Genomic DNA, 144,179 nt, shown 5'->3' with positions numbered 1-144,179 from the left:
CTGCCGAGGCGCGCTCTCAGCCACATGTCTCCTTCCTGGGTTTTCATTTTCTCTGCTTTTGTCTCCTTTTAGAATAGTAGCAAGTGAAAATGCCCCCATAAAAGCTTAATATTTAGTTTTGGTGTATGGTAGGAGCTGGCCAAAAGCATTTATCTTCTTTACCTCTCCATTTTCCAGACTATTCGTCAGGGGTAAGAGGGCTGTATGTCCTACTTGGCAAATATATTTTTTCTTGTTCTCCTTCCCTTCTTCTTTTCTTTTCTGTTCTTTTCTTTTTTGCCTCTTTGCCTCTTTCTTTTTTCTAATTCTTACTTTCCTCCTTCCCTTCCTTCCTCCCACTCTCTCTGCTTTCCTCTCTCTCTCTCTTTCAACGATTTCCAGGATTCCTAGCTCTGGGGATAAGGGGGCTCAGCCTGTAGCCATAGATAATCTGTGAGGTGGCAGAAACACTGTGTCAGTCCCAACAGCTCAGGTGGGAAATACTGACAATGCTTTATCCCCAGAGTCATAGAAACTGCTCTGCTCTAGACCTGAAAAATCATACCTTCCTGCCCCTGGGGAACCAAAGGGGCCTTCTGGGCCTCAGTTCCCATGTCAAGTACCTGCAGCTATGAGAGTCTGGAAGGATGAGGATGGGCAAATTGGCTTCCATCAGCCTCCCTCATGCTGTGTTGCCTCTGCTCCTCCAGGGTTGTTCAGTCCCTGGGGACATCAGCTGAGGGCAGGAGACCCAAGGCTGGGCTGGCCATGCAGATACAGTTATCGTTTTTGGTTCATCACATCGCTTCTCTGGGCTTAGACTAGAGATTTAAACTTTTAAATGTTTTTAACAGCGGAATCCTTTTCTCAAAATTCCACACAGGACCTCATGACAGGAAACATACAAAGGTGGGTGGGAGGGCTTGCCGGCTGGCTCCAGGGTCCAGGCTGGGGAGAGTGGAAGAGACACCTGTTCTGGTCCCTTCCAGCTCCCACAGTCTGTGATTCAGGGACCCTGTTGCACCCACTCCAACTGAGGATCTAGGAAAGGACTAAGGAAACAGAGCCCCATCTGGTTGCCCTACTGTCCTGGCATCTCTGCCTGCCTTCTCTCCTCCAAGGCAACTGCTGGAAAGTAGGACCATCCGGTTCTGACAAGGCGTTACACAAGCGGGGCCTGCCCGCCCCCCACCACAGCCTGCTGCCGCTGTCCTCCTCAGCCTCCCAGTTTCCGAGGCCCTGCAGATGTGAAGGCTGACCTGGGACCTGGGAGAAGGCCTGGGGAGGGGGAACTGGTGACCTCACAGGGGAGGAGATCAAAGGAGGCTGAGCTCATCTGACCCAGGCCACAGAGTCAGGGCTGGGGACAGCTGCGAGAACAGAGGGAGGGCACCCCGCGCTCCAGGCTGGAGGAAGGAGGCTCTGGCTCCTTCTCCAGCTTCCAGGTGGTACCTGCTTTCCCGCACAGGCATTTCTGCGTGGACAGTCATTGGGGGGGGGGGGGGACGGGACTGGTAAAATTCCTGGTCGTTTTGTTTCTTTCCACTAATTCCTCATCCTGTACTCCTCTCCCACCTTCTCCGTCTTTATAGGAATTTTTGGTTATTCAACACACCCTCTTTCCTGTCAGACCATATTTCATTTCTCACATTCCACCCCGGGGCCTAGGTTAGCAGAGCCCAGCTGCCCCGGTTAACCTAGGTGAGATATTAAACTCCACCCGCCCCAGGAGGCACCCATCATCGTCCCCGAGCGCGGCTTCTCTCCCTGGTGAAACGGAGGTGATAACAGTTCTCATGGTATTTTCAATTAAAAATTCCTGAAATGTTTCCAACATCAGCCAGCCAGAAAGGAGGGTGATAGAGAACAAATGGTGACAAGGAGAGAAAGAAAGAGAGAGAAGGGGGTGGGGTGGAAGAGGGGGGGACAACCCTGTGAGGAGCCAGAAATCAGCAAGGAAGCCAGGGAGACCAGAAGCCAGAAAACCGAGGGCACGAAAGAGAAGCTGCCAGAAGAAAGATGAAGAAAACGGGGGCAGATTAGGCTGCTCAAGTAGAATGGGAGGCTGGAGAGAAAGCAGGACCCGCATGTGGAAAAACTGAAACAGCCAAGAGATAAAGCACTTTGGCTCTATGTCCAAAAAGGGCAACGAAGTGAGCTGGCACGCACTTGGCATTCATTAGCCGGCTTTCCCGTAGCGTCCTTAATTATCCGTCCTTTATGATCCTTTATCATCGTCTCTATTATGCTGACCAGAGGGCCCATCCCCAAAATGTACCTGAGGCCACAGGGAAGGGGGGTACCGAGTTCTAAACCTTTGAGCAAAGGAGCACATTTTTATCCCAAAGGCTTTTGTTGGCTTTCCAGCCGTTAGAGAGAACCGAGCCGAGCTCTGGCCTCCTAGGCAGGTACTTGACAAATTCATTCTGTTGAAGCCGATGTGGTCACCCATCCTGTCAGGGAGGGAGGTCCAGAGGCAAAGATAAACAGGAGAGAGAGATGGGGAAGGGCCGTTATGTAACATTCCCAAACACACCACTTCAGAGAGCATGTGGAGGAGGAAATGAGAACCAGTCATTTCAAAGGCGAAAAAGCAAACTAAAACCCCCACAGGCACCCACTTCCACACAGAGCTGAGCAGAGGAGGGAAGTCACGGCATCCACAGGATCCGCTGCCCCCGGGAAGCTGGTTGTGGAATTCTCTGGAGCCACAGGGAATGGTTTCCTCCCAAGAGTGTGGGATCTCCCTCCGGGGTCCCCCAGCCCAAGAAACCATACCACCCACCACCCAGAAAACCCAGCACAGTCTCCCTGGCTGCCTCCTCCTCCTCCTGCTTCCATTTTTGTCTATCACCACGCGCTGGGAGCACTCCCTCCTTCCACCTCCTCTGTAACTGCTTGGCCCAGGCCACCACCCAATGTCTCTCCCGGGCTACATTCTGGTATTAGCTTCCTACTGCCCTCTCTGCAGTCACTCCCGCTCCCCTGAATCTACTGTCCACCATTGAGAGCCTGCTCATGGCTTCCGGCTATCCTTGAATCAAGTCCAACAGAGCGAGCACCTTTGTACCTACTTTCTGTCCTCTTGAACGCCCCACATCCAAAGCTATTATAGACTGAATATTGGTGTCCCTTCAAATTCCTATGCGGAAGCCCTAGCCTCTAATGCGATGGCAATGGGAGGTGGGACTCTCGGGGTGATTAGATCAAGACACGGTCGTGAGGATGGGGGTCCCCATAATGAGACTAGTGCCCTTATAAGACGAGGAAGAGACACCAGAGCTCCCTCTCCGTGTTCACACATTGAGGGCAGGCCACGTGAGGGCACAGTGAGAGGGCGGCCATCTGTAACCCAGGAAGAGGGCCCTCATCAGATGCTGAATCTGCCAGCACCTTGACTCGGGACTTTTACCCTCCAGAACTGTGAGAAATAAACGTCTGCCACAGACAACACCCAGTCCATGGCATTTGATCGCGGCAGCCCAAGCTAACTAAGACAGAGGCCTAGCTGGCATTCCTCAGGGTTCTCCCACTCTCCACAGGACATCAGGGCCCTCTCCTGTCCACCATGGCCCTGGCTCGGCCCCAGCAGAGGCTAACAGGCCTGTCATCTTCCCAGGCTTCTCCCCACTCAGAGGAACAGAGTGCTAAGTGACCACTTCATTTGCAGCTTCGTCTTTACCCCTGGGGGATGCTCAGCCCTGCTTTCCCTCTGTCACCTATGAGCATGCGCCACGGTGCAAAGTACATTTTTTCCCCCCTGAGGATGCCATAGTGTGGTCTATGACAAAAACCTCTTTTTTTTTGTCTATTTACACGACTTAGATTTTGTGAAATAGTGCTGGTCTTTTTACGCTGTATGCATATTTGCTTCCTTCCTGAACTGTGTTCATTACAAAGAGTTCCTTGCCTTGGCTCCCACCCCCGTATTAGCTAAGGCTGCACTTCTCGGCCCTCATTCAGGAAGGAGGACTCTATCTTCGTATCAGTTTTCTGGAATGCCCCCACTTTCTCTCTGGGAAGTAAGGGAGGGTCTATTTCAGTTCTTCTCCACGGGCATGCTTTTCCTTCAGACTGGAACCTTCCTGCCTCCCCAGTTCCTTTAATCCAACTAATTTCTGTTTGTCTTCTACTTCTCAGCCCAAAGTTCCCCAGGGAGTTCATTCATTCATTCATTCATTCATTCTTCATTCAACCATTCATTCCGTACTCTATACCAGGCCCTGGGTCAGATATCGGAAATACAATGGGCCAAGACAAGCACGTCCCTTGTGGAGCTCGCTGTCTTGTGGGAGCGGCCCGTCAAGTTGGGGGATGTGTAACTGCGAATAGGTCCAGGAATGCATTACTTGGGAACTGGGCCTAGTTAGGGAGGTCAGAGAAGCTGTCGTAGACAACAGGAGAGAGATGAGCCTTCCAGGTAGAGGAGAAACCCATGCAAAGTCGTTTGTCAGGAGTCAAAGGCCGTATCAGAGCCTGAAAGAGGGCTGGGGTGACTGGGGCAGAGAGGGCAGCTGTGTCCAGTTTGAGTCTGAGGGAAGGGCAAAAAACCAGGACAGTATGGAAGATGCTCTGGAGCTTACTTGGATTCTCAGAGCGAAGAGCCTTTGAGGTTGTATGTGTGGGCCGTGGGGTGGGAGGAGAAGGGTAGAGGAGTAGAGGTGAAGGGTAGAGGGCGGCATAGTCAGGTTTTCCTTTGAGGCTGGCACTGTGGCTGCTTGTAGAATGGATTGCAGGGGCCCCGTGGTGTGGAGATGGAGCTGGAGGGGGGCTAGAGTGTTGCTGGCAGAGGATGATGATTCTGCTAGAGACAAGGACCATGGGGGCACAGATACTTAGGGAACAAAATCAAGGGGCTCTGGTAGTGGATTGGTAATGGGGAGTTTGGGGTATGAGGCTGACTCCTGGGTTCTTGGCTTCCACACTGCGGGGAGTGGGGGTGGTGGGCGGAGATGGGTAGGACCATGAAAGGACCTGGTGTGGGAGGGCAGATCGTAAGTTCTTTGGGTACAAACCTACCTGGCACTTACTACTGTTGTAATTAATCATTATCCGGGTAGCTCTGTGTTTATTGCAATGAATTTTCTGGAAATTATTATCTCCATGAGGGTGGGGCTTGAATTGGTCTTATTCACCAGGAAATCCGCAAGGACTGACTTGTGGGCATTCAACAAATGTTTGCTGAGTGAATGAGTGACCATCTGCCTCATTCTATCTGCCCATGGGAAATCACCATTTGAAACAGTTACTATTTCCGTAGCCTCCATGCATCTCAAACAGAATTGGTTACTAACCTCAACTGGAGTTGAAAAGCACTGGGCTGGGAGTCAAAGAACTGGGTTGGAGTCCCACTAGTTACATGCTGTGCTAGCAAAAGGTCCAGGGACAAGTCTGAAATATTCAGAAACATGGTCCCTGTGGGGTAGAACAGCCTGGAAGCCAGGCCAGTCCGAATATAAACACAGTGAATCAAAAAGCCTTGGTTTTTGTTCTGAAGGTGTTAGCTCTAACGTGCCCTGCAATGGCTCATTGGATTCCCTTCTATTTCATTTGATTCCAGTTCATCTTTGGGTATTCTTTAATGGTGGGGTCCCAGAAGAAGCTGAGAATAGATTAGGGATCTCCAAGAAGGGACTAAGTTTTCCCCCAACAGTGGGACTGCCCCAAAAGGCCTTTCTCTAGGAGACATTTCTTCAAGAAACATGTGCGTCTCATCATTCTTTCCTGGGGAAGAAGTGAGTTGTCAGAGGGGTCAGAGTGTGTGCACTAAGTCACACGGGGAAGAGAGGAGCTCTGACCCAGCCCCCTGCATGACTGTGGACAAGCACCCCTGGCCCCACGTGGGCTGGAGTTCTGCACAGAGAGAATGAAGGCCTTGCACTAATTTAATGTTTATTCCCACGGTGGAACTATGTATCTGAAGGTGTTGCATAACCAGAAGAGGTAGCCCTTTGTAAGACCAAAGTCAAGGAGGGCCAGAGCTGGTGGGATGAGGCTGTTGTCCCAGACAGCAGGAGGAGGCAGGAGTTCACATCTCCAGTTTCCTGGGGTCATTTCTTTCAGCTCATCAATAGGGTACCCACTGTACCCCACTATAAAGTTGGGCCCCCCATTGTTTCCTATCATAGCTGGCCTGCTTTAGGTATAAACCATAAACATGACACAATTTTAAATTAAATATTGTTTGATTCTGTTTTAAACATGGTTCTGCCATTAGGCTACAAGTTTTATTAAATGTCTGTGCTGTATGAACAGAATTTAGAGCAGGGCCTACCAGGCATAGATTAAGTGGAGGTTTGGATGGATGGATGGATAGATGGATGGATATGTGAGCCAGTAAGCATGGAAACAGGTCCCAAACATCAGCATGCCCTATTGCGCTGGGACAGCTGTCTTCTATTTTTTTGGTACATTCACTCCCACTTCCCTCTAATTGCTCCCCCACCCTACACCAGCAGAGACTGTCCCTGGACGAAAGACTCAGAGCTCCTCAGTTTGCGTGCCAGACTTTGCAGTGGGACACTTCACTGATTATGTGGCTGCTGTCCTGACCGCCTCTGCCTTTACGATTAGAGGATTAGAAATTAGGCCAATCCTGAAGATCATTTTGTGGGGACCAGCTGCCACAATTTCTTGTGTGCCAGGAGTCTGCCACGACCTCCAAGACTGTGGCTCTGCCCATGACAGTGGTTCCATTATTTTATCCTCAGTTGTCAGGGCTGTGCTGAGCACTCTGCAAACACTGTCATCCATTCTCCCAAGCCACCTGGATGTAGATGTCATTCTTACCTTCGTTGCCCAAAGGTGGGCACTGAGGCACAGAGGGGACCCTGCCCAAGGTCATGCAAACAGCAATGGGCTGAGCCACATTGGGATCCAGGCAGTCTCCAGATAGACCATGCCCTTACTCATGAAAATCGATTTCTTCTTGTCCTAATAGTGTGTTCCTTTCAGTTGAGTTCAGCTCCAGCTGTGAGATTTCTATACTAGGGTTCATATTGGGTCTCTAAGTAATGCCCAATTGCAAAGCGAGTGGGTGTGGGGAGGGCAGCTGTGTCCTGGGGAGAGGAAATATTTTGATTTTTGAGTGTCAGTGGTGCATACAAGTTCTGCAGATTGTCCTCCAGGGGCTGCAGGCTGTACTTTCAGGAAATGTTCAAGTGTCCGTTGGGATGCAATCAGCCCAGGAAGGAGGGCCAGGTGCCCAGCCCCCGAATGCCAACCTTGGGCCCAGGGCAGCAGTGCCTCCCGCCTCATGGCCATCCAGGGCCAGATGTGGAGGCTCTGTTTTAGCGGAGCTCGCCTCTTTCTCAGGGCATTTATTTCCATTTTAAACAATAAGGATTAAAAAAAAAAAAAAAGGATCAAATTTAGGAATTAAATCCCAAAGTGTGCCAAACGGCAGACTAGCACACCTAGGATTGATGAGAATTTCATAAAGAACCTTCTTTAAGCAACAGAAATGCTCCCAAATTAGTGCTTTTAACTCCTTTGTTTTTAATTGCTTGGATTAAGATCAACTCTGAACCAAGCCTGGAACCAATATGCTGTTGTTTCTTCTGTTTGTTTCAGTCTTACAGCTGTTGCTTTGCTAGGATTAATTTGTCTCTGAGGGGTTTCAACACTATCCTCCCTGGTGGACTTGCAGAGCCCATAATGTCATGTAATCGGGACCATGTTATTTTTGTCTGAATCTCTAGGAGTGATGTAAGAGGAAAAGGAAACTAGCTAACTCCCAACCATTTGACTGACCAAAGGTTAAATTAGTCTTGGCCTTTCCCCAGCTGGACAGAATGCTGCTCAGTAAAACATTTATTCCACCCAGCAGAATGGAAGTCCTCTTCCTTTCTCCCTGAATTGTTTTCCTTAGATAGCCCTCCCCCATCGTGTCCCTAAATAATACACCAATGTTCTCGTTCTTGCCATCTTCATTTTGTTCATTATGGATCGTTAACACTGGGAGGGGGGAACTGGGCAGAAAAGTCAGATAAGGTGGAAATAGATCCTGACATTGGAACTGGAAAAAGTTTCTCTAAGAAGGATTGCAGGCCATTATATGGCCGCACGGAGGACACACAGCTTGCGCCTGGCCCTCAGCCCCAGTGCAGACACCCAGCTTGGCGGGGATCTCAGGAACACCCTGATGACTCTGATAGGAGCTTCTTCTGAAGCTGCCACGCAGGGCAAGCCAAAAACGCCACCCAAGCATAGTGGTTGGTCCTCTCGTAGGACATGTTGACTTTGACTCTATCAAACTTACTCTTCTGCAAGTATAGGAAGCTCTCTTGAGGCCTGAAGTTGGGTCTTGAAAAATTAACATCTCTCCATTGATGCTGTCTGTTTTGTACTTGAAGACACTTCTGGGCAAGAGTTGGGGCTATTGAGTGACATGCCAGATTGGGGAAATAGTCCCGTATCTTTCTGACATGTTTCTTTAGTTGGCAAAAAGAAGTTCATCCAGTGGCCAACTACAGCTATCTGAAAGAGTGTCTCCTCTCTCAGGAGTGGGGGACACCATGGTAGAGGGACTCTGGAGCTAGAAGATCTGTCAAAGCCATAGCTAGCATGTATTAAGACTTCAGCAGGGGTGGCCAAGTGCTTTCTGTGCCTCACTTCCTTTAGCCTGGGCAGTGACCCCAGGGAGCAGGTCCTTTTGTGGTTCCATTTTCAGAGAAGGAAATTGAGATTTTGAGAGTTTGTTTCCCAGGCCTAACATCACAGGGACAGTGGGACACCAGTCTGGAATTGTTGGTACCAGCTTCCTAGGCAGCTTCATACTTCTTCCCCAAGAGTGGACTATGACTTCAGCCTCAGTTTCTTTTTCCCTTAAATGGAAACAGTAAAATTTGTCTTTCCTATAAGGATGATTATAAGACTGGAGTGAGGCACAGTTGTGAAAAGAACAGGGCTGAGAGGCAGCATGCAAATGTTTTGGCTTTTATTTTTATGGCTGAGAAAGGATTAGTCTTAGGGACCCACTGCCCCATAAGCTTTTTTGTCTGTGGTCTGAGCTCTTATAATGTATGGGATAGTTTTGATGATGGTGTCCCATGTGATGGTGGTAGTGATATTTCATTTCTTAATGGGTGAGTATTTAAAAAGTAGGAACAAGAAAACAGGAAAGGGATCTAAGAAAACATGGGCAACATTGTGGCCAGATGGGAGAAGACAAGATGTTGAAGAACCAACCCTTGCTCAGTTATATTCCCTCTCACCTCCTAGCCCAAAGTTCATTTGGTCCTCCTCATCCAGTCAAATTCTATCAAGTGCATTCCCCAAAGAGCTCTCACATCTGACTTTTCTCCTTCCTCTCTGTTACTACTGATTTGGTGATTTGGCCCATCACCACTCACCTTGACTTTGTCATGACTTGTGACCTACTCTCCATGCCTCAAGTCTCATCTTTTTCCTTCATTATGCCATCAGAAATCTTATTCTTCAAAGGCTACACCATCCCCTGAAAAATAAAATCTAAATTCTGAGTATGAGTCAATACCCTCAATGACCCAGTCTCTGCTGAGACCTAAAGACTCAAGCAAATGACATCTCTCAGTCCTGTTCTAGCCATGTTGAACCATGGGCCACTGCCCATGCATGACATTGCCTCTGTGCTTTTAAGATCTGGGATATGGGAAAGATGTCCTTCCATTCCTTATCCAGCAAATTCCTATGTATCCTGCAAGGTCCAACTCATGAATTGTCCTTCTGTGTATTTTGGTAGCACTGTATTAAAATTATCCAATAGTATTACAATTATTTGACATCTGACATTCCTCCTCAGGGTTACCTACCTTTGAGAACTATTTATTGGTCTCTATAAATCCCCTGTCTTGGTGTCTGGCACATAGAAGGCACTTGGGAGAAGTTGTCTGAACAGATGAATGAACCACTAAGTTGGGGTTGAGTCTGTGCAAGATGGTTGATTCTCTTCCTCTCTTCACTCAGTTCACTGGTTGTGTTCTACAAATTTTCATGAGTTTTACAACAACTATAGAGATTGTATTCATACCTCATGATGTGCTATGGCTATTTCTGATTCTTTCTGAGTCAGGGAAGTGGGTGGTATGTAAAATATCTTAAAGCAAGCAAGCAAAAAATGCTTTTTTTGAATTTGAAGTCTATATCCAAACAAACACTTTTATTGAACTCTGAAGAGTCTTGGGAAAAAGTCTGGTTCAGCACAACGTTTGAACAAAATCTCTGCCAGCAAATTAATTCAGGGAAATGAGCCCCCACACCTCCCTTATTCTGTCCTTCTCCTTGGTTTAACAAAAAGGATTGGAATGCCGTTGACAACACTGTGTTATCCAATGGAGCAAGATGCAGAGCTATTCTTTCCATCAAAAAGAAACAATATAAACTCTGTGAGCAGACACATATTTCTGCTGTTTTTTCATGAAAACCTATTTCAGTTCGGTGGGTTAACCACAGCTATTTTGGAGATACACCCTATTAAGTGGACAGCCCCAAGCCAAAATGTCATAGATATTTTAATTGTTCTCATTGCTATTCACTGAAATATATGTAGGTTTTATATATATGAACTTTATATGAATTTTCTCCACCAACCAGCACACATAATAACCTAAAAATAGAAATAGGTTTAACTTTTAATTTTTACTAATCTGATTACAAATGGGAATTAAATCATGTGTGGTTAAAAGCAACAGCAACAACTTCAGCCAAGTTAAAATGAATAACTTCCACAGAAAGCGTCTCCATAGAAATATTTCTTGGGCTTAGCCAGAGTTCTAGATAGATCCAACTTATTTCCTGGGAAGTTACTATGCTAGCAACAGTTATCTGGTTCAATGATTCCCCAACATGAAACCCAAAATTAGTGGCGGGCTGGTGGCATAGGATCTTGAAAGGAGATTTTTCAAAAGTGCCGTTCCCAGAGCCCACTCAGATCCATCTGGATTTGAGGTGTCTCGGGGGACCCTGGAGACTTATACTTTTGCAAAGCCGCAGCTGATTTTGGTGCAAAGTTGGGTCTGGGATCAACTCCCGCCCCATCCCTTACCTTGCACAGGTGTAACTTAAGGTCATACCTTCGTCATTCTCTAACTGGCCACTCTGTCCAGGGACCCAGGCAGTGCGTGGCAATGGCCTACGCACTGGTGCTCCAAGGCAAGAACCACAGGATAAATGCAAATGTGTTTGCCACTCAGAGAGCTGGGCTTTGGTGTCCATGGTTCAGCCAAGAGCCTCTTCATGTGCAAGTGATTTGTCACAGATTATGCTGGAGTTACTCTATTGTGCAAGAGAACCAGGGTGGTGTAAGTGAAACCATGCCTCAGCCGCCTCTGCTCTCACGAATCCTGAAGTTTTTCTCAGATGAGGGTGGGAAGGATGGAGTCTTTCAAGCTAGACTCTTCTCTATTCATCCGGTACAGATATGGCTCCTGTGTCTAAACGCAAGGGCCTGCTCTACCAGGTCAGCAGAGACCAGAGACCTGAGCCTCTGGGGCGAGCTGCAGGTCCAAGCCTGACTGATGGACAAGCTCACAGGGGAACCTCCTCAAGTGTGAGTGGGGTGCAGTCACCTTAGAAGTAAGGGCTGGACCCTTGTATTTTGCAAGCTGGATCAAGCAGAAACCTAGCAATCACCTTAGAAGTAAGGGCTGGACCCTTGTATTTTACAAGCTGGATCAAAGAAACCTAGCAGCCATCAGGGCATGGCTGTGTTCAACACAGCAGGTGTGACCATCAGATAGCAAATCATTTTCTTCGATTGGAATCATTAAGCATCTTAGAAGGCCTTCTTTGTCATCAGATACGTTTAACAGATTTTAAAGAACATTTTAAACATTTCAATTCTCTTATCCACAAAAATGGGGGAAAACCGTTTTTAAAAAAATCATTCTGGGGTGCCTGGGTGGCTCAGTGGGTTAAGCCTCTGCCTTTGCCTCAGGTTATGATCCCAGGGTCCTGGGATTGAGCCCTCCATCAGGTTCTCTGCTTAGAGGGGAGCCTGCTTCCTCCTCCTCCTCCTCCTCTCTCTCTCTCTCTCTCTCTCTCTGCCTGCCTCCCTGCCTACTTGTGATCTCTGTCTGTCAAATAAATAAATAAAATCTTTAAAAAAATCATTTCAACTGATTGTACTATTCCCATCTAGGCAGACAAAGTAATTTAGTTTCGAGAAAAGATAGCCTAATCTTTATCCTCATTTTTCTTTCAGTTATAAGTTGGAATGGGTAGAGGCATCTGGGTGGCTCAGTCAGTTCAGCATCTGTCTTTGGCTCAGATCATGATCCTGGAGTCTCAGGATCAAGTCCCACATCAGGCTCCTTGCTCAGCAGGGAGTCTACGTCTCCCTCTGCCCCTCCCCCACCTCATTTTCTCTCTCTCTCTCTCTTTCAAATAAATAAATAAATCTTTAAAGAAATAAGTTGGAATGGGTAGATATTTAATTTCTGCTTTTTAATAGTTCCTTGACTTCTTATTATTAAACGAATTTCACCAGAGGAAAGATTATTAATTATGGATAGAATGTTAAGTAGCATGAAACAAGTGTTCAGGAGTAGGGATCATTTCAAAAACCTCAACAAATCTTACAGGTTCACCTTTACCCCAGAAATTATTAGATCTAGAGTTGTATAGAGACAAGTCCAAGAGGCATTGTGACATGAACTTTAGCAAAATCCTTATCCAGTCCTGTGTTTACAGATGAGACATCGAGGCCGGGAGTGGCTGTCCTGTCTCACTCCACAGAGCTGTTAGTGGCTTAGAACACTGGGATCCTGAAAACACACTCATTGCGTGGTCCTTCCTTTTCAACTTTGAAATCCTAGAATGAGAGATTAAGACCCTTTGACCAAAGGAAACAGGTGTGCTGCTTACAGGTGTTTCCTCGATGCTGACAATGAACTCTGTTGTGGCGTAGTCCTGTTTTCAGGATCCCCAGTTTCTCCCCAGTCTCAAGAAATCACCCATTTTTAAAAGAGGCACCTTTCCTGTACCGTGTCCCAGGCAAAGGAATTCTCTGAATGGCCAGCACACAGTCCATCCTTCTCTTTGGTGGATGTCAAGAACAGTGCCCCTGAGGATTCATTCCCTTTATGTGGTCACCACCTTGTTCTCCACTTGTCCCTCAGATCAGAGAACAGCTCCTAGATCTATCTTCCCACTCTGAGGACAACCCAGGGATTCCCACACAGGGCAGCTGTGATGGAACATAGCCATTCACTGTTTGTCTGTTTTCCCTCTCCCTTCCTAATTCTTCCCTCTTTTTTTCTGGTAATTTGCCCCAGTCCCAGATATCTGAAGCCTGAGGTGTATATGGAATGAGTCCCACACCACATGTTCTTAGCTGGAGACTTCTCTGCACTTCACCCCATACTGGGGACAGTCAAAGCCGACCACCAACAGGAGACCTTGCCATCTGAGTTTCCTGTCGCTCCTAATCTGGTAGGCATTCCACCAATAGTGCATTACCTAATTTTTTAAAGATTTCTCTCAGTGGCTGCATTAGCACAATGTTCCTCAAGGCTGTCGTATGATATTCTTTCCTTTCCCTTCCTAGTGATTTATCTGTGAGGGTTGCTCTGATGGGCAGACATCATCCTGGTATTGGGGTCCAAGCCATGACAGTGATGTGTGGGTTCTCCACGGACCCCCATGAGAATTCACTCCATAAACAAGCTTTCAAAATATTAGCTCTTATTGGTGGCACTCGCAGGTTAATATTATACATGTATCTGAGGATTAATACAAATGTATTTTTTACGGTGGAGAGTTTCAAAAATCTGTTGGCCTACAAAGAGCCATTGCCCGGACATCCACCAGCCTCATCAGCAAGCTCTGGGGTTAGGGGAGAGCTGTTGGAGTAACTCCTGTGTGCGGGTGTGTGTGCTCGACACAACTAGGGCACATCCTTAACGCTGTCCCAACTGCAGTTAAAAGACGGTAGATGGGTACTGAGTAACAAAAGTGCTCAGATGCTATTATGAGAACCGGGTCGCCCGAGGTCCTCCAGGAGGCAGTGGGAGTCTGAGAGGCCGCCAGCGGGGAGGCCAGGGCTCCATCCATCACCTTCAGAGCAAGCGTCCTGGGTGGAGGTACTTCCCGGGTGGGCTCCACGGGGCAAACAAGCATGCCATTTGCATCTCTTTGTTGCACTGTTTGCATTTTGCACGTCACCACCTGTCTACTCAAAGGTAGAAGTTCATTAAAATCTCCTCCAGCAGTCCTCCTTCCTGGGAGGTAGGGTTTCCTTTTTCCCAGAGGACTCCCTCCCCTCCACCCCCCTCCTGGGGCTCAGGCCAGACATCAAGGAAGCCCAGGCAGTTCTTTTTTCTCCTGAAGACAAAGGAACTTTCCACTCAGAAGCTTCTCCTTTGTTTTCTGAGACCCTTCTTCTCACCCTTCCACCTCCTTGGACATGCCTATCCCACTCTGATAAGTCTTTCTCGACTAACGATGTGGATGAGAGTTAAGCGCTCGCCTCTCTTCACAGAAACTTCTGGATGGACAGTGGGTCTGATCAGATGGACAACCAACACATCTCTGCAGATCCAAGCTCCAAGGTTGAAAGCTAAGCATCTTTGTTCCCAAAGGCTTCTTTCTGGAGGCAATGAGCACTGGCTCCCACAGAGAGGCGTGTTTTTCTTTAATATTTCTATGTCACCTCTGGCTACTTCTGGACCTGTCTACAGATGGCATCCTGGGAAGGGGCGCCCCAGGCATAGTTCATCCGGTGTTTGGATGAGCTTTTGAAACTTTTCCTAAAAGGTTCCTTGGCTCTCTGTAGCGTTACATTTATTGCCACCCCGATCTAGTATAAAGGTGTAATAGTTAGAAACTTGATCACTGTTCCATAATGATACTTTTGACCTTTACTCTAGCTCGAGTAACTATTTTCTGAAATGAACATCAGAATGCACACTCTGTCAATAAGTCAAGGCATTTGAAGATGGTTCTGCTACAAAATATCTAAGGTGTGTGCAGCAACTACAAAAATTTATGTTCTCCTGAGCAATGTTTTACCCTGACTCTCCCAACTCCACAAAAACAAAAAATAATATTCTAAACATTTTTCATTTTTTTTAAAGTTAATTTGAAAGTGGCCATTTAATTTTAGTAGCAAGTTAAGTCCTCTCTAAAACTCCTGGGCATTCTGCTTAAGCTCTGAGTCTCAGCTTCCCCCTCTGTAATTCGGGGTTAATGATGACACCTGCCTCACAGAGTCTTGGGGACCAAACAGGATAATATGTGAAAGTGCTCTGAAATGCAAATGTGAGTTGTGAGTGATTTATTTCCTTGGCGCATCGATTGTGAACACGAAAATCACCATAATCACCATTTGCCTCCCCTGCAAGTGAAATATTCATGCCCTGAGTCAGGCTCTTACTGGAGCTGTACCTTTCCTAAGGAAGTATGGTGACACACGTTTAAGGAAGAGACGTTTATGTTCTACAGGCACAGAAATGAAGCTGAGTATGAGTGTTTTCTTGCCTTAGAGAATTTGATTTTGTATTATTATTTTTTTTTTGTCTCTTCTTCCAATTTATTTATTTTCAGAAAAACAGTATTCATTATTTTTTCACCACACCCAGTGCTCCATGCAAGCCGTGCCCTCTATAATACCCACCACCTGGCACCCCAACCTCCCACCCCCCCGCCACTTCAAACCCCTCAGATTGTTTTTCAGAGTCCATAGTCTCTCATGGTTCATCTCCCCTTCCAATTTACCCAAAAGCACATACCCTCCCCAATGTCCATAACCCTACCCACCTTCTCCCAACCCCCCTCCCCCCAGCAACCCACAGTTTGTTTCGTGAGATTAAGAGTCACTTATGGTTTGTCTCCCTCCCTATCCCATCTTGTTTCATGGATTCTTCTCCTACCCACTTAAGCCCCCATGTTGCATCACCACTTCCTCATATCAGGGAGATCATATGATAGTTGTCTTTCTCCGCTTGACTTATTTCGCTAAGCATGATACGCTCTAGAGCAGTAAGTCTTAGGAACCAGTGTAAAACTCACTCGCTGTGTTGCTTGGACAAGCCATTGAATTTGTCTGGCCTTCCTTTCCTTAAGTGTCGAATGACTATAGGATAAACGTAGACCTTTCCCAACTCCACTATGGGACGAGGTTAGGTGACTTGGTAAATCCACACAGTGAAAGTGGGGGAGCTGAATTTTGCACCCAGGCTGTCTGGGTTCAGAGCCTGGAATTTCAACCACATTTGATGCTGAGATAAATTAGGTATACTTGAATTGGTACTCATTGAACTTACTCATTTTAAACTAATCTACGGACGCATTCTTAAAAGAAATGGAAACTTTCCTGATAAAGCTAAAGTGCCCTGGGACAACCCCATTGCTATGCCAAGCCCTTGACTAGAGGTAACCACTGACAGATATTTGGAGTGAACCTAATGTGCACCATGGACAAACATGGCATGTTTGTGTGTGTGTCTTAATCTAAGTGGCATCAGGTTTCATGTATTGCTCCTCTACAGTTCTCTTCACTTCACATTATGTTTAGAAACAGTCTGAGGGGTTTGAAGTGGTGGGGGGGTGGGAGGTTGGGGTACCAGGTGGTGGGTATTATGGAGGGCACGGCTTGCATGGAGCACTGGGTGTGGTGAAAAAATAATGAATACTGTTTTTCTGAAAATAAATAAATTGGAAAAAAAAAAGAAATTAAGCTAAAAAAAAAAAAAGAAACATGTTGTTTTCCCTCTTCCTGGTACATGGAAAGGAGTCAGTATGTGTAGCTTATTCTATGGTAGAGCTACACAAACTTATAACTAGTATTGATGGCATCCTGTCATTTTGAGTCTGCAGAGTCGTGATTACTTGTGAGAATGAGAATCTTTTCACATATAAGCCGAAATGGCCTCTTATATTTATTCTCCTGTGAATTAATTATCCATATCGTTTGTCCAGTTTTCAATTGGCTTGTCTTTTTCTTATTGATTTCTAGGAGCTCTTTACATATTCTGGTTATGAATACTTTGTCTGTTACATATATTGCAAATACTTTCTCTTAGTCTGTTTTTTAAAATTTTTTAATTAAAAATCTTTTTAAAATCCTATCTATTGAATGCCATGTCCTATGCTTTGACATGCATTGCCACTAATTCTTGTAATACTGCAGTTTATGTGTTACTCTCTCCCTCAGTAGAACAACATGAGATGGCAAAAGATAAGCATTATGCCATAAGTCACACATAAATGGCAGCCCCGGGGTTTGAAGCCTGCCTAAGTCCAGACCAGTCTTACTACCACTCTTGACTTTGTCTATTCCAGCAGCTCCATGGGGCCAAATGCAAGGATTATTGTTTTAAACACTGGGTCATTCTTATACAACAAATACAAACTTTTGAGTCCAGCTAGTTAAGTTCCCCTATTTTCCATTAATGTTACTTGGTGCAACAATTATGCTAGCAGGCCCGGGAAGTAGAAATCCAACCACAAAGGCTTTGAAGGTAGGAGCCTGCTGCAATGCCTGGCTTGTGGGGATGCTCAGCTGAGTGAAATGTTCTGACCGTAGCAGGCAGAATCCTACTTGCCTGGCGTTGCTGCCATGGAAGGACCTGTGGGAATGTATTTCTACTGGTGCATCCCCACTGTGGACACTGGGCTGAGATCTCTGTGAGAAGATCCCAATTCCTTTAAAGCCTCTGCCTTTGGCTCAGGTCATGATCTCAGGGTCGTGGGATCAAGATCTGCACCGGGCTCCCTGCTCAGTGCGGAGTCTGCTTCCTCCTTTCTCTATACCTATGATCTCTGTCCGTCAAATAAATTAAAAAAAAAAAATCTTAAAAAAAATTAAAAAGACCCCACTTCCTTTCTGCTCCCTACTCCTCCTGAATTCCAGCAGAGCAGCTGTTACTCCACTAGCCAGCCTGGCACACTTGGCAAGCCTTCATCAAAATCAATGTCTTCGGGTCACAGAGCAAAGGGGAAGTAAACTGTGTTTTGAGTTTCTCTTCAAGAGCCCTTCTTCCAGAACATGCCCCCCACCCCACCTCCTTACAAGGTCCGTTCGCATTTCAGAAAGTGGTGCAGCTGTCGTTTTTATTGGCTCTTGTGGATTCCTGGTCACGTTCCCCTGCCTCTCCAAATCAGTCTTGAAGGCCCTGCAGGCACCTTCTGCTTTGCTTATATACACTTAGGATTTGTCCTTGCTTGAAGGACAGATGTGCTTCCCTTGAGGCTGAGTCCGGGCACTCTGGATTTTCTCTTCTTGCTTATATCTGCACTTTTTTTCCCCCCTAGAAGCCAACATGTTAGAGAGAGTCTATATGAGGTTAAGTAAGATTCTGGGCTTTGGACACACCTCTGAATCTTCTAGCAGTGTGCCACATAGCAAAAAATGCCAGATATGTGCTAGGCTACATGATGAATCATGGTGGTCTTTCTCGTCCCTCCCCTATATTCATCCTTCTAAAATCCTCTTTGGAAGCATGAAAGAATGAAGAAAACTCAGATGTCAACTTCTCTGCAAAATCTCCTTCCCCAACTCGGCCTAGCCCCTGCTCACCTATCAAAACTGCCTTCCTCTACCTTCACACTGCGGCTTTCCTCCTTCCCAGTATGCATAGCTGTTCTCCCTAGGACGTTAGAGGGAGGGGTTCGTTTCTGTCTCCCACCACAGACAGCAAGCTGCGGAGGACCAGCTCCCCTCACTCACTAGGTATTCCCAGCACCTAGCACACTGGCAGGGAGCAGTCATCCTTTTGCAAAAATGAAGGAAAGGCAGAAGGAAAAGGGAATTCGAGGAAATGGGGTTGGGCTCTGGAGAGAAGCAGCAGGGGCCAGCGGAGCTGATGGGTTAGTTGGGGTTGCTGGTGGAAGCAGCGGGGGGTGGGTAGGGGCAGTGGACGTGTGCAGCTGGGCCGCAGTTGGGGGGGTGACAGCCTATCAGTCCTACAGATGCTCCGCCCCCAGTGCCTGGCTGAAGACTGGACTCCAAGTTCTGCCATACTTGCGATTTCTTCTCAGATCTCAGTGCCATCAAGGAGACGGCATTGGCCAGGCATCTCACAGCTGGCAGAGCCGCAGCGGGAGGGGAGCTGTGCCGGCCGAAGCAGCGGGCCTAGGGCGAGGAGTCAGCTGCCGGCCCGGAGCGGGGCCCAGGTGCCTGGCCTTCGAGTCAGGGCCCTTGGGCCTCGTGGGGCTGCCCCTCGGGCTCCGACACAGGAACCATGACCCCGGGACTGCAGAAGAATTCTGAATGCTCACACACAAAGCCCTACTCACGGCCAGCTCTGGGGCAGGCCAAACTGAACTGGATGCTGAGAAACAGGAAACAACCACGCCATGAAGTAAACTGATCCGAGTGTTGAAAAGATAATTTGTCCAGAAACAGACCCCTGGTGAAGCTTCACAGTGTTATTTATTAGTTAAGGGCAGGAGTCTGTGCAAATGATGGTTGCTGGGACCATTACTGGGAGATCTGGAAGGCCATGACTGACTCAAATGTCAGGAACGAAGGTGCTTTTCGTCTCTAGGATTTCCAGCTCCTTTTCTGGGATTTCCAGCTCCTTTTCAGATATGAAATCAGTCCTGTTTGGGAAACCATCCCTGTGCTTAAATTTGGGGTGCCACAAAGGAAAGGGAGAGAAGGGAAAGAGGTAGTACCCACAGCGGGGCTTGTATCTTCTTGGGCGCCCAGGAGAAGTGGGTCTTACTGGTCAAGCTTCCCTGTGGGGCAGCACCGGGGTCCCCACAGTCATTGTGACAGAGCCCCTGAAGCTGCAGCTGGATTGTGGGCCCGAGAGAGGGGGAAGCCCTTCCTGGCCTGATTTCATGGCAGGAGAGAACTCAGCTCTCCCGTCCACAGGAGACGCATCAGGGCCCTCCAGTCCCTGGCGGCAATGACCGCAAGCAGGAGGATATCAGCAGACAGGGGCTGGGGCCTTCAGACACGCCAGGCAAAGAACAAACAGCATGGACTCTCCGAGCCACCGTCATTACCCTATTACTCTATGAGCGGTGATGTTCTGCCAGCTCTAGGCCTCAGTTCCTCAGGGGTAAGGAGAAGCTGGAACAGAAGCCCCCCCCCCCCAACGCCTGTCTTGGGACTATGTGTTAACAGTGTTGGTGGCATCTTTGGAGAGATACCGAGAAACCGATAATGGGTCTGCTTCTGGAAAGAGGGCTGGGGACGGGACAAGGCTTTGGAAGGAAATCTTCCAATACATAAATACGCTTCTTCTCCTTCTTCTTTAACTTTTGAGTTTTAAACCTAACACATGCAAACAGCTGTTCAGTAATAACTAAATTAATTCACATTTAAAATGAGATGAACCCGACATACAGACTTCCAGGCTGATCCTCGGTCCAACTGCATCAGAATAGCCAGAGAGGAAACTATGGGGGGCAATGCTTTTAACCAATTCTCTGAAGCGACTCTGATGTCAGGTTCAAGGACACCTGTCTCTGATGATGCCTCTTCTCTCCTCACCCACAGCTGCTATGCTACAGACAAGAAAGCTAAGCTCTGAGAGGGGCAGGGATGGGGCCAAGTGACAACTGCTGTCCAGAGACAGAAGAGCAAGTAAAACCAGGTCTCCAAACCATAACACCCTTACACTCACCCGGCTGCAGGACCCCACGTCTTCCCCCCCCATTTCCACTCCACTCCCCAAGAAAGAACTTTTCTTGTCTCAGATCCCTCGCCCACCAAACCCTGCTTCCTTTAAGCTCATCTGGTAAACTGAGTGATGATGTGTTTAGTGGGTACTAATGGGCTAATGTGTTCTATTAAAAGACGCTGCTTGAACCCTTCTGGAAACATTTGCAATTAATGGCCATGTTTTACTTCTGTAAACTAATATGGGGGATTCAGTATAACAAGTTTCCAAAAATTCTATCCCAGGTGGCAGAGGAGAAAAAGCATCGGGCTGAAGTCCTGAAATCTGGGCTGTGAGGTTTACTATGTGGAAGTCATTTCTCTTTTTTGGCTCATTTTCTACATCTGTGAAATGAAAATATCAGACTGAATAATCTCAAAGGTCCCCTTGAACTCTTCAAATTCCATTATATAACCTTGTCTAAATCTTCCTTCTCTGGCAAAGTCTGCATTTTCAACAACAGGCACTGGAAAACACTACTGTCCCTTTGGAGAACGGTTCCCAGTGACAAGGAATATTTTGCTGGACTGAGCACCAGGAGCGTGGCTGTAGCCATTTCAGGAACAGGTGGGGTGGCAAAGAGGACCATTCAGTACAAATTCTGTCTTGGTCATAAGAGAGAAGAAAAGCTTGGGGTTCACGAAAAGAAATGAAAGCGAACACCAATTAAAGATGGAAGACAGTCTGCTGGAGTTGGAGAGGACGCAGCACGGGGAGGTGTTTGTAAACACCAACATGCCTGGTCTCTAGTGATTTCTGCTCCTGCCGAGGGAGAAGAGCCAGGTCTGTGTCGGAGACAGGGATGGTGAAGAAGAGATGCTCCATTTTTCATTCCCTCGCAGGTCCCCCTCTAACAGCTGGGATAAGATGCCTTGATCTAAGGCTTCTGCTAAAATGCAAGCGTCCCGAGAGATAATACAGTCTCACCAGCCATCTACCCCTGAGAGCATATGGATTTGTCAAATATTTTCATGAGCAGGATTTTTCTTTATTGTGGTAAAATACGCATGACATACAATGGACCGTGTTAACCATGTCTTAGGGAATTGTCCTGGGGCATTAAGTACATTCCTTATTGTGTTATCGACGCCACCATCCATCTTCAGAACATTTCACCCTTTCCAAAAGAAACTTTGAACCTGTTAAATAATAATGCACCATTTCCTCCTTCCCCTGCCCCAGCCACCCCCACGCTATGGATCTGACCATTCGAGATGTCTCATCGAAGGGGAACCAAGCAATATTTGTTTTGGGGGGCTTTGCTTCTGTCACCTAGTGTAATGTCCTTCAGTTTTATCCACATTGGAGCAGGTGTCAGAATATCTTTCCTTTCTGAGGCTGGATAATGTACTATTGGATACATATATTACACCTGTGAACACGGGCATACAAATAAGTGTTCAAGTCCCTGCCATGAACAGATCAGTAACTAAGGGTAGGAGGACTGTCTCTGGCAGGTTGAGGTTCTGAGGACCAACTCTGTACTTCAGGGCTTTTCCCAGGCTTTCCATGGAGTGAGTCCTCTGCCCTCATCTCTCCAGATCTGTTCACACCTTGGCATCTACCCCAGCAGTTGGAGGTCTATCCACCAGTAAACACTCCCTAGTGGGTGGCTCTGTTCAACATCCCCGGACTCTCCTTCCTGACCACAGAGAGCCTGGCCCAGCCCAGTTTGGTAGCTGTGGGGACCTTCCTGCCTCCTCAGCTGAGAACATAGACGTCTGACTCAAACTCATGTAGAGCACATCTTCCAAAATCTTAATGACCTTCAAAATAGGAAAGAATTTAATTGGAGAGTATGGGAACTTCTCTCCTAGAGTAGGGCTTTAAAGGTTACCAAAACATTTCTGAACAATGTGTTGAATAGACAAGACTAAAACTGTGGTTTAGTTTCCTGAAAAGAATTCCTGACAAGCTAATTTGTTACGAAGTCCTTGATATCGCTGAGGGTAAGTGGAAAAAAAATAAAGGACAAGTGTTTCCAATATGTATGTGGCTTTGCGCATTAGTTTTATTTGTTATCTTTGAGCGAGAAATGAAAAAAAAAAAAAAAACCCCAAATCAGAATCCTGGGTCATCATGGCCCTTGGGGTTGAGTGAGTTTCCAGGGTGGTTTTATTTTCCCTAGGTTTTTTAAGGTTATCGATTCTTCTTGTGGGCGAGCCTTATAACTAGTTTGTAAGAATAACAGTTTTTTGTGGGAACAAAACAGAATAAACAGGCAGCCGAAGAAAGTGTTCTGGGCATTTTTCAGTTTTGTTCTCTGCAGTACTTTAGGCTTAGCTGATTTTACAAAGGCCCTTGCTTGGGGGAGGGGTCTTGTTCTCAACCTCTTGGCCAGAGCCGCCCCCCAGTCCTCCAAAAGGGCCCAGGTGCAGAGTCACACTGTGTAGCTTTTTGGGGGAAAGGTGATGCCTTCCCACAATGTTACCCTTCTAGAGGTGTTACCATCAATTCCTGAGAACCTTGGCTACAGTTTAAACATTCAAACAGACAGGTGATAATTCCCTCCCCCGCACCTAGTCACCACCCCCACAAGTTTCCTTGGGTTCGGTAGCAATGATAACCACAATAATAATATTGTAATAAAAACCTCAACATAACAAACACTTATTCAGCACAAGGTGGCTTCTAAGTTAGTGCTTGCCTCCTTCACCAACTTGTCCCAACTTTCTACTTCTTCTTGCTACATCTTCTGTGTTAGGAAATCTGGAGATCTCAGTGGTAAGGCGGGCAGAGCAGAACTGACTGGACACAGAACCGTGATTTTCAATGATTATATTCTGCCAACCCTCTCAGCATTCCCCAAATCTCCTGATTCTAATTCCACCACTTAAAGCTACTGTAGTACAGGTGCCTCCCTGCCCAGCTTCTTGCCCAGCTTCTGCAGAGGAACTCAAAGCCAAGGACGTGCTAGACCAAACCCAAGGGACTGTGAAATTTGCCATGTCCACGGGACTATAGCTCTCCTGAATACTGATCTATTGATTCATTTTTATTAATTGCTACCATTATCAACTACCATTGCTACATTATTGAGCATTTTATACATTTTCCTATTCCACTCTCTCGGCAACTGTATGAGGTAGGTAATCTTATTACCCCATTTTCTAGGTGAGGAAATTAAGGTTAATTCATTTTCCAAGGGCACACAGCTAGCGAGCAGCAAAATACTTTAGAATTCCTTTGTCCATTGGAGAAGCTCTTCATGCTACTAACAGAACTGTTACTAATAGTGACTAACTCCAATACTGGAATTAGAGTGCGTCAGATCTGAATTTAAGAGTAGACATGTGATGGGTGGACGGACACCTGTATCACATACACTACCATGGTTCCCAGCCTCTATCTGACAAGCTCCTGTCCCCACCTCCCCTTGGCAGGCCCGGCATGGCATTTCTTTAGCACACACAATTGAGAGCTGGGAGGGGACATGGCTGCAGGCTCTGAGAGTGCTGTGGGCATTCCACCTCCCTCTGGGCCACTAAGGAGCATGAGCTAATGGTACTAACAAGGGGCATCTGGAATTTGTCCAATTTTACTCGCATCCTGTGTTGTTGGTGAATGAACCTAACTGGGGAAGTGGAGACTGGAATCTCAGCTGTTCAACAAACAGTCCCTTCCCCTGGGTTTGCCAACCCATGGGGTCTTGGTCATTGCTACTTGGCCACCTTCATGGGAATCTTTGAGAGTTTCTCACTCTAGGTCACCAGCCAAGAGGAACTGGGAAACGTTCTACATCATCCCTCCATACATCGGACGTATGTGCTTGGAAATGGAAAGAGAGAGGTCTTCCCAGGGTCCTGGAATCACTGCATTTGGCTCCCGATGGGATAGGGACGGGAGCAGTCTCTATTCTTTGCAGCTCAGGAGTGTTTGGGGTTGGAGAATTTCTTTATGCTGCTTAGCATATAAAATATGAAGCCTACTACATATCTCTGAAAACAAACTGGGGAAAACACACTGGAAAAGAGATGAGGCAACTCAAGTCCACTTTGTAAGTAACATCTGCTTCAGGAGAAGGAGAAGGAAAGACAGAGACCTGCTCTTGAGGAACAAACCCAAAAAGCAAGGAGCTACTACCTTGAAACCATTAAGAGGTGCTCCTGCTCCAACAGAAAGGGGACCCAGGCCAGGCTGGTTTCAGGTTCCTCCTTGCTACACAGATAAATGGCCAAAGGAAACATTATCTAAGCAGTTTCACATCAAAGGCTACATGGCAAGCTGGTCTTCCTTTTAATCTGGCCAATAACCGGGTGAGAATGAGACCATGTGCGTGTTTAGAAGAGGGCTCATGCGGTTCTGGAGCGGACTTTCCCATGCTCTCATTCCCAGCCGTCTCCGCTGAGGAGTGGTTGTTGTGCAAGACACTCGGCGCGGCACCGAGCCCGTGGACCTCATCATCACCCCACGCGGTGTCTGAACGATGTGTTGAATACACAGCACCGAAACCGGGGGAACGGTTGGAGTCGCATTCACCCCCCCCGGCTCCTAGCCAGCTCGAGGGAGGCACGAGTGGCCTGAGAGTCAGGGTCTACCTGATGGCCTCAGAGCCGGGTGAAAGAGGACAGATTCCGGGGTCCTACTAACTGATCAGCAAAGCAAGAGTCACTCTATTATGATTTTTTGTAGGTCAGAGCTGCGTGTGTGGCATGACGTCTCGGGGCAGCTAAAGAAACAGATAGTCCATGAGGTTTTGATCTGCTCACCGCACTGCGGGGTAGGCGGGGCTGGAATGATCATCTCATGGATCCCACAAGGAAGGGGAGCCCCCCCCCAAGGGAAGTGACTTACCCAAAGACACACAGCACACAAAGGCACTCCAAGTGATTAGTGCTGATCCCTTCTCGGGCCCTTGGAGGCAATGTGCTTTCTACTCTTGCCGCACCGCAAGTCAGCTGGGTCTGTCACTCCGGAAGACCACCATGAGGACAGGGAAAAGGGCCTCCAGGACCCTTCCACAGGGAGGAGGAGAGAGCAGAGCAGTGGGCCCCCAGTTGGGAGTTACAGCATTGACCTGTGCCCTGTGCTCCCGTATCCGTGCCAGCGCCTGGCGTGAGAAATGTTCTGTGGGGAGGGGAGAGTAGGGGGCGTGCTTCTTAGGTCACTGGTCGGCAGTTCTGGCTCTTCCCTGACAAGCTCACGGCGACCCCTGTGAACAGTGGCAGGACTTTGCAGAATGTGTATTTTCCAGTGTCGTTCTGGCCTCATCTGTTTCCCACCTTTGTTTTCTTCTTTTCTCCTTCCGTTTTTAATTCATGCAATGTTGCTGTTTCTATTATTCCTGTTACAGTTTAAGCATTGTGATTAACTTGAAGTATTTGGGGGATGTTAGTCAACAACAATTAAAAAAGCAACCTAGAAAAGCTAAGAAGTGACTTGTATAAATACATGTAACTGGCAATGAGCATTTCCATTCTGCCCCCGCAGAGAATGCAGCCAACAGGGCAATTAAAGGCCCTAAAGATTTCCCCAGCAGTCCTGCTCTCCCTCCTCTCTGCACCTTCCCCAATCCTACCCATGTTTTGATGCTTATTCCAAGGCCATTTTCCTCCTCCTGACCTCTGCCAGCTAATGAAACTCTCGTTTCTTCTAACTGAAGGTGTCGTGTATTGATGGGGAGCTCAAGTCCTCTCTCTCTTTCCATGGGGTTCTGGAAATTCAAAATCCGCTAATGCAGGGCTCCTCCAACGATCCCTGTCCTCTCAGCCTCTCAGCTGCCTGCCCTTCTTGAGCTCTCTGCCCTGGATTTCTGGGGTGTACCTCTGACAGGCCTTCCTCCCAGTTCTCTGCCCACCACGTCTATTTTTTTCACTCAGTTCCTCCTCCTCAGGCCAGGAGGGATTTGCATTCTCTGTACGGACAGCCCTTGCTCTTATGGTCATGTCCCTGTCCAGTCACCTGAGGCAGGTTCCAATTTCTTATCTCCATCTGCCTGTGGATCTGTATAGATATCCCTCCATCACCCCCAAAATTACATGTCCAAAGTCAGAAGTCAAGATCTCTTCCTAGAACTCTGTTCCCTGTGTTCAGTTTCTTGGTTCCACTTCCTTCTCAGCCAGGCTTGAAGATGTACTCATTTACTTTTCAGTTTTTCATATTCAGTCATTGGGTTCTGGTGACATCCCCACTGGTTCCCTCTTCTCCAGCCTATGACCAGGCAGGGTCACACCAAACTCATCCTGTCATCAGTCTGCTTCTCCTGCTGTGACAGAAGCTGGACTGGGTCCTGAAGGAAGAACCAAGCAGCACTTGGAAAGTTTGGAGGATCAGAGGTTTATTTAACACTGATGGGGTCGGAGAAGAGTGATCTCCAAAGGTCTGAGCCCCGAGCACAGGCAGGGAGGGTAATTGACACCCTTCTACTTCTGCATACTTGGTATCTTTGGTGCGTGTGGGAAACAGGTAGGGAAGAAGAACCTGTAAGGGCTTTGAGACAGGGACTGGAAATTCCCTTGCTGGTTTGGTCAACTATCTTAGAGCACAGTTTTTTGCTTATCATCCCCCACCTTTGATGCCCCTTCAAACACCTAGTTCAAAGGGCATCATTGTCATCTACTATGGGCCGACAGCCCTGCAAGGCTAGTATCTGGATGGCGGTGTTTTCTATGAACTTTGCAATCCATCCTAAGGTTCCTTCCTAAGGTTGCCCAGTAAGCAGTAACAGTAACAAGTTTCTGGGAGAAAGCCCAATCAGAAAGGGCAGTAGCCGTAAAGTCTGACTCATTAGGTGAGGGGTATCTCACCGATGACAGCCAGGGACCATGACGAACAGACATCCATCAGTGGGTGGGGTCTCGCCAGAGGTGGAGCCGAAGTGGGTCCATAGGGTCTGGTTGGGCTTTCCACTGGTGTGATTCGTACTACTGGTGAGCTGTCTTTACTCTACAGTGGTGGGCCCGTGGGGTCACACCTGAGACCTTGAGGGCAGTAGGGGTAGTTAGAACAACTAACTAACTAGTGTGGGGCCCGGTCCATTGTGGTTTGAGGGGGTCCTTTTTAAAGCTTCTTGGAGATGCACCTTAAGAGTTTTCCCCAAGGATTGGAGGTGTTGGGACTTGTCTAAGTCTCCAATCTGTTCGAGGTCTCCTCTAAGCCTCCTTATTATAGGGGTGGCTGGCCATAGAGCCTTTGAGGTGAATTGTAGTGAGGTAGGTGTACAGCCGTGAGAAGACTAATAATTTCCAATTTGCTCCATGAGCATGTTGGACTAGGGAAGCATATTTAGAGTCGGTATAAATATTAATTCTTAAGAATCTGGCAATTGCCAAGCATGAGTAAACACTATAGCATACCCAGATTTTTATTTCCTTTTTCATAAAACTACTACCATCAGTGAACCAATTGTCATCTGTATTTTTGATAGGGGAATATTTTAAATTGGTTGACTAGAATAAACAAGATCAATGTCCTCCAACAGTTATGCTCTATAGAAGCACAATGTTCAGGTCCAGGCGCATGGGTAGCTGGGTTTAAAGTTTGACAGCTTTTGGGTGTTATTTTAAGCATTGCCTGGTATTTAATAAGTCTGCCTCCCATCTACTGGGGTCTTTGATCTCTTGTCTGGCTTAGGTAAACATTATTCAAAGACAATCAGAACTAAATTTAACATCCACAAAGGTGTGTTACTGAAACATATTTTTTTTTCTCTGTAATAACCCTCATTTCCAGAGATAGCCAAATAAGATGAATTTGTTTGAAAATTTGTTTGAAAAAATTGTTTGAAATTTTTGTTTGAAAATTGAAAAAAATTGTTTCAAAAACAAGTCCAGTTTTAACAGATGGCATCATTATTTATATAAGCTCAGCAAGAATGATTGACCATATAGATCTTTTAAAATATGCTTTGCTGGAACCTCCATAAGGAATCTTTAGGTCAAACATTTAGTAGCCTCTCCAGGCCAGAAGCCAAGCCAACCAAGTACTTGCCATCAGACATGCCTGCAATGCCTGTAGCTTTAGGTGGCTTCGTCTTCATGAAGTCCCCAATATATCTTGAGGTTCCTTCAACTGCCAGGGAATGACATTCTTTACTCACCTGGTGAGGCTGCTGGGAACTCTGTAAGCAAAGTATCAAACAAACATTTCCAAGGGACTTTATGGTTCCACATTTCATAAAGTCAATCTTAGTTCATTAAAACTGTTTGGTCGTATCTGAGTCTACATGTTTCTCAAATAAGACATTCCAGTCAAAGCCTTGGTAAAATAACCAATGTTTTCAATGGTGTCCTGTTACAAGGAGAACAAATTCTCTTTTTTTTTTTTTTTAAGATTTTATTTATTTATTTGACAGAGAGAGAGATCACAAGTAGGCAGAGAGGCAGGCAAAGAGAGCGGGGAGGGTGGGAAGCAGGCTCCCTGCTGAACAGAGAACCCGATGCTCAATCCCAGGACTCTGAGATCATGACCTGAGCCCAAGGCAGATGCTTAACCCACTGAGCCACCCAGATGCCCCACAAGGAGAACAGATTCTTATGGAACTTACACAAAAAACTATGATTGTCACGGAAGAAAGAATACTTAGTACTGAGACCTTTTGAATTTTAGAGGGTTCAGGTAGAGAGAAAAGTTAAATGCTTCAATTTGTTTACAGATGAATACTTCATCACATTCTTTTTAAAGTCACAGATATCTTAAGAGAACTTTTTCTTAATCTGGTAGAGTAAACATTAGAGACCAGCAATGTTTCAAACCAGAGTCACAACACTATAATCATCCTTCCAGTTCATTAAGACCCATGTTACTGATTCTTTTTGAATGAAACTTTTGGTTAGTTCTGGAAATTTTTACTCATTTCGGTTTTGATCTTAAAGATACTGAATACCTGTTTTTGTCCTAAGTCCTGAACTTCCTTGAAGATGAAACTCATTTTGCAAGACAATAAGAACAATTATAAATGACAGAAACTCAGAAATAGACATTGCCAATGATCCAGCATGAGAGTTCACCATGATACAACTGATGAGGAAACTTAGTGATTCTGTAACACACAACTGTTCAATTGTTGGAACACTGAGTGATGCTTTTGTATTAGTACATTAAACTTGAGGAACTGCACACTACCTCCAGCACAGTTCTAGCACCCACCCAAATACAACCCAAGTCTTGTCATTTGTTTAACAGTACTTCCAGAGTGACTTAGCATACCAAGTAAAAGGCCTAATAAGTTAAGAAGACTTAACTTATAATTTAAACTTTGGGAAATTTGTTAAAACCTTATAAAGTTTTAAAGCACATGCCTAAGTAGAATTAGGGATGTTAAAGACCTGATAAAGGCAAAACATAGAAACTGGTTTTTGGGGGCAGCGAAGAGATAACAACTATTTACATTTTCTTATCAAGAGTAGACCAACAACTGGAGAAAACTTTGTCTTTTTGAACAGAGAGAAAGCAAAATGTCAATCTTACAGCAACGTACTTTGAAACCCATTCATTTAACTCTTAGTCTGTCCAGACCACATCTGAAATTCTATTCCAAAGTTTTCCCTCCACAAACCTTCTACATCTTTCCTTTGCATTTAGATTTTGTCCCAAGCCATTTGTTTCCAAAGAACCATCTCATTTAGGACAAAATTACCTTCTTTTACCTTCAACAGAAATACGTTTCCATTCCTTATATCTTTTTTATGAATCTCCTGCTTTTGCGCATACAGAATTATTTCCCTCATTTCCATTAGTCTGTTACAGTTAGCAAAGTTTTGCATTTTTGCACTCTTAGAAACCTTAGTTGCCAGTGAAAATTTAGTAACCACTTGTGACCTGTTACACCAGAATTCTTTAGATGGCAAATTTAAGAATAAGTTAAGCACAAAACATGTTTACCAACAGATTTAAATATCCTTAGTTTCCCTGCAATAAGAAGTCAAAAGCACAAACCCATGTCTAGTTGTCAGTGATTTAGCACTTCATCTTATTTGGAAAAGACCAAGATGCCCAACGAATACCATTTACATCCAAGCAAATCTTCAACGCTTCAGGTCATCAGAGACTTTGAAAGCTACCTTAATAATTACCCATGAACATTTTGATGAGACAATTAACCACCACGGTTAATTTGTCATCTTTTTGCTGACAAATTGCAACAGAGATAACATGAGGTTATTTGACCTTCAGTAAACCTTGACAGAATAAAAGTTTTACATTTATTGCTGATAACTTAAAAGACATGTCATCTTAATTAAACCCACAAATTTAACTTGGTTTAAATACTGAATTATGTTCCACCTGGATCCTCCCCATGGCCAATTTTCACCTGAGACACCTGGGGAAATCTGGAGTGGGCGGTGTTAGGTCCAGGAGGTGCCCTTCCTGCTTCTTGACAGTGAAGGGAGGAGCCACGGTGCCTGAGGCACCGAGGATGGTCTAGAAGCCAGTAATGCAGGCTGTGCCCAAGGTGGTGCAGAAACTGGAGTAGGGGGGATGGGGAGGCAGAAGAGACCAAGTGCTGCCAGAGGGCAGAGAAAGGGTTCCTGGTTCAGGAGCTCATCAGTTCCAACAGAGGAGCAGACTCCGTGTTTTCCCACCAACAAGGAGGGGATAGGCAGTCCCTGTCAGGCCAGAGAAGACAGGGAATTTCCCGGAAACAGAGGGAGTTTCAGCAGCTGCTTGGGAATATTCCTTAAAGTCCCTGTCTTGAAGGACACCTGGGACCATGACCTGAGTGGAAGGCGGATGCTGAACTGATTGAGCCCCCCACATCCCCCCACCGTGTCTCTTAAACATAAGGATGAGCGCTCCTGTTATTTCACATTCTGTTTCTGTCCGGACCAGGTTTCCTTGGGCTGTCAGAGCTGCTAAATCAGCAATCTCCCCACAAAGGCCACTTGCTTAGAAGAAGCAGGAGCACTGTTTTCCTGCAGCTCAGCTTTAGGACCCAGGTCCGGAGGACTGAGGTCCCGTGCTTCCTGATGGGTGCATCCTTGTCCAGAGCTCATCCCCGCTGCTGTTCCTGATGCCCCGGGGTGGGGCCTCCGTGATAGGCTTTGGTTCCTTACAGCCCTTGGGCTTTTTTACTTGGGTTACAAACGGGTCCTTCCCATTAGCACAGAATCGGACCCCTGGGGGCAGAGTTTGGGCTATCTGAAGCCAAGAATCAGCATATGGGAATTGGTCAGAGCATCTGGGAGTCCCAACCATAATTTTGTAAATGACCTGGACAGTGGGTGGGCCTTAGGGCCCCTCGGAGAGCCAGTTGGCCCATTCCAGTTCACGTAGTGAGCCAAAACGTTCTAGGAGACGTTTTGATCCACAGTCTCCTGAGAATCCCTTCTTAAAATTGTTTTTTTAAAAGATTTTATTTATTTATTTGACAGAGAGAAATCATAAGTAGATGGAGAGGCAGGCAGAGAGAGAGAGAGGGAAGCAGGCTCCCTGCTGAGCAGAGAGCCCGATGCGGGACTCGATCCCAGGACCCTGAGATCATGACCTGAGCCGAAGGCAGCGGCTTAACCCACTGAGCCACCCAGGCGCCCCCTTCTTAAAATTTTTGAGCAAACAGTCTAAGACCCTAGGTTTTCTCTGCCCCAATCCCGTGGTGATGTTTCCCATGTGCAGTGGCGCAGAGACAGACAAAGGGTGGGTGCCCCTCCCAAGGAGAGACCAGTCTGATGCCTGCCTGTCCGCCCTCCTGGAGGAGACTTGGGTGCCTTTTAGCCGAAGCAAGTCCCAGACTGGGACCCAGATTGGGGCCCCAAAGGGGCTCGCCATAGACCCTGAGGTCACCACCCACTCGGACTCCGTGGTGTCAAGACCATGGAGCCACAGAATCAGTCGGCCTGACAAGCCAGGTCAAACTGCACATTCACTCATTCACTCAGGCGTTCACTCCAGAAGTTATTACAGTTCCTCCCCCCACCCCCACCCCTGGAGGCCCTACCTGTGAGACTTCTAGGAGGTCTCTGAGAGGTGCTAAGTCTTCCCTTCCACTCTGACAGGTGGGCCTGACTGGCTCCTGGGGCCCCAGGACTTACCGGGATCCAACGTGGGGACCAGGTCCTCACCTGTCAAGTCTCATTTGAGTCTGGAAGGACCAGCAGAGCCGGTGGGTCCCAGCCCACCTGGCAGGAGACTGTGGAAGATTGGGTAGGGCACACCTTCTTGGTTCTGACCCCTTCCGTCACTGTCCCACCGTTGTCCCCAAACCAGTGGCAACAGGCCAGCGCAGTTGGGTTTCCGGGTCAGCGAACCAAATGTTAGGGAACCTGGACTGGGTCCTGACGGAAGAGCAAAGCGGTACTGGGAGACTCTGGAGGATGGGAGGTTTGTTTAACACAGGAAGGCTCGGAGGAGAGTGATCTCCAAAGGTCTGACCCCTAGCACAAGCAGGCAGGTTAATTGACACGCTCCTACTTCCGCATACTTGGTACTTCCGGCGCTCACAGGAAGCGGGGTAGGGAAGAACAACCCGGAAGGGCTTTGAGACAGAGACTGGCGTTCCCTTGCTGGTTTGGTGGACCGTCTTAGAGTACAGTTTTCCCCTTACCCCTGCCATCCACTTGGCTCCAGAACAGTAGGCTCTAAATGTTGCTTTGTTATTCTCCCATCCCCAAACCACTGGGGACCCACCCCCATCTTCTGTAACAGTACCAGGGAGCTCTGGCTGACCCCCGGGGCCATCGGCACTGTGAACACTTGCCCACACGCAGTGCCCACCCAATCTCATGATCACATGACAATGCCGCCCCCCTCCCCCAGTCTCTGGGCCTCTGCATATTATGGTTTCCCCAGAGTGCCGGCTTCCTGCTCCCTTGCCTGTGGGAAATACATTCCGTCCTCAAGCCCAGTTCAAAATTCACCTCCTCTGTTAGCCTCTCTGATTGTCCTCTTTTCTTGGGCATCTTCCTATTTTATTATGCAGTCCAGTGTATTCACTGTTTCTTTCTGTTCCTTAATCCCTATAATATTCTTGTCCTTTATTATCTAAAATGTTGTGATAAAGCATGAGATCACCAATATGAAGGCACTGAGGGTGTTTTGGAGGAAAAGGTACAATGGAAATCTCAGAGGTTAACAGTAAAAAAAAAAGACCCCAAATATATAGTGCCGATGGCAAATGATGGACTGTTTCTGGGTTAGTTTCATTAGTGACATCTGTAATGCTGCCCTTTGCCTTTATGTCGGTACCATAAAGGGATGAGGTTTGAGGGACTTTATGCTTTGAAGAACCATCAAATTATGTCTATTTTATGCTGGGTTCCTCTTTTCTATAAGCTCTACAATACCACCTGCCAGAGGACTTTTCAATGGTTACTCTATGCCATCTCATTCTTGCTTTCTTCCTGGTGGCTCAAGCTAATGGACAGGAGGTAAAATCACAGGGAGCCCACATCTTCTGTTTCAGAGTACATCCCAGAACCCTGAGGACTCTATGCCCCAGGTTCACTTTGTTCCTCCAAGGGATGAAATAGCAGCAGCCAGAGAGCAGTACGTCTCGCCTCAAGTTGGATTCCCTTTGTGGCCAGCTTGTTAGTTTTTGTTTTGTCTCCCTGGACCAGGACTCAGGTGGAGATTCCAAGCATTGGAAGCAGGGCATGTGCAGGTCTAGAGGGGAGAGACCGCTCCCCAGAAGCTCAACTCTGAAAATGTGGAGAGAGCAAACAAGCTCTGCCTGCTAATATAGTCACGACTTACGGCTTCCTTTTTGCAGCTGCAAAAAGAGGGCATCAGGTTGTCAGCTTTTGACTTCATCTCCCCATGATAAATAAAAGTAAAGCTACTGCCAAGTGCCATCATCAGTGCGAGTTCCGTTGTGTAGCCCACAACTCAGATGAGGCCCTAAACACTTCTTTATGTTTTAGCTTTCATGGAGGCTATTTTGAATTAAAACAGTCGTTTCATCAGTTTCCTACATGATTCTACTTGTTGGCCGCATAAAACCGCATGTGTACTCAAATTTTAAGCAGTGTCAGAAAACAAGGGTGTTGTTTACAGCGTTCTATAAAAATGCTTTCCCAGACTTCTGCTCAGTAACCAGAGAAAACCACACAGCTGAAAAACCCAGCCGCTGAGAGAAGGACCCAAGTGTGCTCAGTATGACGCGAAGATTTATAAACACAGCCACGTAATCCCAAGGAGTACACAATATAAATGCTTTATTGCTAGTACAGAGGTTTCTTTTTAAGTAAATTAAAAGAAATAAATCTTCATTTTCACATTCTATATTGCAGTTGAAAGGTAACTAGCTGGTTAATGGATATGTTCACTTGGACACACGCTAGAGGAGGAAAGCATGACATTCACATGGGAGAACTCAGAAGCGTGGCGTCTCTCGAGGCATCGGGCCACTGAGTGCACAGTCGTTCGTAAATAACAGCGGACGGAGATTTCCCTTAAACATCATGAACAGACGAGACTCATAAATAGAAAACCAGTGTGGTTAAAAAGCAGGAACCCATTACATACAGAAGGCTATATACGCGTTGCCCATATTCCATGTACTCTAGGTTATGGTTGGTACTTTTAAATAAATGATCTTCATCTAGGTTACAGGCTGGGTTGGATTCAGCAACTGGAAAGAGTGAAGGAGGAAAGGAAGCCGACGCTGTCCATCAGCTGCTGGATGCACTGGAAAGCAGAAAGAGAAGTGTGTGGCTGGAGGGGAGGGAGAGGGGCTGCTTTGTGCCTCCCCCCCACGGGAGGCCTGTCGGGAGGGAAACCCACGTGTGGACGCGCCACTGGGCATGGCGGTGGGGTGCTGGTGGAGGACGGCAAGCATGGCACGCTGCAACTCTACAAATGGCAACGGGACCTCCAGGCTGGGCCGGATTTTCCAAGGTTACTGCCAGTGCATTCAGGGCATGATAGGCCAAAGTAACACCCAGAGCACTGGCAGGATCGGGTCTGATGCAGCCGGGGCGGGGTGGGGGTGGGGGGGGACAGAAGCGGCTGCCAAGTCCAACTGCAGAGATAATTCACTTCCTATGAATTGTCAGCCAGTACTAGAAGTGAACTTATTTCTCCAAGGCCCCCAGCATTACCTGGTACCAAATTCTTGAGCTGACTCAATTCGTTTTGGGGTTGATTATTAAGAGCTTTGGAAAAAGATCTTATCACTCTATGAAAAACAACCCCCTTCCCGCCCCCGCTGCCTTATTCCAGAATCACCCAGAAGATAGAACACACACGCACACCCACACACCCTAAAACCAAACGGCAAGCTCAGAAGCTGTGAACTACATGTGATCTCTGGGTCTGCATCTTTCCTGATCTTTCTCACTCGTGTCTTTTATGGATGTACGAAAGCCAGACTGGGTCAGGAACATCCCGAGCTCTCAGTTCTCGGTACATCTGCAGTGTACCAGCTCCTGGCAGTCTCAGTCTGGTCTGGCTCTAACTAAAACCATTTCATGTTTTGCTTTGAAGAAGTGGATAACATGAAATGGTAATTTGGCTGCAAACCCTTGGAAAATTGTTCCCGGCCCAAACATCTGCCCCAAATGAGCTCAGCTGAGATCTCCTTGGAGGGGTGGGAAGGGGGAGTGGTGGTGAGCAGGGAGAGCCTGGAAGGGGGAAAATGGAGACAATGGAAAGATGACCTTTCCTCAGGAGGAAAGTTCCTTGTGACGAAAGACATCAGCCCATCGCTCCGGAAAGAGAGACTGGATGTGCCCGACAGCGACTCCTCCTGCCTGCTCCCCCCTTCCCCACTATTTGGTATCGTTAAGGTGATCCCTTACGGGGAGCCAGGAGACTGTGCGCACATGCTCTGCTTTCCTTATGCAGTGACTGGCCTGGCCTACATGTCATTGTTTACATCTTTAAATAAGGACCGAGTATGGACTTTGGATTCCTGAGAGCCGGGCCCCCCAGGGAGAGCAGAGAGGGAGGGTCCTGCGGGCTGGCTTTCACCTCCTCCTCAGCCTTCTTAGGAGTTCTTCTGAGGGATCTTTACAGTCACCGTCTTCACCTCGGAGTACTCTCGCAAGCCGAACTCCCCCCTGGAAGGCAGAAGTAGGCAGTGTCAGACACCTGAGGCCGAGGCAGCCTGGCCTGAATGATGGCAAGGGCCCGGAGAAGGGACCGTTTAGCACCTGCTAACAGCAGGCCATGGGGTTCCCATGAGGAAATGTCTAATGAGTGGACAGCCCAGCACTCCTCTGAGAGGCAGAGAGGGCTACCATGTCACAAGCAGTGACCGTTTCTTAAAGTCAAGGGCTGACCTGTCTTCCCAACATGGCGCAGGAAGGGGCAGCAGCGTTCCCAACTACTCAGAGACGCAGGCACGCGCGTTAGCTTGAGCCCGTGGTCACACAGACCCCGGACCATGCCCCTGGGGGTACACTGCGGACAGCAGAGGCCCAGGTCCAGGTCCCCGCTGTTGTGTCTCTACCACTGGCAGTAATGGCTCTAGAGGACAATGGTGCGCTTTCCTCCTCTAAAAACCCACTCCTGCCACGAGACACCCCCTGATGTATCTTTGTTCTAGTCACTCTTCCTGGCCACCTAGTCCACTTTAGCTGAAAGAAAACCCAGAGATTTCTAGGCTGGGATCCCCTCCCGTTTTTTCTAAATTCCTTTCAACTGGTCCTTAGACTAAACACATGGAAGTGGGGACCCAAAGACCTGGACAGGAAGAGCACGGATCACCAGCAATGCCTCAAAAACCATCCTGATGCGGGCTGCCCACAACCCCACAGAGTCAGGGGAAAGAGGGAGGAAATCCAAGTAACTGACCGCAAAGGAAGTGGCCCCCGAGACTCTGGTTAAATGTTTATGGGGTGGGAGCTGGGTCCCCCGTCTCTGCAGGAGCCAGGAGATGCCGCCTTCCTAGCCCTCTGGACAGGCAGCGCTGGTCTCCAGCCCTCAGGGGGCCGGGCTGCAGCCAAGCCTGGTGGCTGCCATGCTCCTTTCTTTCTTCTCTCTGTACTCTCTCCTCAGGTCACCTCAATTTCATTGCCCTTGCCCCCTTTTCTTTATTTCATTGTAAAGTCAAGCACATTTTCCCAATTTTCTCTTTTAAAAAGTGACCTCCCCCCCAATTCTTTTTAAAGTCACTGGTCCATGAGGCTTTTCCTGGCTATCTCGGTAGGAGGGGCGCCTCCTGCCTCTGTGTTCACAGAGCACCTGGGCACCAGTTATCACAACACTGTCCCTCAAGAGGGGAGAAGGGCTGCCTGAGTGGCCGCCTCCACCCGAGGACTCAGAGCTTACTGGTCCTGCTTTGTGCCCTCCAGCAAACCTCGTGTAGAGCCCACAGCTTCAGGCTCAGGCAACCCTTATGGGAGGGAAAGAAGGATGGAGGGCTTTCACCCACCCTCCCCTTCTCTGGGTCCACCCAGTAGACATACCCTCTCTCTCAGGAAAAAATAAAAGGACACTTGGAGATGTATTTGAGTAAGAAAATATTAATAAAGGCTGTCTTTCAAAACAGGCAAGTATGGGGCACCTGGGTGGCACAGTTGGTTAAGCAGCCAACTCTTGGTTTTGGATAGGTCATGAGCTCAAGCCCAGCGCTGGGGTCTACACTTAGTGTGGAGTCTGCTGGAGAATCTCTCTCCCTCTCCTCTTCCCCGCTGAATCCAAAATTAAATCAATCTTTTAAAAAGACCAAAACAATCGTGTGTAAAAACTAACTGGGCTTTACAATCAAGACCTTCTGTGAGCCATTCATTCCGCTACCTTCCAGGAACCCTATGCTCTGCACAAACTTCCAATCACTTGGCCAGCAGCAGCTCTGAGCACCAAGGTCACCTAGGTTGTCATAACCATGCCCTCCCCGCCAAGACATCAGAGGCAGCCAAGGAGAGAGCAGGGTATGTGTGCTCTTCTCTTATCTGTGTTGGCCATCTTGCTTACAGGAATGAGAATCAATCCGGGACTGCCCCACTCAGTAGAAGTTTCCCTCATTAGCTCCTTCCAGTCCCTGAGTCTTTATTACCAGCTTAGCTCTGGCTCTTTCTGGACTCTTTCCTTCCCTTGGGCAATTCTGAAAGTGTCTCTTCATCACAGACATCTGCCTCCTGTTTGAAGCGCGGCTCCTCCCTTCTGGTTTCCTGGCTTGCACACGCACATGGTGCAGACCCTGAACCATCTCCTCCCACTCAGATCTCTAAGTCGGGTTGAGGAGTGTTAAGGAAGCCTTACAGAGTCAGGAGTGTGGTGGTGTGGTTGCTTTCGAGGGTGAGTATTGGGTCCCCCAGTCTCTCGGTGGGTGACGTGGAAAATCACCCTGTGCTGGGGGAGCTCCTCCCCTGCGTCCTGTGCAGTCACCAGCCACCACGGTCGGCACACTGCCTGCTCCGAGAATGAAGAGTGGCCTCGCATCTGCCGTAAAAGCAATGCTGGAGTTGGGGTCAGCAGGCTGGGCATTCCACTTAGCTCTGCCAGTAACTGGCACTGTGACTCCAGGCAAGCCTCCTCCTGGGGCCCGAGCATCTCTCAGACATCAGGAAACCTAAGACCGTCCTTGGAGCTTGCTTATGCTGTGGACTCCTGACCATCCCCACCAAAGACTCTGCCTCAGTAGGTCTGGAGAGGAGCCTGGAGATGGTGATGCAGGTGGTTGTTTGGGCCACCCTTTGAGAAGCGCTGCTGGGATGTCTCTGAGGGCCCCCCATTTAGATTCTCCTGCTAATTCACCACCTCATTCTGGGGGCTTTCTCTCCAATCTAGCTTAGTCCAGTTAAATCCCACAGTTACAGGAGAACCACACTACGGGGCAAATGCAGACACACCTCTCCTGCTGCCCCATAATCTCTCCATATGGTCGCCTGCTGGGCTCCACAGAGTGTCAGGGCAGAGGCACACTCGGATGCCTGTGTTCCTGCTTCTGAGCCAGACTAGGTTATATTCTCTGCCACCAACCAAACCCAGCAGACCCGGGGCAAGGTAAGGTGCCTCCAGCCAGTCCCTGCAGAAAAATCACTCCTAAAACAAAGAGGGATTACTGTGTAGGATGTATATTTATTTCCCTGCTCTTTTCTTTGCCTTACAGCAACATTTCACGGAGCAGGGGCTCCAGACCACCTGCACCAGAACCATTCCAGAAACCTGTTAACAATGCAGATCCTCTGCCTTAGCCCAGATTTACTACAGCCAAATCTCCAAGAGTGGGTCCCCAGACAGGCACGCTTGGCAAGCCCTTCTGTCTGACCGCAGGTGACTTTCTGTGCATGTGCATGCTCTGTACGTGCACACGGGCACACACACACGCATGCATGGGCACATGTGTGGGAATGCACACACACGCACACACATGCATGTCTGTATGTGCACACGGGCACACACACATGCATGCCCGGGCACACACAAGCACACACCGATGCTCTGCACGAACACACACATGCTCTGCACATATATATGAGCACATAGGCACGGATGCATGTGCATGTAAACTGGGAAGCCCTTATTTAAAATATTCCAATAATGCTTCTCATCTTCAAAGCCTGTGTCCTCAGTTTTTAAAATGAGGTTTTTTAGAACCTCAGAACATGAGGTTCTTTCTATGTGCTCCCTTTGTGACATTTATGTTATTGCTTGTCTCAGAGAGGCTTAAAAGAGGTGAGGGAGGGGATGGGAGGAGTGAAATGTGGAGAACCGGCTGCAGGGCCAGACTAAAGTGAGCTGCCCCCACCTCTGACCCTGGGAATCAGGCCAGCCCATCGGGCAACCTGTAGAGGGCAGCCCTCCACAGCGTTCTGTGGGGGAGAACTCCGGGGCTCGCACAGAGCCAGTTTCCAGAAAGTGCTGCTTCTCTTCTCTGTGCCTCTTACAGGTGGGAAAAGGGGTGCCAGGGACCAGAGCCACATGGAGTTTGCAAGGCCAGGAGATAAACAGTCCTGTCCAGAGGTGGGCAGTGGAGTTTCTGGGATTGTAGTAAGTGCGAACGAAGAGTGGGGGACCAGGATAGGGCAGGTGATTTTATTTGAAGTCTTGTGACCACTCCAGGCCATTTAAGGAAGAAAAAAACATATCTGGAGAGCAAGTAGGGACAAATTATCCAATGATTTAGACAAAATGAAGTGAGTCTCATCAAAGAGCCCTGTTGCCTAGTTATTTTTAAACTGCACTGGGAAGGAAGGCCAAGTCACTACAGCACCACCGTGATAAGTGGAGAAAGCCTGCTTTTCAGTCTCTTGGGCCACTGTTCTCCATGTGGTTCTGACACAGCCAAACTGTCTCCTGGACCGTCTCTCCAGGCAAGGGGAAGGTTGCTAATGCGGATAGACTGGACCTGGATAATGTCACAAGCCCAAACCCTGTCCATGCTGAGGACCCAGGGCGAGCCTGGGACGAGCTCCACCCAGCGGCAATTATTTACTGTATTTTATGCCCATGATTCACCCTCTTAATGATCTGTAACAAAACAGCGGGAGCAGCATTCCCAGAGCCAGGGATTGTCCCAACATTTCAGAGACCAGGAAGACCCAAACACAGAAGGAGGACACAGAATATCAAGTTAAACGCATCCTGAAAGGTGGGAGCAGGAAGTGAAGGTCATATGCGAGTTAGGAAGAGAGAGCTCTAAGTACACGAAACCTTTATAAAAGCTGAAAAGTACTAATAACTGAGAAAAGGGGATCCAGAGTGATTCTGGGTTCTGGCTGTAAAGCAAGTGGGAAGCACTGAAGGCCAGAAGCAAGACCCAAGCAAGAGCGACTTCCCCATGGCATTCCCAGGGACAGAATGGAAGTTGATGATTCGGGCTGAAATTCAGGCAACATTCTGCCAGACTTCCAAAGAAATAAGGAAAAAAAAGGATCACCTATGTAACACTCATTTGCTTGACCTCTACATTTCTAGAGGTTTGCCAGACACTGCTGGGTAGCTGGAACACTGAATCCTACCATTTTATCCTCAGGGCAACCCTTTGGGGTAGGTACTATAATTATTCCCATTGTGGAGATGAGGCTTAGAGAGATTAATGAGGCTTATTCCCATTTTAGAGAAACAGAGGCTTAGTGGGATTAAATAATTGGTCCAAGGTTGCATAGGTATTAAGTGGTAGGATCACGATATGTATCTGAAGCCATGTGACTGTAGAAACTCTGCTCTTAACCTCACTGCTATGCTTAATTTAAAAGGTTAATGGCTAAGAGCTAGAAATTACCAGCTGATGTATCTGAAGCATGTAAATCCTCTATGCTGGTCTTACAGGTTCCCTGTACTTTGTCCCAAACACCATCCTTATCTCTCCCACAATGCCTCTACACCCTCTGTCTCCACTCCTACCTAGCTTTGCCCACCAACCCTGCAAATTATTCCCCTTTCTCCATCTACCCAAATGTTCCTCTCCTTTAAAGACCAATTCAGATCCCTATATTCGATCCTATCCAAAGGTTTCCCAGGCTTCTACAGCTCACAATGATCTTCCCCACCCCTGAACTCCTCTACGAATCAGTCTTCTCTGGAATTCTTCTACTTCTTTCAATGTTGTATATTTCATTTATCTAGCAAAATCTCAAGTGCTTTGATGAGCCATATATCATCCCCCACGAGCCAAGCACTCAATACTTTCTAGCAGACTGATTATGACCCAGCACTGGCTCACAAATGGACGCATTCAATAACGGCAGAGGGAATGGACATAAGAATATTTCCTCTTGGGCGTCACAGCATTTAAGAAACATGGAGCCAGCCCCTTCAAGAGGAAGGAAAGTGGTTTATTTAGTTTGTTTTGTTTTGTTTTGTTTTAAGAGAGAGTGAGTATGAGCAGGGGCAAGAGGCAGGGGTGGGAGAGGGAAGCAGAAGGAGAGGAAGAGAGAATCTCAAGCAGACTTCACGCTCAGTGAGGACCCCAATGCGGGGCTTGATCTCATGACCCTGAGATTATGACAGGAACTGAAATCAAGAGTTGAACACTTAATTGACTGAACCACCCAGATGCCCCAGGGGGAAAATGTTTTCGTTTTTGTTTGTTTGTTTGTTTGTTTGTTTTTATCAGGGGAGTGTGTGTCAGCTCAGGAAGACCCCGATTACCATCCACACTCTGAATGCTGCTCAATCCCATTTATATATGAAGGCTGTAAATAACATCTCCTTGACTATAGTTTTCCTCTGCTACATTCCCTTTTTCCAGGTCCTTCGCCTCTCAAGAGGACTCTGCCCAGCTCCAATTCTGTCCCTTCTGAGTCCTGCCCCAGGCTCCGCAGCTTCCTTGGCTGGATATCATCGGAAACACTGAAACCGACGTTCAAATCTCACATCTGCCACTTACTGGCTCTGTGACCTGGGCAAGTTGCTTAGCTGGTCTAAGCCCCAGTTCCGCACTGAACCAAGTGGGATGTGAAGGGGAAATGTATCTATCCCTCTGAATCATTGTGAAACTCAAATGAGACAATGTTGGGAAAAAAGCTGATGTAAAGTCATATACAGAGTGGGCGTTCAATGAATGATTCCTATCACTGTTATTGTAAAGCCCTCGTGATGGGTTTTCTTCCTCTAGTCTTTGCCAGGACATCCTCTACCTGCCAGAAATCTCAACCTTAAAACCTCAGCTATCTCCGCAGCTCCCATGGAACGTCTAAGCCCTGTGAGGCTGGTTTAAAACAACCTTTTCACCTGTGTCTTCAGCAAGCTCCCTCCAGGCATTCTATGTCCAAACCTTGCCGTCCCAGCCTCAGAGAACCTACAGGGGCCCAGGAGGTGATTAAGGGAGGGCCTTGGGCTTGTGTAAAAATGAAGGGCTACCAATATTTAGGCCCCAGAAGCAACAGGAACGGGATTAAGGCAAGTTCTAGAGCTCACAGCTGCAGCAATTTTGCTATGGGGGAATGAAAATAAGCAAGAAATCTGTATTTTACAGAAAGCCTCTTCCTTTTTTGAATGTCAGTTAAGGATTTTAAAATGTTGTGAGGCAAAATGAAACATTTCTGCTGGCCAGATTTGCCGTTGGGCTGGCAGTTGGTGACCTCTGCTTCAAACACCCCAAACTCCCTGATGTTCTCTATTTGTTGTGCCTTCATGCCTTTGTTCCTGCTCTTCCCTCCACATGCAAGCACCGCCCCTAACACAGTGGAAAGTTATTTGCTCTGGGAAGTCTTCTCTGATCCCCATCAGGCAAAATTGGTGGATTGTTTCCTCAGTATTTGCAAGATGTTTGGCACACTTCTATCAAGAAAGTAGCCCTGATTTCATGAAATGGATGGTACATTAATTTTTATCCATCCCCACGTAAGGGAAGGGAGTTGTATTTTGTCCATCTTTGTGACACGTAGCACAGAACTTCATTTGCAGAAGTATGTGCTCAACAACGTGTTTGTGGAATGAATGGGTGAGTCAGAGAGTTAAACAGTCATGTGCATACTCCTCTAGGCTAGTATCTGCCATCCCCGTTTCTCTGTGGCCCCAGCAACTTTGGCAACTTACATTTCTCTCCCATTTCCAGACATCTTGAATCCCCCAAAGGGGCTCTGGACATTTAAGGCATTGTAACAATTGATCCTAAGAGAAGAAAACACAGTACCATGAGTATGAATTCTGCTTGCACTGAAGTAGTCCCATCGTCATAGTATTTCTTTAAAAGTTTCATTTTCTAATTCCCTTTCTTGCATATGAAATATTTATCATTTAAAATTGACTTTGATCTCCTGGCCTAGCCAGTAAGAAGTGCATATCCTTTCTCAGGGAAGGCTGCTTGCCTTCTGTCTTCCCCGTCCCCCCGGAAGGTAAGCTTCTGTCCCCAGTGTTTGAGACTACGAGGCCCCTATACCGCCAGTGGTGTGCGTTATGGCCAGGACCCTGAGGCTGATTCTCATCTTACCAAACAGTCCCAGCCTGCATTGCCGAAGACACTGTGAGGGCCTTGTTGATGTCATTAGTGAAGACGGCTGCGACGAGTCCGAAGTCTGAGTTATTGGCTCTTTCGATAACTTCATCCATAGTCTTAAACCTCAGAATTTCCTGAACGGGGCCAAAGATCTGCAACAAAATGGTTTGAGCCATCATGGGGTGGGTGCTCTGCCACCCTTGACCTGCTCTGCATATTTCAAAGTTTACTCCACCTTCATTATTTAAATGACACTGACGTTTAGCAGCACAGAACTGTAAAATCGCCCAGACTCTGCCTGAGTTGTCTAACTTTAGAGTTCATGTAGTGCCCCCTACTCTCCACCCTCCCATGCGACCCCCAATTCCGCTGTTGGCACCAGGGCTGCTTTCTCTGTGATTCCCCAGCCACTGCTGCCGAACTCAGAGCCACCCCTCTGGACACTGGCTGATGTGCTCTGGTCCCTCGCCCACACAAACGTGAGGTGGCTTGGATGCTTTCTCCTTCCCGGTGAACAGCTTAGGAACCCATGTTTAAAGGAAGTAGCCCATGGGCAGTGTAATACTAAGGCCAATGATCAGCTCTTACGATTGTCCTCTTGGCTAATATAATTGCAGTCGAGGATCATGTCACCTGCCTCCATCTAGCTTACTTGCTTTCTGATTTAACATTTTTTTGAAAAAAACGGGATTTGCACATCACTGTCACAGAATGTCTATCAAATATAAAGAGACCAAACCAGAATATCATCTACAAGAAATGTTCTGGGGGTGCCTGGGTGGCTCAGTGGGTTAAGCTTCTGCCTTCAGCTCAGGTCATGATCTCAGGGTCCTGGGATCGAGCACCACATCGGCCTCTCTGCTCAGCGGGGAGCCTGCTCCCCGCCCCCCCACCGCCTGCCTTTCTACTACTTGTGATCTCTCTTTCTCCCTGTCAAGTAAATAAATAAAAATCTTAAAAAAAAAGAAAGAAAGAAAGAAAGAAATGCTCTGGAAGCCATCCCAAGAAAGGCAAGGCTTCCATTAGAACTCCATGTTACCTCCTCCTTGGCAATGCGCATGTCGTCGGTGACGTTCGAAAACACCGTGGGCTCGATGAAAAACCCCTTCCGGCCCAGCCCTTTGCCTCCACATTCCAGCTTGGCACCCTCGGCCACGCCACTCTGGATGAGTTCCAGGATCTTGTTGTATTGTTTCTTATCAATCTACAAAAGAAATTTCCCATGACTCTGTGTAAAGTCCTCTATGAAAAGAGAAAGAAGTGTGTACTCAAGAATCTTTTGTGATTTTTTTCAAACTCCATTATATCTAGTCATGTCATAGGGAACTGCTGCCATTTAGCCTTTGTCCTCTGAAGAAATGGTGACTTTGCATGCTTTAACCCAATATATTGAAAATTCCATTGAAGGCCCTGCACTGAGGATAAGGCCAAATCAGCAGTACCAGATGCAGAATTAGGCAATGTTTCTAAATGATGGAGGAACTGGCTAATTGATTATTTGCAGTTTCTACATGGGGGGAAAGCTGACCGCTCTAACCAAATGAACAGTTCCCCAAGTTGTACTGATACTAAAAAGATGAAAACAATGGGTAAGCTCTATGTTGCTTCAAATCCTACTGGGGTGTATTTTTAACGGAGCTCCTATTACACCTTTAGAGGAAGGGGTTAAGTATAAGGAGCAAGCACTAGCTTCCTACTCCATAAAATACGGTTAGTCTGGACTCCCCCCAAGTTGTAGTCATCGCTCCATTATGATGGCAAATACAAAAATCTAAATTCCACTTGAGTTTGAATTACTCGGCTGGAACATCAGTCATCTTTCAAATGGTCCCCAAACCTCAGAGATGCTGCTTCTTATTGGGAAGACCCATACACTAGAGATTCAGATGCAACCTGATCCCAATATCCTTTAAAAATTCCCAGACTCTATCTAGTTTAGGATTCAACCAGAATTCTATCCAGAAACAAACCTTGATGATTGTGAAGAGCCTGCAGAACCAAACAGTGTGGACTGCAAGGCCTTCTGTGGCCCTCTCCAGCACACTGCACGAAGCATGCAAACTAAGAACTAACCACAAGCAGAGGGCCAAGTAGCTCTCTAACTCCTATGCATATGTAGGTCAGGCTGGTGGAGATTCCTTAGCCACAGATGAATTGATAAAGGGTTTCTGAGAAAGAGAGATACCCTTTTTCCTTGCCCGTGGCATTTGTAGGGATGCCTTGAAGGCTAGTGGTTAGGACTGGGACTGGGTTCTCGGGTCAACCTCCTTCTGGTCACATGCAAGTCTTTCTTTAGAGCTAAAAGACTCCCAGTTACCCTCAAAGTCCAAAGTATCCTTGAGGCAACTTTAATCCCTTAATGTTTCAGAGATGACATTTAAAGATTTTATTTATTTATTTGTCAGAGAGAGAGGGAGAGAGAGCGAGCACAGGCAGACAGAGAGGCAGGCAGAGGCAGAGGGAGAAGCAGGCTCCCTGCTGAGCAACGAGCCCGATGTGGGACTCGATCCCAGGGCGCCGGGATCATGACCTGAGCCGAAGGCAGCTGCTTAACCAACTGAGCCACCCAGGCGTCCCCAGAGATGACATTTAGAAAAGGAAAGGGAAGCATGAGGAATAAGCAATGTCTCACCAGCTACAATTCCAGCCATGAAGATGAGGCGGAAGGGAAAGGAGGGGGCAGGAGAAGGAAGTTGTCTCTGGGGCCCCAATAGAGAGTCTGGGGCTTGCCAGGGATTAAGAAAAGAAAGGGAATGTTTATGATTTCCCTACCTGCGGTCCCTGCTCCGTGGTGGGATCGAAGGGACTCCCCACGATGCGCCTCTTGGCCCGCTCCACACTCCTTCTCACGAACTCCTCATAGATGGACTCCTCCACAAAGATGCGAGACCCGGCGGTGCAGCACTGACCTTGGTTGAAGAACACGCCCTGGTGGGCCTGCTCCACAGCGTAGTCCACTGCAAGAGAGAGAGTGGTGTCCTCAGTGTGGTTCACCCACGGAGGGCCCGTCCATGCAGCCCCTCCCCTCCCTCTGCCAGAGCCCCAGGAGTAATGCCCCTCTCAGCCCACAACGTAATGGTGAGGAGGCAGCATGGGGGAAAGCATTGGATTGAGGAGACACCTTTGTTCAAGTTCTAACTGATCCTGATGTGACTGGCTACGTGACCTTGAACTTGGATGACTTCACTTCTTTGAGTCTGTTTCTTCTTCTGTAGGAAAAGGGACTGGACCACACCATCTAGAACAGGAGTGTCAAGCTCCAAGGGCAAGGGCCTGGGCGAATAATGTAGTGGCATGAATCCGCCAGCTAGCAAAACGGTCTGATGGAGACTCAGAAGGAAAGCCACTGCATTTGGCTGTTGCTATGCATGAATGTAAGCCACTGGTTGCCAGATTCCCAATTTTAAGAAAAAACAGAAATCGGGATTTTTCATGTACAGTGTTCATATTTTAAAGTGCTATGTGACATTTCGACAGGTAAACATATGTATGCCCTGCACTGGGTCTAGGGACTGCTAACTTGCAACCACTGATCTATAGAGAAACTTGTAGCTGTATGTTTAATTAGCATTATGGTGAATTAAATTGTAAAAGAAACGGATCTTCCTGAAAGACACCCAAATATCCTCTGCATTTACTGTAACTGTATAGCAGCACATAACTTTCATCTCAGAGCTTACACTTCAAGATACACTAGCGAATCTGGAGTATGCTCGTTGCTAAATGACTGAGTGAATCAACAGTCACTTATCAGTCCATCAGTCCTGTCAATGGAGGAACTACTCCTCACGAGAAACTTAGGTTTGACAGTTCTGATCCCTCTTGACAACCAGCATGAAGCTGATGCTGAACTCTTCACGGACTCCAAAGCTGGGGCTGGATGGCAAGCAATCTGCTTTCTGCTTTCTGACCTCCCAGTGGTGAAAGGGACAGCAGCTCAGTCCGGTGGGATGAGAGGGAGAAAAAGAGGGACCAGAAGAGATTTTGAATTTTTATTTCCTGGCAAGCTTTTCAAACCATAAAGACCATCCCTGTGCAGAATGGCTGAGAGGGCATCTTGCCTGAAGATATGGGGTTTCCTAAATTACTGCTCTACACCGCCAGAGGGTCCTACCTCCAAGGCGGAAGCACCTGACTGAATGTGCATCGTCATTCTGGCTGAAAGTCACGGACACCGCAGAGGATGGGGGGACTAATCAGACGAGGGGTTGTGGGTTTGGGAAAATGTGGCAAGACTAGTGAACTAGAAAATTTTTTTTCATGGACTACAAAGCCACTAGACACAGTTGAGTAGTTTCAGATTTCTAGATTCTAGGCAGAAGATATTTGTGGTGTTGGGAGGCTTAGACCGTTGCCCTTCCCACCATGCAGCACGAAGCAGGCCTTCTCCTCTTCTACCCTGCCCTGTGGCATCACAGAGTCAAAGGGGCTCAGGAGTGTCTAGAAAACAAACTCTGCTCAGCTGTCAACTGGCAAGCCCTCTTCCCCAGTACTAAACCAGCTGCCCCTTGGGAGGAAGGGTCCAGGTTCTTCTACTTGAACCTTCTTAGCCTCACAGATCTTTTCCTTAGTGTCCTGTCAAAAGTGGAGATACAACAGAGAGCACCAAGAGGCAGTGTACAGGGGCAGGGAAAAGGTCTGTTGTTGACTTACAATCAGCATCAGCAAAAATAATATTGGGACTTTTCCCTCCAAGTTCCAGAGTCACTCGCTTCAAGTTACTTCTTCCAGCTGCTTCTTGGATAAGCTTTCCAACCTGAAAGAAAGGAAATGGAAGGAGGTTTTGCACACCTAGCAGCTAAGATGGCCCGTGGCCAAAGCCAACTGTAGGCAATGGTGAGAGGCAGCAGGGATGGATCTTGCAAGGCAAACCAGCCCCATGGATGATGCAGGAGTGGCTCCTGTGGTCAGCTTGGGTGGACAAGATACAAGTCAGCTGGGACACAATTTAATGTCTGTGCCGAAGTGAGCTGGAAGACTGCTTTAGTTTTGTGAAGGGAAGAGCACTGAAAAGGGGGTTTAATCTGGAATCTTAATCATTGAAAGGTTTCTCTAAAGGCAACTGGCAAGCAAAATGTGACTAGAGGTTTTCCACCACTGTTATGTGGCTTTTAGCTTTGGACTCTGCTCTTCCCCCTACACCCAAACTTAACCCCCCCACACACACACAACACAAGCCAGCTGGTTCCACATGAAAGATGTGATGAATGTAAAACAAACTTCATGGATTTACAAAACTGCCAGGTATGACTTTAATCACTTGGTTCAAAGAAAATATAGATGTTACACCTTTGCCTCTACTTAGTTCTATAAGCAAGAGGAGTCCAGACAGCTGAGATCTGTCTATATGTGTGCAATGCCTATTGACTTAGAATCCAAGCAGACAAGAGGCTGGGTTGGAGATGGCATTTACCAATGTGTAAACTCGCATTTGTAAGGAAATTGGAAGCGTCAAAATGGAAACAGGGATGTACCACCTATAACCCCCCTTCGAGGAAGAACACATTGATTGCCTCGGTGAGTAGAAATGCTGCCAACTTCTTCAGAGTCGGCCTCAGATGAAGAGTGTTTCCTTGTCCAATAGATTCCCTACCCTGGGTGGCCCATCCACTGGTGGCAGGTGTATAAAGACCCTCACTTTCAGCTCACCACAGCACTGCTCCAAAGGACCATCTGTGGTCCGCCATGCTGCCTGTTGTTGGCGGAAGCTACCAAGCCTGCATTGCAGTTCAGTTTCCCCTGTGCCCCCTCCCCTTCAGCAGGGATCCCCCATGCATAATCTGCATGGCAAACTCCATCTCAGCAACTGCTTCTGAAGAACTGAGCTGTCGCAGGTGCTACTCTGCTATAGGGTAGAGGTCCCGTTACAGAAAAGGCCAAGTCCCCTTAGAGCCCACATCGGCAGTTTGCTCTCATTGAGATGAAAAATGCAACCTTTGCCTGGAATCCTACTGAAAATAAAACATTTGAAAAGCTTGGAGAAGAGACGTGCTACATTTCAGCCCCTCCTGAACCTTGCTGAGATCCTCAAGTTGGGCTAGTAACTCCTCAAGGCTTCATAGTCATGACTGAAAGAAAAGGCTCCGGAGCCTGAAGTTCTACTGATTTTATCACTTACCAACTGTTTGACCTTGGGAGATTTATTTAACTTCTCTGAGCCTCAGTTCCCTCCTCTGTAAATGGGGCTAAAAATAGTATCTACCTCAGAATGCAGTTGTCCTGAAGATTAAGTGAGGGTACTTGGCCCTTACAACCCAGCCTGGTACACAGTAAGTACCCACACATGGTAACTGTACGTGGGTGGCAGAAGCCGGGGCCCTTCTTCTTCCTCATTCAATGCAGAGAAATAAAGCTGACTGTAAAAGGAGTTACTGCTGGGGCACCTGGGTGGCTCAGTGGGTTAAAGCCTCTGCCTTCAGCTCAGGTCATGATCCCAGGGTCCGGGGATCAAGCCCTGCATTGGGCTCTCTGCTCAGCAGGGAGCCTGTTTCCCCAGCTCTCTCTCTGCCTGCCTTTCTGCCTACTTGCAATCTCTGTCAAATAAATAAATAAAATCTTTAAAAAAAAAAAAAGAAAAAGGAGTTACTGCTGCTAGGCTTTCCACGCAGGTCTCCCCCACATCCCGCAAATTGCCTGTGCATATCAACTGCTTCAGGAAAATACTGGGGAAATGTTCTGACTTCCTTCAGTCTCCAATATTACTCATTCACTAGATTAAATGCTTTTAAGTTTTTATTATTATTCTCCGTCATGGCAAAAAAAAAAAAAAAGTAGAAGATATACTTTCATTCTGAGGAAACCTGTGGCAGAAAAATAGTGATGTCTCTGAAAGAGCTAGAATTTCTAGAAACTAGAGAGTTTCTTAGTTTGCAGGACAATGCTAGTTTCCAAGGGGTAGAAAAATACTAACACGTAGGCCTAAAGATTACTGGGCAGGCATTAGTCCCCCAACCAGATGGCCCCTCTCCTGCCTTGCCAGCTTGTCTCGTCTGTCTTCTACCTCAAGGTAAACTCCTTGGGAAGACAAGCTAATAAAGACCTTGTTCCCAGGCAGACATCCTCCCTTCTCTCTCTTCTTCTGGAAGAAAATACACATATATGACGAAAAGGAGAATCTGGCTCCCTGTTCTGGCAAGAGAACAGCAGTCAGGTGAAAATTTTGACTGAAGCCTGAGATCTTGAGTGAGAGTTTCGGGAAAACTGCACGCAAGGGCAGTTGGGAGAGCAGCACTGTGGGGAGTCCCTGACCAGGTGATCCCCCGAGACCGCCGATTCTAAGGAATTCTAGGGTTCTTGGCTCTCTCTGCCCTGATGGAATCCGTATGAACTGATGGTGACTCATCTTAAAGTCCAGGAAGATAAACAGGCAACTGCTTTCTCAAAAAAAGGCAATCACTGGAATTCACAAACTTATTATTAGTTATAATTTTTAAAAAACTAACATTTACTGGGGCGCCTGGGTGGCTCAGTGGGTTAAGCCGCTGCCTTCGGCTCAGGTCATGATCTCAGGGTCCTGGGATCGAGTCCCACATCGGGCTCTCTGCTCAGCGGGGAGCCTGCGTCCCTCTCTCTCTCTCTGACTGCCTCTCTGCTTACCTGTGATCTCTCTCTGTCAAATAAATAAATAAAATCTTTAAAAAAAAACAAAAACAAAAACAAAACAAAACAAAACAAAAACTAACATTTACTGAGTCATTCTGTGCCAAACATGTGCATGTTGGAGCTCATCTAGATCTCTTAAAAACCCTTCACAGCAGGTACTATCTCATTTTAAACGTGACCAAACTTAAGAGCTGGAGGTCAACTGGTCACTGGCAGGTGGGGGGCAGAGGCTGTCACATCCCAGGGAGATGAACGCCAGGGCACAAGGAGGGTGTCACTCCCTCAATGCCCCTCCCTTCCTCTCCTCCTGCTCCACTTCCTGCCTGTCTTTCTGTATGTACTGAGCACCTACAGTGTGCCACACGCCACTAAAACCTTGTCCCTGAACTCCAAATTGATTTCAAAGTGACTGGGAATGTCACCTTTTGTAGATACAAATGATGGTCACATGCCATCAGTTGCAAAACTAGCATTCCGATTTCTGATCAACATTGAGAAACAAACAAAAAGCAGAGAAATTGCAGGTTTCACACACAGTAAGATGCTGAATAAATGTTTGGGGTTCATAACGACAATGATGGCCCAGCTGGCATCAGGTTTTTGTTAGCCCTACCCCTGCCATTAATCAAAAAAGTTCTAGGGGTTGGTGTGTTTTGCCACTGGGAATGTTGTCCAGTGATTATTTTCATGGCTATGGTAACTATACAAAAACCTCGCTCAGTCTATGGTCATCAGAGAATACCTAAGAATAATTTTTCCTGTGTCAGTGGTTTGCCAGCCTTTCCTTAGAAACCAAATTCATGCTAAACACTGCAAGGCAAATCTCAGATGAATAATGCCTTTCCTCTTCATCTTTGGAAGAAGGTCAAGTTGCAGCTCAGCCTCAAGAAACAACTGGATGTGTGAGGCCATGGGAGAGCCATCCATCTGGAGGGGCCTCAGCACCGGACACTGAGAAGAACCCAGTTTTCACTGATCCCCTTCGTTCAACACACATTCCTGGTTCTCCTACTTAGTGCCAGGTGCAATGCAGGGCATAGGCCTGTACCAGGAGAAGACTGGCAGCTAAGAGGACTGCATTATAAACCTAGCAGGCGCTCAGGAAGTGAAGCTTTCAGAAGCTTGGAGAAAAAGCTGGGTCAGATTCAACATTAGATCCGAGCCGATGGAATTAGGGTTCTGCAATACTTTGTTACAAGCTAGAGTCTGACGGTTCTGGTCCTTATGCACAGACCTGGGCTTTGGAGAATGTACTACTGCTCATGAAGTCTCTCTGTGAGAGGACTGAGGTTAAATGACCCCAGATGGGAGGCCCTCCTTAAGATCACTCCCAAGAAGGGAAAGGAGATGGTGGAGACAAGAGATCCAACTCCAAGGCAGGAGATCCTTAATAGGGCAAAGCAATGCTTAAAAACAAAGAGTTCAAGTGAGAACTGACTCCATGTCGGCTTACAGAATATGATAGGTCCTGTGCGAATGAGACTAAAATACAGAGGCTTCCAGAATTCAAGTCTAAGGGGTTAGACAATTTCAGAAAGAATGAAATAGAGGCACCACGCCAAGGCCTGGGATTGACTGGCCCTCCCCAGACGGGAAAGCAGTGAGTGGTGTTCTCTGGGGACTCGGGACCCTGGTCAGATGGCGGGAGAGCCTGGAGACACAAACGGGGCTTCAAGACACACAAGCTCTGGGAGAGGTTAAGAGTCAAGTCAATAGGATGCATGAAACGAAGTCCCATTCCCATAAAATAGGCAGCATCTCCTGTCCTGAGACCGACAACCTGGCAAATCAGGAGCATACTGTGGGCTTGGGAATGCAGTGGGGCCTGCGGGAGTCGGGAGACTGAGGACTCCCAACTGCGGCTTGGCTCCCAGCTCCTACTGCAATGTGGGAAAGCCACTCAGGGGCCTTGAACCTCGGGTTCTTCACAGGCACAATGAAGGCACAGGCCAAGAAGTTAATGTCCGTGGTACTCGAGCTGGCTGGAAGAGTTTAAAAACTCTCGTTCTGAGAGTCTGTCCACAGTTCTGCATTCTTCTTGCTTATGGAGCAGAAGTAGCTTTCACACAAGTACCCAGCTGCACCGAACGATGGGACAACCTGAATTTTTTTTTCCAGTTTCCTGCACAGAGCACAAGTGACACCGTTCCTGCCCTGTGGTTTCTTAACGTTGCAACCCCTGTAGTCCGCTGGATCTGTGTATCCCAAAGAGGCGCAAGGGGCGAAGCAGGGGGTCCCCCACACGTAATGGGACTGGCCTAGCTCTCGGCAGGAGTGCTGGCACACATCAATTCTGATACCCACCCTTGTTTTGAATAGGCTTCCAGACTGATATTAGGGGTATTCCTGGAAGAGCCACAATGGACAAGAGCACGTTCACGGCAGCACAGCCAGGGAAGGAAAGGCCGTTTGGTGCTTTGCAAGGGAAAGGGTTTGTTACATGGGACAGAGTAACACATGAAAGGCCTTCTGTGCACTCTTTGCTCTTTCCCATGTTGCTTCCTGAACTGAGTTTCTGAAGTTAGGTAAACTTTTCTTTTTATTAATTACTGAATTGTCCATATTAGATAAGTGCTTTCTCAGAAATATTACTTTTTATTAATAATCACATGTATTAATAAGGGTGGATTCTTTCTCAGAGATATGCCGTGTTTAAAAAAAAACAAAACAGAAACATCTCAGTAAACTGGTTGGAGGTGCCTGGTTTTTGGAGTACATTTTCATTTCTTAAACCCCAAACAGATTGACTCTATGCTTTTTATCTCCTCTCCTTTCTTATTTTTCACTGTGCTTACTGGCTAACCATGATGGAAATAAGAATGCTGAAAATATGCATAATTGGCTATTTCTTGTCTTTCTGAAATATCTAGAAATAATAGCTCAAATCAGTCTGTTCAGATTTCCACCAGAAAGTAAAAGGACCAAGATATTTAAGCAGCTCCTTTAATTTCAGTGTAACAGCAATTTCCAAACTTTGTCCAACTCGGCTTATGAAAGCCAATATGGTCGCTAACCACCAGTTCCCCCATCTCACACCGGCCTTTCCAGCCACATGAAAGTACTTCCCTTTCTTTGTACAAGCTGTTTCATCTGCCTAAAATGCCCTTCTTCCCCTTGCTTGCTGATAAACTCGTTTTTCCAGATCTGCTTCTGCTACTTCTGCTGTAAAGCTAGCTTTCCAGACCCACCTTCCCCAAAAGTCTGATCCTCTGATCCAAAACAACTCTTACCCTGTTCTTGTCTAAGAGTTGTCTTCTAGACCAAATCTGTGAGCAGAGAGACGCTCTATGTGACACACATATGGAAGATTGGTTGGGTAACTGCACCAGAACATGACACCTGTTCTCAAGGTCTCTAGAAATCAGAGACTAGGAGGGCTTTAGGGACACAAGTGAGCAATTGGAATATAGGATGCCTATGTCCAAGGTAGCTCTATTCTGCTACAACTCACAGAATAATCTTGGGTTTCCCTGTACTTATCTTTGGCTTAAATTTCATCTTTTTAATGAAGGGGGGATGACTTCATCTATTACTTGCTGAACAGTTTCTGGGACTTAAAAATTTTTTCTATGTCTAGGCTCTCCCTCCAGAGATTCTGATTATTTCGCTCCAATTATTTTTAAAAGTTCCCCAGAGCATGCTTTTTAAAAAATGGATTTATTTATTTGCGAGAAAGAGAGAGAGAGCGCACATGAGCAAAAGTGGGGAGAGGGAGAGAGAATCTCTAGCTGACTCTTCACTGGGCGCAGAGCCCAATATGGGGCTCGATCTCATGACATGGAGATCAGGACCTGAGCCCAAACCAAGAGTCCTATGGTTAACTGACTGTGCCACCTAGGTGCCCCTGTCCCAGAACATTCTAATGAGCTGTTAGGGTTGAGAACCAAGAGATTCAAGAATCTTTAAGGGCATTTCTCCCACGCTTGTCTCTCACCTTGCATCCTTCATTTCTTCTCCCTTCTAGTTGTGCAACCTTCCTTTTTGCTAAGCACATACTGTGCGCTGTTTGTTGTCACAAGCATTGTTTAATCTCCATGTTTCGGTAAGGCAAAACTGCCCCCATTTCATAGTTGAAAAAAAAAAAAAAGTGACTCTGGGAGGTCCAGAAATGATTTGCTGATGGGCACCTGTGAAGAGGCAGAGCCAGCCCTGGACTCTGAACGCCCATTCCACGCCTCCAGTCCTTCCTGCCCATTACAGTTTCTCTCTGCGGCTCCTGCTTCTCTTCTCCAGATGCCCTCCTGGGGGCTAGGTCCTCTCTGCTAGAATGAGAATCCCAACCCCGCTAACAGACAGGCCAGATCAGCTGTCTGGTACACTTAGCCATCTGTCTGTTAACTACACAGGACTCTCCCTTTCTATTTCAGATAAATAAAAAAGGCAAGATTTTGCTTCTTGGTTTGTTTTGATAGGAAGACACCTGGAGTACTCAAGTCAATGGTACGACATTTCCCACTCACCAGGTGAGCTGAATAAAGGGCTGGGCATCTTGGGACCTGCTCATTATCATCCCCAGCTCCCAGGAGGGGGACCCACTGCAGAATAAATAAACAATCTTGGCTAGCAGGCAGAGGCCACAGTAGACTTTTTCTTAATTCTCCAGTACTTGAGTTTTGACTTAAGTATTAAGAAAAGGGGAAAAAAAAGAGAATTTAAAACCTGTATATCCAGAGGCACTGACCCATCGAACTGGTATTTTTGGTTCAAGTTTTTAGATGATTTGTCTGCTCGTGGACTCATACACCCTTAGGAAGAGGCCCATTAACTTTTTAAAAAAAGAGTGAAAACTCCAGCAGGCTGCCTCCCCCACCAACAGAGAGCTGGTGAGGCTATGAGAGAGTGAGAGAGAGAGAGAGAGCGCTGCCCCAGTTTCTGCCTCCAGCAGCAGCAAGGGCGACAGCACCGTGCGACATGACATTCCTCCCACTTAGGAAGTGAGAGGAGAGCCCCGGCTGCGTGAATGAGACGCAGTGCTAATACAGCTGTTAGCTACAAACATTTGCTTGGCACGAATCAGTCTGGACTCTCCTGTAGTTTGCTTTGATGGTCTCTCTACTATCTTGTTGACTAATGATGAAATCATGGTTTGTTCATCTAATTGAATAAAGAAAACACCACACCAAGCAAAGTGCACACTGCCTTCCTGTCCTTGCTTGAGGTTGTTTATTGACTCTGTGTTTATAAGAGCCCTTTTATATTCACTTATTAAATATTTACATGCATCGCTTATGTACTTAGCTGTATAAGGAGAAATTAATCCGGTCTTTAATCTGAGGAACTGTTTGTTTTTCAAAGCCCTTTTGCTAAGGTAAAATGGAAAGCAGCCACCTCAAATAAGCTTCTTGTTACTGCTGCAGACATTCTGTGCTGTCCCAGTGAGTCCCCTCTCCCTAGGGCAAGCAGATCAGGAGCCATGTTCTAATCTGTATTGAAGTGACATGTTTCCTCTGGAAGAATCTATACAGTTTCCCAAGGAGCTACAAAGTTAAACAACAATAGATGAATATAGAAGTAAAAAAAACCAAAAAACAAAAACAAAAACTGATGAAAGCAAGCTGAAAGGGAGTTTGAGAATTACGGGATCACTTGATTTGCCCGTGAACATTCTCTACCCACCACCATTAGTATGTGTAATGTTAAGTTGGCCTTCATATTCTAGACAGATGCTTCTCCCTCGGGTCTTCTATGGTCTATCAGTGATATCATTCTGAAGAAACTAGGAGATATTCCAGAGGCCCAAGGAGTGGTTCTACTGCAAGTGAATGCCAGTCTCTCTAGGGAGAGAAAGAGCAAATAGAGACTGAGTTGGAAGAATTCAGGGGAATTTGCTCCATGCCCACTGCAATGGGCTGGCTGACTGCTCTGAGTATTCCTAAGGGCAAAACTCCTCACAGGGCCACCTTCCACCTCATTCTTGTTCTCAAATTCTCATCTCATCTCTCTCTCTCTCTCTTTCTCTCTCTGTTCCCTCCATTGAAGATCTGCATCTATGAAAATTTCATATTTAGTTTTCAATGATCTCCTGTTAAGATAAAGAATTTTCTATGTTATATAAAGTTACAGTAATGAAAGGAAATAGTGTGGTACTGGTGAAGGGACAGACACATGATCAGTGGAACAAAACAGAACTAGAAAAAGACCCATACAAATAAGGACAGCTGCTTCCTGGGAAAGGCACAAAGCCAATTCAGCAGGAAAAAACTGTCTTTTCAAGAAATGGTGCTGGAACTCTTATTATCGACTTTAAAAAAAAAAAAAGGAAAGAAGACTGGGGCACTTGGTTGGCTCAGTGGGTTGAGCCTCTCTGCCTTTGGCTTAGGTCATGATCTCAGTGCCCTGGGATTGAGCCCCGCATTGGTCTCTGCTCAACAGGGAGCCTGAGTCCCCCTCCTCCTCTGCCTGCCTCTCTGCTAACTTGTGATCTCTCTCTTTCTCTGTCAAATAAATAAATAAGTAAAATCTTTAAAAATAAATAAATAAATTTTTAAAAAAAGAATTTAGTTCTTCGCCTTACAACATGCACAAAAATTAACTAAAAACAGATCAGAGACCTAAATGTTAAACATGAAACTATAAAATTTCTAGAAGGGAGCACAAGAGAATATATTTGTGGTGTTAAGTTAGGTGAAAATTCCTTAGGCATGAAACTGAAAGCCTGATCCATAAAATTAAAAAATTAATGAATCAAATTGGATGTCATGAAAATTAAGAACTTCTGTTCTGCAAAAGACACCATTAAGAGAACTAAAAGATAAGCCAAAGACTAGGAGAAAATATTTGCAAAGCACAATGGACTTGAATCCAGAATACACAAAGAACTTTAAAAATTTATCAATAAAACAACAAAACAGTAAAAAATGGATAAAGATTAAAACACACTTCATCAAAGAAGACATACAGATGACCAACACACACATGAAAAGATGCTCACTCTCACTCATTAAGAGGGAAACACAAATCAAATCCAAAATGGGATATCACTTCATACCTGTCAGAATGGCTAGCATCAAAAATACTAGACATAGCAAGTGTTGGCAAGGACATGGAGAAATGGGAACCCTTAGGCACTCTTGGTGGGAATATAAATTGATGCAACCATTATGAAAAACAGTTTGGAGGTTCCTAAAAAAAATTAAAGATAGAACTACCATATGATCCAACAATCCCACTTCTGGGTGCTTATCTGAAGAAAACAAAAACACTAACTGGAAAACATGTATCTGCACCCTCACTGCAGCCTTCTTTACTATAGCTAAGACATGGAAAAATCCTATGTGTCTATCAGTGGATGATTAGATAAAGAAATTGTGGATATATGTGAATAATGGAATATTATTCAGCCATAACCAAACTCTTGCTCTCTCTGACAACATGGATGAACTTCAAAGGCATTATGTTAAGTGAAATAAATCAGAGAGAGACAAATACTATATGAGTTCTCTTATATGTGGAATCTAAAATAATTATATTTTATATGTATGTATATATATATATATACATACAAACATATAATGCTTGCCATCAAAAGAAATATCAGATATGTGTGTATGTGTCTATGTACATATATACACACAACATATGTGTGTGGTGTATATGTGTATGTATACATATATGTAGATGTAGATGTAGATGTTTGTATATATACCAAGTTCATAGATACAGAGACCAGACAGGTGACTGCCAGAAGCAGGGGGTAGGGAGTGGGAGAAAAGGGTGAATTGCTTTTGTTTTAGTTTAAATAAACTGAATTCTTAAAATGGGGGCTAACATATAATGAGAAAGTATTGGAAACAGCCTGTCTTTCAGGTTCTCCATCCACAAAGCAGGTGCTTTACTCTATGGCAGGACCACAGCTGTCAATATGTCTGCACTCAGTGTTTCAGCTCCTCTGCTTCAGAAATTAACATTATAGGGAGGAGGGCCAGAATCCAAAAGTAAAACATGTGCAATGGAAACACCACATAAAATCAACTACCTATATATAATGCACACACATACACAGGTGATAGGATCCTAAGAATAAAGGGAAAGACCCTCAACTGATACACTGAGATCTATAAAATATTTAAATAAAATAAAAAAAAACTGAAGGAACCCACTTCCAATTATGTCACATGGTATGCTACATTGATCTATCTCATGACAAAGTTTGAACTGATTATTACCTAATTTCAAACACCATTAAGGATAATATGTACAATGTCTGATTTCAACCCACAGTCCGGAAGAATCATTGTGAGCTAGTAATGGGGTTACCATATTAACAGGATCTTCTGCAGGTGCTGTCTAGTTTAACGTTCACAACCACTTCGTCAAGTAGTTGTCACTCTCCCCACTTCATAGAAAACAGACTCAGAAAGCTAATGAACAGGTGGAATTTGGTACGAATTATATATTTATGGAATAAATTTGTAGCAAAATGTTTTTAAATGGGCTTCTATAATTTTAAAAAACTTAAAATGTGGTGCATAGTCAAAAGTTCCCAAGATATATATATATATATATATATATATTACCCTGAAGATACAGATGTAGTGAAAAGAAGGGCCATCTGTACCCCAATGTTCATAGCAGCAACGGCCACAATCACCAAATGGTGGAAAGAGCCAAGATGCCCTTCAACAGATGAACGGATAAAGAAGATATAGTCCATATATACAATGGAATAATATGCCTCCATCAGAAAGGATGAATACCAAACTTTTGTAGCAACATGGATGGGACTGAGGAGATTATGCTAAGTGAAATAAATTAAGCAGCGAAAGTCAATTATCATACGGTTTCACTTACTGGTGAAGCATAAGGAATAACATGGAGGACGTTAGGAGAAGGAAAGAATTAAGTGAATTGGGGGAAATCAGAGGGGGAGATGAACCATGAGAGACTGTAGACTCTGAGAAACAAACTGAGGTTTTGGAGTGGTGGGGGGTGGGGGGATGGGTGAACCTGGTGGTGGGTATTAAGGAGGCCATGTATTGCATGGAGCACTGGGTATGGTGCATAAACAATGGATCTTGGAACACTGAAAAAATAAAATTAAATTTAAAAAATTTTTTAAATCCCCACTATGTTGAGATAATACTACACATTTATTAGAGTGGCTAAAATTAAAAAGACCAATCATACCAAATGCTGGAGAAGATGTAGGGGAGCTAGAAATGTTATACATTGCTGGAAGGAATGTAAGATGGTACAGCCACTTTGGAAAACTGTTTGGCAGTTTCTTAATCTACCATATGATCCAGCCACTCCATTTCTATGTAATATACACACACACACACACACAGAGATGCACAAAAACTTGCACATGAAGTGTTCATAGGAAATTTTATTGATAATAGTTCCAAACTAGAAACCACCTAAATTTCCACGAGCAGCTGAATGGATGAACAAATTGTGATATATCCATAAAATGGAATATGGCTCAGCAATAAGGAGGAATGATTACCGAGATATACAACAAGGATGGATTTCAAAATTAATGTGTGAGTAAGAACAACCAGACAAAAGGGTACATACAGCGTGTTTCTACTTAAATGAAATTCAAAACAATGCAAATGATCTGCAATGGGAAAAAGCAGATCAGTGCCTGGGAATGGGAAGGGTGTGGAGGGAGAGAAGAGAGAGATAGCAAAGGGCCAGCAGGAAACTTCCAAGGGTGATGGATGTATTTGCTATCTGAACGTAGTAAGGGTTTCATGGGTAGATACATACATCAAGACATATCAAATTGTAAAATTTACTATATATCAATTACACCACAATAAAGCTGTCAATAAAGACATATTAAACAATGAAAGGGTTACTTTATCAGTAATTATGCCATTCATCTTCTTGTTTTCCTTTCTGGACTGTTATTGGGAAATTATATTGAATTTACTTGGCTATTTAAAATACGATTTGATGGTTTTAATTAAAGTAAAATGCATTAGGAATAAATCAATTAAATTTTAAGACAATTTGAGCTTGACAGGGAGAGAGAAGTAGTGATGAGAAAAAAAAGAAACTTAAGGGAGAGCCAAGGTGGTGAAAATACAGAACAGATCAGAGGCCAAAGAACTAGAAAGAGGCAACACTTGAGATAATCAGACTCAGTAAGAACGAAGCACCACACTCACTAGAGAAGTAGACCAGTTCTCATTAACCTGCACGGATGGTAGAACAGAACCATTGTGCCAAGGGCTCGCGGGGCAGATAACAGAAAGGAGGGTGCTCCAACAGCAGAAGCAGCATGCGCAAGGGGCAAGGTCACAGAACAGGAAGGCATGGCACATGCAGGGCTTTGCAGGTGGTCTGGGAAGGCTGGAGATAGGGGAAGGTGAGGGGCCAGGTCATGAACTGACCTGTCCATGAACTGGAAGAGTCTGGACATCCAGGTGGAGGTGTCCACTCTGCAGTTAGAAAGCAGAAGTCTAAGCTCAAAAAAGAGGTCAGTAATTAGAGTGAACTATTCCAAGGAAATATTCTAAATGACATACTGTGTTGATTCCCTCATTGGATTGTTTCATATTGATAAATGAAACATTAAAGGGACTGATTACGTTACTCCAGGTGAAAAATCTTTTGTACTGAAGGTCTTATAGGAAAGAAGAGTTGGAGCTTGTCAGTCATAACTATTGGTTTCTGAACTTGCAATTAACTACCTTTAATTATTTAATGCTAAGTTCAGAAACCAATAGTTATCAGTGAATGACTGAAATGAACCTGTACCCTCCCTGAGGAATAGTGCTTTTATGCAGAAAAGGGCAAAAGAAATTGCTCGTAAGAAGAAAATCTGATCAGCTAAGCCTGGAGTGTCAAGTCTTTAATGAATCCATCAGCTGATTCTCTGGGCTTCATTGAACCACTTCTGCAGGGGTTACATAGGATAATTCCATGACATTGGAGCTGTGCTAAGCCCGGAGAACCCTCTGTAGAACAGGTCTGAAGCACAGAAGAACTAGTGAAGAGAGGGAGGAGGAAACTCATGAAGAACTTGGGGGATCTTCAACTCTCTGTGCCAAGGTCATTTGTCAAACAAGAAGTGACATAAGGGCATCTTAACTGGGGCCCAGCACATAGTAGAGAGTCCCAATGTTAACCGGATGAAAGGGGACTCTGAGTTCTAAGATTATCAAAGTCCTTTCTCTTGGGGAGCTGGCAAGCCCATGCAGGCTTTTCGGGGCTCCAGGGCTGCTCCAGGATCTAGGGAGGGGAAGGAGAGGAGTGTCATTAGCTACACACAGACAAAGTGGCAGACGACTTGCTATGGCAGAGGACTTGCTGGGCGCTTGTTCCTGAGGTGTAGCATGTGGAAATAAGAGAAGGCTTAGCTCTTTACAGGGGCACTGTGTGAGTGTTGGCTTCTTCAGAGAAATATAATCACGGCAGAACTGGCAATGAGTACCCCTGTGTTCCGCCAGGGTTTCCCTGATAACCAATGCTGCATAGTTCTGTAGTATGTGTGAGCTTTTGGAAAGGTTTGTAGACTTCTAAATAAAATATGGGCCCTTTGTACAAATCAAAACCACAGTGAGATACCACCTCACACCAGTCAGAATGGCTAAAATTAACAAGACAGGAAACAACAGGTGTTGGCGAGGATGCGGAGAAAAGGGAATCTACTACACTGTTGGTGGGAATGCAAGCTGGTGCAGCCACTCTAGAGAACAGCATGGAGGTTCCTCAAAAAGTTGAAACAGAGCTACCTTCAGATCCAGCAATTGCACTACTGGGTATTTATTTATCCCAAGGATACAAATGTAGTGATCCGAAAGGGCACCTGCACCCTAGTGTCTATAGCAGCAATGTCCACAATAGCCAAACTATGGAAAGAACCTAGATGTCCATCAACAGATGAATGGATAAAGAAGATGTATACACAATGGAATACTATGCAGCCATCAAAAAACACAAAATCTTGACATTTGCATGGCATGGATGGAACTAGAGGGTATTGTGCTAAGTGAAATAAGTCAATCAGAAAAAGACAATGATCATATGATCTCACTGATATGAGAAATTTAAGAGACAGGATGGGGAGCTATGGGGGGAAGGAAGGAAAAAAATGAAACAAGATGGGACTAGGGAGAGACAAACCATAAGAGACTCTTAATCTTAGGAAACAGAGGGTTGCTGGAGGGAAGAGGAAAAGAGGGAAGGGATAGGGTGGCTGGGAGCTACACATTGGGGAGGGTCTGTGCTATGGTGAGTGCTGTGAACTGTGTAAGTCTGATGATTCACAGATCTGTACCCCTGAAGCAAATAATACATTATATGTTAGTTAAAAAAATTATTTTATTTATAAAATAAAATATGGGCCCTTTTTGCTGTTTCTCTTTGAGAAATTATGAAGTCTGTTTGGATATGATGGCTGTGCTAAACTGATTCTGAATTCACCTTTTCCCTTTCCGGTGCTTAGAAGAGATACGATCCCTGGAATGAACTTACAGACAGAGCGACACTGTGACATCTATCAGTTCGCACGAATGTTCTCTCTGGCACAGGTTAACAAACTCAGAGGTTTAGCTGTTTTCTTAACCAGGCCTCGGAACACGCTCTGAAGTATGACCGAACTAGTCCAACTATGTATAACCCCGTGATTCCTACAAGTTAGTGAATGTAAGAATCACTAGGAAAACTTACTAAAATGAGAATTCCTGGGCCTTGTTTCCAGTTGTTCTGACTTAGAGGCTCTTGGGTGGTACCCAGGAATCTGTATTACACAAGCCCTTCCATCATCAGCTGCGACCCCCTCCCCAATTCCCACAGGAGAGGGAGTCCTTGAAGAACTACTGGAGAACATGACAACCACGTTACACTTTGCTGCAAAGAAATTCTCCCTGAGCTGGGATTTGGTTCCAGCAAACACAGGTTGTGGGAGCGGCCCTCGCTCTCGGCTACAACAGAATTGTATGATTACACAAGTTCCTTAATAGGTACCAAGTGTCCTCTTCAAGCACGCTCTCTAAATCGAGTACACTATGCCACTTAAAAAAAGAGGGGGAGATTTACAATCAGTTTATCCAAGCAAGTACCTGGGCAATCTTTCAAAAAAGTAAAATAGAACAACAAAAACACCCCCACATTTATTAGAAGACAAAAATATTTGTAAACTACTTATAAAACCCCTAAAACAAATGGAAAGTAAAACCACCAGAGGACAGCAGGAGTTAGGAGTTACTCATAGCCCCTCTTACTAAAGGAAGAAACGAGGGGTCAGAAAGACTAAATAATTTGCCAAAGGTCACAGAGCAGGAAATTTGGAACTTGACCCCAGGTTGGTTGAATCCAGTTCCTTCTATTCTACCCACTTTCCCAAGGATAAATTCTTCTATAAATTTTATTTAAAAACAAATAGAAAACAATGACAGCTAATATTTACTGGTACTTTACTAAGAATCAGGCCCTGTCCTAAAAACGTTACATATGTTAGCTTATTATGTCTTCACAATCCATGAATTAGATACTTTCATCCCTTATTTTCAGGTAGGCATTCGAGGGCTAGAAGGATAACATAATCACATGTACTGTGAACAAATCCACACCACTATTAAAGAGGCTGAAATTATGCCTAGTTTTCTAATATGGATCTAACATATCTTATTTAATCTTGATTGCTTTTAGTGTGACTTGAAGACTGTGCTTGGAATTTCTTACCAAAAAAGTGATCTCGTTCTTTTGTTTTGTTTTGGTTTTTTTTTTTTTGCCTTTGGTTTTTTTAAAAGAGGCAAAGTATGGAGTTATGATGCAGTGTTCTTCCAAGCTTTCATTTAGCAAAAGAGGAGGACTTTATTTCCCTTGAAGAGGCTCTCAATAAAGGACTGAAAGAAATTAACTCAAGCTGAACGACATTAAAGCTCTAAAATTCTTAAGGTGAAGAGTCTATGAGGAGGTCTTTGTGATAATGAGACTGATTGGACTGATTACTGACGGTTTGGCTCCGTGATTAACTTTGGGTTATGAGAAGCCACTGGATAGAGATAGAGATTAATCTGGCCTGAAGAAAAGGGAGAGTAACATACTCTAAGGAGTAGAAAGATGATTTATGAGGAATAGGTAAAGGATTAAACCTAATATTTTACCTAACTCTGGCACATCTTTGCGTCCTTTGAATGTGAACTACTCCCACTAGAACGCTGGGATTCTGTGTTTCGCAGTCACTGAACATCTGCTATCTAGTGTTGGTTCCCTCTACCAAGTGTTCAGGGCACTAGAAAATCAAACACATACCAACTTCTTGATACGTCCTATCTGGCATGATTTAGGTTCTTAGGCCTGTTCCCCTCACCCCATCTCTATAAGGCTTTTCACTTCCAAAGAGACTAAGGATACACATTGATTTAGCATAAAATCTACAGTTCTGGAACTTCAATGCCTGTGAAAAGTAGAGCTGTCTGAAATGACAGAAAAATGAAAACTGCCTTTGCTTTTGAGGGGCAAACAGTGAAATCTAATGTCATATTTTACAACCCAGCAAAACACGGATCGAGCTTTTTGAACATCCTGGTCCTTAATATCAGGCTTGGGAAACGATTCTGAGAACAGAATGGATTCCCATATGTGTTGCTTATCTGCCAGTATCAAGCAACACATTACTCACAAGGGTCCTCACATCTGGGGTTACTGTCTTCCAAGGCCTTTGTGTCTACTGGTCCCCATATCACCACCATTTCATTCTCCCCCAAGACAAAAAAGGGGGACAGGCCTACGTTTCCACCAATTGTGAATATGAACCATGGAATTAAGATGTAGAATTATCTTTTTCTTAAGTATCGTTGTCTCTGAATGAAGTAGCTTTTCATTTAAACTTAAAATATCTTGAACTAATGACATCGTGATAGTGTTGTATGGTGGCCGATGGTAGGTACACTTGTGCTGAGCCTAGCATAATCATCGCCTCTAGCTCTGAGATCTAGCGCCCCCCCCACCAGCCCAATGCAGTCCTTCCTCCTTCATGGGGCTAACAAATATTTACAACGCATGTTGACTACACATCAGATACTACTTGAGGTAGTGAGAAGAATGCCCAAGATAGACTCCAAAGAGAATGCATCCCTAAAACCTCCATATATGGCCAGAAATTAAATAAATTTATAAGCTTACTGACAACGATCTATCCAATTTGAGGCAATGAGGACAAGGACAAACTATGGGAATTAGAGATCTGCCTAATCAGAAGATGCCACAAAGACTTCTGCTTTTGGTCATGATGGAATAATGGCCCTGAAATTGGCTTCCCAATGTAAACAACTAGAAAAGCATGTGAAACAGCTTTCTTCAAACTGGTCAGCAGGCAGTACGGGACTGTGATCCTAGCAGAGAGAAATGAATAAGGGAAGCCTTTTTTGGCAAAAGACTTTCTCGATTGCAGCATGGGATGGGAAGATCAAAGTAGAACAGGGTGGTCTCACTAAACTAAGGAAAAAGACTGAAGTTCACAGAGGCTGTGTTGGCTTAAAGGTGAGGGGCTTAGTACCAGATGGAGAGAAGGAGGTCTGGAAATTGGCAAGGGGTTCCCCTTGAGTCTCTGGCTGAATGCTAAGCTGGGAATACATAGAATGAGAGTTCACAAGACTGGATAAAGAACAACAACCAGCCTGAATGACTGGGTCACCCATCAATATAACTTGCCAATACGTGACTTTGTGACTTCAAAAAACCTATGAGACTGACACGTAAACGAAGAGATTTGCATGGCACTCCTACACAAGAAATCAGTCTTGTACAGAAGCACTCACCCTGATTTAGTACAGACAGATAATGTAACACCAAAGTTCCCAGAGTTTTTAGGAGGAAGGCAAAGTATTTAGAAAATCCATTTGAAATTTTAGCTGAAAGGATAGACAAGAATAGCTGAAAGGTTTTGAAAACCAAATAAAAGGATACCTTGCCTGCCATCTTGAAACATCTTTTTTTAAAGACTGATTTACTTATTGTAGAGCAAAAGAGAGAGACAGAGAGCACGAGAGCAGAACGAGGGGCAGGGGAAAGAGAGAGTGGAAGCAGACTCCCCACTGAGTGGGGAACCCAAAGTGAGGCTGGATCCCAGGACACTGAGAGCATGACCTGAGCAGAACCCAAGAATTGGACACTTAACCAACTGAGCCACCCGAGAGCCCCTACTGCAACATTTTTTAAAACCTAGTAATTGAAGAAATCTGGCATTAGTGAAAGAAGAGATAAATAAAATTTTGAGTCCTAAAACGAAAACATGTTTATATGGAAATTTATCATATAATGTTAATGTTGTATTCAAATTAGCTGCAAAAGGATAGATTAGATTATTTAATAAATAGTGTTGGACTAACTGAACACTCACTTATAAAAAAATAAACTTAGTCAATATCACTGATCATCATGGAACTACAAATCAAAACCACAGTGAGATACCACCTCACACCAGTCAGAATGGCTAAAATTAACAACGGGAGGAACAACAGGTGTTGGCGAGGGTGAAGAGGAAGGGAGCCCTCTTACACTGTTGGTGGGAATGCAAGTTGGTACAGCCACTCTGGAAAACAGTATGAAGACTCCTCAAAAGGCTAAAAATAGAGCTACCCTTGGGGCGCCTGGGTGGTTCAGTGGGTTAAAGCCTCTGTCTTTGGCTCAGGTCATGATCCCAGGGTCTTGGAATCGAGCCCCACACCGGGCTCTCTGCTGGACAGGGAACTAGCTTCCTCCTCTCTCTCTGTCTCTTGGCCTACTTGTGATCTCTGTCTGTCAAATAAATAAATAAGCCTTTAAAATAAAAAATAGAGCTACCCTTGACCCAGCAATTTCACTACTAGGTATTTACCCACAGAGTACAAAAATACTGATTTGAAGGGAGATGCGCATCCCTAATGATTATCTACATTGGCATTATCTACAATAGCCAAACTATGGAAACAGCCAGGTGTTTTAATTGAACTATAATTCAGAGATCCAAGAATATGCTATTCAACTATGAAATAAATGAAGAAGATCTGTAAGTACTGACATATAAGGTGCTATATCTCATTTTATATATTATGATCTCGTTTTTATTTAAAAAGATATTGTACGGCAGGAAGCCCTTAACTGGCTCAATCTGAACCACTGGTTAATTTAATTAACTGATTTATTTTTGAGGAGGGAGCATGTATAAAAATGTGGGAGAAGCAGAGAGAGGGGAGAGAGAGGAGAGAGAGACGGAGGGAGAGAGAAAATCTTAAGCAGGCTCCATACCTACCATGGAGCCGGATGCAGGACTAGATCTCACGACCTTAAGATCAAGACCTGAGCCAAAGTCAAGAGTTGAAGGCTTAGGGGTGCCTGAGTGGCTCAGTGGGCTAAAGCCTCTGCCTTCAGCTCAGGTCATGATCTCAGGGTCCTGGGATCGAGCCCCAAGTCAGGCTCTCTGCTCAGCCTGGAGCCTGCTTCCCCCTCTCTGTCTGCCTGCTTCTCTGCCTACTTATGAATTCTCTCTCTGTCAAATAAATAAATAAAATCTTTTAAAAAAACAAAAGAGTCAAAGGCTTAGAAATCAAGAGTCAAATGTTTAACCAACTGAACCACGCAGGTGCCCCGTGACTGGTTAATTTTGGAAAAAAGGTTAAAGCAAGGAAAGATCCTTAAATATTTCATTTTAATTTAAAAAATATGTACATTCATTCTCTAGTCTTTGGATGTAGAACCAAGGACTTTTCTTTAATTATGGGTTTACCTTTCCTTTCTGATGAAACTATTCCCCTAAAATACTGTTTAAGATTTCTGGTTTCAGTTTCTTTAAAGCGGAGTGAAGACTTAAAAATATTTGCAAAGCCAGCCAGGTGCACATTCTATCTAGCTTTATGCTTTCCCCCAAGTTCTTATAATTGTCTTGCCCACTCCTTGTTGATTGCAGTTTTTTAGGCATCTAGCCCTTAGCAAATCTTTTCAAAGCACCGGACTCAGTTTAAATAGGAGCTATAATTTCCTTTCACACCCATGTTTTGGTTTATATATTTCATTAAAACTGCAAATTACTGTAACAAGTACAACTAGAATAAGAGGTTTGGAAACAAGATTAACTCTTTACGAACATAAAACTCAAGAATCTCTAACTATAAATTAACACTCGGGTTTATTAACCAATCTCTTATCAAACTTTTTAACATGAGTCAATTTAAGTATCATTAATTGTATCCACTGATATAGTCAAGCCCTTCTAGCCCAAGTGGTTGGGTGTGGGAGTCCCTAGCCTCTGGGAGGCTACAGAGACTTACAAAGGGGCTGAACTGCATGGACATGTGCTGCAAATGCAAACTACATGCCAGATTTCAAAGACTTTGTATTGAAAAGAGAATGTACAATTCTGGGACAATGACTTGTTCCATTGATCCTGAGTTGAAATATTATTTTGGAAATACTGGATTAAATAACAGACATTGTTAAAATTACTTCCACTTGTTTTGAAACTTTTTAAATGGAGCTAATAGCGAATTTTAAGTTATAAGTGTTGCTCATTGTATTTCTGGGATGCAGCTCTGTTCTAGATGTGCAAACATCCTTTGTTCAACAGGGAGGTCATCTGTGAAGTTCTACTTGAAAAAATGAATCAGACCTTTTTATCATCTCTGTTACTTGAATCCAAGACATTTAGAGTAGCCTTTCAGAATACATCTTTTTAAGCGGACTTACAATTTTTTATCAAGGGTCAATAAACAATGGCCCATGAGCCAAATTTGGCTTACTGTCTATCTTACTATGTCCTGCAAACTAAAAACTGTTATTGTGTTTTTAAATGATGGTGGGGGGCAGGAGAATCAAAAGATGATGAATATTTGGGGATGTGAAAAAAATTATGTGAAATTCAAATTTCAGTATCTATAAACAAAGTCCGATGGGCCTGTGGCCAGGCTCCGCTAGCACCTTCCCCCAGGCCGCGGCCTCCTAGTTCACGAGGGCAGAGCGGAGTAGTCGCAGCAGAAATGAGAGGACTGCAAGGTCTCCAACATTTACGCTCCGGCCTTGCCCGGAGAAGTCTGCTGACCCCCGCTCTTTCTCATCCCTTAAAGCTCAAGGGCATAGTTAGATGCCAGCTGCATCCACAGGATCTGGTGGAAGAGTGAGGAGAGAGAGCTGTGTTTCCATTTTCATCTCCACTACAGAGGAGTCTGGATTTCCAGCTTCTTAACCTGCTTCTGCCATTAATGTCCTTGACTCAGAAAAGTGTTTTGAACCCCAGCTTCTGGGACTGATTTTGTTTGTTTGTTTTTTTGCCTCTGGGAAGTGTTCCTTTTATTTCGAAACATAATAGGGTGGGGTTTTTTGGTCTTTTTTTTCCCCCCGGGGATAGGTTTTCCACAGATGGCATCACGATAAACACTCCGAGACCCGCACCACTGACTGGACAACGCACAACTTGACTTCCACTGTCACGAGGGTTCGAGCTACGGCACCCATGCCGCCCCCTCTGAGGGCCTGGCACTCATTTCTCTTTCAGTGTCCCGCCTCTAGCGATAACACATCCTGCTTTCTTTCCAACCCTCTACTCACTCGCAGGACCGTTCCTCCCCCCACGGCTTCTTGGGTACCTACCTCCGTTGACCCTGTGAACGCAATCTTGTCTATGCCAACGTGAGATGCTATTGCTGCCCCAGCCGTTGGCCCGTATCCTGGCAAAATATTGATGACTCCCGGCGGAAAGCCAGCCTAACAAAACAGAATTGGAGGAAATGTGGCTTGTGAAAGCTGATGAAGCACATTAAATCGGATATGCCCCAGTAGGCCCCAGCCACAAGGGGAGTGGGAGTCACTCCTAGAGGTGGTTTCCCTTACCTCCTTGATGAGGGCTCCCATGTAGAGCGCGCTGAGCGGCGTTTGTTCTGCAGGCTTAATAACTACTGTATTGCCACAGCAAAGAGCCGGAGCAATTTTCCAAGCAAACATCAGCAGGGGGAAGTTCCACTGAAAGGAAAAAACTCAAGGTTGATAAATGAAAAAATATTCCTCTACCACTTTGTTTTCAAGCTGGGACTGCTCGGATTCCTCAGATGACTCCTCAACATAAATCTTGTCCCACCACAGAGCATAGATGTTTGGAGATTTTAATTCCTTCATGAAGAAGAGAACGGGACTGGCCTTGAAAATCTCGCCTTTTCTCTCGGTTCAGCAAATTACTGTATCCCAGTGACCCACCAAAAGAAATCTCCGGGTGAAAAGGGAGTCTCTGTTTTTTGCTTTGTTTTGGTTGGGTTTTTCACTGTTGTCATTTTCTTTGTTTTTAAAACTAGACTTTGGTTCCAGGAAGTTCTTGGGCATGAAAACTTGTTCTTGCATTTGTGTTTTTACACCAGGAACTGCAGACAGGCTGGAGAGAACTCTTCAGTGTGGACAAGCTGGAGAAGACTCTGGATGTTAAGTCCATGTGTACTGGGAGGAAATCCCTTTCCTTCATATGCACGGACGGTCACAAATCACACGATGACGACAAAGAAACCACTTCGACTGATGAGTATGCAAAACTGTTCACTTGTCTCCTTTCCATTGCAAAATAAACACATGGGATGCTGAGAAATATTGGGGAGTATCTGAATTCAAGGCCTAAGATGGTTTCAACTGATTCTGAAAAGGATGTTGGGCTCGTATTGTCACATAAGCACAGGGATGAATCTGAGTACCATCAGGTGTCATTGATAATTTCATTAAGAAAGAAAGCAGAAATCCGGGTCCCCTGGCTCCAGCCCTTGACCCAATGTGTTTCTGCCTGAAGCATCTCAGCGGCCACCCGTGAAAGATTCTTACTGGCCCTGGCAAGCTTGCAAAAATATACAAGTGTCTTGCCTTCACCAAACACCCAATTTCTTTTCCCCTTGGTTGTTTATAAACTTGGGAGTCCACAGTGATGTTTTAATTCCATCTACAGTATATAAATCTTGGAGTGCGGTAATTGAGCCGGAGCTGGCTGACAAGTGGCTCTTGTCCTGTCGGTGAAAGCTGGAGCTCCAAGCTTGCCTCCGGGGAAGGGCAAGAAGAGGAGGGTTGAGTTCCCGCAGTGAAGGGGACAGACCTCACCCGGGGCCTGATCCACGGCAGATTTTCCTAGGTGGGTTAGGAGCAGCAGAACTTAACCCAACCTCTCATTTTCTGTCTCATTCTCTAGTAAATTTCACAGAAACCTACAGCTCGTTGATCACTTAAAAAAATACTAATACCTCTCAAAAATCTTTGTATCCACCCCTTCCGCCCCCAAAGCCAAAGATGACTTCCTCCTATATTTTGGAAAGAGAATACTTCTTGTCTCTACTGTTTAAGAGTTGAATTTGAGCCTCCCCCGAAATCCCTGCCAGAATGATTAGCTAGTACTGTTGGAAGATTCGATGATGTTTTATACAGTGCCAAGGCTGTGTATGAGAGAGAGAGGGGAAAAAAAGACAATGTTTAATGTTCCAATCCAAACACTAAGCACTACATCTATTTCCCTTTACAAGACATACAACAGCCCGGCATGGTTTCAATTATGACCGTGACGTTAATTGTACTGCTGTGTCTTCTGTAGAGTCTTCTATCTAGATTCTTGTGAAAAGAAACAGTGGGAAAGAATGGGATTAAAAGACCATATAAAACAATATGCCTGGAAAGATGGTGAGTCATAGTTCTAAAAAATAAACAAGCAAATATAACAAAGCATTAATTTTCCATAAGCAGAACGGACATCCATAACCAAGGGCAGGTTATTAATACACTGGGCTTTGCTTTGCTTATTTTAATCATGAGAATTCCATGGCTTGAGAACTCAACTCCTGGTAACGGAGACGAAACCCTATTAACCTGTTCAAATAAGCATTTGCAGGGAGGCTGTTAAAGATACGTCAACAACATGAGCTCAGTTTGTCCCCCACTCCCCCCCCCTTAATGGAAAGCATACCTCACTGAGGTCCAGGTTTTATGTATCTTTAAGAGAACTGGTTCAAATGAAAACAAATAGGAGGCGTGAGAAGATTCACTCACCGGGATGATCTGTCCACACACGCCAATGGGTTCGTGTCTGGTAAAGGTAAAATAATCTCCATCTGAAAGAAATGCCCATGGTCACTACCAGAGAATTTGGATGAGAACAAAAAAACGTAGAGGGAGAATTGGGGTGATGGAAAAACCAGAAGTAAAGTTAAGAAAACATCCTACTGAACCGTGTAGGAAAGCTGGTAGAAGAGCTTATCACTTGGCACAGGGTATCTCCAGATACGGCTCCTGAACACACCGAGAGGACTGATGAGGGGCCCTCAAAGGTGAAATGAAGGACAAGTTTATGACACGAGAAGCAGTCTTGCGGGGAGGTGGGGGCAGGGGACAGGTGATGGGAGGGGGGAGATGGGAACTGGAAAAACATAAATACTAAGTTTTACGTTAAGGGCTAAAATGATACTTCAATGTATCTCAACATTTTAAATAACTTTCTGAAGTATTAAAAAAAATACGAAGTAAATGCTACTGGGTAAATTTTACATGGTAGGGAACTAGAAAATGTGAGGCATACAGTAAGATCTTTTTTATAGCTGAATCCAGGTGACAAAACATGCTTTCTGGGTACTGGGGGAACGGAGCCATATCTGGGACTCTTTCAAGAAGGCAAAAGTCCTCTTTAAAAAAGATTCCATCAAAAACCCCAAAGTTTCCACTCAAATGAAAATAAGGACTATTTAATAATCTTATTTTCTCTATAAGAGGAATAGGCAATTGGAATAATTACCCAGGAAATTCAAACCAAAATTTTCTTTAGGAAAATACCATTATGTTTACCTGATTTTATTTTTTAATTTTTTTATACATGCATTATTTATTGAAACAGCCTATCATTAATGAATAGGTTGTTTCCAGTCTTTTGCTAATACAATGTTGCAATGAATTATTTCATTTTTAGATACCTGTACATATATATTTTTGATCTATTCCTTGAGGTGGAATTGCTGAATGAAAGCATATGTTCATATTGAATAGTAATAAATCTTTTTGACCTGACCTCCCTAGGTATTGTATCAACTTGTACAGCCATCAACAATGTGTGATAGATTGTGTCAATAGCACTATTATTTTTTTATTTATTTAGACTTTGTTATTTAACATGTAGCGCAATATTGATTTCTCGAGTAGAATTCAGTGATCCATCACTTATGCACAACACCTGGTGCTGATCACAAGTGTCCTCTTTAATCCCCACTACCCAGCTAGCCCATCCCCCCACCACCCCGTCCATCAGTCCTGAGTTTGTTCTCTGTCATTAAGAGTCACTTATAGCTTATTTCCCTGTCTCGTTTTTTTCTTTCCCCCCTTCCCATATGTTCATGTTTTCTTTCTTAAATTCCACATATGAGTGAGAGCATATGGTATCTTTCTCTGACTGATGTATTTTGCTTAGCATAATACTTTCTAGCTCCATCTGCATTGTTGCAAATGGCAAGATTTCATTCTTTTTGATGGCTGAATAATATTCCTATATATGATATAATATTTGTATCATGTTTTATTTGAATTATTTTAAATGGCTAATTGACATAACCAAAGAATGGTTCGTTCTTAGCATATGGCCCTACAATGCCAGTACTGGACAAAGTCTTTGCTTTTCCCTCAACTGCCAACTGGCCACTTCACACATACCTGTTTTCTATCTCAAAAGCTATCCCCCAGGAAAAGTGAAGACCCTTAGCTAATTCTCCTGAAGAGCATTATTCTTAAGGATGAGGATGAAGTAGGGGCAGGAGGACTGTGTGGGTTGGGGGAAGAGAAAGGATTTGATTGTTTATCACTGTCTCTCAACACAATGAAGTCAGTCCTCTTTATCACACAGAACTGTTTTAATTAAATTCAAATCTAGGCATTATAAAATAACTAAAGGTCTCTCTCTCTCTCCTGGACCTCTTCCCAGAATTCACAGCTATCTGTTGCTGTGCATCTTTCAAAGAACTTTCTTTTTCCACACACAAGGGTATGCTGCATTCTTTTATTTCTCCCCAGCTTTAAAAAAAATGTAAATGTAGTCATATTATTCAGTCTTCTGTATTTTTTCTTGCTTTTTTTTCATATATACCTTACTTATTTTTTAAGCTGTTGAATGCTAGTCCACTGGCTTAACAAATATTTGTAACTACTATGAACTATCCTGAGGGACAGAGAGTTTGTCTTCCATTTAGGCAATTATAAATAGCGCTTTAGACATGATCATTTCACATTATTTTTGCATATCTGTGGAATTTCATGATCAAAGTGTAAGTGCATTTCACATTTTGATAAATACTGATAAATACAAATCATCCTTCAAAAAATTTACACAATTTATAATTCTAACGACAACATAGTATTCTTTCTCCCATCTTTTAACACTGGGGCTTTTCAAACATTTTACGTTCAATCAACCTGACAGGTGGAAATGTTTTAATTTTAAGTTCAGTCAACCTGACAGGTGATTTGTGTTTCATGTTATATGGCATGAATATCTTCTCATGTTTACTGGCTATTTTCAATTGTTTTATTCAGATTCATATCTTTTGCTCTTTTTCTACTGGGTTATTCAACTTTTTAGTCATTTGAAGAACTCTATGCATATACAGTAAGGATAGGTCTTTGTCATGTGTATATGCAAAGTTTTTTCCTAATTTGGCTGCTCATCTCCAAATTTTGTTTTATGACAATGCTTTAAATGAAAGAAATTAGGAAACAGGTAGCATTAAACAACTGTAGGAAGGAAATTATTTTAGCATATATCCCCATTAAAACAAAAGTAGCCCAGATGTGGAAACTGTCCATAGGACGACAATGAGAAGTCTGAGTAATATTCAAAAATGAAATTAACTCTCTTAGCTTTGTATGCAGACAACTAAAGACTTTTCATAGATACCATTCTTTACAAAAGTACAGATTCCTCTCTTTTTTCAACTTACAATCTCAGAAAAGGTTGTTGCTGTTGTTGTTGTTGTTTTAACTATCAGTACCTTTTACTCCTTCACTTTGTGTGTATGTGAGGAAGATATAAATGGGATGTCAGGCTCTTCTTTCTGGAAGGTTTTTCATAAGGAGCAGTAACCCTGATCACAAGGCTAGATGGTATCATTTGCACAGAAATCCTTCCCAACTCGACTGTAACTGAGCTAAGGTGTCGGCTACGGGTGCATCATCACAGACGACAGAATCAGAGTATCTTGTCAAGAAGGGGTGCAAAGGGGCTGAGAAAAGGATGGGGATCTGAACTGAAGAAGACCGCGGGAGTTTACTGTGGCAGCACATGTGGGAAGCTGGAGCAGTTCCAATGAAGCGTGTCCCCCTCTGTTCTAATGGCTCAAGAACTTAGTTGTATTACATATATAATTTTATAGGTTCCTGAAGAAATGAAAGAGAAACAAAATGTAGGCAACATCTTATGAGGCTGACCTCATAAGGAACGGAACTGACTCTATAATTGTGTCCCAAGAGAAACAGAGTTATGGGGAATGAGCACTTCCTTGGATGAACTGTCCACAGATCTGACACTTAGCTAAAGCCTGTCAAAAAGAACAGACTGAAGAACCTTCTATCTCTACAGCTCCTCTAAGTGGGAAATAAAGAAATAAAGGATACTTTGGTGCTTGAACACTTCCCCCAAAGAATGCTGTGAGAAAGAAATAAAGGGGCTTGAGCTCAGTCTGTATTCTCATCTGGTTAGTGGAACATGATCCTGGACACCCCAAGTCTGACCAGGGGTGCCGGGCAAAGATGAGAGCTATGCCTTCTATGGCATAAAAAGATGAGAACTATAGCCGTGGCTAGGGCTAATGGCACCACAGAGGTCCTTCAAGCTACGCTGACCCTACCCTGAATCCCATCCAGCTGCCCCACTAACGTTACCCAAATGCCAATCACTCAAGAGACACCTTCATCATGTTCACCACATCCAAATACATCACTTTCTACATCACTTTCTCTGTTACTTAACAATTTGTTAAATCATCTTTTAGAAATACATAAAGAGCTACTTGTTAGCCTCACCTTAAAAAAAACTCTATGGAACAAGCAGTTTTATGAGCTAACAATATTTTCTTCAAGCCTAATAATCAAAATGAAGAATGTTCACTATTTACAGTGTAGAATAATCTAGCATGCTCCAGTGTCAAGTGGACAGTGTACTGTGCTTCTCAAATTGAAATATGAATATGAAACACCGGGAGGGCTTGTTAAAATGAAGGTTTTGGAACCAGTGAGTCTGAGGCAGGATCTGAGAGTCTGCATTTTTTCATGCTCCCAGGCGACATGGTGCTTCTGATCTAGGGACCACACTCCAAGTAGTGAGATGCAGAGGAACCGAAAGAACAAAGAGGGTCCCTGGGTATCATGAGAACCTAAAGCAGCTTTACAGCTGCTGACTTCCTGTCTGTTTATTTTACTGTCTGCCTCTCTGATGACTCTACTGATGTGTCCCAAAAGAGTGTAAGTGTAGGAGAATCTGATGAACCTTTTAAATATTTTACAAATACTAAAAAAGAACAAAAATGTGTCTTTCCATAGAGCTTAACAAATGATTTTTACATTCTTATTTCATGCTCAAAACAACTCTATTAAAAAAAATCAGGCAACAGTTATTATCAGTATTTTGTAAGTAGAGAAAAAAATGGCACAGAAAGGTTAAGTCTAGAGTGATCTAACCTGGTTAAATTGTGGCTTCTGGACTTGAATCTGGGTCATCAGACTTCAAGTTCTCTGCCCTTCGAAATATTACTGAAGACTCTTCTGGGAATAGAGGGTTGGATCTGGGTGGATATCACAAACCACAGAATCAGAGTATGATGTCTAAGAGTGCCAAGGAAGGGAAAAGTGTTAACTGTTTTGTGAAGAGTGAAGATAATTGTTTGAGGATCTGTTGTGTGGACACAGAGAACTCACATAAACTTCAGTATCTAAGAAATGAAGGGAACACTGCAGAGCAACACCTCCTCCCCTCAGACGGGGCACCTGGAACTGAGGGCTTCTCTCCTCTTCATGGAAGCAGAGTCAACCCCAAGGGGTAACAGAGAGTTCCTTCTCTCTCTCTTATATACCTAGATGCTATATAATGAGCACTCTTCTCTGCCTAAGTGAAACTTACAGCCAATTTTCACACCTTTTATGTTAATAATTCTATGTATAAAATCAAAACCACAATGAGATATCACCTCACACCAGTCAGAATGGCTAAAATCAACAAGTCAGGAAATGACAGATGCTGGCGAGGATGAGGAGAAAGGGGAACCCTCCTACACTGTTGGTGGGAATGCAAGCTGGTGCAACCACTCTGGAAAACAGCATGGAGGTTCCTCAAAATGTTGAAAATAGAACTGCCCTATGACCCAGCAATTGCACTACTGGGTATTTACCCTAAAGATTCAAACGTAGTGATCCAAAGGGGCACGTGCACCCGAAAGTTTATAGCAGTAATGTCCACAATAGCCAAACTATGGAAAGAACCTAGATGTCCATCAACAGATGAATGGATAAAGAAGATGTGGTATATATACACAATGGAATACTATGCAGCCATCAAAAGAAATGAAATCTTGCCATTTGTGACAACATGGATGGAACTAGAGCATATCATGCTCAGCGAAATAAGTCAAGCGGAGAAAGACAACTATCATATGATCTCCCTGATATGAGGAAGTGGTGATGCAACATGGGGGCTTAAGTGGGTAGGAGAAGAATAAATGAAACAAGATGGGATTGGGAGGGAGACAAACCATAAGTGACTCTTAATCTCACAAAACAAACTGAGGGTTGCTGGGGGGCAGGGGGTTGGGAGAAGGGGGGTGGGGTTATGGACATTGGGCAGGGTATGTGCTTTGGTGAGTGCTGTGAAGTGTGTAAATCTGGCGATTCACAGACCTGTACCCCTGGGGATAAAAATATATGTTTATAAAAAATAAAAAAAATTAAAAAAAAAATAATTCTATGTATATATGTCAAGATGACTTAAAAGGTATTCCCTTCATTTCTCTAGCATTGTGCTATAGAGGGCTTCAGCCAGATATAGAAAAAAAATCTTGGGGACCCTGGGTATCTCAGTCAGCTCAGCATCTGACTCCTGATTTCGGCTCAGGTCATGATCTCAAGGTTGTGAGACTGAGCCCTGTGTTGGGCTCCATGCTGGGCATGGAGCATGCTTAATGTCCTCTCTCTCCCTCTGCACCACTAACCCCCAAGAAGAAAAAAAAGAAAGAAAAAGGAAAAAGGAAAAAATCTCCACCCAAAGTCAGATACTCTGTTTTAAGGTTATGCTGATCTTAGTGCTTCTTAGGAAATAAGAAATATTACAGGGAAAGTTCAGACTCAGCAAGAAAGGACTGTATTTGAGGAGAATACCAGAAAAATGTTCTGGATTCCAAATTCTGAGCCAAAAAGTTAGATCATAACTATGGTGGAGAAAACTAAATAAAAGGTAAGATACCAAAGCAGAAATACAAAATCACACCTGTGGGAATTTTATCTCTCAGCCTCTTTTCTTTTTCACTCAAAAAAAAAAAAATACAGGGCAAAAGATACTGCTCTTGAAAGGAGTTTTAGATCTACCCAGATCCAACTGCTCTGATGTCTTTTACATTTGAATTTTTACAACTCATGAAGAATATAAAAAAATCTTACAATTAAATACATGATTATACCATGAATCTGGTTGACCTCTGGATCAAATTTTATTGAGCCATTTCTAGAATTATATTAAGAAAAGTCTTATCCCCTAGAAACGAGTAACAGAGTAACCCTTTTCTGTATCTGGGACGTATCAAGCCACTGTTCTATGTTATTGATGGGAACCTGTCAAACTACACAGGAGAGACAGCAGTTACTTAATAGAACAACTACATTATTTGAATTATTCCTTCAGCATTATCCTTGCTTCTTAAGGCAGATTTTATCATTGCTTGGAACACTTCTTTTTTTTTTTTTTACAGAATTTTTATTCTCATAAGAATACCAGCCAATACCAAGTTCAAGTCTCTACATGAACTTGAGTATGTTTAGACAATATGTCAATAAAATCAGAAAAATCTGTAATGTGCCAGAAATTGAGGGGAAATTTGTCTAACATGGACCTCCAGAAATAGCTTCCAATTATAATACTAAGCGTATTTCAAGAACTACAGCAAGTTTTATATACTCACTAAAAGTGAGTTTATTAAGTAGCATAAAAATCTGTAACACAATTCAGTGAAGGGAATCTCTAGGCTGTGTTTTGAGGAGTTAGTAACCCTTGTGATGACCCCAGTGTTCAACAATTAGACCAGCTATACTGAGCTATTCCATTATGTCCCCTAGCAAATACCTATGTATTCCGACACTGAGCAGACCTCACTGAACACTGACAGCTGTAATGATAAACTCTTACATGCCTATGCAAACACTGAGACTTGATGTGTGCTAATGCTGTTCCTCCCCGGACTCTGCTAGTAGCTTCCCAGAGGTGAGGTACATGGTCCTGAGTCAAGAAGACCTCCTAGCTTCACCACTGCTCTAGCACGTGTGCTTGGGAAAAAAAGTGACTTCTCCACCTCAGATTCCTTGTCTGAAAAATGAGTGGACTGGCCTTGAGACCCCTCAGGTCTTCCTTCATCCTAACTTCTCAAAGAGGTGTGAAGCAGGCTTCACAACCTCCTGTCACCAGCAATTCAGGTCCTACAAAGGATCCAGGTCAAGCAAACAGCTCCTCACTCTCGGTCTGAGTGAACAGAAGACCTCACCATGCCCACCCTCTGTCAACAACACTAAGCTAGACTGAGCTCTGGAAGGCAATGCCTTGTGATTTGAGCCAATGTCTGCATGTTTTTAGCTTGCTCTTTAGTTCAAAAGGTAAATGTGAAAGGGGGTATAGTGGAAAAATAATTACATATGACATGGGTAGATTGTTTAGCCTTTGCTATATGCTAATGTATCATAAAGCCATTTTCATGTCAGAATTCGGCTTAAAGCATGGATATTTTCCCTGCTTATATATCACACAATCAATAGAATCACTTGTTACATAGAAAAATCTTAAGTCAAGGAAATCAATTAACCTCCATTTCTCCCTCAGTAAGCTGAAAACAAGCTTGGATCCTTCCTCTGTCACAAGGAGTCTGTGGACGTGAAAAGTGGCAGAAGATTTTGATATAGATTAAAAACAATCAAAATGGGGAAAATAATATTCCCCCTGCAGGGCTGCTATGAGATTAGAGATAATTTAATGGGCACAAAGTGATCAATAAATCACAGTAATGGTTATTATTTATCAGCATAATTAGGAGGTGCCGTAGTAAAAGGGTCAAAGCTTAGGATTTATGCTCAGGAAGAACAGCTCCCCTGAATAGCATGGCAGGAAATAAAAACCCGTGTTGTCAAGAGAACAACACTGAAAACCCTTGTGAATCACACCAATACTGCATAACTCCATGACAGTGCCCCACTGTGGGCCTTGCAGGAGAGGGAGTGGGGAGGGCTGGGAGAAGTTCTCAATTCAGAGGGAGAAGCAGCTCTCTAGTAGAAGGCTCAAAGTGCTCATGCTGTAACCTGTTTCTCTTCTTCTCAAATATAAATATAAAGGGAGGCTACGGTTCAACCAGAGGGGAAAGAAGCACGTCCTTGCTCTAACAACTGATTATAGAATCAAAGTGCTTTCTTTTTTTTTTTTTTTAAGATTTTATTTAATTGTCAGAGAGAGAGAGAGTGCACAAACAGGCAGAGTAGCAGGCAGAGGCAGAAGCAGGCTCCCCGCTGAGCAAGGAGCTCGATGTGGGACTCGATCCCAGGACTCTGGGATCATGACCCGAGCAGAAGGCAGCAGCTTAAGCAGCTGAGCCACCCAGGCATCCTGTGAATCAAAGTGCTTTCTGTAAAATGCAGCTTTGATCAACCAAGGCATTTGTTTATTTAAAAGACTTCAGTGACTCACTACCACTTTGGAATACAGCTTGTAGGTAGCATGATTTACCCTGAGCCCCACCATCTTTCCCACCTGGCTGTCCGGTCAGACCCACTGTCACACAGTACTGTCCTCCCTCCACGCTCTGCATAGGCTACTGTCCCCACCCGTGACGGTGCAACCTCCCTTCTTCACTGAGCTGCCCTTCAGGGCTCATGCTGTACATCCCCCTGCCTGCTCCAGGAAGCCTTAAGACCCAGTGATCCCTCTCCTGCGGCATCCCATCAGACTTCATGCTTCTACAGCTGAATAAGCCACACTATACTGCAACTGCAATTGCAAAAATTGTCTACCTTGTTTTCTTTACTGTTCTTTGACCATCTTACTTCTTCACCTTTGTATATCCAGCACTTAACATGGCCAGGAAACATAGCAGGTGCTCAAAAACAAACAAAACACAACAAAACAAAAAACCCGTCGAGTGAATGAATGCATGAAGGAAAGAGTGAATGACTGAGAAGCTTAAGTTGGTGCCTGGGAGAAGAGATGGAAGGAAGAGTTCTTCCATTACAGGGCAGATCACCCTGCCTCACTAAATGGGAAGGAGTGAAAGTGACAATAGCATAATTCTTCCTACTGTCTTTGGGTCTTGTCCTTCAGTGTCAGAGATACTAGGCTGGATGAACCATAGGATGTCCTTCAATGAAAACAAAGTAATCTTATATTTTGCAAAACAAAAACAAAAAAACTCCAAACAAAAACAACAAAAAAAAACCTTTCTGGTTTACTTTTTTATGGGTGACCAAAGAGAACTGTGCTTTTCATCCTCATATTTCCTCTGGAAGCAACAGTTTGGTATTTGCTGATTCAGTGTCCAAGCCAACTTTACAGAACATAACTACCCTGAATAATAAGAATCAAAAGTCTATTAATCTAAAAATCTGCAGAGGATTAAAGATTTCACCAGGGTAACTGGCCTCTTCATCTTCCTGTCCTGCTGGACCAAATCTCCATAAGAAGAGGGTCTACAATGGCTTAGGCAGAAAGAGACTTGGGCTTGAATCTCAGGCCTGCCACTTACTGGCCATGTCACCTTGTTCAAGACACTAAACTCTTGCTCTCTCATTTTCCTATCTGTAAAATGGGTACAATACCTTTTAAAACCCAACCTGCTTCACAGGATCACACTCAGAATCGCACAGGTCCTGTGTGTAAAAGAACATTTTACACAATCAAGTACTGTGCAGATATAAACTACATTATTCCTTTGTATTATAATTCCAAATGTAAAACCAGGGTATTTCACAAAGAAATGTATGTAACACAATAAAGACAGCAAGGTTAAAGACTAATAACCTTCCTATATTCCTGTTTCGGTGGGAAAAGCAAAGAATGCAGGGACAAAATGAAGCTCATGTTAAGTTACGGAGTTACAAAGGACAAACGCGAATGGACTGATTAAACACTTTTGAGAATAAGTAAGTGACTAATAACTGCCCTCCTTCCCTGGCTTTCCTGTATCTTCCCTTCCCCCGGTTCAGTCCAGCTAGATTCCCTAAGCCCTGAGCTAGCTGGAGGGGCAGAGGAGCTGAATTCTTAGCAGCCTACAGTCGAGAGCCGCTGTACCTACACCTGGAACAGAGAGCAGAGCGGCCAAGTTCACGTCTGCCTCCAGCCTTCCCTCATCTTCGGGAGGCACTGCAGCGAGATCTCTTCCATCTCAAATCCCCACTAGCCTCCTGACTCTCTGGAGCCTCCCTCACCTGGTATCCCTCTAAATGCACGTTAAGAAAAATTAGGGAAACTAAACGTGAGTTAGGGTTTAAGAGAATGCCTCCCTTTTCTCCTTCATGGGCTGAACACCATTTTGTGTGTAAACGTACTATGACAGCCTTTTCGAAGTCCTGTATTTCTAACTCCTACATCAATGTCCTTATGATCTCCAAAGAGTATCAGATGAAAGCAGTGATGCCTATGCACCAAACACCTCTTGCCACATAAAGTAAAATAAAGCATCAAGCATCAGAGACTCTAGGAAATCTTTACCTAACAAGAGTGTTTTCTAAGAAAGCAAAAAACACCAAGACATTGTTAGGCCAAAGAGAGATGTATGTGTTCAGCCTTCTGTCTCACCTTACTTCTTAAGATGTTTGTAAATCATAAAAGATATTTAAATGCCCCAAACAAATTTTGTTTTAGTAGTGAATTGGTGGGGGGAGGTACGGAGAACAAAAAACCAAGGGCCTTTGGTCTCGGTCTTGTTTATTTACCTTTCTGCATTGACCCAGGAGAGAACAACCTAAAAAGGCTGGCATGTGTTCTGTTTTTAACAAAGCTTTTCGTTCTCAGGCCCCCCAACAGGCTTGCTCAGTAACCCTGCTCCACTCTGGCCATTCCTAAATCCACAGCCCGGGGGGTTAGAGAGCAGGGGTTCTGTAAAATACTCAGAGCCAGGACTGCATGGAGAGCCTGACATTCCTGAGGAGCAACCTTCTCCAACCCGAGTGTGCCGAACAAGGAAAACCTCGGCATGGCAAGGAAGAGCGCCTAGGACAGCAAACCCATTTTCTAACGACTAACATTCCCTGGGCTGCCACCATTCATGGAGGTAATTTTAAAATAGACCTTTGCAGTCTCACCTTTGTCCCCTCTCCATGCTCACGGCGACTTCCCGTCTCACCCCATGCCTGAGTGAAGGGTCATAGTAGCCCTTTGCCTGGTGCTGGTGTCTGGATCCTCTCCTCGCTGCTCAAGGCCAAAAAGCCCCACCCAGGCAGCCACAGGCCGCTGGTGAGCAGCGGAATCTCAGGCCCCAGCCCAGATCTCTTGCAGCAGAAACTGTGCTTGGGGAAGGTCCCAAGCAATACATACATACACCAAAGTTTGAGAAGCACCGCTCCAAGCCCTCCATCCACACGGCCAGCCAGCCTCCCCTTTTTCTGGCCAAGCAACACTTTGCCTAGGAAGGCCCAGCCCTACTTTGCACACCTCCGACTGTAGACGTGGAAATCGGGCTGTTTTCCAGAGCACAAAGGTAGAGTGCCTGGCTAAGCACTTAGCTGTCCCCAGGAGCCACACCAGGAATACTTGTTTCCTTTCCTTACGTGTGTTTGCGGCTACTGGCATCTTCCTATCTACTTCAGCTGCTCCCTTTCCTCTCATGGTATCTTCTTCCCAGAATCTAACATGACCATCAAGCGAAGTGATTCGCCAGACCCTAATGTCAGAATTTCAGCTCTACAACTTAACTTGCCGGCGAGTCAGGAAAATTGCTTATCTTCACTAGGCCTCGGTTTCTTCCTCTGTCAGTGAGGATGCTAATAAGACTACCTTCCCCTTGGCATTGCTAAGATCTCAGCCTGGTATTAGCTGTCACTGGCACCCGCTGCGTGGGCCGGACCCTGTCCACTGATGAACTCAGTCTGGACACCTCCCTTCCCCTTTAGAGGACTACAGCACTGCAGACCAAGCCACACGACCCGGCAGCTCAGTCACTCTCCCATAGACGTCTTTGTTTCTGCTGTGGGCTTTAGCTCCTAACCTGGATCTTAAAAGAAAGAATGGTTACAGATTGTGAAAGGAATTCATTCTCATTATAGAAAATACAGACAAGTATAAAAAAAGAGAAATAAATTATCCACCATCTCACCCCTAAGAGACTGTTGTTAACATTTTAGAGTACTTTCTTCCAAACCCATAGATTTCACATTTCAAGAGGGAAAGGACCAAGTCTTAATTTTCGTGGAACTGTCCCTGACTTCCCCATGTCCGACACCCCTCGCTGCACCCCCAGCACCCAACATTGTGACCGCCACGTCCACCTGCACCTTAGCTGAGTGCCGGGTGCGTGGGAGCGGCTTGCCACTGCACTTATGCGTAGACTGTCCACACACAGGAACAGGGATGCTGGCAGAGTTAGTGATGTGTCTGTTCGGTTCTTCAGTTCAAGCTGCTGTGAGTGTGCCCTACCTGCTATGGGACAGCTGTTTGTGTTTGATGGTGAAAGTGTATTTCTGGTGAAGCCTCATGTTTCCTTTTCAATGTACTCAGATTTCACATACCTACAGGAATGGTCATCCCGTGAATTTTATCAGCCCAGCCTGCGTAATACCGAAGGGTTTTGATGACCCCCTGCAAATCCACATAAAAAGCTTGCAGGAACGGTTTGCCACCATTTAGGGATTCCATGGTCTGTAGGAAAAGAAATGGAGACAGTTTTCTAGTGATACACTAAATAATTTCTGGAGCAGAAGAAAAAAAGGAAGAGAGAAGATATGAATATGAATAATGTTGTATATGTGGCCAACCCTGACTTCCCAAATAAATAGATTTTTAGCACCGCTAGTATAATTTAACTTCTAGTAAAAACCACAATGAATATGCATGCACATGTTCTCATGCCTGGTCGCTCCAGGAACCACTATCCCAATAATACATAAACACAACATTTCTTCAACTGTTGATAGAGAATATTCTGCCTGTCAAACCAGAGTCTGTTATTTAATGATCGGAGCTGCGTGGGGACTTTTTAGAGTCTACACCAGTAATCTGAATCCATAAAGAGAAGTGGGGACATGGCTTTTACACAACTGATGAGAATATAAAACGTTTTCCACCGCTGCCAAGATCCCTGCTGAGAAATGGAATATCCACAGTGCACAGCGAGTTTATTTATTACCATCAAATAAACAAGATCTCCTCCAGGGAAGCTCACACTTTAACAACTTCAGGGCTGGTTTTTTGTAAATATTTATGTTAACAACCATTACCTATTAATAGGGAAGTATCTGGTCCATTTAATAAAAATAGACATGGTAAGCAGTTGTAGATTATAAATGTTACTGTTTGAATGACATATTCCTAAACTGCTTAAATCTGTAGAAACAACTACAAAATCCAAATGGACACACTGAAATGAGAAAAGAGTATTTCAACTTGAGAAATATCAAAGGCGTTACAAGTTTAACAAATTAAATAAGCAAATACATATGTTTATAATCTGCCGTCCTTCTCTGTAACCCCTTTTTACAACACCCTGGAGTGAGAATGACTCGAGTGCTGACAAAAGTAAAATGGAAATATTTTCCATTTGATGACATAAAAATACAATTACTTACAATGAAATTTACCCAGTTACTATGTGTAGAAGATGGGAATCATTTTAAGAGATCACATTACTTATCACTGTATATTGGTTCCTCTTTATTAAGGGGAATCAAATTATCTCCGTGTACTTTTTAGGACATGTATACACTCATGAGATGGGCACTACATTCTCCATGCAGCCAGCACACGGCCAAGGTCTACACAGCACTGAGTGAAACAGTCAATAACCAGAATCTGGGCCACCTATATCGTCCCAGTGAGCTGCTGACACCAGCCAAATTCACTTGTTTATTTTCAATTAATTATGTGTACTTGGATGAGGTATTAACTTTGCTCTCTGGTCAGGGACTTCCCTATATTTCAGAGGCTATTTCTTATTAAAACTTACTCCTCCCATGGTTCTGGAGTGTTTAAAAAGAGAAATCTCATTTAGGTATAAGGGCAAAAAGGAATTGATCAGTGAGACAGAACGTCAGAAAAAGGGCTGCACTTGAATTTCATGACATGAAAATGTAACTGCAGAAATGAACTATATCATTACCTAGTAGATACTATTAGGTACATACTATTAGTGGAATTTGTAAATATTGGGTAGATTTCACTCAGTTAAACAGATACTTACAAACCATCAATGTGCTGCCCTCCCCCCAATGATTTACATGCGAGCAACTGTGCTGGGCTTATAAAAAAAGAAGTAAAATACAGTTTTTACTCGCACGAAGAAATTATAATCCAGTAAAAAGATAAGCATCTTTACCACCATTCCTTCCCAAGTGTTCTGAAGAATTCAGTTTTTCACAATATTGACAGATTATCCAGAATAATAGTGTTGAGTCTTAAGTGTACGTGTGAAGAACAGTGAGCAGGGCTTTCCAGGGTCTCTCATATACTCAGTGTCTTGGGAATATCTAAGAAGGAGTTACTTTACCATGGAACGCCTTTTTCACAAAATGCAGAAACACCTCATTGAAACAGTTTTCCTTGAAGTACCATATTAGAAAATGTTTTTATAGAAAAGTAAATGTTATATACAGTCAGAGTTCCAGGATTCATTTGTGTTCCCATCCTATGGACAGATCCCTGACGGGACCCAAGGGGGATGGTTAGAGGAAAGAGCCAAGATGGAAGGGACATGAAGGAAGGACCGTTGTGCTCCCCTCCCCCAGAGCAAGCCCAGTTGTACCCTGCTTCCCTGGGCAGAGTGGATGATGCAGTGTTTGTGGTTTGAATGTCTACGTCCTCATGTTAATGGATCACCTGCAGGTGATCGAGTTCGAGATTTCTGATATATGACACGGACTTTCCCAAATGGTTCTGGTTTCCCAGAACTTTATATTCTCTAAGAAATTGAGTTTTATTTTAAAAAGAGCAAAAATAAACACAGTAACCACTAGGTGAGAGAAACTTCTTTAGGTGAGAAATTGCATTAGTGAAAGAATGTTACTGTCCCTGGCTATCTCTCCTTTTTACCAGTTCTAGAATGTGGCAGAACAAAGGAACCAGACATGTTTAAAAGGCCCTCTGAGGGGTTTGAAGTGGCGGGGGGGGGGGTGGGAGGTTGGGGTACAAGGTGGTGGGTATTATAGAGGGCACGGCTTGCATGGAGCACTGGGTGTGGAAAAAATAATGAATACTGTTTTTCTGAAAATAAATAAATTGAAAAAAAAACTTAAAATATCTGTAGAGCAAATTAAGGATAAATCTACTTGTCACAGCTTTCAAAAAAAAAAAAAAAAAAAAAAAGGCCCTGTGCTTCTGAAGGACTCTCTTTAGTCAGGAGAGGTTAACTCTGGGGAGGTTTAAAAAAAAAAAAATCCTATTTGATTCTTAAAAGAATCATCTGGGGTTGCTTTTCCACAGGCTTCCTGGTGACTCTCCTGTTGCTGAACCATTTTTGTTTTGTGTTGTTTGTCGAGGGTGGGATACAGTTGGAAAAGAAGGCAGAGAGGTCCTTAACAGTCATGGGAAGCTATGGTTTTGTTCTTCAAAATTCAATAAGAAGAGACACTCGGGGGGGTGGGAGGTTGGGGTACAAGGTGGTGGGTATTATAGAGGGCACAGCTTGCATGGAGCACTGGGTGTGGTGAAAAAATAATGAATACTGTTTTTCTGAAAATAAATAAATTGGGAAAAAAAAAAAAAAAGAAGAGACACTCACTGGTCCTGCATTTGCCCATCTGATGCCAAAGCCTACCCCTCTCATTTTTTCTGTATTATGGACTCCTCAGCTTTTTCCACAGGTGGGCTTCAGAAAGACTGAGGAATCTGCATTTCAGTGGAATGGTAAATTTGGAGTAAAGACAATGTTTTTTGGAGGCTACTTACTGCAAGAACTGCCCTATCTCGTTCCACCAAGTCCGCAAGCTTATCCAACAGACGGCCTCTTTCAGAAGCATCCATCCTCCTCCACACAGAACCAAGAGAGAAAGCCAGGCGGGCTGCCTGCACCGCTTTGTCTATGTCTGCCTGTTAGAGAGAGAGGCACAACTCAGGAGAGATCACGTTCCAAATAAAGAACCACCTGCTTTCAGGAAAAAGGTGATGAACAAATGTCAGTGCTGGTGTCTGGAGAGCATAAGCTTAGTGTTTCATTGTCTGAAGGCAATTACTTCAACATTTTGCTAAAAAAGGACATACCTTGTCTGCTTCTTGAACTTCACACACCTGCTCTCCTGTGGCTGGATTATAGACAGGAAACGCTCTCCCGCTCTCTGAGTTCTGCCACTCGTTGTTAATAAAAATCTAAGGGGGCAGACAAAAGAAGGGGATCAGTGAGATGAAGGTAGGAAGCCAACCAACAGCCAAGTATTATGGAAGTACCATGATAGTAATATTTGTTCACTGTGTTTAATGGCCTATAAGTACAAAATTTGAAGCATTACCAGAGCCCCTTGAACAGCACTCAGTCCAGCATCTCCTGGAATACAGGAATTTATTCTATGCTATTTCTACCTCAAGGTTATCCAAAGATGAAAAGTAGTTCTTACCTTTAGTGAACCTCGACCAGGGTGAGAGTCAAACAAAGATGGAAGGACAGAGTGTCCCATACATACACACAATACACTGAGGATAGTAAAATCACAGAACAAACTAATAGTCATCAAGATTTAGATCCTAGTTTCTCTGTCAGAGGCTTAAGTAACTTCACAGGGGAACTTGAAGGCTGCTGGAATAATTAAGCATTCACTTAATTTATAGTCAGATCCTGAACTGAGCAATGACTGAGCAAACTAATCAGTGAGCTAAACAAGTTACATGTGCAGATCCAAGTTAGACTGCTTTCCCTTTGCTGGGCAGGCTACACAGCTCAGCAAAGAAAAAAGGTCTTTCAAACTGATCTTTCACAGATTTCTTTCTTTCTTTTTTCAGAGAAACATTCTATTACTGGATTATTGTTATTATAGAAGGATATGATAAAGGATACAGACAGACATGCAGATAACCATACATAATAAATTTCATTTATATACAAGCACACATAAGTGTGTGTGTCTCATGGATTTCTTTAGACCATTGGTTTCCTTATAAAGGAAATGGAAACAATGAATTCTGGAACACTGAAAAGAAATTTTAAAAAATGAAAAATTTTAAAAAAGGAAAGAGATTCTATCAAAATGGCAAAGAGACTAAGTGTTTAAAATATTATTCAAGTTAATATCTCAGAAGATTTCTAAGAAATGAGGTGAACAAAAAGAGAAAGTACAGGCAAAAAAAAATGTAAAAATTTTTATTGATACTAAAGAGAGAAACCCAAACAAATATTTTTGGACTATGAAAGCTCAAAGAACACAAAGATATTTTACCATATAAAATTTGTCACCTGACAATGAAAGTTTCCAAACTTATGAGATATCAGTCAATTTAAAATAAACACAATGGGGGCGCCTGAGTGGCTCAATGGGTTAAGCCTCTGCCTTCAGCTCACGTTGTGATCCCAGGATCCTGGGATCAAGCCCCACATTGGGCTCTCTGCTCAGCAGGGAGCCTGCTTCCCCCTTCTCTCTCTGCCTGCCTCTCTGCCTACTTGTGATCTCTCTCTCTCTACCAAATAAATCAAAAATAAAAAAATAAAATAAACACAATGAAAAACTTATCTGGTACTGCCTACCATTTTGATAGTCACAGATGATGCTAATGAGGATATATCTACAATTTTAAATACCAAGTTCTAGATTATTCTGAAACTTGATTTTCCATTGATTTGATTTAAAAAAAAAAAAAAAAAAAGAGCCTGCGTTGAAGGAACCTTCTTTTCCTGAAGGTTTTCTTAAAGATTTTATTTATTTATTTATTTACTGAAATCAGGAGTTGGGGGAGGCACAGAGGGAGAAATCTTAAGCAGACTTTGCACAGTTCAAGGAGCCTAATGCAGGGCTCAGATCCAGGACCGTGATATGATGACCTGCTGAAATCAGAGTCGGATGGTCAACAAACTGAGCCACCCAGGAGCCCCCTGAAGGCTTTTTAAGATACAGGGGGAAAAAACTTAAGTCTGCCTAAGTACTTAATTCATATGTAACAAGTACAAACACAATGACCTAGTAATTTCATAACATTTTAAGTGTGCAATTTATAGATATGCTTAATGTAATATATTCGTTTATTCAGTAAACCCTTAGTTACTTCTAAACACAAGACAATCAAAGATGACTAGCAGTTCCAGCCCCCCAGGGTCTTCCAGTCTCTCGTAGTTCATTAAATATTCCAACAACCCTAATGACAGGATTTTATTATCTCTACTGAAGATGGGAAAGTTGAGAGAAAGGGAGGTTAAGAGTCTGAGGAAGCAGGTTCTCACGTGGCTCTGAGTCAGTCCACTGCTCTCTCTCCTACATCAAAGTTTGCAGGATTGCCCAGCCCAAAGAAATGCAACTAGTTAGTGGCCAAGCCTGAATCAGATCCATAGTTTTTGGACTCCTGGTCTGGTTCTCTTTCCACTCCTCTTATCAAACTTCTTGATAGTTCATCAGATCTGTGTACTCCTTTGAAACACAGTATGATATCCGAGGAAACAAAGGGAAAAAAATTAAGAAATCAGTTTCTTTTCTAGAGCATTGTCAGGTTTAAGGAAGAGGGATCTTGTCACTATTTCTTGTTCCCTTTCTTCACAATTTGAATGAAACTTCTTAAACTTTTTAATCCACTTTATTTAACTTTGGTACCGAGCAGTTCTACCTAGATGGCAACATACCATAAAAGAGTTGATATTTCATGACTTTTTCGATTCTTAGAGGTCTTCCAAAGATCAAAAAGAAAAATTACTTGTTTTGTTTTTTTTTTTAACAGGATGAAACTGATTCATTCTCTTACTGCTTTCATTCAGGTACATGGATCATCTTATCCATTTAAGATACATGATATGACCTTAGTGATCTTTCCCTGTATCTTGAAATATTTTGCTGTTTCATCATCCTAGGAATCATCCCATTATCACTCATCATTTATTTCCAACCATGCTAAAAAAGAACAAAACAAAAAATTATGGCACTGTCAAGAAATGAATAAACACATCACAACTACCTCATCATCCTTCAGTTTTCTTATTTCGTTGTCTAAATGAATGGAGCATCTTTCAAAACCACATACAAAAAGTCTGGAGATATCATCTTTGTCATATTCTTTTTTTAAAATATTTTATTTATTTATTTGACAGACAGAGATACAAGTAGGCAGAGAGGCAGGCAGAGAGAGAGGAAGGGAAGCAGGCTCTCCGCTGAGCAGAAAGCCCAATGTGAGGCTTGATCCCAGGACCCTGGGATCATGACCTGAGCTAAAGGCAGAGGCTTTAACCCACTGATCCACCCAGGTGCCCCTCTTTGTCATATTCTTTACACTTTTTATTGGAAAGCTAGGAATTCGGGAATTTTCCTCCCAGCCCACGGTAAGAAAGAGGAGACTAACAGAGGGAGGTATTTCACAATTGTAGATGAGTCAGAAGACAAAGGCAAAGAGGCAGACACATGGGAGACTCTATGGATGAGGGTAAGGTCAACAAAGCAAAATCTTGGACGAGGAGTCTTTAAGATAAATCAGTAAATTTTCTTAAATTCAAGAATCAAAAAACAAACATAAATACACAGAGAAAATATGATATTCTAACTCATTCAATAAGATAATTATTTACTATTTTACAAGAACCTAGATGAACCTGATTTGCCAAAAGCATGTGTGACAATTGCTTTAGCTTTTATGATATTAAAATTTACTTGTATGATTCATATATAAACAAATGCTGAAGATAGGTGTATATATAAAAATGACTGAAAAACAGATATTATGTAGAAAAGAAAAATTTCATTGAATTGCTCAATCTGTTTATAAAACTAAAAAAGGGAACAGTCTGTAATTATGGAACAAAAAGATAGCCATCCTCTTTTATACAGAATTATGAGCACTCAAAATTTCAATACTATTACATTGTGAAACTGCACATGCAAGAAGAACCAGAAGTAACAATAAGCTATAACCTATTAGAGGTGGGCTTAAAATCTGGAATCAGTATTTATGACACGAATATTTCTTATTTCATACATAGCTGATGAGCAGATAGTTACATTCGAAGGCCCTTGCCCATTTGAGGGCAATACCTCCAAACACCCAGGAAAATATGGAAGAAAAATTTGGTTTGCTATGTTTAAATTCTTATTTTATTGGTTTTACTATTTATTCTTACTTTTGTAAATTTTTCATAAAATAATTTAAATTTAAAAAGCATAAAGAGTCCACTGGACCCAGAAGGTAAATGTGAGGATTATTCTCCCTGGTACACTGATGGTGAAAATATTTGGTATTTTTATTTTTTTTTTTTTAAAGATTTTATTTATTTATGTGACAGAGATCACAAGTAGGCAGAGAGGCAGGCAGAGAGGAGGAAGCAGGCTCCCTGCTGAGCAGAGAGCCTGATGTGAGGGTCTATCCCAGGACCCTGGGATCATGACCTGAGCTGAAGGCAGAGGCTTTAACCCACTGAGCCACCCAGGCGCCCATATTTGGTATTTTTACTAGGTTATTCTTTTTTGAGACTGAGCCTTATGACATTTAAAAACAGGTACTGATAACTTTGTCGGTACATAGGCTAACAAATACCTCAAATACTTGAAGGTTTTCAGCTTCTCTAGGTAATTTCAGAAGTTTTGAGTACTGTCTTAATGTGTTCTTCTCCAACCAGGGATCATTGGAGAAATCGTTTATTTCAGGGCTGTAGTTGGAAAAACAGAGGATGATCCTGCAATACTGCAGTGCTGGAAATCAAGTACATACTCAAAAACTGATGGCAACATACCACAAAGATACAGGAGCTGATGTGAAGGGGCTCCCAATAACCAATACTGGGATAATTTAAGCAACAAAATAAGTATAGCAGGGGATTATCACTCACAGAATGAAAAAAAGTCATCCAAGAGTCCATAATTATAGAAATTTTTTAATGACTATGTAAGTGGGGGATAAGGAAAGCTCTAGTTCACAAAAGAATTCCCACTAATAGCTGTGAAGGAATGATGGAATTAGATAATCACCATTTGTCAAATACCACAGTAGTAATTGCTGGAGGCAAAAATCATCAATGGGTGGTAAAATCAGTGGATAAAAATATAATGAAAGACTGGATGTTTTTGTAGTCTCAAAGGATCTTCCCTCAAGATACTTAGTAATTACAAAGGGAAAATAAGTACTTTATGTTGAAGAAACTTAGTGAGACAGCACCTTAAGCAAGCGACCAATGTTAATATCATTAGTAATGGGACAAATTAATTGTTATTGACATTTTATCTGCTTGCTTTAACAATAATTAGAAAGCTGTGTTGAAATCTCTTGCTTTGGTAGTGGATTTGTCAATATATCCCTTAGGGTTGTCATTTTTATCTTTATAGATTTTAGGTTATTTTTATTAGTGAATATAAGTGCATAACTATTAAGTCTCTGGTTAAACAGAACCATTTATCAATATGAAGTGGTCCTCTTCATTACTAAAAAAAGCTTTGTGCCTTATAGCCCATTTTGTTTAATATTAGTAAAGCTACCTAAGCTTTTGTATATTTCTGTAATATTTCTCTGATAGATCTTTCCCCATCCTTTTACTCTCAACTATGTCTTTACGACTTTGCTGTCTCTCTTTAACTGGTATATGGCCAGATTTTATTTGTCAATATAAAAAGATCTGTCTTTTAACTGGCAAGTTTAATACATTTGTATTTATTATAATTGCATTTTGTGTTATATACTGTGTAATACTTGGACTTGATGCTTTCAGTTTGTCTTGCTTATTTTATCCCGTTTTCTCGTGCCTCTCTCTCTCTCTTTTTTTCAAACTATTAATGTTGGCTTTACAATTCAATTTCTTCACTTTATTGGTATGGAAGGTGTACATTTTTTTTTAGTGGTCATCCATGATATTTTATCATGCATATTAACAACTTGAAGTTTAAAGTTAATACATATCTTAACATTTTCCCCAAACAATTAAAATAGCCTTAGAATACTAAATCTAATTGCTCTCCTCCAGGGGTTTATTTGTTATAAAGTTATTATTCTGTACAGCAAACAATTTCTTATATTTAAGGTTTTTTTTAAAGTTTTCATTCTCACGATTCCTTAGAATTTCATTTGGTCGAGATTTATTGGGAATAAAGTCTCAATTCTGAACATATATTTATCACACCCTCATTTTCAAAAGACATCCCAGGAAGGTTATACAATTCTAAACATAAAAATATTTTCTCATAATACTTTGAGTACATTTATTATTCCAATATTTTGTGTCTTGCAATGGTGTTTATAATAAGTCTGCTATAAGTCTCTTATTAAAACTTCCTGTTTATGAGCTGCCTTTTTTGGTCTGGTTGCTTTTCAGATCTTGTCTTTGTCTTGGTGTCCTCAAGTTTTATCACAATATGTCTAAGTATCAATTTCTATACTTCAATAATTAAGCATTATGCTCATAGTGTCTGTGAAATTCTGCCTCCTAAGTTCTGGAATATTCTTACTCATTATCATCATTTCCTTGACTATCATTCTCTTCAATCTCTCTTTCTGAAACTCCAAGTATTACATCTTTTTAGTCCACCCTCAATGTCCATTAACCACTCATATTTTTCATCCCCCCCTTTTAAAATCTTTTAATGTAAAAATAGCTTTATTTTTTGTCAATGTGGGATATATTCTTCTAAATAATTTAAACTATACAAAAAAAAAAACAGAGAAAGTAGAAAATCACCTCAAATTTCATTATCACACAGTTCACACATTAACCAAAGTTCACACATTCATATCTCTAGGCCCAATACATATACATATATTAATAATATGTATATAACTTTATAAAACAAGATCATATCTGCATGAGTTTTACAACTTGCTATTAAAAACTTAATATGCTTACAGATATTTTAATGGTTTCTTTATATTCCAATATGTATGTTTACATGTATATTAGATAGGGGACTGTGCAGGTTGCACCTATGTGTGTAGCTTAATTTACTTACTCACTTGATCTTCTACTGAAAAATGCTTCTTCATTTCCATTCATCTCCTTTTTTCTTTGTGTTGCATTTGGACTGTTTCTTCAGTTCTGTTATCCAGTTCTCTTTACCTGGGTCTAATCTGGTAATTTCAATGTCTATTTTTATTTCTAAAAGTTATGCTTTGTTCTTTTTCAAATCTGCCTGGACATGTTTTGGTTTTAAAAATTAATACTTTGGGGTGCCTGGATGGCTCAGTGGGTTAAGCCTCTGCCTTTGGCTCAGGTCATGATCTCAGAGTCCTGGGATCAAGTCCCGCATCGGGCTCTCTGCTCAGTGGGGAGCCTGCTTCCTCCTCTCTCTCTCTCTGCCTATCTCTCTGTCAAATAAATAAATAAATAAATAATCGTTTTAAAAATTAATACTTTAATATTTAGAACCATTCTGAATTTGTAGAATACTGAGCATACAGTACAGAGATGTCTCATATATCCCTATGTTCCCCTCCTCAGTTTCTTCTCTTTTCAATACCTAAAAGATATATTTGATATCATTTTTAATATCTTAGAGTGGTGCATTTGTCACAGTTTATGGACTGGTATTGATATTTTATTAACTGAAGTCTATAGTTTAAATTAGGCTTTACTCTTTGTGTTTTATACTTCTGTGGATTTTGAAAAATGTGTATCACATATCCACCACTGCAGTATAATACACAATAGTTTCTTCACTGCCCTAAAATCCTGTACTCCCATCAATTCATCTCATCCTCTTCCAATAAACCCTTGATAAACACTTCTTTTTTGTTGTTGTTGTTTTACTGTCTCCATCAATTTACCTTTCCCAGAATGTCACATAATTAGAATCTCATAATAGGTAGCCTCTTCAAACTAGCTTTTTTTCACTTAGTAATCTGCATTTAAGTTTCCTTCATATTTTTGTCATGGCTTGTTAGATTTTTTTTAAGGCTGATCATATTCAGTTGTATGGATATTCCAAAATTTATCTACTTACCTTTTAAAGGATATTTTGATTTCTTCCAGTGTAGGGAAGTTATGGATAAAATTATTGTGTGCAGGTTTTTGTATGAACATGAAGTTTCAATTGATTTGAATAAATGCCTAGGAGTGTGATTGCTGGATTATGTAGTAAGATTGTTCTTAGATCTGAAAGATCTGTCAAACTGTCTTCCAAAAGTAAAGTGTGTCATTTTGCATTCCCACCTGCAATGAATGAGAGCTTTTGTTGCTTCACATCCTCATCAACACTTGGTCTTGTCAGTTTTTTGGATTTTAACCACTCTGATGTGTGTGTGGTGGTTATCTTGTTGTTCTAGTTTGAAATTCCCTAATGACATATGATGCTGAAAATTGTTTCATATGCTCATTTGCTGTCTGTGTATCTTCTCTGCTGAGGTGTCTTAGATCTTTTGCCCATTGTTTGAGGTGTTTTCTTGCTGTTGAATTTTGAGAGTTGTTTGTATATTTTGGATACAAGTCCTTCATCAGATATGTGTTTTGTAAATATTTTCTCCCAGTTTATGGCTTGTCTTTTCATTCCCTTTCATAGTGTCTTAGCAGATAAAAAAAAAAAGTTCTTCATTTTCATGGATCATGATTTTGTTGTATCTAAAAACTCATTGCCAAACTCAAGGCCATCAACATTTCTTCCTATGTTATCTTTTAGGAGTTCTATTACATTTAGGTCTATGGTCAGTTTTGAGTTAATTTTCGTGAAGGTGTAAAGTCAGTGTCCAGATTCATTTTTTGCATGTGAATATCTAGTCTTTCCAGTATCAGTTGTCAAAAAGACTATTCTTTGTCCATCACTGCCTTTGCTCCTTTGTCAAAGATCAGCTGACTATATTTATGTGCATTTATTTTTGGTCTCTCTACTCTATTCCATTAATCTATTTGTCTATTCTTTTGCCAACAACTGTCTTGATTACTATAGCCTCACGAAATCCCTGAAGTTGGGTACCATAGGTCCTACAACTTTCTTCTTCTCCTTCAATACCATTGGGTCTTCCACTTCTCTCTACAAACCTTAGAATTAGTTTGTCGTTATTGACAAAATACCTTATCATGATTTTGATTGGGACTGCATGAATCTACAAATCAAATTGGAAAGAACTGACATCATAATAATATTGAGTATTCCAATCCATGGAATATCTTTCCATTTACTTAGATCTCCTTTGATTAATTTCATCAAGAGTTTTCCTTATAAAAATCTTATACATATTTTGTTAGACTTATGCCTATGTAGTTCTCTTTTTTGTGGTAATATAAAGGTATTGTGTTTTGTATTTCAAATTCCAATTGTCCATTGCTGGGATATAGAAAAGCAAATGACTTTTTTACATTAACCTTATATCTTACATCATTTATTAGTTCCAGAAGGGTTTTTTATGGTTCTGGGTTTTGTTTTTGGTAAATTCTTAGGGATTTTCTACCTAGACAATCATGTCATCTCTGAACAAAGACAGTTTTATTTCTTCCTTCCCACTTTCTTTCCTTTTCTGGGCTAACTGTATTAGCCAGGACTTCCAGCACAATGTTGAAAAGGAGTGGCAAAAGGGAGGTTCTTGTTTCCAATCACAGACAGAGAGCATCTAATTTCTCATTAGGCATGATGTTAGCTATAGGTTTTAGATGTTTATCCCTGAGTTGAGGAAATTCCTCTTATTTTTAGTTTGTTGAGAGTTTCCACCATGAATGGGTGTTAGGTTTTGTCAAATGCTAATTCTAAATGTATAGATACTATCATAAGATTTTTTTCATTAACCTGTTGATGTGACAAATTGTATTAAATGATTTTTGAATTTTGAACCAGTCTTGTGTACCTGGAATAACTCTACATTGTTGTGGTGTATATATTATTGGATTTTATGTGCCAATATTCTTTAGGGTTTTTGCATTTAGGATAATAAGAGGTACTGGTCTGTAATTTTTCTTTCCTGTAAATGTCTTTGTCTGGTTTTGGTACTAGGGTAATGCTGGCCATTATAAAATGAGTTGGGAAGTGTTCCTTTTGCTTCCATTTTCTGTTAAGAAGATTGCAGAGAATTGGTATGTTAGTTATCAATGAAACCATCTGGACCAGTGCTCTTTTTTTTTTTGTAAGTTATTAATTACTAATTCAATTTCTTAAATTTATATGGGCCTATCTAGGGATAGCCAATAGGTGTTTCCATCCTCAGCTTCCACCATCAACTATTCCTTTGTGGTGTAATTTAGGTCAACCTCCCAAGAAGAGCTTCTGATTAGTTCCAGCACCTTTTTTCAAGTGCCCCCAGATGTAAATTAAATGACTGTCCCTGGGTCCAAATACAGGAAACCAGGAAGAAGAAGGTCATATAGTATAGTCTGAGACCATTAAAGGGCCAAGTCCTTGATCGGGATAATTTCTTTTTAAAAGAACTGTGGAGCAGCAGGTGACAAGTGATGAATATCTCAGAGGAGTGGGTGCCAATTTAACAGGTGTTGAGATTTTAAGATCTCTGTATTTTTTAAATGTCTTTGGTATTGCTATCAGAGTAATGATGGTTTCAAAGAGTAAAATGGGAAGTATTCTCTTCCCTTTAATTTTTTCGGAAAGTCTCTGTAGAAGTAGCACTATATTGTCCTTAAATATTTGGAAGAATTCAGCTGTAAATGTACCTGGGCTTGGAGTTTTCTTTGTGAGAAGGGTTTTGTTTTTTTTTTTAACCTATAAATTCAATTTCTTTAATAAATATAGCTATTGAAGTTATCTATTTCTCCTTGTGTGAGTTTTGGTAGAATGCCCCTCTCAAGAAATTGGCTCATTAGTTATCAAATTTGTGGGCATACAGTTGCTCACAATATTCCTTTATTATCTTTTTAATGTCCATGATGGTCCCTCTTTCATTTCTGATATTAGTAATTTATGTCTTCTTTCTTTCTCTTTGTTAGACAGGCTAGATATTTATCAATTTTATTGACCTTTTCAAAGAACCAGCCCATGGTTTCATTGATTTTCCCTAATGTTTTCCTGTTTTCAGTTCCACTGATCTTTGGTAGAATTTTTTATTATTTTTCTTCTGCTTACTTTAGATTTACATTACTTTTCTTTTTCTAGTTTCCTAAGGTAGAAGCTTAGACTAATTCTTATTTTCTATATATACATAACACAATGGTATAAATTTTCCACTATATAGTGTTTTCATTGCATCCCACAAATTTGATAAGTTTTATTTTCATTTCATTTCTCTTGGGACTTATTCTTTGATACATGTGTTATTTAGAAATGTGTTATTTAATCTCCAAATATTTTGGGATTTTCCAGTGATCTTCTGTTATTAATTTATGGTTTAATTCTGTTGTGGGCTGAGAGTATTTTTTATGATTTCCACTCTTTTAAATTTGTTAAAGTATGTCTTATGGCCTAGACATGGTCTATCTTTGTGAATGCACCATTTGTACTTGAGAAGAATGCATATTCTGCTGCTGTTTGATGGAGGTTTAGTTTGCTGTTCTAAGAGCTGATATTATCATTCGCTTTTATAGAAAAGCCAGCTTTTGCATTTTCCTTTTGCCCCCAATACATTTTAAGATCGGTGTTCTTTTAATTAATCAATGCATTAAAATTAATGTTTGCACTAATAGTTTTGATTTCATGTTGTAATAATATTTCATGTTATACTATGTAATAAAGCAAGAAAAAGAAATGAAAGGCAAAAAAGGTTGAAAAAGTAATATTGTCCTGTTTTTCAGACATGACTGACTGTATAGGAATTCCTAAGAAATCTACCAAAAAAAAAAAATACTGAAGGTATAATTTAGCAAAGTGTCAGGGTACAAGATCAATATATTATCAATAGATCATTGGAAAATGAAATTTAAATGCATATATTTATACACATGCATTAGTTTGTGCAAGATCTTGTTGCTTTGTGACAGAAGATCCCTCTAGAGTATAGAGTATATATACTTTAATGCCAGAAGTGGAAACACTGGGCAGCAACTATTAATGCTTTAAATTATGTGAATTTAAAAAAAAATAATCTAAGAAAGAGTCTAAAGAAGAGTTATGGTTCTTCAGTGCAATGTAACCATGTCACAAAATTGAAGGACCTGCAAAACTCTCTCCCTTCCAACCCTCCTCTGTAGAAACAGGTTTGACAGAAAAAAAAAAAAAAAGCAAGTTGGAACTAAGAAAGGAACAGCTCAGCAGAAATTTTTACAGAAAAAACTGCTAAATGTTTACTAAAAGCCTATTCTAGAGGCACCTGGCAGGCCCAGTCAATGGAGCATGCAACTCTTGATCTCAGGATTGTGGGTTCGAACCCGACACTGGGTGTGGTGAGTACCTAAAATTAAATGTTAAAAAAAAAAAGAAAGAAAGAAAGAAAGCCTGTTCTAAACACAGAGTTGTTTGTAGGTACTACTGAAAACCAACAGAAGACATGTACTTTGCTCTCTCCTGTCCTGGAACTTATAATCACGTTTCAAATACAAGATTACTTTCTGAAAAGTTAAATTATGTAGGTACTCTAAATTTATTGCCAAGATGAATGGTAGAGATAACCATGGCAGGAGCTGGCCTGAGACAAGGGAGAAATCAGTGTGGGCTGACATGTTAGAAGAACACTTCAGGAAAACAAGAAATAATGAGGGAGTATGACCCAGGGTAGGGAATGGATAAAATAGAAGAAAGAAACTCTATCCCTAATAAACAATTCAGCTGGCCTGATCAGCCCCTCCTCCTTGACTTCAGTTCCTCTTTGAAGATGATCTGATACCCTGGTTTAAGGAGGGTGACAGAGAAGGAAGAAATCAAAGTCCAGCTGCTCTCCTTCCCTCCAGGATTCCCTGTACCCGGCCAGCAGATCCAGGCTTGAGGGCCCTGGGATCCTAGTCCCACGCTCTGCTGCAGGAAGGACTGTCTTCAGAGGAAGCAGTGTGCCTCCCAGCAAGCAGGCCCCCCAAACCACGAAGACCCACAGGGTACATAGGTCAGAAACTCATCAAGCTAGTCATAATCACAAACAGAAGGGAGACACGAGAGAAGATTCTTTCAAATGTTGTAAGTTGAAATGTTTAGAAAGAGTTGTGATTAAAAGGCATGAAAACTATGGCAGATTCTAGGAAGAAGAGGCTCTGAAAGGATAAGGAAACTAAATACTGCAAAAATAGTGTTAGAAAGCAAGTATTTTTTAAAAAATACAGTTGTATTTAACGACTGTGAAAAATAAGCCTTAGGGATTTCCTACTAAGAAACGATGAACTGAGAAGGGAACCAAAGAGAAAGAGAAATGGAAGTAGAGGGAAAAGGAGAGGGTCCAAGAGAGAAAATAGAAAGAGCTAGAGCTCATCTCCTAGGAACGTTCCGGTAGCCAATATTTTGAACTATTAAATACTGGATAACTAGCTTTCTTTCCTTTTTCCTTTCCCTTTTCTGCCATGAAAATGCAGTTAGAAAAAAAAGCAGTAAAGCCAGACCAGCCAGAAAACATACGCAGCCCGCGGTGGTAGAACAACGTGAGAGCCACAGACTCGTGTCATTAGAATCCTGCTCTTTGCAGACACGAATCATGTTCGTGGTTTTGGTCAACATTGCATTTTGCTAGTAGCCCACACAATGGGATTACCCTGCAGGGGAAGTGTGGTATTCTTGGGTAGCATAATCCTGCTCTCCTAAGTATGTGTACTTGGGCCAAAGGGTTCTCAGAAGCCATGCAAACAAATGCAGAAATAAAGACAAGGAGTCCCAGGCAATCAGTAGGGACAACTTTGTTGTAAAAAGTCTAGTCTAAACACAGATGAACTCTTGAGGGTAAGTCTCTTAAAAAACGGGTTTCCAGGCTCTCTTCCTATTAACAACCCCCCATCCCTGCATCCCTTCCTTTATCTCCCTCAATAGTATTCACGAAGCACCTATTCACTTCTAGGCATTGTGCCTACTAGTGTCTCCTTAGATTTCTAGATTTTCTTTCTTTTCCAGTCTGAGCAAATTATGTCTTTCAGGCTAAATATGTCTGCCCATCTCCAGTCCAGGATGCCAAGAGTGCAAAGGGCCAAAGGGGTTCTGGTGCCAGTCATTCCAAAAGACAAAGACCATCGCTTCCATGGAGTGCATCAAAACACACCCGAATAATTTTTTAAAGGGAAAAAAATAAATCACTCCCATGATAGATTCACTCAGAGAGAACAGACTTGGCTAAAACAAACTCAATTATATATAATCAGTCCTACCTATTCTACTGCCCCATGATTCCCATATCTGAGAAGGCTCTTAACATCTGTTTTAGGAAAAAAGTAGTACGAAACAGCCAACTGGTCTGAGCGGCCTTATCAGAGCCACGCTGAATTAGAGCATTTGTTACTCTGTTGAAGCAACATGGCATGAAGGCCAAGTACACACCAATGTCAGTTGTGACATATTCCCGAATTACAAGAAACTTTTCTGGCCGTCAGCATGGTGGTAGAAGGCAGTGGGAATCGCTACTGGTAATGGTTAATGTTCATTTCTTCCTGTTCCACTTTCTATAAACAAGGTAATGCCTATACAAGCTCATTACTGTAAACTGAGCACATTTAAATTGGCAGTAAAACCAGAGTATTTACTCTAGTGCACATATAAAGTGCCTCATCCAATGTTTTGGAAATGTTTCAAGTTTTGAAACCAAGCAGCTGGCAGCTTTACAAGCCAAACCTTACACTTAAATCACTCACTCTGGAAGGGTTTTCGGTGTCCCGTGTCAGGTAGTACCATTCAGCAGACGTTCATTCCCCCACCCCTTGGATTCTTTTGCAATAAATTTGCATTCACAGGGCTCTTATAACTCTTCCAGCACCGCAGACTCTGATGGCTGTTGATTAAATGTATATATCCTGTGCATTTAATCTGACTTTCATTATGGCCACTTCGTAAAAACGCCACAGACGGGACAAGCGATGACACATAGCGAGAACCTGGAATCCCTGCAAAGCCTCAGATTAGGTTTTTTTCTCCTTCTTTATTAATAGTGACCATTTTGTGGCCTGGCTCTAAATCAGCCAAAGTATTTGACAGCAAATGTTCCTATCTATGGATTATATATAACCTGTCCCACGCACCAGATGAAAAAGGGATAACCCTGGGAAAGGAAGGGCTTGCTTCCATGTAAATCATGTTACAAATTGGACAACACCCAGAGAGTTCATTGTTGAGCCTCAATTGTGAAGGCCATTCCCATTTACTATTCCCCTCGAATCGATGTTAATTAAGGCGGACTGAGGCCATAAATCAGCCTGGGAGTTTTACAGTGTAATTCAGCATTAAGCATATATATTTAAATGAAAAGTAACTGATTAACCACTAGAGTTTTTCCAGAAGTGGCTGGGGCCATTTCTTTATAATGAAGACGTGTCACCTTTCATTTTTGTGAAGAGAGGACATGAAAGAAATCCGTACTATCTTCTAAAAGGGGGAATTAAGGCTAGGAAGTGAGTCACAACACTGGTTATGGGGAGAGGGGAGCTGGAAAGAGATAGGGAAGAGAAGGACAGCAGAGAAGAGCTGCATGTCAAGGAGAAGCAGGTGGCATCTTCTCTCCGTCTCCCTTCAAGTCCTTAACTCTTCCTCTAGCCCCGATCATTGGCTCCACACCTACCACATGTTGGGACTCCGTGCTGGGAATGGGGGTAGACAGAAAGAAGTAAGAATCAGCACGTGCCCTTGGAATAAGGGTTTAGTCCTGCAGAGGGGAAGACTGTCACAGTAACCAGCTGTCACAACAACATTCACAAGTATTTGTGGAAGACCCACTATGAATATGCTTCCAAAACAATATTCCAACTCTAGGAAACACTAGACCAGTCATGTGTGTGCCTCAGAGAAACCCCACCAAAGAACCACACCTGCCTGACAGAGCCAGAAGAACACCCTTGTGGAGGACAGGACCCAGGCTTCATCAGAAAAAGCACCTGCTCTGTGAACCCACAGCTGAAAAGGCAGGGTTGTCTGATGAGGGGGTCCTTCTTCAAGAGCCGTGCTAACAGAGTCCATCTGTACATGCCTCACTACACGGTGAACAGGAAAACAACCCTCAGAGAGAGAACCTGGAACAGGAATTTGTTTTAACCCAAAGCGCGTGCATAACGCACAGGCAGTGAATAATTCAGATATCAACATCACTAGATGCCCACAGTATCCAGAGCATTTTCACTTAATCTATGTCACAAACCTGCGATGTAGGTATTTTCCTTCCAGAAAATGAGGGCTCAGGTTACAAGTGCACGTTTATACTGCAAATAATTTACAGGGCAAAAAGTTGAATGTAGGTCTCTAAATGCTAACTGCAAAGCTTTTCCATTCCTCTCAACATTATTGGTTCCCTACCCCCTACCCCACCCCTTGTCTCTGCTAAACTATAACTTTAAGTTAAAGATCTGTGTTCCTTAGGCCAAAAGCAAGAACGCTGCCCATCAAGTCCGAATCGAAAACCCAACCAATCAAAAGAATAAAAGTTAACATGTGATAAAAGTTAACATGTGAGTGCTTACTATGTTCCAGGCACTGTTCTAGACACTGTCCATGTATTAATTTATTTAATCCTCAAAATGATCCCATGCGATAGGCATTATCATTATCCCTGTTTTATAGAGGAGGAAGTTGAAGCTCAGAGATATGAGGAGCTCGCCCAGGGCTAGGCATGTGGTGGAACTGGGACTTAAACCCCACAGTCTGACACGCTGTGGGTCAAACTCAGCCTCAGCCCTGGACCCTGACGAGTGCCTGGGTGCAGTTTCCTTTGCTGCTGAGTGACCTTCCAGGGGACATTTGTGCTGTTCCAAAGTTAATATGCATGTTTCTTCCCAAGGGGTCGGTTCCTTCATAATCTGGTCCCAACCAGCCTTTCTGGTCTCATCTCTGGCCATCTCTCACCCAAGCATCTAAGCTGGAGTAACATCCACAGCAGGATACCATTCCTGTAAGTGCAGAACAGCTCATGACAAAACAACACCGTGCTTCCCATCAAGGATATGTCTATGTCTAGATACACAGTCGAGTGGTGTCTGTGGAGGAAACAAGACCGACCTTGCGTGTAGTGTGCCCTAAACTGAGGAGCACAAGGATATAAGGATATAAAACTGTAGATCAAAGTTCCTTCCCATGCCCCCTCTACTGAAATCACACCAAACATGCTAGAAATTGTTATGAGTAAGGACCTTGGAGCCTGCTGTTCTTCCCTCCCTTCTTTACCTGACACATTAGGATTGTGGCCATCCTTCAAAATTCAGTTCAAATACTTGAGAAAGCCTTCCCAAATCCCTTCAGAGCTAACTGCTGGCTCTCTGACTTCCGCCTGTGTATCGTAGTGTCCTATCACACTTTACCCATGCCCTCTTTCCCCAGACGGTTGGCTCCTTAAGGACAAACACCATGTCACTAGGTCATCTTTGTTTTTGTATCTCCAGGACCTAGAAAGGGAACGGTGAAATGGTAGTTGCTCAATAAATGTTTAGACGTATTTGTATTTCCCAAGAAGCAAATGCTTTCTTTCACAAAAACCAAAACCGTGTGTATTTTAATTCCAGGAGCCAGATCCCTGGACTCCTAGAACCATTTTCATCCATCCAGAGAATCAGGCCCCCACTTGGCACTGAATACTATCCCACTAATACTACATGCTTCCTTCTTGTCTGGATTGAGGCTATGACAATCAGTTTTCACCAGCACATGGTTCTGGGTAGACACTGCTACACCGAGATAATGGAGTTATTTACTCCCCTAAAAAGACCGCAGAGCCACAGGACCTTGTGAAACCTCTTTAGGAGAAAGGTGGTTCAGAAGGAACCCCTTTCTCTGGAACCCTGGATAAGGATACCTGAGCTGTCGTGAGTGATCTCAACTGCAAATGGTCCTCATCTGACCATTACCGATTATGTAATATGGTTGGTTATTCAAACTAACTAAGCCAAGGGGCTTCTTTGTAAGGGACATCACTTTAACAGCCTTATTTTCTCCTGCTGCCCTCAATTTCACACTAACTGTTCAGCAAGTCTCCCAGGTCTCTAAGCCCTCAGCATCCGTGTCTATGGCGGTCTCATTCTTGGTCACTGAAGACAGGCTAACCTAGGGCACTTATGATAAAGTCTTCTATCCAGCCCCTTGACAGATGTTGATAATCGATCACAGTATCTTCCAGTTGAACTTCTAAATACTTTCAACATGGCATGTTAGAAAGCTAGTGCCACCTGAATGGAAGAGGTCTGCCCTAATGGCTTACAAGTTCTAGTGACTTGGTTCATCAGAGATACTGGGTATCCGACAAGCATGGCCACCAGTGGGCGCTCAAGAGGAGTTTATTGGAAGTTCTGTGACACCACAGCCTTGTCTCTCTCCTCCTCCAAGCATATGCTGATGTTTCTAGAACCAATTCAACAACGTATCTCTGTGCCCATGGCACAGTCCATCCTCTGGGTTCAGAAACGGCAGTCTCCTTTTCCAGTTATGTCTAGTACTTGACCGAGCAACTGATGTACTAGAAAGGCACCATTCTGAAAAAGGGAAATCAGGTGGAAAAGAGTTCTACAACAGACATTTTACAACTTATGCAAGGTCAACACCGAGCACAGCTGGAAACTGCCCACCTCCCCCAAAGCACTGGTTTTAGTGTCTTGTGAAACTATGCGGTATGTTACCATCATTACTTTAGCAGCCATGTCTTATTAAAAACACAATTTTTAAAATGCAATAGTGAATGAGTATCTGTTTCTTGGTCTAAACATAGTGAGTGGAGGTTGCTTGGGTTAGGAAGAGACAGATCCACAGAGCTGGAAGGGGTCTTGGATATAATCCACACAAATGAGAAATGTTACTAAGTAAACTTCTCAAAAGGAGTACAATTGACCTGCCCAAGGTCACACACCAGGCCAGTAGCGGAATAGAGACTAGAAACCCCATATCCTGATTCCATCCTAGTACGTTCTCTAAATTCAGTCTTTGCTGATGCTCACACGCAAAGCAGATGTGATGGCTGCCCAGGTCACAGGAGTAATCCTCACTGCATTTCGTTCACAATGTCTCTTAAACAATTATTCAGCACAAGGAATGTTGCTTGAGTCCCTTTTTCCTTCAACACAATCAAGGCAAGTGACAGCAAAATAATTCTTCATTTCCTTTCTTGAAAGCTAAATGTGTTCGGGGAGCAGTGATGATTTCTTGTCCTAATGTGATTCTGCTTAGAGATGAGGTCCTGGGATATTTTCTGCAGTACCCACCCCCCTACCCCAGGAACAGAACAATGAATTTCTGACAGGCAGCAGCCGGACTACTGTGATCTGCAGGTAGGAAATTATTTCTTGGGCTTATTAAAGAACAGTTTTGTGCTCTTACCACCACAGGGCTATGTTTGAGGTCCAGGATGTGTCCTTCAAAACCATCCTAATAACCTCCCACAGGACAGTTGGTCTTGGATGAGCAGAGGAGAAAGGGAATGACCAACCTTGACTGATTCAGGAGCTGGTAACAATTTCACTGCATCAAAGTGACTCTTTTTTCATGTGTTCCTTTCTCTGTAGAATCTAGGTATCCAAGGCTGAATAAGAAAAGGGCACCAAATGCCAAAGTCTTTATAAAATTGTCACAGCTGTTTGGCTCATGGTTCCTTCGCCCAGCTAAGGGAATTAAAGTAAAAATTCATAATGGCACTTTGTTAGGGACACTCTACACAGGCATTTGGGGAGAAATATCTGTAAGTATAATTTCCTCCTGTAAACAATTCATGGTATCCTAGATTCTGGGCAAGAAACGTTATATAGTTCCCCATCTCAGAAATGTTATCCCCTTCCTGATGGAATGTGTTTCAGAACTCTAACCAGTACAATACTCCACCGCAACAAAGGCTTCTGCCCAACAGAAGTGTCCTATCCCAAATCTGAAAGGAGCAGGTATCTCAGGGTCCAAGTGGGGAGGTTTGAAATGTGAATGGGGTATGCACTGTGACTCTGGATTGAAACAATAAGGACCATAAAGACAGGCTGCTTGAAAGCCAACTCAAGGTGACTAGGCTGGTTTATACATTTTTTTTTTTTTTCAAATGAGACCATCAGGATAACAAAGCAAATTGCGAGTCTTTTCTTCCCAAGACAAGTGTAGAGACTGACGTTGCTTAACATATGCAATCACTGTGGCAGAGTGTTATGAGGGCTGTGTTCGTATGTCAAACAGAGCAGAAAAGTAAGGAAATCCACTGATGACTGAGGTGATTAATCTTGCATGTATTCCGTTATCCTCCTTGTAGAACCAACCAGAATAGAGTTACGGGAGCTGGAAGATCCCCGTGTAAATAAAGACCAGTCTGCCTTTTACCACTTACACAATCCTGAGCCCTCTTAAATAGACTTTCAAACTCTTGGGGCTTTGTTCCCTTCTCTGTAAGAACAGAAATAAGGCCCATCTACCTTGCAGGGCTGTTGTACAATTAAGTGAGATAAAATGTGAGTGTGCCTAAAGCTTAGCTGACTAAGATGGAAGTTTCTTCCTTCTCTAAGTTCCTTGGAAAAAAGCTCTCTTGGCTTCGTTTGGTTTCCCCTGTACTCTAACATAGCACTTAACAAGCAGCCAGTGTTCAAAAGATATAATAAATCCTATTACCAGGAAAAGAAATGAAGATGGGGCAAGGAATTCAGATGGGCTGTCCACAGGGATCCGAGTCACCTAAAAGTGGCTTTATGTTGTTTTATAAATCTCAGCAGCTACTTGGATAGAGATTCAAAACGGTGAATTCAGCCACGCAAGCCAAGCCATATCATTTGGCCACTTTTGTAGCAGGAAGATAATCAAGGACAAATCAGGCTTGCCATGCTTTTCAGCCCACAGCAAAGTGGCTGTGACAATACAGAGAGGCTGCTGTGAATTTTCTAATTGGGGAATGGAAACCCCCATGGAATTCCAAAGCAGCAGGCATTAATAGGAGTTAGGTGTAAATAATTTCCTATCCTCAATGAATCTTTGACATAAAGCTGCCATGTTTTATTTCCGTAATAAAATGTTTTGTTTTTTTTAATAGTAAATGCTTCAAATGATTTGTATTAAACCCTGCAGTGGATTGTGCCTTGGAGAGTTGAATTTTGCTCAGCTTGCCACGTAAACTGCTTTGGGCTCATCAAACGAGAGTACCAGATAGCAAATCAATAACCAGACAGATCTGTCTACAGAAAAAAGTTCCATTACTTTTAATTAAGCAGTACAAAGAAGTAATTTAAGGACTTGTCATATGTTCGTTATCCCCTTTTACAAGACTACTCCATTGTTTCTACTGATGTACTCTAATTGAAAGGGAGCTGCGGGCAACACAGATCACACGGCACTACCATTGAACTGTACAGAATTAAATTTCTCTTGTAATCCAGAATCGTACTGACGCTCACCTCAGCGCACTACTCTGCGAAGCTGGTAGCCTTTACATACCATAATCAAAGGCGAAAAGGTTATTTTTAACTCTGATTAAAAAATATCCCCATCTTATTTTACTTCTAATTAAGAGGCTACCTATGAAAGTAAAAGAATGAAGCCAACGTTCAGATCGTTTATGGGCAAGAACCTTCTGTTGAACTAGGTAGTTAGAGCAAAAGTGATTCTGTTGACTTCTGTTCTTTGCTTTGCTTCACGCCAAAACATCTGGCTAAAAAGTGGAAAAACACCCAAATGGCATTGGAGAGGAAAACACCTAGATGATTGATTGTGTTTTTCACTTTAAAGTCGGGGTTTTGATATTATAGAGACACGGCCTTGGTTCAATAGGTGTAATCTCTTACTGGCAAAAGCATGGTTTTACAAAGCTTGCTTTGACAAGGATTAACTTATCAATTCTAACTTTAAGTCAATTAACTATTTCAAATAATGGTCCCAATATTGTATGCTTCGAACCCCACTTACCCTGAGTCTTAGCCTGAAAGGCAGGAATAGGGAAAAGTCTTCACTAGAAAAGACGGCAAACTAGACTTTCCAAGTATGCAGACAGCACAAGGTCAAAAGAACGGAGAAATGAGAGGCAACATTTAAAAACACCTTTAAACTATTAATCCAAAGTGATTGTGTCAGAGTGTTTAAAAATGAAGGTTGTATGCGCAGCCCATTATACTAATGTGCCATGATTACACGACTTGTGTTAGTGTTGTAAACAGAAGGAAGTTAGGACCTCAGCAACTCTAGGTAGCGAAGATCCACCCGGCTTTTCCTGTATCCATCTAACCTCAAGGTCTGTTTCTGAAAGTGAAAGGACACTGATGAGAGTCCAGAGACAAAAGGTCATTCATTAGTCATGTTCCCAGAGGACAGATCAGTTTGGGCAGCCTTCAGGGGACAAGGCTAGATCTGAACAAACTGGGAGGCATGGTAAGCGGTGGGGGAGGCTGGCCTCTTTTCCTGAAGAAGGCTGCCTGGACGGTTCAGATTAAAGGGCTCCGGGGTAATTCCAGGGACCTGTGATTCAGATCAGGAAAGACTTAGATAGAGTTCCATTTGACTCTGGATTCCAAAGGGCATGGCAAGATATTTCTACCACAGAACAAAATGGTCTAGTTTTCCCAGTCCTTTATCAAATGACCATTTGGCTAGTACATAGTAAAACTAGGAAGTCCTTCCTTTAGGTCTTGTTTAACCACAAAAATGGACAAAAGTATCCTAAAATCAAGTTCTGCCTTCGCACTATTCCCATACCATATATATGTATATATATATGGTATACTTCCTATGTGTAGAAAGATTACTAGATGGTATGACTTGGTATACCCTTAAAACTTTCTGTGGCTCAATTTTCTCATCTGTAAAATAAGATAATAAAACCACCTCACCCAGTGGATCTAAGAATTTTTTGGACTACTGAAAAGTCTGCAACAGTGTGTACTCAAACTTTTAACTGATTCAGATTCCGAATGTAAGCAACCAATTCAAGGCACTTTATTAGTGCTCTTAAAAAGCTAGTCACTGCTTGTTCTGTGTTTGCTTGTTTATACATTCATTTACTCTTCTCACTGCGAGTTACTGAGTCCCCTTGGACAAACCATCAGACAGGGCAAAAAGATGGGGGAAGAAGGTAAAGATGTTGTGAAGGCCAACCAGCATAGGAACCGGTCTCTGGGGTGATCGCTCCTCCCTTCAGACTCTCCCATGAGGACAGGGCAATGCAGGCTGGTTCAGACACACCCGGGTTGCCCGGCCCTGAGAGGGTCTGAGCAGTGGGGTGGGAAACATGCTCTGAGAAGAGGAGATTCAGCAAAGGGCTTGAAGGCCCTCCTGTCAGTCTTGAGAAAGCGGAATGTAACATGATTTCTTTTGTCTTCTGCTTAGAAACAAATGTTCCTTTGCCTATCTTCCCTAGGTTTAATTAGTCTTCTGTCTTTCTCAGAATTCAGCCTGTTCATTTGCAAATGGAAGACATCAGAAAGGCTAGTGACTGTGGGTGTAGGTGTTGGGGGGGAAGGAGGCTGAAGTGTTTATTTTCAAAGCCACAGGGGTCCCCATTTGAAAAAGCACCCAGCTTATCTCAATGTTTTTGTTTGTATGATTTTGAATTAAAAGGTTGGAGCAATTCATTTAGGAGATTAAGCTGTCTTTACAATGGGCCTAGTTGCCCTATTTACTCACTAGTGTTGCTAGGGTTTTAGAAAAAAGTCTTTCTACTATACTCTTCATTATTCCGGTGCAAGAATTTTTAAAGATTCCTTGAGTCTTTGATTTTTTATTGCCAATTAATTTTACATTAAAGTGATATTTATTTGCTGGTCACAGGTAAAAATCACAAGTCATCTGTATAATGGTTTAGGTTTGCCAGCTTTAGCAAATGAAAAAATACACGATGCCCAATAAAATATGAATCTCAGAAAAACAATTAAATTTCAGTGTAAGTATGTCCCAAATCACTGGCAAATCATGGGGCATTCTTATATTTAAAAAGTATTCGCTATTTACCTAAAATTCAAATTTAACTAGACGCTGTATATTTTATCTGGCAATCCTACCAGGTTTTCATGGATGTTGTGCACGCTCCAAGAATGCCAAGTGGAAACTGGGAGAAATTCCATTTCATTATTTCATTATTACACTTAAACTTGCTCCTTGCATAGTTGAAGTACTTCATCAATCGGAATAATACTACCTAGTTTATGAGCAGATAAACAGATACCTCAGGAAATCAACTGAACTTTGACTACAGGATGAGACCTACTTCTAACCACCAAACCCATTCATTTAGGATAGTTTTTCTCATTACAAAAAAGTAAAACACAAAAGGGACAACTGGTATGTTTGGTTGAATTAGAACTTCATGTCATGAGCTACTACACTTAAATGCCAGTATCATCTTTCATTTATGTTACAAAGCAAACATCCTGTGTAAAGAGAGGCTGAAATACCCCAGCGCATATCCTAACATTGAAGAGGCCTTTGAAACAATAAATGTGTGATTTCTCCACAGGAGACTAAACATTTGCTTGTGACAGTAAACAGAAAGCAAGCTGAATTTTATATAGCGCGATCATTTTCATCTATCTGTTGATATAGTTAGATGAAGAGAGGGATTATTGGACTTTTTTAATTAAAATTAAAATTATTGCCCTTGACTCAAACGTTAGCAAATGCTTTCAAACATAATTCTGTGTTGTAAATGATTAAATTCTTCCTCCCTCTCCACCATTACAAATATGCAAAAAGGTCTGTGTGATACCTTCTTCTACCCCAGGAACTGGATTGCAGTATTTACAACAGTTCATTCCTAAAACCCCTGAATTAATAAAATGTGATGATGAACTAATAAGTCTAATTGTGCATACCCAACACAGTCAATTTCATTACCCTAAAATCACATCTAATATCTAGAAAGAAAAGTTTTTTGGCAGACCTCAAATCACCTTAATTTTTCATTTTTTTCTTTCTTTTTAAAATAGACACCTTCTCCACAAAGGGGAAAGGAAAAGAGACATCAGATGAAAAGCTCAAATGAACCTGCAACTGACTGAGCAAGAAATCCCTATTTGTCATTTAAACAAAATATTAGAAAAATCTTGCGAGGACTTGATTTTGAAATAATCTCATGCTCAAGGGAAGTCTGCTAAGAAACACCACCGAAAGCTGCCACTTGACCCGGAATTCCTCTACAAGAAAAACTAGCCATAAGTACATGTGAGACCTTATATGAGAAACTGCCGGAATGTCAACTTCATTTGCAGCAGCCCCATATGGCCTGATCGCTCTCCCTGGCATGATAAATCACTGGCAGAATCCTTACCTTCCTACGTTTGATCTCTGCTCAGCAAGATGTGGTTTTGATGTGAAGAACTCCAGATCTCTTAGGTCAGAGACAAATAGCAGTGGCACTGACCTGCAAAGCGCTAAGTCTCTATTAGACTCAAGCGAAAAGCCAAAGGCCCCAGACAAGCATCCTTGCCACAGAGTTTGCCCGACCCAGCGTGGTTTTCATGAGCTTACGATGACAGAAAACCTGCTGGGGTGGGTTGGAGGAAAAATGTCAACAAATCTTTTCTTTCTACCATCATGACCAGGGTGCTAACAAGTTCCCTACCATTTAAAGAAGGAATTCTCTTGGGAGTCACTGCTCCAAAATTTCTTGTACTGTAAGTCTTTAACAAACACATTTTCTATTTCTGGTGGATCTTTATGACATGGTTAAATCACTCATTCACAGAAAGAGAATCATTAACAGATTTCTATGGACGGCTTTCTGGCAATTATAAGGACATCCTTGGGAAAATACTTGAAACACAGTTTCGACCAAAAATTTGGGGTCCCAGAAAGACTGCAAGGAAGACGTACAAACAAGTTCAGTATTTTCCTTCTGATCCTCATAATCCCAGGTTTGAGCCCAGGAAATGAAAGAATTCTGAAGAGTCAGGCTGGGGATCAAAAAAACCTTACAGCTCTTCCAATCTAATCTTTTTATAAGTAGATAGGTTCATAAATAAGCATCTTATTCTGCTTTATCACCTTATAAGGAATAAAACTGATGTCCAGGGAATTTAAGTAACTAACTCAGTATCACCATAGCATTTTCATATCTCCAGAGCCAATATAGAAGAAAGTACTCAATAAGTTATCAAATAATCTATTCACTCAATTCCACAAATCTATATTGCGTGCCTCCACATACAAGGTACACATATGCTGGGACCCGTCCGCTGCCTCATTCACTTCTCTATGATACACCCTATAGATTTTCCAGTTCAAAGGAAAGGGTAGATAAGTGGGACTGAAGGAGGGGAGTTTTTCATCCTGAAGTGTGTGTGTGTGTGTTGCTCTCACTCTAAGAGAGCTATTCATTTCAAAACACTCTACCTGGAATTCACTTTCTGGTACTGGCATTTCTTCTATCACTAAGTATGCAAATGAAATCAGACAGTTTTCTTTTCTAGGACTCATATTCCTTAACTCATTTCATTCAAACACTAAGATGTGTGGACCATACTTTGTGTCAAAACCATCATGATAATTAGCTTTTATGAAAATACAAATCTAGGAAGAAAACTAGTCTAGGCATAAAGCAGTGATTGGATCCCTTGCTTTGGCATTATCAAACACACAAGTTATTCAGCAGTAGTAATAAAGATCTGAAACCAACCTAAAACACACACACACGCACACACATTTGAAAGGCTTCTTGCAACAAGTTCAGAAGCTATTTATTATAAAGATAACAACCAAATCATTCCAAGAATTGTAAGACTCAAATGAGTATGAAACTTTAGTTGGCTGAAATGATGAAGAGAAAGCAAAGAGAGGGCTGAGAAAGCAAAGAGAGGGCTATCATTTTAACAGCTGCATTATTTCAACAGCCGCCTCCTTGATACCACTCACAATTAGAAGCACTCATAAATAAGCCCCTCGTTAGCTCTCTGTACAACTAAGTTGGTGACTTTGCAAATGTTCATTAAAAGCAAAAGTTTCAGGTTTTTTTTCTTTTTTACCCAAATGTAGTTTATGTACCTGTCTTTGTACGTACATGTCTACACTCAATGTTGAACAATACTCTCTTCTCCTTAATTCAGATCATCAAGAATTCCAGAAACCACTGATTTGTGTACTTCTTTTCCAAGCCTTCTTTTTTTCTCTGTTGGAATCCCTGGTAATGATACCAGAATGTGGGCAAACCTCATTAGTCTCCCTGCTGTTTACAAGACAGGATTTATGCTCAATGTGCTGAACACAATGACACACATCACTGAATGGCTAGAACTACCACCCAGGCTCTAATCTGAGAAATTTTTCACTCAGTACAAATACCTATCAGCATGGAGAAACATGGAAGAACAATTACAGCCAACACATGTAGTCTTTTAAGAGTACACCAATAAATACCCATTTGTGAAGGTTAATTTAATGCAACCCAGGCTGTTATCTGGAATAGCGTATGTCACCAATTCAATCCATTAAGTAATTACTAAATTCTCAGGAGGGCTCACAGAAGTCAAATGTGGTTATTCCAGGTTCATTGCTTCTGGTGTCCCAAAGGACCGTGCAGGCCAACAGCTGGGAGAGCTGACTACAAAGGTTCCCAAGCAGAACTAGGCGTTTTATGAAAACAGGTAAATGAATCTGACCAAGGAACGAGGGTCATCAAAGGCCAGCCTGACAGAAATACTTAGGGAGGGGGAAGAGAAGCAGAAGAAATACTCTGGGAAGAGAAGAGAGAAAGATGGAAAAGGTGAGAAGAAGGAATACCTCTGACTGAGAAGGAGAGGAGTAAGAGCAATGTGTTCTCTCTAACGGTGAAGAGAGAGAAAGCGGAGGACTCTCCGATCTGGCTTCAAGGAGACAACTTGTCAGCAGATTCCTGACGTAGGATTTTTGAGCCATTCACAATAAAACATTAATTGTGCATCCCAACTACCCCCTCCTGGCACCGAAACTCTGGTAAAGTAGAGAAAGCATATGAATTTCTGGGGCCCATTCTCTATTTCTCTATTCTGCATCCCCAGTGAGGCCGCAGACAATAGACGAATCTAATGGGGTAAGCCTTCGTGAGAAATGAGGGCTCCTAAAAGGCAATGTGGAGCATAGCCTCTGACTCTTCTGGCATGCATCTCTCCCACACAGGTTATAGTCAAGTTACACTAAATGATGGCCAATGGAGGGAGAGGAAGCACTAGAAAGAATGTGAAATATATTCACTTTCAACGGTCCCAAACATACTCACTCCCAAGGAGATCTAAAGAACCATAACAAAGGAAAGCACTTGATGAATGGGGGGGGAATAAATAAATAAATGTATATATATGTGTATATATATATATATACATATATATATGTATATATATATATAGCAAGACTTACTAAAGGCAGTGTGCAGCTACCCAGCCAGTGGGAAATCCAAGAACAGTTCTTTACCATAGCCTAAAGCAGAGCTTTACGCCAACAGTTCAAATTGTGCTTGTTCCTATTGTATGAGCAGAGAAGGAAGAAGACTGAGTCTTGGAACTGCCACCTACTAGCTATCAAGCCCAGAGAATTTATTTAACTATATGCTTGATTTTCTCACTTATAAAGTAAGAAGATTAATGTAACATTCACATCATAGAACTGCTATAATTATTAAATGTAATCACATGTGAAAAGCACTTTGAAAATTTTCATATAAATATTAAAAAGAACTATTAGTGGCCAATAATGACAATAAAGTGTAACAAATATTCATTTCACTGTAAGTCACTGAGGTAGAGGCTTCAGAAATACTAAAATGAGTAAGAGTTTATAATCTAGTACCATTTAGGAGGAGGAAATTACACAGAAAAATGTAATCATACAAGGCAAAAATTGTACCATCTAGGAGTAGTGCAAACAAGTTATATAGGCATTCAGAGAATACAGAGGTTCATCCAAAAAAAAAAAAAGTGTGGGGCCAACTCTGTTAGGTATTACATAAGCAATATGTGCAAAAGGGCCAGATTCAGTTTTAAGGTTGGAGAATATCATTCTTCCTCAGTAGCCTCTTCAGAGCTAGGGGTACACATGCACAGATCAGTGACTTACGAAATCCAAACACAAAAGTGAATGTGCAAACCCACTCTGAGTTTAAAACACAGTAAGTTAAATCATTAATGAAATACAAAGTAATGTCACTTTCAAGCTTGGTGCTAAGGAATAATTTAAATTCTCTAAACTAACAGGATGAAGCACCATAATGAACTAGTTATTCAAGAAAAAGGTGTATTGGAAATTCTTTTTCACATTGTATTAGTCGTCATCCGTCTAGTTGTTCTCCAGTCCTAGACAAACAAATAGCACACAGTGAAGAATTTACCTATCTCCCTGATAATGCTCCTTCAAAAAATGAGTGGGGTGTGTGTGAGAAAGACAGAAAAGAGACAGAGGGGACAGTAGCTAACATTCAAGCACTTACTCTGTTCTAGGTAATACAAGAAAGGTAAGGAAATAAGTCTCGACATGCAAAACTTATAATGATCACATTATCCTAAAGTTTTACACAAGGACTCCTTAAAGATAGGTTTATATAATGCACTATTGTTCTTAGTTTAGGAAAACCAACACATACCAAAGTCATCATCCACCAAGTAGGACAGGCTTCTGATATTTTCCCATTACAGAGAAGACCAGGCTTAGAGAAAAACCACATATTCTGAATCTCATAATCTCATTCCAAAATTGCATGGAATACAATTTTGATTAATTCTTTACATATTAATATCATTTTATTTTTCCTATACAGCATTTGTCCTTAAGATTTACCTGAATTCTTACACATATACAAATACCAATTATAGGTGGATTAAAACACAATGAGAAAGATAGGTTTTTTAATAATGAAAGTAAACCTTCAGAAGACTATATAAAAGTACACCTTGAAAAACTCGGAATAAAGATGGATTTCTTTAAAAAGACACCAAAAGCACTAAACATGAAGAAAAGATAGGGACACCTGGGTGGCTCAGTTGCTTAAGTGTCTGCCTTCAGCTCAGGTCAGGATTGAGCCCCACATCAGGCTCCCTGCTCAGGGGTGGGGGGTGGGGAGCCCGTTTCTCTTTCTCCTTCTGCCATTCCCCCTGCTTGTGCTCTCTGGCTCTCTTTTTAAATAAAAAAAGAGAAATATTCCTATTTGCATTTAAAACCATATGGCATTACGCTTAAAAAGGAAGAGAAAGAAAAGACACAAGGGGCAGAAATTTTTTACATAGTACCTGTCAAAAAATTATAATCCCAAGTACATAAAAATTGCTATAAGTCAGTAAAAATACACACATATGCAAACAGAAATGAGCAAATGATACACTAGCCGGTTCACAAAGGAGGACAGCCAAATGGCCAATAAACATATGGAAAGATACTAAATCTCGCAAGAAATCAACACAATGCAAATTAAAATGGCAATGAGATACCATTTCACACAGATTCACCATATTTAAGAAGTCTGAGAACTCCTAGCATAGGTGAAGATGGAGAGTAGCAGGGGCGGTGATAGACTGCTGGTGGCCGCGGAAACCCGCGTAACAGTGTCGGACAGAAATTTGCAATCCCTAATGAAGATGTAGATCCACATACCCCGTGAGCTGGCAAAACCACCTTTCGGTATACACCCTAGAAAAGCGTCTCACCCAGGCGCCTAAGGAAATATGCTTAGGAATCTTTAATGCAGCATTACTGTAACAGCAAAATGCTCGAAGTACTTTAAATGTCACTAGCAGAATGAACGAAAAATTGTGATACATTCAAAGAATGGGATCTGACAATGAATGAATGAATGACGATGAATGAATTGCAAATACATCCAATAACATGGAGGAATCTTGAAAATATGTTATGCAAACAAAGCAAATTGTAGCACGGTGCCATCTATATAAAAAAATTAGCGAGCAAAACTAGAGTATATATTGTTTATGAATACATATAGATATATAGGCACGTAAACCTATGGGAAAGATAAATGTCTCTGAGGAAGGAAAAGGGAAGAAATGAGAGGAAGGTCACAGGCAGTGCTTCCGGTATATTTCTTTAAAAAAAATAGCAACAAATACTGCCAAATGTTAAGAACTAACAAAACTGGGTACAGGGACAAAACATGTTGGTTGTATTATTTTCTATAATCTTCCGTGTGATTGAAACGTTTCATTTCCTGTCACGTAGGTCTAACAATACAGTGTGCTGCTGGTTTGCGGAGCCTGAAGCCTCTCTTTCCCTTCTGAATGCTCACACAGCTTGTAGGATGATCGTCTCAAGCACCTGCTCATCTCCTGTTACGCACCACAGATACAGGGGTGCAGGTCCTCACCCCACATCCAAGTGGGAACCCTCCCCAGCCTCTTCAGGGCAGGGCCCACATCTCTAGATCTTTTCATGCCCGAACAGTGACTAACAGTGCTTTGTACACAAGTGGCCCAAATAAATATCAGAGGAGTAAACAAATAAATAAATTCAGGTAAGCAAAAGGGTAGCTCTGGCTGTACAAATAAAAATGACCTCAAGATACTACACTGAGATACCCTTCCCTGTGAAAATCAAATTATATTGGTATGACGGGTATCAGACTCTAAAACATAGATGGGAAACCAGAGTTCACTGCTTTCGGGTGTGCTCAGGAATTCAACCAGTCATACTGATTCCGGGTCTCCTCCCCCAAAAGGATTCTGGGCAAAAGTTCAATTTTCACACCTAGGGAAATAAGACTTTATGTTATCCTCTGTAGACTTCTATAGACACTTCATAATTTTGTCTTATCAGGCAAGGTCTTCTTGTGTCCCCCTTTTCCTTCCCACCATAAACACTCCATCCTTACACACGCATCAGTCCATAGATTAGGTGAATGTATTGGTTATGGGAACTGGGGAAAGAATGAGCTTTTTTCTGTCTGTTACTTGGTTTACTTAAATCCACAATATTTAGTAAGATCCACTTACTTGAGGTAGGTTTCATCATACCTGTGAGAAGAGCCCGTAATTTATACCATTTTTTGGACTAAGTTTAATCTTTAAGAAATCCCTAGAAATGACCTGAGACAAAAAGCCCTAAGAGTCACAGGACTTAAGATCAGAAGATGTAGGCTAGAGGAATGAAAAGAATGCATGAGAAAATTATAAAAATATAATCTTTAATTATTTTGAAATTTTCTCCCTATATTTTATTTATTTATTTATTTTAAAACATTTTATTTATTTATTTGATAGAGAGGGATCACAAGTAGGCAGAGAGGCAGGCAGAGAGAGAGGAGGAAGCAGGCTTTCCACGGAGCAGAGAGCCTGATGTGGGGCTCAATCCCAGGACCCTGGGATCATGACCTGAGCCGAAGGCAGAGGCTTTAACCCACTGAGCCACCCAGATGCCCCTCTCCCTATATTTTAAAATCAAAACTGAAAAGTGTTTGGAAACCCGATATCCTAAATTCTTCGCAAATAAGAGACAGGTGTGTCCAGTTTTAGCTGGACAATAGGTTTTATCTTTCCAGAGATCTAGGGCTAAATCAACTGTTACTCTGGATGTCCAAAGGTCAGCTTATGATGAGGAAAGGAAACAGAGCAGCTAACTACTTCTGGAGGTAACAGAGCTGAACTGAAGTAAGAAGCAAGCTTCCTTCTATAATAAAAATTAGAATGTTCACTCACAGACATTCTAATTTTTAACCACATTCTACAGAGGTCAATAAACCCCTGTGTTTAGCCCCAGGGAAATTTTGTTGAGAGCCCAGCAAAGTCTAGGTGGTGAAAGCACCCAATTATTATTCCAACTGGAATTTTCAAAGGTTGGAACTATTTCCAAATCATGTGACCCAACAGAGACATGCTGTAAATAAACTCATTAAGGGTTCAGATTTTGAAGGGAAACATTTTAAACATTATTTCATCTTAAAGGCCAACAAACGAACAATGGAGAAATGCCAGAGATAAGAAATTCTCAATTTGGATACTCCCATGTATCTGAAAGGTAAAATGGAATGGAGCTCAAAGATCTATCTGGAAAGGCAATTAAAAATTATCCAAAGTGGGGTGCCTGGGGGTGGCTCAGTCGGTTAAGAGCCTGAACTCTTGATTTTGGTTCAGGTCAGGATCTCAGGGTCGTGAGATGGAGCCCTGTGTCCAGCTCCATGCTCAGCATGAAATCCGCTTGAGATTCTCTTTCCTTCTCTCTCTCTCAAAATAAATAAATAAGATCTTTTAAAAAACTATCCAAAGTGACATTATGGCAATTGCTTTTATAATACATCAGATGTGGTGTCTGAGGGGAAATGACTGGCTTTGGGATGATCTGTCACAGCAAATAAAAAAGTTAGTGAAATGCCAGAAGGGCTTTCAAAATAACCACTGCATGGTGGTTTTACTTTCTGGAAGGTGAAGTGCCCCAACACTGAGCAGTGAACACCAATTAAAATCTGTTTCGTTTTAAATTATTTGAACTAGGATCCTTTCCCCCTTCTAAAAGGCATATATATCTTCCAAGAATGTCCTCAAATGCTGCTATACCTCCCAGATTTATGTGCCGAAGATTTGGCAACATCTTTGCCCAAACTGCTTAACATGCCAGAAATGGCTGCTGGCCATTTGACACTTAGGGCTGGCCACTTGGGTGTGCTGAGGCACATTAATGCCAAATTTTGGCACAAGTGTCAGGTATCTAGTTTGATTATCAAAATACTGGCGGGGCGCCTGGGTGGCTCAGGTCATGATCCCAGGGTCCTGGGATTGAGCCCCGCATTGGGCTCTCTGCTCAGCAGGAAGCCTGCTTCTACCTCTCTCTCTGCCTGCCTCTCTGCCTACTTGTGATCTCTATCTGTCAAATGAATAAATAAAATCTTTTTTTTAAAAGAAGAACAAAATACTGGCTAAGAAATTGTTTGATTCAGTGACTTCTTAATAAAGAGAAGATCTAAGTAGGGAAACCTCCAAGGGATCTCATTTGATGAAAATCCAATGCAAACATACAAAGGATCCATAGCTTCCCAGAATATTAAACTCTTACAACTAATTAAGATAATACACAATGGCCTGTTTTATAAGATTTTATTGACTGTACAATTCCGATCTTTCTTAAAATGGGCCTTGGTTCATCCATGGCTCCAAATGTAAAAATGAAATGGAGTTAGCCCTTGGCTGAATGTCAACCTATGGACTTTGGCCCAGTTGTTCATTTAGTCCCGGCAACAACCCGATAAGGTAGCTACTATTATCTCCCATCTGGGAAATGGAGGAATTGACACTCAGTGAAGAAAGTCCTCAGCAGGAGACCACATCCATAGCTTGCTTACCATTGCGTCTCTGGGGCCGGGGGCACAGCCGGCACTGTGTGCCGAGTGGGTGTTGACAGCCCGCACAGCTAATAAGTACATGTTTGACCAAGGTTTGAACAAAGTCCGAGCCTTTCTTTTCAAAATCAAGGGCTTAGGAACTTTTTCTAAAATGTAGGCCATATGATCTCTGTTGCGACTCCTTGACTCTACCATTGTAGTCCAAGAGCAGTTCCACGCTAATAGGCAGCTGAATGGGTGCGGCCTTGTGCCAATAAATCTTTATTTACAACATCAGGCAGATCATCTGCAGTTTGCTAACTGCTGCAAGCTGTGACTAAGATAATTAAAAAAGACAAAAATATACATCACTATTTCTATTTCATTATCAGCTAAGAAAGACTTGAGACAGAACTGCATATGTTGGTATGTGAGACGATTTTGGTCCGGTCCATGGTCTGACTACCGAGTGTGGGTAATGAAACAGAGAATGTACTATGCATGCCTGGCTTCTCTTCAGCCTGGCTACAAGAAAATCAGACCTCACCGAACAGTCTCCTAGGACTATCTTCTACCGTCAAATAGAAAAACTATCATTCCTTATTTTATAGAGGTGGAAGACCGGATTGTCTTAGCAAATGAGGATTCCCAGTGGTAGCATAAGACTGTACAGTAGAAGGCATCAGGACCCTAGGAGAGTTATCTAATTCAAGCCCTATAATTAAGATGGTTAGCTTCTCTAGTTTAAATGGCAATGACACAAACATCAAAAAGCTATACAATTATGAAAAAGTATTCTTTGAATATCTGAGGTTCCTATAAACATGGAAGTGTGATTTACAATTTATGATCAAGACAATCTTGATTAGAGGTTTGGGAACAACTAGACCCACACCATCTTTTAAGAAATAATCCCTGGGATAGGCAAGAGTCTTGCCCTAGACCTACCAGCAACAACAATAACAAAAATTCAAAAGCGCATCAAAAATAGTAATTTAAAGTCAGGGAATCAAAAGCCATGGATGTAGCTACTTCTTAAGAAGAGTGGACCAGCACATGTTTTCCCCATCTTTCCAATAGAAGCAACACAAAGAATAAAGATTTAAACTCCTTCTCTCAAAAAACCATGTCAAAACAAAACAAAAATCCAAAAACAAAACAAAAAACTATGTGACTATTAGGAAAAACAAAACATACGGTGAAGCAAGTTCCAGCAGTTTTTTAAAAGCCAAGGCCAAGGTCTTCCTTATCAATTATTTCTACCTTTTCCTATTCTCTCTCTTTCAAAAGGTTTTGCAAGGATCAAATAAGATACACATCAAAGTGCTAAGTAAACCATTAGGCCCCATAAACAATGTAAGTGGCATTATACATTTTATAATCATTATTGTTATTACACTGAACCACTGCCATGCTGACAATTAATTTTTGGTACTCCATCTCTCTAATAAGACCCTAACCTCGTAGAAGGCAAATGCCCAACTATTATAACAGAGAGCACTGTTGTTAGGAATACTAACAACACTCGCATGCCACTCAAACAGCTTTTGGACTGAATTGAAATTGACAACAAGTTCAAAACAGCAGATGTTCAATACAAAGTTTTTAAATGAACAAACAAATAAATAAATAGTAGTTAATCAACACACATGCGCTCTGATTTTCAGTTGATTTCCTTTATTTTTTTCTCTTCTAGTTACTAGGTCAGCACTCCATAAATGTTCGCTTCCTCCCTCTGTTCTCGCTCCCCACAGCATCAGATACTGGAAGAAAACACAACCTCTTATGTTACTGTTAAAGGCATAAATGGTCACCAAGAAAACACTCAACACCAAGACAGCACAATGTGTGTGTGTGTGTGTGTGTGCGCATGTGTGTGTGTGTTTAACAGGGAGGAACCACTGGAGCCAGAAAAATGATAGAGACAATAGAGAAAGTACGGGGGGGGGGGGCGGGATAAAGACCGAAAGATTCCAAAGACCTTCTGGGAATCTGGAAGAAATCTCCCCTGCAGTTAGGGGCAGTCAGTAAAGTGCTAGCCTTGATTTTACAATGTGTGAACTCCTATAATATATTCAGCTATACGAAGTTTTAAAAACCAGACTGATGAAAGAGAAACAATTCTGAAAAGCTTTAATTCATAAAAACACAGCTAAAAGCAATCAGATTCCTGCAATAGCTGATAAGCAGTCTTCTCAGAATACAAGCAAGAGAGCACATATTCTCTTGGCTTCAAAGTGGTCCCCTTGCTACTTCTTGCTGGTGGACTTAGCACTTTTTCTTGAATAACACAGACTTTGAAAACAACCACCACCACCACCATATTCCTTAGTAAGGAATCATTTTTAAAACTTGGGATCTAGTTCACTGCATTAAGGAAGTCAAATTAGACATATACCAAAGTTGGTACTGCCATTGATCCTTAGTCTAAAATGAACTTCAGAGGGGGAGGCTTATTTTTAAAAAGAAACATAACTGCATGAAAGCCAATATAGGAACACAGCTTTATCCCTTTCAGCATCCATGGAGACCAAACTGTAATTCTGGAGTATTTTCACTGGACCTTTGACAATGGTGTAACTTTTATTTCTGATGATCTCCCCCATTCCCCCATTTATAAAAAATGCAAAAATACTTTTAGAAGAATGGTGAAAAATACAGGAAAATACAAGATCAAAGTTTTCTGAATGTACGCTACTTGAAATTCTCATAATCTGACCACTTACACGTAGGTAAGTGGTCAGTGACTTTAGGTTGATCCCCAAAACACATTTAAAAAGCCTGTTGTAATATCCTTCCCTAAAGATGCATTTGTTTAAGAAGACAAAAATGATGAAGGACCCATCTTGTTTACCTTGTACTACTTTGTGAGACAAACACCGCATTTGTTTATGTGTTACTCAACAAGCCCTCCAGCACAGTAATTTCTAAGTCATTACTCTTTTAAAAATTCCTGATGAATAAAGGTACTACTGCTCTAAAGGATGAAGTGTCCGTTCTTTTTCATTCTTCTGTTTCAAATTACCAATACCCCTCACGTCTGATCATAAGTGAATTTTTAGAAACCTTTCTACTAATCTTATTTTCCTCTTAAGCAACAAATCATTACCCGTTACCCTCAGCTACCAAGAGAGCAGCTTCTGCTCTTCACGTTAAAAAAGCTGCTCGCCCATGACGCTTGTCTCAGAAAATTTAGAAGTCTCGCTAAAAAGCTAAGGAGGAAAGCTGCTGGAAATGTTCACAGATACCTGATTTAACAAGGTTCTGTGAAAAGAGCTTGCCTTTAGATTAGCATTACTCAATGTTTACGAGGGTTGTTTGTCAAGCCAAAAATAAGGTGCCTCCTCCCCACAAATTAAAGAGTCAAGTTACAATCCATTATTTCATTTCTGATTGTTTTTCTTTGTAATAAGTGGGAAAGTGGATACTGGATAAAAGTCTCTCTGGAGCTAAAAGACTCCACATTAAAGGCTTCAATTAGCTATAAATCAGTTGTCTTTCCTACTGGGGGAGAACAAGAGAAAAAGAGAGCAAGGGTAGTTGGAGAAAAAGAAAACTGGAAGAGCTTCCAAATTAAATTCCAAGATACCTACTGCATACCTAAAACTCCTTTCTCTGGCTGGGAGGAAAAGCCAAACAAAAGTTAAGACTTTACTCGAACCCTCCTAAATATGAGAGTTCGGTCCTGTCTCACGGGTAGATCTTGGATCTTAAGACCTTTAAAGAGAGGCTGATGAGGTTAGGGACCCTCATAAAACAAAACGTTTATGCTGTACACTTTCCCTGCTTGTTCCCAAACCCAGATATGTGCCCCGGGTTGGCACTATTGTTATGCAAACAGTGCCTAAATGGCTGTAACCATTAACGACCTCCCATTAAAATGGCTTTCAAAAATTTGTCACACCATCTAAAAAAGCTAACAGGTACATCAAACCCATCATAAATTGGGCGTTCAGAACACGAATCATTTTGATTTGTATTCTAAAACTAATACAAGGAAAATTTCAATATTCGGATTTTTTAAAAAAACTTCTCGTTCAACCATTAAGCCAGAACCAATTTACTTCTCAACAAATTTAGTTTATCTTGTACTATGCATGATAAAGTTGTAATAAACAACGTTAACCCTATTGTGTGCGCGCAGTGTGTGTTTAATCGTGAGAAATTTGGGGTAGAAATCAGCTGAAAGGATAGAAAAATCAAACAAGAGAACTGTAAAATGAACTCCAGGGAACATGACTTTAAATCCCATCCATCTCTTCCCCACTCCATGCTTTAACGTTATAATCACCCCCGTGTGTCTAATTAATACACTTTTTCTATGTGGAATTCGTAGTAAGTAAATTCACTTTCCATTAAGATAGGGAATGCATATTCTTTTCTATGTGGTGCTAACAGCAACAGATATTGCTGCTTGGCAGACCCAAGATGTCAGAGTTCGTTATAAAAAATGATTTCTTTTCAGTCCGAAGGCGAGCCCGTTCATTTGCACACTTTTAGAGAGTTCCCGAGTTTTCCGGGACAACTGCCACTGCCTACAACATTCGAACGAAACGCCGGTACCGGAGCCGGCCGTCGCCGGCAGCCAGGTTTCCGCGCAATCTGCAAAGGCGGCCGGAGCGCCGCGCGCCGGGTCAGTTCCTCCGGGAAAGCCGCTCCGCACGCGCGGGCTTCTGAGGACCGAGCGGGACGCGCAAGCCCAGCGGCCCCTGAAGGCGCGGAACGGCCGGGAGGAGCGGCCGGGCTGCGTGGCCCACCTGGCGGGAACCCTTCCTCCCCACTTGAGGAGTCGAAGCCGGGCCGACGCCTTGCCCGAGGCAGTCCGGACCCCGAGAATCGGCTCCGAAGGCAGCGGCAGGCGCAGAATGGGCAAGGAGCCGTTGACCGCGACCCCCGGCGCCGAGCTTCAGGTTGGGGCGAGTCCCCGAGGCGTCCCCAGACCCCGGCAGGCCTTCGGATGCCCCCAACCCCGAGGACGGGGGCGTCCCTCCGCTGCGCGGGGATGACAGGCAGGCCGCGGCCACCCCGGCCCCTTGACCCCGTCACGCCGCCCTCGCCCCCTCACAGATCATGGACAGGAAGGAAGGTTCTAGAAAGCCTCGGCGGACGGCAGGTCTTCGCCGGCCGCTTACCTTGGTGTACTTGATTTCGAGGTTGGGCGTGGGCGATGGCAAGAGGTGCAGGGACGCCATGAGAGCGGCGGGGTCAGCCTTCACCTCGCCGGGCATCTCTATCTTACTGGAAGTCATGGTGGCGGGCCGAGGTCTCGCTCGCCCGCGGCGTGGGCTGTGCGCGCGGTCCGCGGGCCGGGGGCGCGCTCGCCTGTATATAGGCAGGTGTCAAGCTGGGGCTTTTCTTATTGGACGTGAGGGCCGAGGCGCGGGGGGCTGGTCCATCCTACCTAGGACGCCGGGGCACAGCCCCGATTTACATAAAGCCCGCCGCCCGCGCCGCGCGGCCCTTTGCTCGGCACCCACGGTCAAGTGTGGCCGGCGACACCCGGGCCCACGCCCACCCCGCTGCCGGCCTCGACGGCCAGAGCCGGAACCCGCGACGCGACCGCGCAGGGCTCGGAGAGCGGGACCGGCCTCGCCCGGGCACGGGCGGCAGCGGCGGCGGGGGGCGCACCTTAGCGGGTGGCGGGCGCGGGTCGTGGCCCTAGAAGCAGAGCGGGCGGGGGGCTGATGCGGTGTTAGCGAAGGAAGCTTCCGGGGCGCGGAGGGCGGCTCTTGGGACGCCGAGCGGGCTCGGCTGCGGATGGGGCGGGTCTGGGGCCCCTCCCACCCGCGCCTCCGGCCCAGCCGAACACGCGTTCCTCTTCTCTCCCCGAGACCCGGGGGGCGCCCTCAGCTCTCCTTCCAGGGCCGGGCGGTCCGGCACACGCCCACTCCCCACCGCGGAGTCCGAGGCGCGCTACGGCCGCAGGGTCCGGGACGGCTAGTGATGAGTGCGAGTCCTTCGACCCACGCTCAAAATTAAGTATCCCCCAAGGCGGCCCTCGCCCGGCTTCTCCCGCCCAGCTGCTGCCCTCTGCCGGCTGGGACCGCCCCGGGCGGTCTGAGCTGCGCCCCAGGATGCGCGGGCCGTGGGTCCTTGCAGGCTCTTAGGAGTTGCATGTTTCATCGGCCCGTCTCTCTTCTTGGATCCCCCTTCCGGCCCTTAACTCCTTGCCCCCAAATAACACAATGATATATTTGCTTTGCTTTTCTGTTGTTTTTCACGTCAAGAGCTATCATTCCACCAGACATAGGGTTCCTCATATGGCTGCCCCTTAGGGATTGAGCGTCCCTATCTATACCCCCCTAATTTAGTTGTTCATGTAGCTCCAACCGGCTTTCTTCTAGTTTGTGGGATCCTAGAGGTCAGCATATAGGTGTACGTTCAGAACCCAGAGATCCCATCCCAGGATGGGCTTTGGGCTGGGTGGTCCAAATCTGGGCTTTAGATAAAAAGACCTTTATAGGTCACTTCTCCTCTTCACTCCCAGTGTAAGATTCACAGGGCCCTTCTAATTCATATCTTTAATGCCATATTCAGAGCCCTTACAACCTCATTTCTCCAGATGTTAAGGGTCAGCCAGAAGAGATCTTGCCTTAGATACTTTCCCTTACCAAAAATACCTAATACTCAGTGCCTGGGAAATAACCAAACAGACAAAAATATTCCATTTTAGTATTAGGTCTGTAGAAATAAATTCCAGCCTCTCAGAACCAAAGTAATTACCCAAGGTTACCTAAGTGAATTACCTCAGCTTTAGGCAATAGAAAGATCTCAATTCACAAGGGGATCGCTATGACCAAAAATTGTGTTCTAGTAAGAGGCTATGTCCATGAGATACAGGTTTTTTTGTTGTTGTTATTGTTTGTTTGTTTTAAGCCTTAGAGAGTTGGAGATATAATTGAGGAATAAAAAAATAAATAAAGTCCCAGAGTTAGTTCGGGAGAAATGGAGAACTTAGTAGCAAGAGGGAATCAATGGCGCTAGGGGAAAAATTCTGCCAACATGTTTTGTAAGGCACAGTACTGGAGACTGGGTAACAAGTAAGGTGGGCAGCCCTTATCATCAGCAAGCTGTAATCCCCTCCCCACAGGGAGGTAGATCACTGACTATGAGGTGCTGTGGGGAAAAGTTGCAACAGATCATCAACCATATGATCTGGGGCTCCACTAAGGAAGAGGTCAGTTCTCTGGGAATGCTGGCCTTTGAGTTGGGCCTTAAAAGGAGAGGCGAGGCATCCACAGGGGAGGAAAGGACAGAGTAGATAGTAGAGCCCTAAGATCAAAGGCATATAAATTTGAGGGGGACATCAATGTGACTGGAGGAGCAGCAGATGAGCCTGGCAAAGCAGTTGACTCAGGTTGTAAGGACCTTAATTCTTGAGACACTGAGAAGCCATCCAAAAATTCCGAGCATGAGAAAAGGGAAATCTGTATAAATTAGACTGATAAATGAATATTGTCAAGAAAGGCTCTCCACAAACTGTAAATCATTGAGCTATATTCTTCTCCAAGCATAAGACAGGGTTGTCCTCCCTTGACCCACCTCTTGCTTGCTAACTCCGGCTCTAGAACCATGCTTGGAAAAATCTCTCCCAGGGAAGGAGCAGTATGATGGAACCATTAACATTTGTTACACAGCGACGTAGAGCAAATAATGAGATTCCCTCTTTTCCAGGCAGGAAAAGGAGAATCTCTTAGCTTGTCCTCATAAACGGCTCCAAAGGTCTAGTGCATTTTTGTGTGTGTGTTGGGGGGGGAGGTGTCCTATTCAAGATGGGGGACAAGATTGAACAGAAAAGAACAGTGAATTATAATGACTTCTTTAGTCTATATTTTCTTCATTTCTGTTCACAGGACTTACTCTGCTGCTACTTCCTTGTAAGGCTGCAGGACCTCTCTTCTCACATTCTTAGTCTTTCCTTCGCTTCTCTTTCTTTACTTCTCTTGTCTTCTCTTTGTTCTACTATTTTCTCATTTCCTGTATGGATTTCACCATGGTTAAAGTGGCCATCTTCCCCACAACTACCTTCAGATGTCTAGCATTTTGAAATTCACCCTTTTTTGTGATTTGGTGAAGAAACATTTTTTCCCACCCTTATAATGTTTCCTTCTCCCACCCTCTCCCATCTGTAATTATTTATTGTTTAGGATACATCTTGTTTATAAAACCCCTTGCACAAGGGAACACAAGCTACAGCGTGCTCTATTTCCTTGTGAAAACAATTTATTAGGCCTGGTGGAGCCAATATCCTGCAGTTGTAGAGGAGAAAAATAAATTCTTGCCTCATATTTCCTCACCTAAATAACAGAATGCAAAGTTGTAATTTTAAGGCATCTGCTTTATGTGAAGTTAGTTTTTTTTTTTTTTTTTAAGGTATGAATCTATAGCAGCCTGGGCTTATGTTTAGTTTGCACTTATGGAGGAACGAATTGAGAAACATGCTTTAGAAAATCAATGGAGGAAACTGTTCCTCCCAACCAAGGAACACTTGGTTTTGACAAGGACTATGTCCAGCTTGAACTGTAGGCTTCCGTGTTCAAGTGCTGTTTCAGCCTCAGGTGGCCCTGTTTAATTGCCTTCCTGTTCCCATTACTAACCATGCTGACAGCCCACCTTTTCTAACAGATATACTTGCATTTTAATTTATCAGCAAAAATAAATCACACATTATAGCGTTTCTCTCTTCCGGGTTAATTGAATCAGTTCCTTAAATGTCCCTAAGTCTAATGATTTAAAAGGAGCACATTGTTTGAAATATTTAAAAAATTAGGGCCCTTGGGTTGTATGTGGAATGATCTCAGCGCTTATTTCAGATATAAGTGTTTCCTAATGATCTCATTCATCTCAAACGGGATATGTTCAGCTACTTCATCTAAAATGTTTCCTGAAAACTCTAACAGGAAAATATACTTTGCTTAGTGCAAAGTATATTTATAGAGAGATGGTATTTAATTTAGTAACAAAAGCTTATAAAGAGTATTACATGTTTTTTTTTTTTATCCAGAAATGCTTAATGAAGTATTTTGGACTCACTCTGAAAACTTCTATAAAACAAATTCACTTATATTTTTATTTAACGTGAATATTAACTTTTTATTTGGGATCTAAACACTCATTTAATTATCCTGTTCCTTCCAACATCTAGAAGAAAAGAGGCAGAGATTGTGGCATTTATTAACCATAAAAATTCTCTACATATTAAGTCCCTCATACCTTAGTGTGGCCTCTGGTCACTGTATTCTACAAAAAGGTGGGTATTTATGGTTGCAGGGATTAGATTCCTAATTGGTTATGACTCCAGAAATAATGTTTTCATACAAAACACAGTTCTTTCCTTTTAAAATATATCCTCTACTTTTTGGGAGCACCGAGAGACTGTTTTGAAAGTGGAAACGAGATTTCTCTTTGTTGGAAAGCCCAGTTTCACCTCATATATGTTTTAGAGGCTTCAATCTAGGGGCAGAGATGAGCTCCAGCCTTCATCAATAGTCACACTTACCAGGCACAGGGAAGAATTAAAAGCCCAGCTATGCAGCCTTGTCTGCCAGGCCTGAGAAAAAAAGGCATTAGCTCCCCCTGCAGTTGATGGCATGTATGTGCAAACGAACATGAAATTGACTACTGTCAAAAAGCAATAGGTTGTATGTAGCATATTTTATCTGCTACTGTTTGGAGATGTTACAGTTTTAAATTGAATTTAAAGGCTGAAGAGGAGAAAAATAACCAAATGCAGGTAAATTTCAAACTACAGTTAATTTAGGAGAGGGACTTTCATTTAAAAAATTTTTTTTGACTTTTAGGAAAAGAATGATTGTGCTTATTAGCCGAGTTTAGCACAGAAAGTCAAGTGCTTAGACCCCTACAGTCCTGCTTACATAGGATCCAGAGCATGTGCTATCCCTGAGCCAGTCACATGGGTGTGTCTCAGATTGGGAGCAACTATTTTTATCATGGTGGGTGAGGAAGGGTTACTTTAAAAAAAAAAAAAAGAACTCCTTTGGCATGTAACTAAGTTAAGTTTGCCTTTCTGTTTTCCTTTCATGTTCCTTAATTTGAAGTTTTCCTTTCACTTGTAAAATTCTTCACATCTACATGTGACTCTTAAATATTGCTACTTACTTTAGGGCCCTCCCATTCTTAAACCCAAGCTCCTTCCCCACGTCCTCTTCTGCTCTTAGCTGTCAGTCATCCAAAGGGTCTTTCTTCAGAAGGAATGGTAGGAATGGTTGCATGAACTTTGAGGATATTTGGGACAGGGATCCATATCCATGTTCCCCAGAAGACAAGGCTCATTGGACAGTTACTGTCTCCCTCTTACATGCTAGAACGAGCCACTGAAAATCTTCTCTCTTTAGATGTCTTGACAACAGAGGGGGAGTGCCACTTCTTTCTTCTCAATCACAGAGTTCAAGCTGTGAAAGACACAGGGCAAAACTGGGAGGTGTTCAGAGCCGGGACACTGTCATCCAGTGTGGACACCCTGCCCCAGACTGCAGAGGACTGGTCTTCTGCTTCAGGCACACATACTCCCCCTTTCAGAGTGTCTGTGACTCCCTGAGTACTGGCACTAAACACAGACTTTGTCTTCTCTCTACCGGTGAGACTAGCTACCGGTGAAACAGCTATTCCCCGACACTCTATTAGGAGCCAAGCAATGAGGTAGAGTCTCTGAAGAACAAAAAAAGAAGTGTGTGGATTGACGTGAAGCTAGTCAAGGGCCGAATGAGACAGGTGAGAAGTCAGAAGATGCGGAACACAATGAAAGCGAAGGGCTGTGGAGGACCAAGCACAACCTGTTGGCAAATTCCTTTGTCAGCATTTCCATGGGCCTCACGCTCTTCTAGGAGCTATGGCAAATCTCCCAAAACATGGCCCCCAAAAGAGCTCCTTTGACATCTTTTAGTGTAAAGCCCGCTAATGTGATTGGAGAGGTTAGCTATTTCTAAGATTGCAACGCCCAAAAGCAAATACTCAAGAGCTGAGGTTCCTCCCACTTCCCAAATCCAAGTTAAATGTTCTCAAGTATAAGACCGTCTGGTACAGACCTAGCAGAACAGAATGTAGAGGGACCAAGGGAAGATGAATTTTTTCCTTCACTTAGGAAGAAAGAAAGCATTAAGGATGACATTAGGTCATGTTTCTAATGCTTACATACCTACCATGGATTGATATTGCCACCTTACTCCTGCTTACTTGGGGAGACCAGACACGCATGGAATGATCCTGCTTCCAATTATAATCATGTCTGGAGCCTTAAAAAATATGGAGGCCTGGTTCTACCTCCGAAGACTTCAGTTAGTCTCACGTAGTGCCCAAGGCACCGCTATTTTTTTTTTTTAAGATTTTATTTATTTGACAGAGAGAGAGATCACAAGTAGGCAGAGAGGCAGGCAGAGAGAGGGGGGAAGCAGGCTCCCCGCTGAGCAGAGAGCCCAATGCGGGGCTCAATCCCAGGACCCTGAGATCATGACCGGAGCCAAAGGCAAAGGCTTAACCCACTGAGCCACCTAGGCGCCCCAGCACTCTTATTTTTAACAAAGCTTCCTGGTGTCTATAAGACACATCCTATTTTGAGAACCACTGGTTAATCCCCAGAAGGTTAACTCTGGAGTTCCTTGAGTCCACTCTGGCTTGGAAGAGTGGATTCCCTGCTTCCTACTCTGTAGTGCTCTTGGATTCGCAATTTTTAATTTACTATTTGAAAAACACATCAAGCCTCAAATGGATTGACCTTTCTGCTAATGTATTTCACCTAAATTAGCAGAGGCAATTAACTAATTTATATCGGAATTGTGCACTTTCCAGTTCACATTTATCAACTCTTAAATGCTCGATCTGGTGTTGCAGTTTAAATTTTTTATTATTACCCTTTAAATCTGAAGAAATGTCTTACATCTAATTAGCCAAACTTACATATTCAATTAATAGATTCATTATGGGCTGATGAATATGGAGGCAGCACGAGGGCAACATCTGCTTGCCAGTTGAAAGGACTCAAACTTTTCTGCCAGGAAAAAAGAAAAATCTGTCATATAACTAAAACAGCTTGAACCTTCAGTTTTTGGATTTCTGCATACTGTAATGCCTGTGAGGAGTTTCAGGGGCCTGCTAACACAGGAAAAACAACATGTTGTCCAGAGATAACTGCCTTTCCAGAGAAATACAAGAATCAGATTTGCAAAAGAAATACACTTCCACAAACGCTTTTCAACATAAAATCCGTATAGGTCTAGATTTTCACCTCAAATTATTGAGGTTTTTCTAACTTGCATTTTTTCATGAAAAATGCTTAAGAAAATAAACTCAATGGAAAAATTAATATCACAAATGAAACAAAATCTTCACCTTGCTGTCATAAACTTTAGGATCTTTCCAAACTCATGTGACTTTATAGATTTAAAGATATGACCAGACATTACCTTGGGAACTGGATATTTTAGTAATCAGTTATATTTGGAATCTAGGTAATTCAGAGACCTAAAATGAGTTTCCACAATATTTTCAATTATTGAAATCCTGGGTTTTTATTTCTCTGGCTATGAAAAAAGCAGACATTTTTGGTAATCACGAAAAAACCATGAGTTTCCGGAAAGGTGGCTGAGAGCTAGAATTCATGTGAAAGATTCTTTTTAGAGGTGGTAAGATCATGAGGGGAATAATCAGAAATCCCTGGTCCCCAGTCAGAAAAAGAATTAAACAAGCGACTTTGGACTCAGGTCTGTGATGTGACAGTAAGAGTATTTCAGGACACATGCACGCTAGGATACGGGTCATTTTAAGTCTTTTTTTCTTTTTTTCATTTTAGATGCCTTACATTCAAGCCGACACAGGAATTATGAAAAGACCACATCTCTTACTTTCAATGATACAAGTGCGCAGTCCCAAAATCCTTGCTACAGCATCAACTGCACATTTGTCAAATATTTTTAAAATGAATTACTGTGATATTCCTTATATCTATTACTGATGGCCTCTTAGGTGCCTTGCACTGGCCAGACTCCCTGGGGGTATGACAAAGAATAATGTAAGGTCTGGTCACACCTCAAGGAATTAATAATTTGATCCTTATAAGAAAAATCTCTATAATTGACAACACATAGACCCAGATCCACAAGATTTACTGCATTTTAAGGGTAGTTTATCCTCTTTGGTATCTGAAAAACAGCCCCTGCACAAGTAAATTTTCCCCCATGCTGCTCCCAGTAGAAACAGAGGGAAAAGAGAAAAAAATAAAAGGCCCCTGGTCTGCTCAGGGGGCCTGGAGGGAGAAAAGGTAAGCGATATTTGAGTCAGAGGGATGTCTGCCCTAATACCCTAGCTATCGAGGGCCTGAAGTTACAAATACAAAAAGAGCCAATTTAATAAAAATACCCAGGCACCCAGGTCTGGCTTTCAGGGTTAGTCAGCCCTCAACAGAGAAATCCTGTCACCACTAACACAGTTCAGACCCCGACCTCATCTCTTGTCCTGTGTCCTGAAAACAAAAGAGTATTCGAGTGCTCAAAGATTAGCGCATGAAGCATTGTCCTCACAAGCGAGCGCACAGGGAGGGTCTGAGCAGTGCTAGCATGGAGGTGAGGAAAAGTGCAAATGAGGGACGCCTGGGTGGTTCAGTGGGTTAAAGCCTCTGCCTTCAGCTCAGGTCATGATCCCAGGATCCTGGGATCAAGCCCCGCATCTGGCTCTCTCTGCTCTGCGGGTAGCCTGGCAAAAAAAAAGAAAAAAGAAAAAGGGCAAATGAGCTAACTTACCAAGTCCTCTCTCTCAGCATGAATGTGACAGGCTTCCAATGTGGGAGCATTGTTGCCCGAGAGTGCCAAATGGCCATTTTCTTGCTTCTCTTCATATTCCAATAGATGGTTTCTGCATGTAGTCACAAATGAACATGGGGTTCTTATCAATTGTATGCATTAACTGGGGGACATTTTGCAATATTGAACAACTTGTAACACTCCAAAACATGTATGCATGTGGGTCACGACATAACATACATTAAGTGTAATACTGATTCTTTAACTTGGCAACTAGCTGGATATTAAGCTCTAGAATTTCTAACAGTTTTTTTTTTTAATTTTTAATTCCAGTATAGTTAACACACAAGGTCATATTAGTTGCAAGTGCACAGTATAGTGATTCAACACTCCCATACATCACCCAGCGCTCATCACAACAAGTGCACTCCTTCATTCCCGCCACCGGTTTCCCCATCCCCTCCCACCTCCCCTCTGGTAACCATCCGTTTGTTCTCTAGAGTTAAGAGTCTGTTTCTTGGTTTGTTTCTCTTTCTCTCTCTCTCTTTTCCCCCCTTTGTTCATTTGTTTCATTTATTAAATTCCACGTAGGAGTGAAGTCCTATGGTATTTGTCTTTCTCTGACTGACTTATTTCACTTAGCATAGTATTTCCTAGCTCCATCCGTGTCATTGCCAATGGCAAGATTTCATTCTTTTTTTATGGCTGAATAATATTCCATGGTATATATACCACATCTTATTTATCCATTCACTTATCTATGGACACTTGAGCTGCTTCCATAATTTGGTTATTGTAAATAATGCTGTTATAAAAAAAAATTTAAAGAATGCTGTTATAAACATCGAGGTACATGTATCCCTTTAAATTGGTGTTTTTGTATTTTTTGGGTAAATATCCAGTAGTGTGATTACTGGATCATAGGGTAGTTCTATTTTTAACTTTTAGGGAACCTCCATTCTGTTTTCCATAGTGGCTGCACCAGTTTGCAATCCCACCAGTAGTGCAAGAGGGTTCCACAACCTCACCAACACTTGTTGTTTCTTGTGTTTTTGATAGGTGTGAGGTGATAACTCATTGTAGTTTTAATTTGCACTTCCCTGATGAATGATGTTAGCATCTTTTCATGTGTCTGTTGGCCATCTCTGTGTCTCTGGAGAAGTGTCTGTTAATTTCTTCTGCCCATTTTTAAATTGGATTATTTGCTTTTTGAGGGTGTTGAGTTTTATAAGTTCTATATAGATTTTGGCTACTAACCCTTTATTGAATATGTCATGTGCAAACATCTCCCATTTTATAGGTTGCCTTTTAGTTTTGTTGATTATTTCCTTAGTTGTGCAGAAGCTTTTTATTTTGGGTGCCTGGGTGGCTCTGTCATTTAAACTCCTGCCTTCTGCTTGGGTCATGATTCCAGAGTCCTGGGATCGAGCCCCACATCAGTCTACCTGGTCTGTAGGGAGTCTGCTTTTTCGTCTCCTCTCCAACCTCTCCCCTTGCTTTCTCTCTCTTGCTCATTTTCTCTCTCAAATAAATAAATGATATCTTTAAAAAATCTTATTTTGATGTAGTCCCTATAGTTTATTTTTGCTTTTATTTCCCTTACCTAAGGAGTCACATCTAGAAAAATGTTGCCACAGATGATGTCAGAGATGTTACTGCCTGTGCTCTCTTCTGAGATTTTTTATGGTTTCAGGTTTCACATTTAGGTCTTTAATTGATTTTGAATTTCTTTTTGTGTATGGTGTAAGAAAGGGGTCCCATTTCATTATTTTCCATGTAGCATTATTTTCCAATTTCATTCCTTCGCACATTACTGTCCAGTTTTCCCAACACCATTTCGTAAAGAGACTGTCTTTTTCCCATTGGATGTGCTTTCTGCTTTGTCAAAGATTAATTGACCATATAACTGTGGGTTTATTTATGGGTGTTGTATTCTGTTCCATTGATCTAGAGTCTATTTTTGTGCCAGTACATACTCTTTTGGTTACTATAGCTTTGTAATACAATTTGAAGTCTGGAATTGTGATACCTCTAGATTTGCTTTTCTTTTCAAAATTGTTTTGTTAATTCAAGGTCTTTTGTGATTCCATATAAATTTCAGGATTTTTTTGTTCTAGTACTGTTAAAAATGGTGTTGGTATTTTTTTAGGGATTGAATTAAATATGTAGATTGCTTTGGGTAGTTTAAACATTTTAACAACATTTGTTCTTCCAACCCACAAGCATGGAATGCCTTTTCATTTCTTTGTGTCATCTTCAATTTCTTTCATCAATGTATACATCTTTCACCATTTTGGTTAGGTTTATTTTTAGGTATCTTATTATTTTTGGTGCAATTGTAAATGGAATTGTTTGCTTAATTTCTCTTTTTACTGCTTCCTCATTAGTGTATAGAAATGCAACACACTTCTGCATATTGATATGCAGAATTCATTATCAGTTCTAGGAGTTTTTTGGTGGAGTCTTTAGGGTTTTGCATATATAGTATCATGTCCTCTGCAAATTGTGAAAGTATTTCTTCCTTACAAAGTTGGTTATTTATTTTTGTTGTCTGATTGCTGTGGCTAGGACTTTCAGTACTAAGCTGAATGAAAGTGCTGAGGGTAGACATCTTTGTCTTGTTCCTGACCTTAGAGGAAAAGCTCTCAGTTTTTCCCCTTTAAGTATGATGTTAGCTGTGGGTTTTTCATATCTGGCCATTATTAAGTTGAGTCTAACAGTTTTATTTTTATAAAAGTATTTTATGAGATGTAATTATATTGTTAAAAACTGGGTAATTTTATTTAAATTTGATACTCATTAATTAAATTTTAATTTCTATTTTGCTTTTTCAGTAGAAAATTTTAATTAGTTTAGAAAAATAACTTTGAAAGTATCTATGAGAAATATTTTAAAACTTTCCATTTTTATTTAATTATTTAATTAAAATTTCTGATGAAATATAGTAAAATATTTCTGATGAAATATAGTAAAATTTTTACACTTCAAATATAATTCCTTCTTAAAAGAAACTTTAAATCATTGCTATCAATATCATCAAATTATGTGAAAATCTTTCTTATAACAATACAGTATTTTGATGAAACAAAGGGCAAAAGTTGCATTTTGTGTTCTGTAGAATATATATATAATTACAAACCATGCTGGTCTCTATTTCATTAGTTACCCACACATTGCTGGCATGTCAACAGAACACTAATACAGATACAATATGTCTATGTTTACTGCAGAATTAATTATAATAGCCAAGAGATGTAAACAACACAACTGACTATTAATAGATAAAGGGATGAAGAATATGTGGTGTGTATATAATGGAATATTACTCAGCCATAAAAAAACAAGATCTTGCCATTTGTAACACATGGATGGATCTAGAGAGTTTCTGATAATGAAATTCAGGAGCCTTGATATTTTGCTTTCAGTCAAATAAAATGTATAGCTTTACATATTTAAAAATGTTGCCATCATTAAGTTCTACTTGTTAAAGCAGAAAAGAATCATATATTTAACAATTTGTAAGCTTAGTTAAAAATTATAAAATATTTAAATGTATGGTATATGGGTCTCCACTTGTCCCCTTTTCTGGACCCCACACATGTTAGGGGTTGGCCCACATTATAAGGAGCTGCTTTTCTCCAGGGGCTTAAGTTAAGAGATTGATGTTTCTTGTGTTCTGATTCCTTATGACTGCTCAGAGATCTTCCGCTAATTGGCAACTGTTTTCTTTTGTTGACTATCCTGTGATACTTCTCTTGCATATTTTTAAACTTTTCTCTGAAAAGGCATGTAAAGTATTTCCAGAAACATTGACTGAATTTGAACTGAATATGTTAATTGCCTTTTTAGTTATAAGTGGTTTTTATGCAACATGTTGAATCACCTTTACTGAGGTTTTCTCTATCTCATGATACTTTTTTTTTTTTTCTATATTCCCCATGCTGTACTTCGCATCTCCATTACTTATTTATTTTATAACTGGAAGTTTTTACCTCTTGATCCCCATCACCTATTTCACCTCTCCCCACCCCTAAATTCCCTTCCGGCAACCACTAGTTTGTTCTTTGTATTTGAGTCTGCTGGTTTGTTGCTGTTGTTGTTTGGTTATTCTTGTTCTTTAGATTCCACATGTAAGTGACACTATATGATATTTGTCTTTCTCTGTCTGATTTATTTCACTTTATATGCTTTCTAGATCCATCCATGCTATCACAAATGGCAAGATCTCATTCTTTTTTATGACTGAGTAATAGTCCATTGCAGATACATACTATGTATTCTTTACCTATTTTATTTTATTTACCTATTCATCTATTGATAAGCATTTGGGTTGTTTCCATACCTTGGCTATTATAATTAATACTGCAATAAACATAGGAATGCATATATCTTTTTGAATTTTCTCTGCATAAATACCCAGTAGTGGAATTACTGGATCATATGGTATTTCTATTTTTAATTTTTTGAGGAACCTCTATCCTGCTTTCCACAGTAGTTGCACCAATTTACATTCCCACCAACAGTGCCCAAGGGTTCTCTATTCTCCATGTCCTTGTCAACATTCGTTATTTCTTGTCTTTTTAATATTAACCATTCTGGCAGGTATGCAGGGATATTTCACTGTGGTTTTTGTTACATTTCCTTGATGATTAGTGATATTGAGCATCTTTACATTTGTCTGTTGGCCATCTGTATGTCTTCTTTGGAAAATTGACTATTCAAGTCCTCTGCCCATTTCAAAATCAGATTATTTGCGGGGGGTTAGTGTTGAGTTTTATGTATTCTGGATAGTAACCCCTGTGGGATATATCATTTGCAAATATCTTCTCCCATTTGTTAGGTCGCATTGCTGTTTCATTGATGGTTTCCTTTGCTGTGCAAAAGTTTTTATTTTGGTGTTTATTTTCATGATAATTTTTTGTTTGTTTACCTTATTTCAGTATGGAAAGGGCACTAGATCAGGATTCAGGAAACCTAAATTCTGTTCCTGAATATTCCCTTACTCACTATGCTTTAGCCATTGAAGGTCCCCTGCTTCCCCCAGTAGAAATGTTTATACTAGTATGAGCATATCCTCATGAGAAAGTGTCAAAGTTTGTATTAGGAGATCAGCCTTTTTTTTTTAAACTGCAAAGGAAAACAATGTCAATTTTCTAAGTTACAAAACAATTCCCAAAACTGTGGAATAGGGAATTAGGATATGGTTGGGCTAAACAAGTTATGGTATCTGTGAAATGTGATTATTACATTACATCTTCATAATCCAACAAAAATATCTACAGCACTCAGGGCTGTAAAGATACATAACCGTTGCCTCAGGTGAAAGGTCTGTGTTCAAGCCAGCAGGGAGCGTAGTGGAGCTCTAACAGGTGTGCGGTGCCACAGAGATCAGAAGAGAAAGTTGTTATGTCTCCATGGGAACCAGAAGATGGCATCTGAGCTGTACCGACATGGTAAGGCACAGAGGCAAGATGGTGCAGATAGGGTGGCGGGAAGACTGGAGCAAATTTTGGAAAAGTGTAACATACCTCTAGACCAATGGTAGGGATAGAGCCTAGACAATAAACTAAGCAATCAATTTAGTAGAACAGGGAGCTAAAGTATTTCTTTCTCTCTCTCTCTCTCTCTCTCTCTCTCACACACACACACACACACACACACAAACCTCTTTACATGAGGATATTACCTGGGTTAGATAGATGGTAGCAAATTCTAGAGAAGTATGATGTGTAAGTTATTGCCATTCAACACTGTAAATAGCCAGGCAAAAGCAGAAAAAGTTTCAAAAGGTCTATGCATGAATCAAAGGATTCTCAGATATGAGGGAAATTCCCAGGGTCACAGGAGGGGGAGGCAAGGTGATGAAAAGGAAAGGGTTGTGAGATGCCTGGAAGTGTTGCTAAGAGGGTGGTAAGAGTCACTCCCACCTCACTGGCTGCAGTACCTTGTAAGGTATAGGCTGGTGTCTGTGTTAACTCTCTCCTCAC

At 42.7% G+C, this 144,179-nt stretch overlaps 1 protein-coding gene across 1 annotated transcript; it reads right to left on the bottom strand.

Annotated features, from left to right (window-relative positions):
- Positions 1–34,643: 34,643 nt before the first annotated feature.
- ALDH1A2 (aldehyde dehydrogenase 1 family member A2) lies at positions 34,644–129,727 on the bottom strand. The gene is made up of 14 exons (XM_044231009.1): positions 129,574–129,727; positions 90,431–90,535; positions 90,119–90,259; positions 86,749–86,878; positions 73,810–73,871; positions 71,638–71,766; positions 71,398–71,511; positions 48,928–49,030; positions 47,047–47,231; positions 45,314–45,478; positions 44,269–44,426; positions 43,875–43,949; positions 36,417–36,505; positions 34,644–35,132 (listed from the first exon to the last, which is right to left on the bottom strand). The coding sequence occupies exons 1-13, from the start codon at positions 129,688–129,690 to the stop codon at positions 36,433–36,435; spliced, it is 1,557 nt and encodes a 518-aa protein (XP_044086944.1). The 5' UTR covers positions 129,691–129,727; the 3' UTR covers positions 34,644–35,132; positions 36,417–36,432.
- Positions 129,728–144,179: the final 14,452 nt, after the last annotated feature.

This window comes from Neovison vison, chromosome 13 (genome assembly GCF_020171115.1).
Source record: "Neovison vison isolate M4711 chromosome 13, ASM_NN_V1, whole genome shotgun sequence".
NCBI classification, from domain to species: domain Eukaryota; kingdom Metazoa; phylum Chordata; class Mammalia; order Carnivora; family Mustelidae; genus Neogale; species Neogale vison.
The sequence above is the reverse complement of the archived record's forward strand: the minus strand, read 5'-3'. Positions and strand labels throughout refer to the sequence as shown.

What these genes read in the sequence shown, in the direction of transcription:
- ALDH1A2 (XM_044231009.1), bottom strand. Translation starts at nt 129,690, where the DNA reads ATGACTTCCAGTAAGATAGAGATGCCCGGCGAGGTGAAGGCTGACCCC. An exon ending in GAGATAGGGCAGTTCTTGCA is followed by an intron (nt 86,879 to 90,118) that starts GTAAGTAGCCTC and finishes CTTTTCCTACAG; the next exon opens with ACCATGGAATCCCTAAATGG. An exon ending in CGTTCACAGGGTCAACGGAG is followed by an intron (nt 49,031 to 71,397) that starts GTAGGTACCCAA and finishes CCTTTCTTTCAG; the next exon opens with GTTGGAAAGCTTATCCAAGA.